The sequence below is a fragment of the Leuresthes tenuis genome, unplaced genomic scaffold (genome assembly GCF_036924035.1).
Source record: "Leuresthes tenuis unplaced genomic scaffold, fLeuTen1.0.hap1 SCAF_20, whole genome shotgun sequence".
In the NCBI taxonomy this organism is placed as follows: Eukaryota; Metazoa; Chordata; class Actinopteri; order Atheriniformes; family Atherinopsidae; genus Leuresthes; species Leuresthes tenuis.
The window spans coordinates 22386821-22530999 of record NW_027325374.1 but is presented as its reverse complement, the minus strand read 5'-3'; the positions used below and the strand labels follow the sequence as shown (position 1 = coordinate 22530999).

General features: G+C 40.5%; 1 protein-coding gene across 2 annotated transcripts; it reads right to left on the bottom strand.

Annotated features, from left to right (window-relative positions):
* Positions 1–52348: 52348 nt before the first annotated feature.
* On the bottom strand, positions 52349–138295 carry tmem94 (transmembrane protein 94). 2 transcript variants are annotated; one of them, XM_072373581.1, is made up of 32 exons: positions 138183–138295; positions 135551–135925; positions 119378–119497; positions 113576–113697; positions 109236–109372; positions 105685–105890; positions 99199–99350; positions 97853–97955; positions 97668–97754; positions 97314–97430; positions 91980–92036; positions 79844–79948; positions 76617–76790; positions 76257–76472; positions 75391–75697; positions 73998–74171; positions 73029–73131; positions 72675–72883; positions 72406–72587; positions 68490–68622; positions 65249–65364; positions 64226–64325; positions 63893–64001; positions 63569–63758; positions 63402–63479; positions 63224–63309; positions 63040–63121; positions 55468–55631; positions 55193–55287; positions 54989–55082; positions 54627–54797; positions 52349–54029 (listed from the first exon to the last, which is right to left on the bottom strand). In XM_072373581.1, exons 2-32 carry the CDS (start codon positions 135572–135574, stop codon positions 53957–53959), a joined length of 4086 nt encoding a protein of 1361 aa, XP_072229682.1. In that variant the 5' UTR covers positions 135575–135925; positions 138183–138295; the 3' UTR covers positions 52349–53956. The 2 variants fall into 2 exon arrangements, with proteins under 2 accessions (XP_072229682.1, XP_072229683.1); XM_072373582.1 differs by lacking the exon at positions 91980–92036 and having other exon boundaries at positions 138183–138294.
* Positions 138296–144179: the final 5884 nt, after the last annotated feature.

Genomic DNA, 144179 nt, shown 5'->3' with positions numbered 1-144179 from the left:
AAGAACCACACTTATATTTGAGCAATATTCTCCTTATGAGGAGTTATGCACGATTTAGGATTTTGCTGTAAAATGAATTCCTTCACTTAAACCAAGTTAAAACTGCTTTGTCCTTCTTATTTATCCATGTCTAAGCTGGTTTCAAACATAAACTTCTTTATATTACCTTATATGAGAAAGAACCACACTTGTTCTTCTGGAATCCGAAATTCGCTTTCTTTTAAGGAGATTGTCAAGATTTCAGATATTGCCATAAAATGAATTGCTTCACTCAAACCAAGTTAAAACTGCTTTTTCCTTCATATTTGTCAATGTTTAAGCTGGTTTCAAACATAAACTTCTTTTTATAATCTTGTATGAGAAAGAACCACACTTATGTTTGAGCAATACACTCCTTATGAGGAGTTAAGCACGATTTAGGATTTTGCTGTAAAATGAATTCCTTCACTTAGAGGATAGTCAAGATTTCAGATATTGCCATAAAATGAATTGCTTCACTCAAACCACGTTAAAACTGGTTTGTCCTTCATATTTGTCAATGTTTAAGCTGGTTTCAAACATAAACTTCTTTTTAAAACCTTGTATGAGAAAGAACCACAATTATGGTTGAGCAATACGCCCCTTATGAGGAGTTATGCACAATTTCGGATTTTGCTGTAAAATGAATTGCTTCACTCAAACCAAGTTAAAACTGCTTTGTCCTTCATATTAATCCATGTCTAAGCTGGATTCAAGCAAAAACTTATTTTTATAACCTTATTTGAGAAAGAACCATACTTATGTTTGAGCAATACACTCCTTATGAGGAGTTATGCACGATTTAGGATTTTGCTGTAAAGTGAATTCCTTCACTTAAACCAAGTTAAAACTGCTGTGTCCTTCTTATTTATCCATATCTAAGCTGTTTTCAAGCAAAAACTTCTTTTTATAACCTTATTTGAGAAAGAACCACACTTATGTTTGAACAATACACTCCTTATGAGGAGTTATGCACGATTTAGGATTTTGCTGTAAAATGAATTCCTTCACTTAAACCAAGTTAAAATTGATTTGTCCTTCTTATTTATCCATGTCTAAGCTGTTTTCAAGTATAAACTTCTTTATATTACCTTATATGAGAAAGAACCACACTTGTTCTTCTGGAATCCAAAATTCGCTTTCTTTTAAGGAGATAGTCAAGATTTCAGATATTGCCATAAAATGAATTGCTTCACTCAAACCAAGTTAAACCTGCTTTTTCCTTCATATTTGTCAATGTTTAAGCTGGTTTCAAACATAAACTTATTTTTATAACCTTGTATGAGGAAGAACCACACTTATGTTTGAGCAATACACTCCTTATGAGGAGTTATGCACGATTTAGGATTTTGCTGTAAAATGAATTCCTTCACTTAAACCAAGTTAAAACTGCTGTGTCCTTCTTATTTATCCATATCTAAGCTGTTTTCAAGTATAAACTTCTTTATATTACCTTATATGAGAAAGAACCACACTTATGTTTGAGCAATACACTCCTTATGAGGAGTTAAGCACGATTTAGGATTTTGCTGTAAAATGAATTCCTTCACTTAAAGGATAGTCAAGATTTCAGATATTGCCATAAAATTAATTGCTTCACTCAAACCACGTTAAAACTGGTTTGTCCTTCATATTTGTCAATGTTTAAGCTGGTTTCAAACATAAACTTCTTTTTAAAACCTTGTATGAGAAAGAACCACAATTATGGTTGAGCAATACGCCCCTTATGAGGAGTTATGCACGATTTAGGATTTTGCTGTAAAATGAATTCCTTCACTTAAACCAAGTTAAAACTGCTTTGTCCTTCTTATTTATCCATGTCTAAGCTGGTTTCAAACATAAACTTCTTTATATTACCTTATATGAGAAAGAACCACACTTGTTCTTCTGGAATCCGAAATTCGCTTTCTTTTAAGGAGATTGTCAAGATTTCAGATATTGCCATAAAATGAATTGCTTCACTCAAACCAAGTTAAAACTGCTTTTTCCTTCATATTTGTCAATGTTTAAGCTGGTTTCAAACATAAACTTCTTTTTATAATCTTGTATGAGAAAGAACCACACTTATGTTTGAGCAATACACTCCTTATGAGGAGTTAAGCACGATTTAGGATTTTGCTGTAAAATGAATTCCTTCACTTAGAGGATAGTCAAGATTTCAGATATTGCCATAAAATGAATTGCTTCACTCAAACCACGTTAAAACTGGTTTGTCCTTCATATTTGTCAATGTTTAAGCTGGTTTCAAACATAAACTTCTTTTTAAAACCTTGTATGAGAAAGAACCACAATTATGGTTGAGCAATACGCCCCTTATGAGGAGTTATGCACAATTTCGGATTTTGCTGTAAAATGAATTGCTTCACTCAAACCAAGTTAAAACTGCTTTGTCCTTCATATTAATCCATGTCTAAGCTGGATTCAAGCAAAAACGTATTTTTATAACCTTATTTGAGAAAGAACCATACTTATGTTTGAGCAATACACTCCTTATGAGGAGTTATGCACGATTTAGGATTTTGCTGTAAAATGAATTCCTTCACTTAAACCAAGTTAAAACTGCTGTGTCCTTCTTATTTATCCATATCTAAGCTGTTTTCAAGCAAAAACTTCTTTTTATAACCTTATTTGAGAAAGAACCACACTTATGTTTGAACAATACACTCCTTATGAGGAGTTATGCACGATTTAGGATTTTGCTGTAAAATGAATTCCTTCACTTAAACCAAGTTAAAATTGATTTGTCCTTCTTATTTATCCATGTCTAAGCTGTTTTCAAGTATAAACTTCTTTATATTACCTTATATGAGAAAGAACCACACTTGTTCTTCTGGAATCCGAAATTCGCTTTCTTTTAAGGAGATAGTCAAGATTTCAGATATTGCCATAAAATGAATTGCTTCACTCAAACCAAGTTAAACCTGCTTTTTCCTTCATATTTGTCAATGTTTAAGCTGGTTTCAAACATAAACTTCTTTTTATAACCTTGTATGAGAAAGAACCACACTTATATTTGAGCAATATTCTCCTTATGAGGAGTTATGCACGATTTAGGATTTTGCTGTAAAATGAATTCCTTCACTTAAACCAAGTTAAAACTGCTTTGTCCTTCTTATTTATCCATGTCTAAGCTGGATTCAAGCAAAAACTTATTTTTATTACCTTATATGAGAAAGAACCACACTTTTTCTTCTGGAATCCGAAATTCGCTTTCTTTTAAGGAGATAGTCAAGATTTCAGATATTGCCATAAAATGAATTGCTTCACTCAAACCAAGTTAAAGCCTGCTTTTTCCTTCATATTTGTCAATGTTTAAGCTGGTTTCAAACATAAACTTCTTTTTATAATCTTGTATGAGAAAGAACCACACTTATGTTTGAGCAATACACTCCTTATGAGGAGTTATGCACGATTTAGGATTTTGCTGTAAAATCAATTCCTTCACTTAAACCAAGTTAAAACTGCTGTGTCCTTCGTATTTATCCATATCTAAGCTGTTTTCAAGTATAAACTTCTTTATATTACCTTATATGAGAAAGAACCACACTTATGTTTGAGCAATACACTCCTTATGAGGAGTTAAGCACGATTTAGGATTTTGCTGTAAAATGAATTCCTTCACTTAAAGGATAGTCAAGATTTCAGATATTGCCATAAAATGAATTGCTTCACTCAAACCACGTTAAAACTGGTTTGTCCTTCATATTTGTCAATGTGTAAGCTGGTTTCAAACATAAACTTCTTTTTAAAACCTTGTATGAGAAAGAACCACAATTATGGTTGAGCAATACGCCCCTTATGAGGAGTTATGCACAATTTCGGATTTTGCTGTAAAATGAATTGCTTCACTCAAACCAAGTTAAAACTGCTTTGTCCTTCATATTAATCCATGTCTAAGCTGGATTCAAGCAAAAACTTATTTTTATAACCTTATTTGAGAAAGAACCACACTTATGTTTGAACAATACACTCCTTATGAGGAGTTATGCACGATTTAGGATTTTGCTGTAAAATGAATTCCTTCACTTAAACCAAGTTAAAATTGATTTGTCCTTCTTATTTATCCATGTCTAAGCTGTTTTCAAGTATAAACTTCTTTATATTACCTTATATGAGAAAGAACCACACTTGTTCTTCTGGAATCCAAAATTCGCTTTCTTTTAAGGAGATAGTCAAGATTTCAGATATTGCCATAAAATGAATTGCTTCACTCAAACCAAGTTAAACCTGCTTTTTCCTTCATATTTGTCAATGTTTAAGCTGGTTTCAAACATAAACTTCTTTTTATAACCTTGTATGAGGAAGAACCACACTTATGTTTGAGCAATACACTCCTTATGAGGAGTTATGCACGATTTAGGATTTTGCTGTAAAATGAATTCCTTCACTTAAACCAAGTTAAAACTGCTGTGTCCTTCTTATTTATCCATATCTAAGCTGGATTCAAGCAAAAACTTATTTTTATAACCTTATTTGAGAAAGAACCACACTTATGTTTGAGCAATACACTCCTTATGAGGAGTTATGCACGATTTAGGATTTTGCTGTAAAATGAATTCCTTCACTTAAACCAAGTTAAAATTGATTTGTCCTTCTTATTTATCCATGTCTAAGCTGTTTTCAAGTATAAACTTCTTTATATTACCTTATATGAGAAAGAACCACACTTGTTCTTCTGGAATCCGAAATTCGCTTTCTTTTAAGGAGATAGTCAAGATTTCAGATATTGCCATAAAATGAATTGCTTCACTCAAACCAAGTTAAAACTGCTTTTTCCTTCATATTTGTCAATGTTTAAGCTGGTTTCAAACATAAACTTCTTTTTTAAACCTTGTATGAGAAAGAACCACAATTATGGTTGAGCAATACGCCCCTTATGAGGAGTTATGCACAATTTCGGATTTTGCTGTAAAATGAATTGCTTCACTCAAACCAAGTTAAAACTGCTTTGTCCTTCATATTTGTCAATGTTTAAGCTGGTTTCAAACATAAACTTCTTTTTATAACCTTGTATGAGGAAGAACCACACTTATATTTGAGCAATATTCTCCTTATGAGGAGTTATGCACGATTTAGGATTTTGCTGTAAAATGAATTCCTTCACTTAAACCAAGTTAAAACTGCTTTGTCCTTCTTATTTATCCATGTCTAAGCTGGTTTCAAACATAAACTTCTTTATATTACCTTATATGAGAAAGAACCACACTTGTTCTTCTGGAATCCGAAATTCGCTTTCTTTTAAGGAGATAGTCAAGATTTCAGATATTGCCATAAAATTAATTGCTTCACTCAAACCAAGTTAAACCTGCTTTTTCCTTCATATTTGTCAATGTTTAAACTGGTTTCAAACATAAACTTATTTTTATAATCTTGTATGAGGAAGAACCACACTTATGTTTGAGCAATACACTCCTTATGAGGAGTTATGCACGATTTAGGATTTTGCTGTAAAATGAATTCCTTCACTTAAACCAAGTTAAAACTGCTGTGTCCTTCTTATTTATCCATATCTAAGCTGTTTTCAAGTATAAACTTCTTTATATTACCTTATATGAGAAAGAACCACACTTATGTTTGAGCAATACACTCCTTATGAGGAGTTAAGCACGATTTAGGATTTTGCTGTAAAATGAATTCCTTCACTTAAAGGATAGTCAAGATTTCAGATATTGCCATAAAATTAATTGCTTCACTCAAACCACGTTAAAACTGGTTTGTCCTTCATATTTGTCAATGTTTAAGCTGGTTTCAAACATAAACTTCTTTTTTAAACCTTGTATGAGAAAGAACCACAATTATGGTTGAGCAATACGCCCCTTATGAGGAGTTATGCACAATTTCGGATTTTGCTGTAAAATGAATTGCTTCACTCAAACCAAGTTAAAACTGCTTTGTCCTTCATATTTGTCAATGTTTAAGCTGGTTTCAAACATAAACTTCTTTTTATAACCTTGTATGAGGAAGAACCACACTTATGTTTGAGAAATACACTCCTTATGAGGAGTTATGCACGATTTAGGATTTTGCTGTAAAATGAATTCCTTCACTTAAACCAAGTTAAAACTGCTGTGTCCTTCTTATTTATCCATATCTAAGCTGTTTTCAAATATAAACTTCTTTATATTACCTTATATGAGAAAGAACCACACTTATGTTTGAGCAATACACTCCTTATGAGGAGTTAAGCACGATTTAGGATTTTGCTGTAAAATGAATTCCTTCACTTAAAGGATAGTCAAGATTTCAGATATTGCCATAAAATGAATTGCTTCACTCAAACCACGTTAAAACTGGTTTGTCCTTCATATTTGTCAATGTTTAAGCTGGTTTCAAACATAAACTTCTTTTTAAAACCTTGTATGAGAAAGAACCACAATTATGGTTGAGCAATACGTCCCTTATGAGGAGTTATGAACAACTTCGGATTTTGCTGTAAAATGAATTGCTTCACTCAAACCAAGTTAAAACTGCTTTGTCCTTCATATTAATCCATGTCTAAGCTGGATTCAAGCAAAAACTTATTTTTATAACCTTATTTGAGAAAGAACCACACTTATGTTTGAGCAATACACTCCTTATGAGGAGTTATGCACGATTTAGGATTTTGCTGTAAAATGAATTCCTTCACTTAAACCAAGTTAAAATTGATTTGTCCTTCTTATTTATCCATGTCTAAGCTGTTTTCAAGTATAAACTTCTTTATATTACCTTATATGAGAAAGAACCACACTTGTTCTTCTGGAATCCGAAATTCGCTTTCTTTTAAGGAGATAGTCAAGATTTCAGATATTGCCATAAAATGAATTGCTTCACTCAAACCAAGTTAAAGCCTGCTTTTTCCTTCATATTTATCAATGTTTAAGCTGGTTTCAAACATAAATTTCTTTTTATAACCTTGTATGAGGAAGAACCACACTTATATTTGAGCAATATTCTCCTTATGAGGAGTTATGCACGATTTAGGATTTTGCTGTAAAATCAATTCCTTCACTTAAACCAAGTTAAAACTGCTTTGTCCTTCTTATTTATCCATGTCTAAGCTGGTTTCAAACATAAACTTCTTTATATTACCTTATATGAGAAAGAACCACACTTGTTCTTCTGGAATCCGAAATTTTCTTTCTTTTAAGGAGATAGTCAAGATTTCAGATATTGCCATAAAATGAATTGCTTCACTCAAACCAAGTTAAAACTGCTTTTTCCTTCATATTTGTCAATGTTTAAGCTGGTTTCAAATATAAACTTCTTTTTATAATCTTGTATGAGAAAGAACCACACTTATGTTTGAGCAATACACTCCTTATGAGGAGTTATGCACGATTTAGGATTTTGCTGTAAAATGAATTCCTTCACTTAAACCAAGTTAAAACTGCTGTGTCCTTCTTATTTATCCATATCTAAGCTGTTTTCAAGTATAAACTTCTTTATATTACCTTATATGAGAAAGAACCACACTTATGTTTGAGCAATACACTCCTTATGAGGAGTTAAGCACGATTTAGGATTTTGCTGAAAAATGAATTCCTTCACTTAAAGGATAGTCAAGATTTCAGATATTGCCATAAAATTAATTGCTTCACTCAAACCACGTTAAAACTGGTTTGTCCTTCATATTTGTCAATGTTTAAGCTGGTTTCAAACATAAACTTCTTTTTTAAACCTTGTATAAGAAAGAACCACAATTATGGTTGAGCAATACGCCCCTTATGAGGAGTTATGCACAATTTCGGATTTTGCTGTAAAATGAATTGCTTCACTCAAACCAAGTTAAAACTGCTTTGTCCTTCATATTTGTCAATGTTTAAGCTGGTTTCAAACATAAACTTCTTTTTATAACCTTGTATGAGGAAGAACCACACTTATATTTGAGCAATATTCTCCTTATGAGGAGTTATGCACGATTTAGGATTTTCCTGTAAAATGAATTCCTTCACTTAAACCAAGTTAAAACTGCTTTGTCCTTCTTATTTATCCATGTCTAAGCTGGTTTCAAACATAAACTTCTTTATATTACCTTATATGAGAAAGAACCACACTTGTTCTTCTGGAATCCGGAATTCGCTTTCTTTTAAGGAGATAGTCAAGATTTCAGATATTGCCATAAAACTAATTGCTTCACTCAAACCAAGTTAAACCTGCTTTTTCCTTCATATTTGTCAATGTTTAAACTGGTTTCAAACATAAACTTCTTTTTATAACCTTGTATGAGGAAGAACCACACTTATGTTTGAGAAATACACTCCTTATGAGGAGTTATGCACGATTTAGGATTTTGCTGTAAAATGAATTCCTTCACTTAAACCAAGTTAAAACTGCTGTGTCCTTCTTATTTATCCATATCTAAGCTGTTTTCAAATATAAACTTCTTTATATTACCTTATATGAGAAAGAACCACACTTATGTTTGAGCAATACACTCCTTATGAGGAGTTAAGCACGATTTAGGATTTTGCTGTAAAATGAATTCCTTCACTTAAAGGATAGTCAAGATTTCAGATATTGCCATAAAATGAATTGCTTCACTCAAACCACGTTAAAACTGGTTTGTCCTTCATATTTGTCAATGTTTAAGCTGGTTTCAAACATAAACTTCTTTTTAAAACCTTGTATGAGAAAGAACCACAATTATGGTTGAGCAATACGCCCCTTATGAGGAGTTATGAACAACTTCGGATTTTGCTGTAAAATGAATTGCTTCACTCAAACCAAGTTAAAACTGCTTTGTCCTTCATATTAATCCATGTCTAAGCTGGATTCAAGCAAAAACTTATTTTTATAACCTTATTTGAGAAAGAACCACACTTATGTTTGAGCAATACACTCCTTATGAGGAGTTATGCACGATTTAGGATTTTGCTGTAAAATGAATTCCTTCACTTAAACCAAGTTAAAATTGATTTGTCCTTCTTATTTATCCATGTCTAAGCTGTTTTCAAGTATAAACTTCTTTATATTACCTTATATGAGAAAGAACCACACTTGTTCTTCTGGAATCCGAAATTCGCTTTCTTTTAAGGAGATAGTCAAGATTTCAGATATTGCCATAAAATGAATTGCTTCACTCAAACCAAGTTAAAACTGCTTTTTCCTTCATATTTATCAATGTTTAAGCTGGTTTCAAACATAAACTTCTTTTTATAACCTTGTATGAGGAAGAACCACACTTATATTTGAGCAATATTCTCCTTATGAGGAGTTATGCACGATTTAGGATTTTGCTGTAAAATGAATTCCTTCACTTAAACCAAGTTAAAACTGCTTTGTCCTTCTTATTTATCCATGTCTAAGCTGGTTTCAAACATAAACTTCTTTATATTACCTTATATGAGAAAGAACCACACTTGTTCTTCTGGAATCCGAAATTTTCTTTCTTTTAAGGAGATAGTCAAGATTTCAGATATTGCCATAAAATGAATTGCTTCACTCAAACCAAGTTAAAACTGCTTTTTCCTTCATATTTGTCAATGTTTAAGCTGGTTTCAAATATAAACTTCTTTTTATAATCTTGTATGAGAAAGAACCACACTTATGTTTGAGCAATACACTCCTTATGAGGAGTTATGCACGATTTAGGATTTTGCTGTAAAATGAATTCCTTCACTTAAACCAAGTTAAAACTGCTGTGTCCTTCTTATTTATCCATATCTAAGCTGTTTTCAAGTATAAACTTCTTTATATTACCTTATATGAGAAAGAACCACACTTATGTTTGAGCAATACACTCCTTATGAGGAGTTAAGCACGATTTAGGATTTTGCTGAAAAATGAATTCCTTCACTTAAAGGATAGTCAAGATTTCAGATATTGCCATAAAATTAATTGCTTCACTCAAACCACGTTAAAACTGGTTTGTCCTTCATATTTGTCAATGTTTAAGCTGGTTTCAAACATAAACTTCTTTTTTAAACCTTGTATAAGAAAGAACCACAATTATGGTTGAGCAATACGCCCCTTATGAGGAGTTATGCACAATTTCGGATTTTGCTGTAAAATGAATTGCTTCACTCAAACCAAGTTAAAACTGCTTTGTCCTTCATATTTGTCAATGTTTAAGCTGGTTTCAAACATAAACTTCTTTTTATAACCTTGTATGAGGAAGAACCACACTTATATTTGAGCAATATTCTCCTTATGAGGAGTTATGCACGATTTAGGATTTTCCTGTAAAATGAATTCCTTCACTTAAACCAAGTTAAAACTGCTTTGTCCTTCTTATTTATCCATGTCTAAGCTGGTTTCAAACATAAACTTCTTTATATTACCTTATATGAGAAAGAACCACACTTGTTCTTCTGGAATCCGGAATTCGCTTTCTTTTAAGGAGATAGTCAAGATTTCAGATATTGCCATAAAACTAATTGCTTCACTCAAACCAAGTTAAACCTGCTTTTTCCTTCATATTTGTCAATGTTTAAACTGGTTTCAAACATAAACTTCTTTTTATAATCTTGTATGAGGAAGAACCACACTTATGTTTGAGCAATATTCTCCTTATGAGGAGTTATGCACGATTTAGGATTTTGCTGTAAAATTAATTCCTTCACTTAAACCAAGTTAAAATTGATTTGTCCTTCTTATTTATCCATGTCTAAGCTGGTTTCAAACATAAACTTCTTTATATTACCTTATATGAGAAAGAACCACACTTATGTTTGAGCAATACACTCCTTATGAGGAGTTAAGCACGATTTAGGATTTTGCTGTAAAATGAATTCCTTCACTTAAAGGATAGTCAAGATTTCAGATATTGCCATAAAATGAATTGCTTCACTCAAACCACGTTAAAACTGGTTTGTCCTTCATATTTGTCAATGTTTAAGCTGGTTTCAAACATAAACTTCTTTTTAAAACCTTGTATGAGAAAGAACCACAATTATGGTTGAGCAATACGCCCCTTATGAGGAGTTATGAACAACTTCGGATTTTGCTGTAAAATGAATTGCTTCACTCAAACCAAGTTAAAACTGCTTTGTCCTTCATATTAATCCATGTCTAAGCTGGATTCAAGCAAAAACTTATTTTTATAACCTTATTTGAGAAAGAACCACACTTATGTTTGAACAATACACTCCTTATGAGGAGTTATGCACGATTTAGGATTTTGCTGTAAAATGAATTCCTTCACTTAAACCAAGTTAAAATTGATTTGTCCTTCTTATTTATCCATGTCTAAGCTGTTTTCAAGTATAAACTTCTTTATATTACCTTATATGAGAAAGAACCACACTTGTTCTTCTGGAATCCGAAATTCGCTTTCTTTTAAGGAGATAGTCAAGATTTCAGATATTGCCATAAAATGAATTGCTTCACTCAAACCAAGTTAAACCTGCTTTTTCCTTCATATTTGTCAATGTTTAAGCTGGTTTCAAACATAAACTTCTTTTTATAACCTTGTATGAGGAAGAACCACACTTATATTTGAGCAATATTCTCCTTATGAGGAGTTATGTACGATTTAGGATTTTGCTGTAAAATGAATTGCTTCACTTAAACCAAGTTAAAACTGCTTTGTCCTTCTTATTTATCCATGTCTAAGCTGGTTTCAAACATAAACTTCTTTATATTACCTTATATGAGAAAGAACCACACTTGTTCTTCTGGAATCCGAAATTCGCTTTCTTTTAACAAGATAGTCAAGATTTCAGATATTGCCTTAAAATGACTTGCTTCACTCAAACCAAGTTAAAACCGCATTATCCTTCAAATTTGTCAATGTTTAAGCTGGTTTCAAACATAAACTTCTTTTTATAACCTTGTATGAGAAAGAACCACACTTATATTTGAGCAATATTCTCCTTATGAGGAGTTATGCACGATTTAGGATTTTGCTGTAAAATGAATTCCTTCACTTAAACCAAGTTAAAACTGCTTTGTCCTTCTTATTTATCCATGTCTAAGCTGGATTCAAGCAAAAACTTATTTTTATTACCTTATATGAGAAAGAACCACACTTGTTCTTCTGGAATCCGAAATTCGCTTTCTTTTAAGGAGATAGTCAAGATTTCAGATATTGCCATAAAATGAATTGCTTCACTCAAACCAAGTTAAAGCCTGCTTTTTCCTTCATATTTGTCAATGTTTAAACTGGTTTCAAACATAAACTTCTTTTTATAATCTTGTATGAGGAAGAACCACACTTATGTTTGTGCAATATTCTCCTTATGAGGAGTTATGCACGATTTAGGATTTTGCTGTAAAATTAATTCCTTCACTTAAACCAAGTTAAAATTGATTTGTCCTTCTTATTTATCCATGTCTAAGCTGGTTTCAAACATAAACTTCTTTATATTACCTTATATGAGAAAGAACCACACTTATGTTTGAGCAATACACTCCTTATGAGGAGTTAAGCACGATTTAGGATTTTGCTGTAAAATGAATTCCTTCACTTAAAGGATAGTCAAGATTTCAGATATTGCCATAAAATGAATTGCTTCACTCAAACCACGTTAAAACTGGTTTGTCCTTCATATTTGTCAATGTTTAAGCTGGTTTCAAACATAAACTTCTTTTTAAAACCTTGTATGAGAAAGAACCACAATTATGGTTGAGCAATACGCCGCTTATGAGGAGTTATGAACAACTTCGGATTTTGCTGTAAAATGAATTGCTTCACTCAAACCAAGTTAAAACTGCTTTGTCCTTCATATTAATCCATGTCTAAGCTGTTTTCAAGTATAAACTTCTTTATATTACCTTATATGAGAAAGAACCACACTTGTTCTTCTGGAATCCGAAATTCGCTTTCTTTTAAGGAGATAGTCAAGATTTCAGATATTGCCATAAAATGAATTGCTTCACTCAAACCAAGTTAAACCTGCTTTTTCCTTCATATTTGTCAATGTTTAAGCTGGTTTCAAACATAAACTTCTTTTTATAACCTTGTATGAGAAAGAACCACACTTATATTTGAGCAATATTCTCCTTATGAGGAGTTATGCACGATTTAGGATTTTGCTGTAAAATGAATTCCTTCACTTAAACCAAGTTAAAACTGCTTTGTCCTTCTTATTTATCCATGTCTAAGCTGGATTCAAGCAAAAACTTATTTTTATTACCTTATATGAGAAAGAACCACACTTGTTCTTCTGGAATCCGAAATTCGCTTTCTTTTAAGGAGATAGTCAAGATTTCAGATATTGCCATAAAATGAATTGCTTCACTCAAACCAAGTTAAAGCCTGCTTTTTCCTTCATATTTGTCAATGTTTAAGCTGGTTTCAAACATAAACTTCTTTTTATAATCTTGTATGAGAAAGAACCACACTTATGTTTGAGCAATACACTCCTTATGAGGAGTTATGCACGATTTAGGATTTTGCTGTAAAATGAATTCCTTCACTTAAACCAAGTTAAAACTGCTGTGTCCTTCGTATTTATCCATATCTAAGCTGTTTTCAAGTATAAACTTCTTTATATTACCTTATATGAGAAAGAACCACACTTATGTTTGAGCAATACACTCCTTATGAGGAGTTAAGCACGATTTAGGATTTTGCTGTAAAATGAATTCCTTCACTTAAAGGATAGTCAAGATTTCAGATATTGCCATAAAATGAATTGCTTCACTCAAACCACGTTAAAACTGGTTTGTCCTTCATATTTGTCAATGTGTAAGCTGGTTTCAAACATAAACTTCTTTTTAAAACCTTGTATGAGAAAGAACCACAATTATGGTTGAGCAATACGCCCCTTATGAGGAGTTATGCACAATTTCGGATTTTGCTGTAAAATGAATTGCTTCACTCAAACCAAGTTAAAGCCTGCTTTTTCCTTCATATTTGTCAATGTTTAAGCTGGTTTCAAACATAAACTTCTTTTTATAATCTTGTATGAGAAAGAACCACACTTATGTTTGAGCAATACACTCCTTATGAGGAGTTATGCACGATTTAGGATTTTGCTGTAAAATGAATTCCTTCACTTAAACCAAGTTAAAACTGCTTTGTCCTTCATATTAATCCATGTCTAAGCTGGATTCAAGCAAAAACTTATTTTTATAACCTTATTTGAGAAAGAACCACACTTATGTTTGAACAATACACTCCTTATGAGGAGTTATGCACGATTTAGGATTTTGCTGTAAAATGAATTCCTTCACTTAAACCAAGTTAAAATTGATTTGTCCTTCTTATTTATCCATGTCTAAGCTGTTTTCAAGTATAAACTTCTTTATATTACCTTATATGAGAAAGAACCACACTTGTTCTTCTGGAATCCAAAATTCGCTTTCTTTTAAGGAGATAGTCAAGATTTCAGATATTGCCATAAAATGAATTGCTTCACTCAAACCAAGTTAAACCTGCTTTTTCCTTCATATTTGTCAATGTTTAAGCTGGTTTCAAACATAAACTTCTTTTTATAACCTTGTATGAGGAAGAACCACACTTATGTTTGAGCAATACACTCCTTATGAGGAGTTATGCACGATTTAGGATTTTGCTGTAAAATGAATTCCTTCACTTAAACCAAGTTAAAACTGCTGTGTCCTTCTTATTTATCCATATCTAAGCTGTTTTCAAGTATAAACTTCTTTATATTACCTTATATGAGAAAGAACCACACTTATGTTTGAGCAATACACTCCTTGTGAGGAGTTAAGCACGATTTAGGATTTTGCTGTAAAATGAATTCCTTCACTTAAAGGATAGTCAAGATTTCAGATATTGCCATAAAATGAATTGCTTCACTCAAACCACGTTAAAACTGGTTTGTCCTTCATATTTGTCAATGTTTAAGCTGGTTTCAAACATAAACTTCTTTTTAAAACCTTGTATGAGAAAGAACCACAATTATGGTTGAGCAATACGCCCCTTATGAGGAGTTATGCACAATTTCGGATTTTGCTGTAAAATGAATTGCTTCACTCAAACCAAGTTAAAACTGCTTTGTCCTTCATATTAATCCATGTCTAAGCTGGATTCAAGCAAAAACTTATTTTTATAACCTTATTTGAGAAAGAACCACACTTATGTTTGAGCAATACACTCCTTATGAGGAGTTATGCACGATTTAGGATTTTGCTGTAAAATGAATTCCTTCACTTAAACCAAGTTAAAATTGATTTGTCCTTCTTATTTATCCATGTCTAAGCTGTTTTCAAGTATAAACTTCTTTATATTACCTTATATGAGAAAGAACCACACTTGTTCTTCTGGAATCCGAAATTCGCTTTCTTTTAAGGAGATAGTCAAGATTTCAGATATTGCCATAAAATGAATTGCTTCACTCAAACCAAGTTAAACCTGCTTTTTCCTTCATATTTGTCAATGTTTAAGCTGGTTTCAAACATAAACTTCTTTTTATAACCTTGTATGAGGAAGAACCACACTTATATTTGAGCAATATTCTCCTTATGAGGAGTTATGTACGATTTAGGATTTTGCTGTAAAATGAATTGCTTCACTTAAACCAAGTTAAAACTGCTTTATCCTTCTTATTTATCCATGTCTAAGCTGGTTTCAAACATAAACTTCTTTATATTACCTTATATGAGAAAGAACCACACTTGTTCTTCTGGAATCCGAAATTCGCTTTCTTTTAACAAGATAGTCAAGATTTCAGATATTGCCTTAAAATGACTTGCTTCACTCAAACCAAGTTAAAACCGCATTATCCTTCAAATTTGTCAATGTTTAAGCTGGTTTCAAACATAAACTTCTTTTTAAAACCTTGTATGAGAAAGAACCACAATTATGGTTGAGCAATACGCCCCTATGAGGAGTTATGCACAATTTCGGATTTTGCTGTAAAATGAATTGCTTCACTCAAACCAAGTTAAAACTGCTTTGTCCTTCATATTAATCCATGTCTAAGCTGGATTCAAGCAAAAACTAATTTTTATAACCTTATTTGAGAAAGAACCACACTTATGTTTGAGCAATACACTCCTTATGAGGAGTTATGCACGATTTAGGATTTTGCTTTAAAATGAATTCCTTCACTTAAACCAAGTTAAAATTGATTTGTCCTTCTTATTTATCCATGTCTAAGCTGTTTTCAAGTATAAACTTCTTTATATTACCTCATATGAGAAAGAACCACACTTGTTCTTCTGGAATCCGAAATTCACTTTCTTTTAAGGAGATAGTCAAGATTTCAGATATTGCCATAAAATGAATTGCTTCACTCAAACCAAGTTAAAACCGCTTTGTCCTTCATATTTGTCAATGTTTAAGCTGGTTTCAAACATAAACTTCTTTTTATAAACTTGTATGAGAAAGAACCACACTTATGTTAGAGCAATACACTCCTTATGATGAGTTATGCACGATTTAGGATTTTTCTGTAAAATGAATTCCTTCACTTTTTTTTTTTTCCCCTTGTTCTGTTCAGCATTATGGCAGCAGAATTGTAGTCTGAATACCTTTTATGCCAAACAGATTTGCTTTGCCAAGGCAATTTTTACAAATGTAAAGCTCCCCTTGATGCCCATTTATCTATTTCTGTTTACAATATCCATCCATCCATCCATCATCTGCCGCTTATCCGGGGGTCGCGGGGGCAGCAGCTTGAGCAGAGAAACCCAGACGTCCCTGTCCCCGGCCACTTCCTCCAGCTCTTCCGGGGTCCTTCAGCTCCCCCCTGAGCTGTCACCTTATCGTGGTGGGGCAGTTTGCGTGCCCCAATGATTCTGGGAGCTATGTTGCCCGGGGCTTCAAGCCCCTGGTAGGGTCACCCAAGGCAAACAGATCCTAGATGAGGGACCAGACAAAGAACAGCTCAAAAGACTCCTTATGATGAAAAAGAAATTTGGACCTCATCATCCCTTGCCCAGATATGGGACACCGGGGCCTTCCCCCGGAGCCAGGCCCTGGGGTGGGGCCCTGGGGTGGGGCCCGGCGCCTGGTGGCCGGGCCTGTGCCCATGGGGCTCGGTCGGGCATAGCCCAGAATCATGACGTGGGTCCCCCTTCCGACGGGCTCACCACCCGTGGGAGGGGCCAAGGGGGTCGAGTGCCATGTGAGCTGGGTAGCAGCCGAAGGCGGAGGCCTTAGCGGTCTGATCCTCGGCTACTGAAGCTAGCTCTTGGGACGTGGAATGTCACCTCTCTGTTGGGGAAGGAGCCGGAGCTTGTGCGCAAGGCTGAGCGACGCATGCCTTGGGCTCTGGAACCAGTCCTCTTGAGAGGGGTTGAACTCTCTTCCACTCTGGAGTTGCCCGTGGTGAGAGGAGCAGAGAATACTTATCGCATACTTATTGCCCCCCGGCTGTGTGCCAGTACATTGGGGTTTACCCCAGTGAACGAGAGGGTAGCCTCCCTCTGCCTTCGGATGGGGGGATGGGTCCTGACTGTTTTTTGTGCCTATGCGCCAAACAGCAGTTCAGAGTACCCACCCTTTTTGGAGTCTCTGGGGGAGGCACTGGACACTCCCTCGTTCTGCTGGGGGACTTCAATGCTCACGTGGGCAATGACAGTGAGACCTGGAGGGGTGTGATTGGGAGGAACGGCCCCCCCGATCTGAATCAGAGTGGTGTTATGTTGTTGGACTTCTGTGCCAGTCATGGACTGTCCATAACGAACACCATGTTCAGGCATAAGGGTGTCCATATGTGCACTTGGCACCAGGACACCCTTGGCCGCAGTTCGATGATCGACTTTGTGGTTGTATCATCGGACTTGCGGCCGTATGTCCTGGACACTCGGGTGAAGAGAGGGGCGGAGCTGTCAATTGATCACCACCTGGTGGTGAGTTGGCTCCGCTGGTGGGAGAGGATGCCGATCAGACCTGGCAGGCCCAAACGTATTGTGAGGGTCTGCTGGGAGCGTTTGTCAGAATCCCCAGTCAGGAGGAGCTTTAACTCCCACCTCCGGCAGAGCTTCAACCATATCCCGGGGGAGGTGGGGGACATTGAGTCCGAATGGGCCATGTTCCGTGACTCCATTGCCAAAGCGGCTGATCGGAGTTGTGTCCGTAAGGGGGTCGGTGCCTGTCGTGGCGGCAACCCTCGAACCTGCTGGTGGACACCAGTGGTGAGGGAAGCCGTCAAGCTGAAGAAGGAGTCCTATCGGCACTTTTTGGCCAGTGGGACCCTGGAAGCAGCTGATAGGTACCGGCACGCCAGACGGGCTGCGGCTTCGGCGGTTGCTGAGGCAAAAACCCGGGCCTGGGAGGAGTTCGGTGAGACCATGGAGAACGATTTCCGGACGGCCTTGAAGAGATACATCCACACGTCCTCCCTCCCTTGACTCCGCTGGGGTGTAGCGCAGCGGGCACACCAGGGGGCCAGCAGCCCCCCAGCCACCACAGACCCCGAACCAGCAGAATAATTAATTCCTCCTGGCCCCTCCCGCCTGAGCAGCAACCAGGAAGCAGGGGTGTGAGAAGACCCCTCCTCTCACCCTTCTGGCTCTTCAATATTTTCTAATAGTGAGCGATTAAAATTGAGGGGCAGCCAACCTTGTAGAACTGGGAGCGTGGCCCTCTGGGCATCCTACATACCCAAAGAGCCCCGCCCACCAGATGCCACTCAGTGCAACCACCCCCCAAGACCTAATGTGTGTGTGTGTGTTTGATAAGTAGTGTTGTCTAAGGTATAATTAAAACAGGGGCGGGGAACTGCAGAATGCAGCCAAGTGGACCACCTACGTGGCCCCATCCACTACACCCCACAGAACACACACGCCCCCAAAACCCTTCATGTGTGAGTGTGTGCTGTGTACAGGAGCCAAAAGGGCGAGGGGTATGGGGATATACACCGGGAGAGAGAGGGCAGCCAGGGACTGGCTGCAATAGGCACCCCCGCTACCTGGGACCCAACACAGGGCAGGAGGGGCTGATGTCCACCAGGCTCAGGGCCTGCAGCGACCATATTCCGGGAGCTACTGTACCCCCAGAAGGTATCCAACCCGCCCCGCCCCAACCCACTCAACCCAACCCCACCCCACCCCAGAGGACCTCTACAAAAAAACAAACAAACAAAAACAAACAAACTACCCCGTCACACCAGATGCAGCAGCCCGGGCCTGAGACCCCCCCCCCAACAGGGGGAAAGCTCCCCCCCCCCCCCCCCCCCCCCCACCGCACGCCCCAACACCCTAAAAAAAACAACCACCTGCGGACACCCTGGAGGTCCCAGAGCAACAAGGCCGGCACCAGGACCTTTACCAACCCACCCATACTGTGGCATGTCCAGGGCAACCCAGCCCCCCGGGCGCAAGGCAGCGCCCACCCACCAGGGCCCAGGCCCAGCACCACCACCCACGCCAGAGTGGCCCGGCCACCCGGTACAGAGCCAGCAGCCACCCCCTAAGGGACCCCGCCCCACACCGCAAGACAGCCCCACTCGCAAGCCCCCAAAACTGCCCTCCAAGCCCGACACACAGTCCCCCCCAGCAATGACCAACCCGGTCCCCACGACCCGAGAGACCACCAGACGCCCGAAGCCACACAGCCCCCCCCCCCCAGCACACACCCAACCGCCCAGAGCGATGGGACAGCAACCCACCACCACCACTATGTGATAAAGCTAATCAGCGGGGACCAGAGAGAATGAAATTCAGCCAATTGATGTTTTGAGGAGGCAGACATTGTTTCCATGCCAATATAATCTAAAAGAAAATTTCTAAACTGTTTAATACACAGATTGTTCTTCGCTTTCCAGTTCATGAGAATAGTTTTCTTTGCGATACATAACACTGTGAGGACCATGTGTGCTGAGTTAATTTCCATGTTGATGTTATCTAAGTCACCCAGTATGCACAGTGTGGGGCATGCAGGAATGCTACACTTTAGCCATGTTGATAGGTCCGTACAGACTTCAAACCAGAACTTCTGGACAGGCGCACAAAACCACAAAGCGTGTGCATAATCATCAGGTGTGTTATCTGTGCAATGTGAGCAGATGTTTGAGTGTGTTAGACCCATCCTGAACATCCTTTGTCATGTATAGTGTGTTCTATGAAGAATTTTGTATTGTATGAGCTGTAAATTAGGATTCCGAGTCATTCTGAAGGTGTTCAAACATATTTGTGGCCAGAAGCTATGACTAGAACTGATGGATAAATCTGCCTCCCATTTTGAGGATGGTAGAGACATTGTGTCATCTATCTTAGACAATAATTTATATATTTTTGATAGTAGTTTTGGGGTGCAGATGCTTAGAAATTCTGCTACCCTAATCGGGAGTTGTAAGTCTGGTTGGTGGAGGATATATTTCTTTCTTATTATAGACTTAAGTTGTTGATATTCTAGGAATTTATTGCTGCCTATCTCATGTTGTGATATGAGCTCATCAAATGAGATAAAATTTCCATTTTGGATTATATGTTCCAGATGTTTGATTCCTTTGATCTTCCACAGAGTAAAGTTTAGCATTTTTTTGTTTTGCAGGATGTCAGGATTGTTCCAGATGGGTGTAAGCTTACACGGGACAAGTGAAGACTTTGTTATTTTAAGAAATTCCCACCAGGCTGTCAGGGAGGTGCTGATGTTAATGCTTTTAAAACATTTGTGATTTTTTACGTTGTGACTAATAAGTGGCAGGTCAGAGATTTCCAGATTATCACACAATGCTTGTTCTATATTTATCCATGGTTCATCTATTGGGCTAGGTTTAAACCATTTTGATATATACTGTAACCTATTGGCTAAGGAATAGTGCTGAAAATGAGGTAAATCTAATCCACCACTTTCCTTGGTTTTCTGTAGCGTTTTTAAACTAATACGTAGTGGTTTGTTTTTCCACAGAAATTTGGAGATGCATGAATCTAGTGACTTAAACCAAGTAGCAGATGGTTTTATGGGGATCATTGTGAACAAATAGTTAACTTTTGGTAGTATCATCATTTTAATGGTTGTAACTCTCCCCATAAGTGATATAGGTAAGGACTTCCAACGAGAGAGATCGTCCTCTACTGTCTTTAATAATTGCACATAATTTAGCTTTGTTAGCTCTGAGAGCCTGGAGGAAATGTTTATGCCTAAATATCTAATATTTCCTGACTGTAAAGTGATCGCAGGTATATTCTGGACCCTACAGTTAATGGGCAGAACTGTGGTCTTAGACCAATTGATAGAGTAGTCAGAAAGTGCTGAGAATTTATTTATGAGTGTGATCGTGTGAGTGAGAGACGTCTGTGAGTTCTGGAGGAAAAGTAATACATCATCAGCATAAAGACTTATTTTATGCTCAATATTTTGGGGTTGGATGCCTTTAATATTTATATCTTGTCTGATAGCAGCTGTGCGATGTGAGCTGGGTAGCAGCCGAAGGCAGAGGCCTTGGCGGTCTGATCCTCGGCTACTGAAGCTAGCTCTTGGGACGTGGAATGTCACCTCTCTGTTGGGGAAGGAGCCGGAGCTGGTGCGCGAGGCTGAGCGGTTCCGGCTAGATATAGTCGGACTCACCACGACGCATGGCTTGGGCTCTGGAACCAGTCCTCTTGAGAGGGGTTGGACTCTCTTCCACTCTGGAGTTGCCCGTGGTGAGAGGCGCAGAGCAGGTGTGGGCATACTTATTGCCCCCCGGCTGTGTGCCAGTACATTGGGGTTTACCCCAGTGAACGAGAGGGTAGCCTCCCTCCGCCTTCGGGTGGGGGGACGAGTCCTGACTGTTGTTTGTGCCTATGCGCCAAACAGCAGTTCAGAGTACCCACCCTTTTTGGAGTCTCTGGGGGAGGCACTGGAGAATGCTCCTACTGGAGACTCCCTCGTTCTGCTGGGGGACTTCAATGCTCACGTGGGCAATGACAGTGAGACCTGGAGGGGTGTGATTGGGAGGAACGGCCCCCCCGATCTGAACCAGAGTGGTGTTATGTTGTTGGACTTCTGTGCCGGTCATGGACTGTCCATAACGAACACCATGTTCAGGCATAAGGGTGTCCATATGTGCACTTGGCACCAGGACACCCTTGGCCGCAGTTCGATGATCGACTTTGTGGTTGTATCATCAGACTTGCGGCCGTATGTCCTGGACACTCAGGTGAAGAGAGGGGCGGAGCTGTCAACTGATCACCACCTGGTGGTGAGTTGGCTCCGCTGGTGGGGGAGGATGCCGATCAGACATTGTGAGGGTCTGCTGGGAGCGTTTGTCAGAATCCCCCGTCAGAAGGAGCTTTAACTCCCACCTCCGGCAGAGCTTCAACCATATCCCGGGGGAGGTGGGGGACATTGAGTCCGAATGGGCCATGTTCCGTGACTCCATTGCCAAGGCAGCTGATCGGAGTTGTGGCCGTAAGGTGGTCGGTGCCTGTCGTGGCGGCAACCCTCGAACCTGCTGGTGGACACCAGTGGTGAGGGAAGCCGTCAAGCTGAAGAAGGAGTCCTATCGGGCCTTTTTGGCCAGTGGGACCCTGGAAGCAGCTGATAGGTACCGACAGGCCAGACGGGCTGCGGCTTCGGTGGTTGCTGAGGCAAAAACTCGGGCCTGGGAGGAGTTCGGTGAGACCATGGAGAACGATTTCCGGACGGCCTCGAAGAGATTCTGGTCCACCATCCGGCGTCTCAGGGGGGGGAAGCGGCTCACAGTCAACACTGTTTACAGTGGGGACGGGGCTTTGCTGACCTCAACTAGGGATGTTGTGAGTCGGTGGGGGGAGTACTTCGAGGAACTCCTCAATCCTACCAACACGTGCTCGGAAGAGGCAGAGTCGGAGAGCTCGGAGACGGCGCCTCCCATTTCTGGGGCTGAGGTTGCCGAGGTGGTCAAAAAGCTCCTCGGTGGCAAGGCCCCGGGGGTGGATGAGGTCCGTCCTGAGTTTCTCAAGGCTCTGGATGTTGTAGGGCTGTCTTGGCTGACACGCCTCTGCAGCATCGCGTGGACATCGGGGACAGTGCCTCTGGACTGGCAGATTGGGGTGGTGGTCCCCCTCTTTAAAAAGGGGGACCGGAGGGTGTGTTCCAACTATAGGGGTATCACACTCCTCAGCCTCCCTGGTAAGGTCTATTCGGGGGTATTGGAGAGGAGGATCCGTCGGATAATCGAGCCTCGGATTCAGGAGATGCAGTGTGGCTTTCGTCCTGGCCGTGAAACAGTGGACCAGCTCTATACCCTCGGCAGGATCCTGGAGGGTGCATGGGAGTTCGCCCAACCAGCCTACATGTGTTTTGTGGACTTGGAGAAAGCGTTCGACCGTGTCCCTTGTGGAGTCCTGTGGGGGGTGCTCCGGGAATATAGAGTGCCGGACCCCTTGATAGGGGCCGTTCGGTCTCTGTATGACCGGTGCCAGAGTTTGGTCCGCATTGCCGGCAGTAAGTCAGATACGTTTCCGGTGAGAGTTGAACTCCGTCAGGGCTGCCCTTTGTCACCGATTCTGTTCCTAACTTTTATGGACAGAATTTCTAGGCGGAGCCAGGGCGTTGAGGGTGTCCGATTTGGCGACCTCAGAATCGGGTCTCTGCTTTTTGCAGATGATATTGTTCTGTTAGCGTCGTCAGGCCGTGACCTTCAGCTCTCACTGGAGCGATTCGCAGCCGAGTGTGAAGCGGCTGGGATGAGAATCAGCACCTCCAAATCCGAGACTATGGTTCTCAGCCGGAAAAGGGTGGAATGCTCTCTCCGGGTTGGGAATGAGATCCTTCCCCAAGTGGAGGAGTTCAAGTATCTCGGGGTCTTGTTCACGAGTGAGGGACGAATGGAGCGGGAGATTGACGGGCGGATCGGTGAGGCGTCTGCAGTGTTGCGGGCTCTGCACCGACCCGTCGTTGTGAAGAGGGAGCTGAGCCAGAAGGCGAAGCTCTCTACTTACTGGTCAATCTACGTTCCCATCCTCACCTATGGTCACGAGTTGTGGGTAGTGACCGAAAGAACAAGATCGCGAATACAAGCGGCCTAAATGGGTTTCCTCCGCAGGGTGTCTGGGCTCTCCCTTAGAGATAGGGTGAGAAGCTCAGTCATCCGGGAGGGGTTCGGAGTAGAACCGCTGCTCCTCCGCATTGAGAGGAGTCAGATGAGGTGGCTCGGGCATCTGGTTAGGATGCCCCCTGGGCGCCTCCCTGGGGAGGTGTTCCGGGTACGTCCCACTGGGAGGACACCCCGGGGGAGACCCAGGACACGTTGGAGAGACTATGTCTCTCGGCTGGCCTGGGAACGCCTCGGGGTCCCCCCGGAAGAGCTGGAGGAAGTGGCCGGGGACAGAGACGTCTGGGTTTCTCTGCTCAAGCTGCTGCCCCCGCGACCCGACCCCCGGATAAGCGGCAGATGATGGATGGATGGATGATAGCAGCTGCTAAAGGTTCCATGAAAATAGCAAAAAGTGAGGGAGAAAGTGGGCAACCCTGTCTTGTACCTCTCTGCAGACTGAATCTTGGAGAAGTTTGATCATTTGTCCTGACACTTGCATTTGGGGAGCTATATAATATCCTTATCCAGTTGATGAAGTGTGACCCAAACCCGAATTTGTTTAATGCTGCGAATAAAACGTTCCAGTTCACTCAATGAATTGCTTTTTCTGCATCTAGAGAGACTATTGTGGTTTCCAGGTTGTTGATGGTAGAATAGTCTATGAGATTAATTAGCCTGCGAGTGTTAGTGGATGAGTGTCTACCCTTTATGAAACCTGTCTGGTCAGGATGTATTATAAGTGGAGTTATTTTTTCTATTTTTTTGGCAAGGGCTTTACAAATTATTTTGAGGTCTGCATTTATTAGAGATATTGGGCGGTAGCTGGATGGAAGTATGGGGTCTTTTCCTGGTTTCTGTAGCAGGATAATGTTAGCAGAGTTCATGTGTGGGGATAATCTGCCATTCTGCTTAACTTGTAATACCATTTTGTGAAATGCAGGTGCCAAAACAGTCCAAAATTCTCTGTAGAACTCTGCTGGAAAACCATCTGGTGGCCACCCGGGGCTTTGTTACTAGGCATATGTTGAAGGGCTTCATGGAGTTCTCCTATTGAGAGAGGTGAATCCAGAGCCATTGCCTGTTCGGTTTGTAATTTTGGAAGGTTGATATTACTAAGAAACTGATCTATGTTACTGTCTGATGGATCATTTTGTGATGAATATAAGGTTTTATAGAAGTCCCTAAAAGCATTGTTGATTTCATGGGTGATATTTCCTTTTGAGTCTTTAGCAGAAGTGATTGTTGTTTTCTCTTTATTTCTCTTTAGTTGGTTAGCTAGGAACCTTCCAGATTTATTGCCATGCTCAATGTTCTCCAAGCGAAGTCTTTGTATCAGAAACTGTGTTTGTTTGTTAATAATTTTGTTTAATTCAAGTTTAGCTTTTCTTAGTTCATTCAGTGTGAGTTCCTCTTTGGAGGTACTGTAGACAACTTCTAATGATTTGATCCTGAGTTCTAAATCTGATATCCTTGAACTTTCCCTCTTTTTCTTAGTTGATGAAAAAGAGATTATTTTGCCTCTCATGACTGCTTTTCCGGCTTCCCAGAGAGTACAAGCTGACATTCCTGGCAGGTCATTATTTTCTAAATATACAGACCATTCCATTTTGAAATAATTAATAAAATCAGGGTCTTTTAGTAATGATGTATTAAATCTCCAATTCCTCGCTGGTGGTATAACTCTTTTATTCTTCAGTGTGATAGAAACTGGAGCGGGATCACTTATAGTGATGGGGTGGATTTTGGTGTCTGAAATATCCCTCATCAAGGAACTGCTAACTATGAATTCCTTCACTTAAACCAAATTAAAAACGGCTTTGTCCTTCTTATTTATCCATCTCTAAGCTGGTTTCAAGTATAAACTTCTTTATATTACCTTATATGAGAAAGAACCACACTTGTTCTTCTGGAATCCGAAATTCGCTTTCTTTTAACGAGATAGTCAAGATTTCAGATATTGCCATAAAATTAATTGCTTCACTCAAACCAAGTTAAACCTGCTTTGTCCTTCATATTTATCCATGTCTAAGCTGATTTCAAGCATTAACTTCTTTATATTACTCTGTATGAGAAAGAACCACAATTGTGCTTGGTCAATACGCTCCATTTGAGAAATTATACAAGATTTCGTATTTTGCTGTAAAATGAATTCCTTCACTCAAACTATGTTAAAACTGCTTTGTCCCTCATATTTATCCATATCTAAGCTGGTTTCAAGCATAAACTTCTTTATATTACTCTGTATGAGAAAGAACCATAATTGTGCTTGGTCAATACGCTCCATTTGAGAAATTGTACAAGATTTCGGATTTTGCTCTGAAATTAATTCCTTCACTCAAATCAAATTAAAACTCATTTGTCCTACATATTTATCCATGTCTAAAATGGTTTCAAGCATAAGCTTCTTTATATTGCCATGTTTGAGAAAGAACCACACTTGTCATTGAGAAATACGCTCCATTTGAGAAATTATGCACGTTTTCGGATTTTTCTCTAAAATGAATTCCTTCACTCAAACTATGTTAAAACTGCTTTGTCCTTCATATTTATCCATATCTAAGCTAGTTTCAAGCAGAAACTTCTTTATATTGCCCTGTTTGTGAAAGAACCACACTTGTGATAGAGCCATAAACTCCATTTGAGAAATTATGCACGATTTCAGATTTTTAACTAAAATGAATTCCTTCACCCAAACTACGTTAAAACTGCTTTGTCCTTCATATTTATCCATGTCTAAGCTGATTTCAAGCTTAAACTTCTATATATTACTCTTTTTGTGAAAGAGCCACACTTGTGATTGAGCAATACGCTCCATTTGAGGAGTTCTGCACGAAATTAATTTGAAATTTAATTTTCAAAATATGCCCCTGGAAATAGATACATAAAATAATTTTTTTGGGTGCTAATGACTTATCATCAGAGAAGACAGAAGCAAAGAGAGAGAGAGATCCCTTTCCTGAGAAAAGCAGCAACAGGCAGTGCCTCGATAAAATCTGGATATGGCTGGAAAATAATATGAATAATAATACGATAATATGAATGATACATTTATAAAATTGTGTATGTGAGTGTGTAGCAGACTGTACCAAAGTCCCTTGCATATTCTCATACATAGAAAACTACAAATAGCCTCCTTTGTGTCTAGTTCCTGGTTTAACCAGGATGCATGCTGTCAGGAAAATTCAATTGCCTATACTAGAATGTTCACTTGTTTTAGCTCATTTTCCATTGTATGGCACACATACAAACACTATATATCGATATATAGATCTATATATCGATATATAAATCTGGAGGGGCATTTCAGGCAAAGAGGGAAAACAGGCAATAGTCGTACCTGCTTACCTCTTTGGTTCTTGATACTGCAAGACAATAAAGAGACATTTATTATTGAATCATGTTAAAATTGTGATAAGTTTTAAAAATACCATTTTCTAATTAGCAAGCATTACAAGCAATTTGAATTGAAGATGCTGTGGACAATTGTATTCTTCATTTAGAGTCCAATAATTTAAGAGGGGGTGCAACCACATGGCTCTAATGGTCCAAAACCTGAGAGTGAGGGAAAGCATGACGATCATTGAAGAGACTCATCAGACAGGTACTCAACAATGTGAATTGCCAAGTGTGACAATGACATTATACAAAAGCAAATGTCAGTAGAAGTGAAAAATAGAAGCTGTAGCATTCTTACTTTCTGTTATTGATGTAGAATTACTCCCAAAAAATCTAGTGGCCACTAATGGCATGAAGAATCATTGAGGTTCAGTGAAATGGTGTGATCACATCACATCTGTATAATCCATCATCAAAATGCAGCATACAAATCATACAAGACACTATTGCACAATCTTATCTTTGACGGCTTGCTTATTATTATTTCATTAAGCGTATGATTTATAGCTAAAGTTAATTTGTGGTTAGTTTAATGCCTGTATTTTACAGCATTCAGATTAGTTTACATGCTAATGAGAGTGGTGGGGGACTGCTGCCTTTTTTTTCCAGGTGATAGTAGCAGCCCCTCAATCAGGTGTTGTCCTCCAGGTGTCCCAATGTCAGTCTTGAAAAAGTCATTCCATCCAGAAATTTAGTTTTTTAGAGTGTTTTGAAGCAAAGACAACACGCAAATTAGAAGAGAGCTGCTGAAACCCTGGTGAAACTGGGGGCCAGCTTATAATCGCTAAGAAACATTCAATAAGAAACATCAATATCTTGTCTTGGATTTAGAGAAATCCACTATTACACTTCACTGATATTCGATTACGGTTTTCTCGAGATGTTATGGCCAAAATTAATTTTCAAATAAAATTCAATAATTTGCTCAAACTTTTTAAAAACTGCTGTCTTTCTTTTTTTTAACTGCCTTATTTTGCACACTCTAAGGCTCGCCTGATTATAATGGATGGATGGGGAGAGAGTGTCTGAGGTGGAGTCTGCGTTTGGTTCTTTCACCTCCTGACTGGGCTGTTCAGGCTCTGGTGGGCCTAGGTGCAGGACAGGGTCTGGTTGAGCAGGTGTAGTTTGACGGTGGTGGGGGAAGGCGTCCAGGCCCGCATCATTCACACAGAGAGCGCTCAAATCCGGGTACACAGAAGAGGAAACAGAAGGAGAAAAAGGTTTAGGTTTAGTGCATGGAGGAGGTTTTTCAGATACAAAAGCACTGTCAGTCCATCCTCCTATAGTCCCAGTATCGTAATTTCTCCACGCCATTTCTTTTGCACACTGCTTTCTTTGTCACCTTTCACGTGCCTCTTGCCAAAATTTTAAATATGCTATATGTTTTATGACAGTTTCCAGGTCTTTCTTACAGACTGCCTTTTTAAAAAAATTCTTCTTCCTTCTTTTGTAGCTTCGTCTCAATCTCAACATTTTCTTCCTGGGGAGGGGGTAGGAATTTGGAACCACTTACTCCCATTTTTTTTTCTTAAAAATGGGCAAATATATTCCTTTTATTCTCCAAACGTCTTCACAGAATCCAGTGAATCAGCTTCACTGGCCGCTTTTACCTGGTTCCAAATGTCAACTCATTGTCCTGTTCTACTCTGTATTCCTCAGAGTAGAAAAATATCTTTACCATCATATCATATCTGCTCAAGAGAGAGCAAGACTTCAACACAGAGCACCTGTTTAGCTCTCATGAGTGTAGATCTTACTTACAGTTTCAGTGCATGTCGTATTATACCCGAAGGCAGGAGAAGAAGAAAAATGTCTACGTATAAGACTATGCAAGCTAACTTCTTCTTATCTCTTGATGAGCTGGACAGCCTTGTGGAGTGCACAAAACAAAATGAACAATGAAATACAAAAATGTTTGATTGGAAACATCTTATCTCTCTAATGTTTGAGAAAGCAGATTAAGTCTTAAGTGATGCCTGGGAAAAGGAGACCAAGTTTCACAAGTGACAAAAGAAATATTGCAGTTGTAACACCTCATCCATCTAATGCCTGGGAAAAAATATCAAGTCTTACAAGTTGATTTAAGCATGATGAGACATAAGTACACTGAAAAAAGTGACTTTTTGGTGCGATAAACTCTATTAGAGTAACTGTCATCCTTTTTACCTTGTATTTTTAAGATTCAGTAAGAACTAGAGTTTCTTAAGTTAAATTAAACACTCTATTAACGTAACACATGAATTATAGGGGAAAAGTAAGTTTTACTTCGGTTTCCTTATATTATTTAAATGTTTAATAGATGTATGTCCATAAACCTAAACATTTTACATAAACTACACTCTGAACGTGTAGGATTTCGAAACACATGCGCACAAGAAGTGACATTGCTACGGACGTTACAGCAGCATGACGCTCAGCAAGGTCTGGCACGTACGACCGCCGGCAGGTAAGTTTTTACCACTCTGTTTTAAATTCGTGATAATTTATAAATTTGCATGTAGTGTGACGCAAGATATTTAACTGTTCAAAAGTCAATTTAAAGTCTGCATAACGCCCCATTGGTCCGTGGTGGTCTGTAGTGGGAGCCCAGCTAACAGAGGAACGTTAGGCGAACGTTAGGACGTCTTGACATCGACATGGCAACGGTCGCAGCCCTCCTTGAGCTGACGTTCCTGCAACGTTCGGGCACCTTTTGCGGAAGGTCGCACAACAACCTTGCAGCAACTTTTAAGGAACGTTTGCTGAACGTTCTCTGAACTTCCCCAAAAGTTATATAGTCTATTGAAACCTTTAGGGGACGTTTAGGTAACATTCACGAAACGTTGCCTGAAGGTTACTGTTTGTTGGAAGGGCTGCAGTTTTCCCGATTAAAAATAAATAGTAGTAAAATAATAGTTAGGATATTAAAAAAGCACCAATGTAACAGTAAAACTTTTCATCACAGCGTAATGTTAAAATTGTGGCTGAATATTTTACACCACTGTTTTAATACCACAAATTGTGTCTCTTTATTTTCAGGATGCCCTTTGGAGGAGACAGTGGACAGTTGTAGTTGAAATCTAGGGAGAGGAGGTCAAGAAAAATTCATCAGGGAGAAAGAGTAGGCCTCTTGTGATATGAGATGGTTGTGCAAAAGATGCAATTTTAGGTCATTAAAACGTTTAGAGCTCATAAAACATTATAGGTTGAAGCATCCACACATTGGCCAAGGCCGCTCACTACTTCCTCAAAAACCTTCCTACAACTGAGGAAAGTGTTTGGATGAACACTGAAACGTCTTGTGTTTTTTAAGTTTGTTTTTAAAGTACAGCGTTTTTTAAATAAATTTTTTGAAAGCCTGTCATAAATGTTTTTCATTTTTTGTCAGATAAGGTAGCTGTTAATTACAGAGTCCACAGTAAAGATTGTATTCATTATCATGGAATGGTTAGACACCTTAAGCTGTTTTGTAGTAATTTGTAATTGATTTTGTGGATTTTATCCCATTTAATGTTTTAATTGCATTCTTAAGAGTGCACTAGTCTAGAGGATTCATTTAAATGTTGAAATTGCACTGTTCTGTGCGTAGTGTTTTTTAACATCAGAAGGGTGATAATTATGTCTGACTGTTAAACTTTAAAATGAAAAATAAACAGTTTAATTGCATTGTAATTTAGTTGTGTGATATGTGATGACGAGTGTATATTAAATGCAGTGTATTGGTTACATTTATTTGGTAACATTTATCAAAAGAAAACTGGTACTGATTACCTAATTTTAGGTAGTAGTTAATGTAATGCAACCAAGTAAATTAAAATGTCAAGCGCAAAAAAATAATATCTACTTAATTATTTCATAACGGCAAATACTACAGATATGTAAAATATACTTAAAATTTTAACTCAGAGCTATGCCTGCCTCAGCTTTGGGTTTATGTGGATATTCTCTTTGATGTGGCCTGAAAGAGGACTTGGGAGTTGCCATATCTGATTGAAACCTGCTAAGACATGGGTAAATATGAAGGCCAGAGCCATTTTAACTTGCTTTGAGTGAAAGAGTTAATTTGATAGCAAAATCCGAAATCGTGTATAATTCGTCGAAAGAAACTTATTGCTGAATCACAAGTGTGATTCTTTCTCATAGAAGGAAATATATGGAAGTTTATTCTTGAAACTAGCTTAGACATGGCTAAATATGAAGGACTAAGCAGTTTTAACTTGGTTTGTGTGAAGGAATTGATTTGATAGCAAAATCCGAAATCGTGCAGAACTCGTGAAAAGGAGCTTATTCTCGGATTCCTGAAGCTTTAGTGTTGTTCTTTATTACACTGCAAAGTACAATGTTGTTTTTTGATTAAATCTAAATCCTCGAGGAAGTTAGCAAGCACAGAAGTCACAGAGGCCAACGAATTTGGGCAATGAACTAGGACCATGGGAGAGTATTGCATGCGATGCAATAATTAAATATGTCATGCCAGATGTCGCCTCTGAAGTAAAGAACATTCACTTGGGATGGTGTGTTGAGATCTGTAACACAACCAAAAGGGACAAGACTGAAAAGGAGCTGCATCTAGTAGCCATTACCATGTATCGCGCAGTTGGTGCTATGACAGGTCACCCCGAAAACAGAGGACAAGGTCGGAGACGTGGACGCAGGAGGTGAGGTCGACATGGGCCACGGCTGATCCATGACCCGAATGTTTGTCTCTACTGTGGCCACACCAGACACTGGAAAAAGGACTTTCCACAGCTGAGAAGTGATGATATTAGGCAAAAGGCTGACTGAGGGTGGGAGGCGGGTTCCGGACATCATGCCCTAGCGGAGCATCCACTAATGGGTGATAACACAACACACACACACATGCCAGTGCACAGCATGGAATCTTCCTCGACAGACTTCCTCGAACGCAGTGGAAAGACAACTACGGAAGACTGCAGTAAAATATGTACTGCTTAATGATGTTAGGAGAGTGAAAAATAAAAGGGGACTGCAGTCCTAATAGTCTCTATAAGTGAATGTATTGGGACCCCCAACCTGGGTGGTTAGAGTTAAGCAACAGACTTGAAACCAAAGTTGAAATGGTGGTTTTAGTAGTAATTAATGGCAGCTCTGATGCAGAGCTGAGACCTTTTGAAGAAATGCTACCATTAAACATCTCAACATCATCTCTGCCACGACCCCCACATCCAGTTGGGGAACAACAGCAGGTACTACACAGGTTATCACTTTAGTGAGGGCCAAGGCCTCAAGAGAGGGGCAAACATAGAATCCTCTATCATTAATAAGTCTCTGGGAACTGTGACAACAACAACCATTAACTCAAACAGTACTGATACTTTTGTGAGTATCATGATACGATCTACCCAACCATCAAGCTTGGAGGAGAAGGATGTGGTGTCATCGGGTATCTTTTACAGCATTGGTGAAGAAACAGTCATAGAATCACCTGATCTTGAGCAGCAAAAAGACAAAGCAGCTGGTGGTATTTTTTATGTTCATGAAGAAAATAAGTGATAAAGACACAGGAGTGGCGAGCAGAGGATGATATCATTGACATGTATCCACTTTGAATATATTGTTTTAGTTATAATCATGATCCAAATATATGTATAGGTTTGTAGTTGCAACTCAAACTATAGAAAATGGTTCCTGCAAAACAGCAGTGAGAATGCTGATGAAGTTGAAAGGGGATAGCTGAACCATGCTAAAAAAAAGAAATAAAAATAATAAAAAGTTCAATTCTAGGAGAAAACCCATTGCTGAAGTCCTTGTAGAAAGAATTTAAAGGTAAAAAGAAATTAGTGAAACGATTTGAAGTTGATTGAAAAAAGGCAAAATTGTTTAAATGGCTGACAAAGTGGCAGAAGTGTCAGCAGAGAAAAACAGAAGGGTTAAAAACAACAAAAAGATTTCAAGCAAAATAGAAATTAGTGGAAAGTCTTGAAATTTTGCTAAAATTATAAAAAAAAAAAGGCGAAATAGAATGAATATGCCATCTTAATTGGAACCTTAAATTGAATTGTAAAAGGAGGACAGCTGAAGATATTTCAACACAGAGATGAACAGTTCTCATGAAAAAGGTCAAAGGTTAACAGCATTCTCACAATAATCATGCAGTAAGAGTGGACTGACATTTTTTGTTAACCATGCTTTCTCCTGTTTATGTTGCTACAGGGAGGTGAGATGATTGTATTTTTATTTGCATTCTTTTGGTCAGGAAAGTTGTCTATATACAATAGACCAGGTTCGTTTGTTATTTTGCCCGTGGTCTACTTCGATGTTACTACGTCCTATATAGTTTCTAAGAGGAATGTTTACGTCACCATCAGACAGTTATCAACCTATATTTTGGTGCAGTTGTTCAGGCGTAATGGAGAAAAGTTTTAGCGTATCCAGGTTTTATTTAGGCTTCCTTTATACTACACAAGCTATTTCCATATATATTTTGATCCTTATTTCTGAAAGTATTTAGTCTTTTTAACATTGCTTACGTTCTATTGTTTAATTTGATTGTTCTCTGAATGCATGATGGTTTGTTCTTACAATTAATTTAGCTTAATTTGAGTTACCTCTATTTTAATACATTTCCTGAATTTTTAATCCGCTGGTTTGCTGAATGACCTATTACTGCAGTGGTGTTGCCGGACCCAACTCTGTACAGGAGGGGAAATAGCGAGTATAGAGTTTGCTGTTAGCTGGACATGACGGGTGGACATAAACAGATACACATGACATATACACACTGATATAGAAATAAAAAGGGGATTATTAAACAGCAGATACATGCACAGTTATTTGGACTATGGTAGATAAGTTTGGACACATTAGGTTACAATTACACAGTAAGGGAAGCTGTCAAGTTACAACATATTCTAACATCATTTAATTTTCTTGCAAGATACTGGTTGGTGTTTTCCTTTTGTTCAGGATGACATCTGGGAGACCAAGCAAGAGGGCCTAACTGTCCGGGGACCCAAACTCAGAATGGACTCAGAGACTTGAGCATGGACAATGAATGGACTGTGGGCCCCTGGACAGGACAATACAAAAATGGAAAACTGACCAAAGGATACCAAAGACGGAAATCAAGTGCATGGCTACTCCACTGCAAATGCATTGATATTTTTATATTTCTAAACAACTGTCAGCATACTCTTTCATTTTGTTTTAATTTAGTTATAATCTCTGATATTGTTATCTTTGATGTCATAATCTTTGTTGTTGTTATGAACCATTTTAATATGTTTATATTCTGTCATGGATTGTAAACATCTATGTTACCTGTAATCTTGATGCTATAATACTGTGGTATATCCTACTCTCTGTAGTGCAGTAGGGACCACACTTTGTGGGCATATATTCGATAATAGGATGGAACCGGACCGAATTGGCCATAAAGTTCCAAAAATTAGACGGTAATGGTGACTATTTGTATAAAACAGGGTTTCATGCTTAGATTCGCTTAGGTCTTCCCTAAGACCATTCACTCTTTTTCCCCACCTTTTACATAGGGGGATTTTTTTATGGAGTAGACGAAGGCCGACCTATAGGTTCCCTACAGGACCACACAGAATTCATAGGTGAGAGAGTGTGATAACTACCAGCTGTGTCAGGAAGTCTCGGGCTAAATCAGGACATTTTGAGATTAACATACTTCCCAGTTAGTTTGTCCAAGAAGAGGCTTAATAGATATACACAGACCATATCCGGGCTTTGTGCTTGGTGATGGGAACATACAACATCTTCAAGGTCACTAAGAACAGACAGATTGTACTTAACAAAGAGTGCACCCACAGTAACGCAGAGATTTTAGGGAATCCAGACTTGACACATCTCTCCAGACTTGACGCATCATTCTGTAATTCTGATACGGACCTGGCTGACAATAAAGGTTTGGCTGTTTGAAGACAACCATCCCCAATACACCACATAACATTCATGGTTGACTCTAGGGTTACATCATCAGTAGTGAAGTCAGGGGAATTTGACCCTGCTCAAAAGATAAGTGGAAACCACTTCTTCTCTATGTCTGCATCAGGTCAGGTTGTGAAAGAGAAAATGACAACACCCATTGCGTGTCACTCCTGATGGGCTCTCCTTCAAGCACTAATTTTTGTTATAAAAGCTGTGTCCCATTAACCTGATGGGCGTTAAGGTTATATCGCAGCCTGACAAAGTTTTTACAGCAGTGCAGTTTGAGTCATCTGCACTTACATATGCTTATGAGTGGAAACTTCCCACCTCTCCTTCTCAAAACTGCTCATGGAGAAAGCAAAAACTTTAGTTTCACCCCTTTCTGATTTCATGCAACCTGCTGATTTGCATTGCACATTACACATTTCTTTGGGGCCTGACAATGACTATGAGAAGAAGTGGTTTTGCACTCCTTTTGAAAAAATACGTACAGCCACTCTATTTTGGAATTCACAAACCGCGGCACTGACTGTCTCTCACTCCAGCGCAATAAGAATTTTTTTTGTCATTAAAGTTTTTATTGATTTTCAGAACATAATTTGACAAAAAAACACAAACAGAAACAAGACAGACAGAAAGAGGCTGGTGCACCCCCCAGCTACCCCCCATTCCCCCAGGCGAATCTATACATTGCATGCATGTAAAGTATAAAATACATCAGATAAGGTGATCTAGTAATCCAGGAAATCCACAAAAAACACAAAACAAACAGAAAACTACATCCTTTGAGATCACATAGAGGCCTTAATTATTTTCAATGAGTCCCAGAAGCTGTCCAAATCAATGTATCTGCTCCCTTTCATGTTGCTGAGCATGACCTCGTACCAGACCATGCACTCAGAACGTCCAAGATTTTAGTCCAAAAAGGTGAAATTAGAGAACATTCCATGTTTAACCATTCTTGCCTATTCTCACATTTTTCACAATGTTTGACTAATTTAGCCATCTCAAATGACGGGCAATAAAGCTTTGAATCTGGAAGTCCTAGACCACCTTTTTCTGTCGGAGCATAAAGTTTTTCTAGTTTCATTCTTGTTCTTTTACCACCCCTCTTTTAATTTTCTTTTCCCATTTTTCAAAATTTGTTTTAATTTGTGACAGCACTGGGTTAAAGTTTAGTAAAGGTAGTTTTTCCATATCCCTACAAAGTCTATTCCCTAGATATTTCATGCCTTCAGGTATCCACTTGAATTAAATTTTTTTTACCAGATGTGAGTGACTAGAAGAAGATAATGGCATGGCCTCAGACTTGGTCCAATTTATTGAGTACCCTGATACTTCTGAATAGGACTATATAACGTCCAGTAAGTGTGGCAAGGATGTAGGCGGATGAGTAATAAGTGCTAAAATATCGTCTGCATACAGAAGCAGTTTGTATTCTTGTTGCCCCCCCATAATGTCCCTTTCATGTCCTTATTTATTCTAATGCTCACTGCCAAAGTTTCAATGAAGATAATGAATAACAAGGAGCTGAGGGAACAACCCTAACGGGTCCCACGCGATAAACTATAAATAGATGAAATGATGCCATTAGTCATGACTGCAGCCTTGGGGTTTTTATACAGTATTTCAACCCATTTAGTAAAAAGTGGTCCAAATCCAAAATTTGAAAGAGCTGAGAAGAGAAAGCCCAATTCAACTTTATCAAATGCCTTCTCTGCATCTAAGGAGATGGCAGCTACTGGCTCATCCTTTGACTGGCTCAGCCACATCAAGTGTAACAGTGTCCTAATGCTGTCAGAGGAAGAGCGATTTTTCATAAAGCCTGTCTGATTTTGATGTATAATACTGGGGAGGACTCGTTGTAAGTGCACAGCCAGCACCTTAGTTAGTATTTTACAGTCCACGTTTAGTAAGCTAACTGGCCTATAATTTGATGGGTCTGTGCTATCCCTATCTTTTTTTGGAATTAAGGATATCTCCCCCTTGAGCTGTCACCTTATCGTGGTGGGGGAGTTTGTGTGCCCCAATGAGTCTGGGAGCTATGTTGCCCGGGGCTTTAAGCCCCTGGTAGGGTCACCCAAGGCAAACAGATCCTAGATGAGGGACCAGACAAAGAACAGCTCAAAAGACTCCTTATGATGAACAAAAAATTTGGACCTCGTGATCCCTTGCCCGGATATGGGACACCGGGGCCTCCCCCCGGAGCCAGGCCCGGGGGTGGGGCCCGGCAGCGGGCGCCTGGTGGCCGGGTCTGTGCCCATGGGGCTCGGTCGGGCATAGCCCGAAATGATGACGTGGGTCCCCCTTCCGACGGGCTCACCACCCGTGGGAGGGGCCAAGGGGGTCGGGTGCGATGTGAGCTGGGTAGCGGCCGAAGGCAGAGGCCTTGGCGGTCTGATCCTCGGCTACTGAAGCTAGCTCTTGGGACGTGGAATGTCACCTCTCTGTTGGGGAAGGAGCCGGAGCTGGTGCGCGAGGCTGAGCGGTTCCGGCTAGATATAGTCGGACTCACCTCGACGCACGGCTTGGGCTCTGGAACCAGTCCTCTTGAGAGGGGTTGGACTCTCTTCCACTCTGGAGTTGCCCGTGGTGAGAGGCGCAGAGCAGGTGTGGGCATACTTATTGCCCCCCGGCTGTGTGCCAGTACATTGGGGTTTACCCCAGTGAACGAGAGGGTAGCCTCCCTCCGCCTTCGGGTGGGGGGACGAGTCCTGACTGTTGTTTGTGCCTATGCGCCAAACAGCAGTTCAGAGTACCCACCCTTTTTGGAGTCTCTGGGGGAGGCACTGGAGAATGCTCCTACCGGAGACTCCCTCGTTCTGCTGGGGGACTTCAATGCTCACGTGGGCAATGACAGTGAGACCTGGAGGGGTGTGATTGGGAGGAACGGCCCCCCCGATCTGAACCAGAGTGGTGTTATGTTGTTGGACTTCTGTGCTGGTCATGGACTGTCCATAACGAACACCATGTTCAGACATAAGGGTGTCCATATGTGCACTTGGCACCAGGACACCCTTGGCCGCAGTTCGATGATCGACTTTGTGGTTGTATCATCGGACTTGCGGCCGTATGTCCTGGACACTCAGGTGAAGAGAGGGGCGGAGCTGTCAACTGATCACCACCTGGTGGTGAGTTGGCTCCGCTGGTGGGGGAGGATGCCGATCAGACCTGGCAGGCCCAAACGTATTGTGAGGGTCTGCTGGGAGCGTTTGTCAGAATCCCCCGTCAGAAGGAGCTTTAACTCCCACCTCCGGCAGAGCTTCAACCATATCCCGGGGGAGGTGGGGGACATTGAGTCCGAATGGGCCATGTTCCGTGACTCCATTGCCGAGGCAGCTGATCGGAGTTGTGGCCGTAAGGTGGTCGGTGCCTGTCGTGGCGGCAACCCTCGAACCTTGCCCGGGGCTTTAAGCCCCTGGTAGGGTCACCCAAGGCAAACAGATCCTAGATGAGGGACCAGACAAAGAACAGCTCAAAAGACTCCTTATGATGAACAAAAAATTTGGACCTCGTGATCCCTTGCCCGGATATGGGACACCGGGGCCTCCCCCCGGAGCCAGGCCCGGGGGTGGGGCCCGGCAGCGGGCGCCTGGTGGCCGGGTCTGTGCCCATGGGGCTCGGTCGGGCATAGCCCGAAATGATGACGTGGGTCCCCCTTCCGACGGGCTCACCACCCGTGGGAGGGGCCAAGGGGGTCGGGTGCGATGTGAGCTGGGTAGCGGCCGAAGGCAGAGGCCTTGGCGGTCTGATCCTCGGCTACTGAAGCTAGCTCTTGGGACGTGGAATGTCACCTCTCTGTTGGGGAAGGAGCCGGAGCTGGTGCGCGAGGCTGAGCGGTTCCGGCTAGATATAGTCGGACTCACCTCGACGCACGGCTTGGGCTCTGGAACCAGTCCTCTTGAGAGGGGTTGGACTCTCTTCCACTCTGGAGTTGCCCGTGGTGAGAGGCGCAGAGCAGGTGTGGGCATACTTATTGCCCCCCGGCTGTGTGCCAGTACATTGGGGTTTACCCCAGTGAACGAGAGGGTAGCCTCCCTCCGCCTTCGGGTGGGGGGACGAGTCCTGACTGTTGTTTGTGCCTATGCGCCAAACAGCAGTTCAGAGTACCCACCCTTTTTGGAGTCTCTGGGGGAGGCACTGGAGAATGCTCCTACCGGAGACTCCCTCGTTCTGCTGGGGGACTTCAATGCTCACGTGGGCAATGACAGTGAGACCTGGAGGGGTGTGATTGGGAGGAACGGCCCCCCCGATCTGAACCAGAGTGGTGTTATGTTGTTGGACTTCTGTGCTGGTCATGGACTGTCCATAACGAACACCATGTTCAGACATAAGGGTGTCCATATGTGCACTTGGCACCAGGACACCCTTGGCCGCAGTTCGATGATCGACTTTGTGGTTGTATCATCGGACTTGCGGCCGTATGTCCTGGACACTCGGGTGAAGAGAGGGGCGGAGCTGTCAACTGATCACCACCTGGTGGTGAGTTGGCTCCGCTGGTGGGGGAGGATGCCGATCAGACCTGGCAGGCCCAAACGTATTGTGAGGGTCCGCTGGGAGCGTTTGTCAGAATCCCCCGTCAGAAGGAGCTTTAACTCCCACCTCCGGCAGAGCTTCAACCATATCCCGGGGGAGGTGGGGGACATTGAGTCCGAATGGGCCATGTTCCGTGACTCCATTGCCGAGGCAGCTGATCGGAGTTGTGGCCGTAAGGTGGTCGGTGCCTGTCGTGGCGGCAACCCTCGAACCTGCTGGTGGACACCAGTGGTGAGGGAAGCCGTCAAGCTGAAGAAGGAGTCCTATCGGGCCTTTTTGGCCAGTGGGACCCTGGAAGCAGCTGATAGGTACCGACAGGCCAGACGGGCTGCGGCTTCGGCGGTTGCTGAGGCAAAAACTCGGGCCTGGGAGGAGTTCGGTGAGACCATGGAGAACGATTTCCGGACGGCCTCGAAGAGATTCTGGTCCACCATCCGGCGTCTCAGGGGGGGGAAGCGGCTCACAATCAACACTGTTTACAGTGGGGACGGGGCTTTGCTGACCTCAACTAGGGATGTTGTGAGTCGGTGGGGGGAGTACTTCGAGGAACTCCTCAATCCTACCAACACGTGCTCGGAAGAGGCAGAGTCGGAGAGCTCGGAGACGGGGCCTCCCATTTCTGGGGCTGAGGTTGCCGAGGTGGTCAAAAAGCTCCTCGGTGGCAAGGCCCCGGGGGTGGATGAGGTCCGTCCTGAGTTTCTCAAGGCTCTGGATGTTGTAGGGCTGTCTTGGCTGACACGCCTCTGCAGCATCGCGTGGACATCGGGGACAGTGCCTCTGGACTGGCAGATTGGGGTGGTGGTCCCCCTCTTTAAAAAGGGGGACCGGAGGGTGTGTTCCAACTATAGGGGTATCACACTCCTCAGCCTCCCTGGTAAGGTCTATTCGGGGGTATTGGAGAGGAGGATCCGTCGGATAATCGAGCCTCGGATTCAGGAGATGCAGTGTGGCTTTCGTCCTGGCCGTGGAACAGTGGACCAGCTCTATACCCTCGGCAGGATCCTGGAGGGTGCATGGGAGTTCGCCCAACCAGTCTACATGTGTTTTGTGGACTTGGAGAAAGCGTTCGACCGTGTCCCTCGTGGAGTCTTGTGGGGGGTGCTCTGGGAATATGGAGTGCCGGACCCCTTGATAGGGTCCGTTCGGTCTCTGTATGACCGGTGCCAGAGTTTGGTCCGCATTGCCGGCAGTAAGTCGGATACGTTTCCGGTGAGAGTTGGACTCCGTCAGGGCTGCCCTTTGTCACCGATTCTGTTCCTAACTTTTATGGACAGAATTTCTAGGCGCAGCCAGGGCGTTGAGGGTGTCCGATTTGGCGACCTCAGAATCAGGTCTCTGCTTTTTGCAGATGATGTGGTTCTGTTAGCGTCGTCAGGCCGTGACCTTCAGCTCTCACTGGAGCGATTCGCAGCCGAGTGTGAAGCGGCTGGGATGAGAATCAGCACCTCCAAATCCGAGACTATGGTTCTCAGCCGGAAAAGGGTGGAATGCTCTCTCCGGGTCGGGAATGAGATCCTTCCCCAAGTGGAGGAGTTCAAGTATCTCGGGGTCTTGTTCACGAGTGAGGGACGAATGGAGCGGGAGATTGACGGGCGGATCGGTGCGGCGTCTGCAGTGTTGCGGGCTCTGCACCGACCCGTCGTTGTGAAGAGGGAGCTGAGCCAGAAGGCGAAGCTCTCTACTTACTGGTCAATCTACGTTCCCATCCTCACCTATGGTCACGAGTTGTGGGTAGTGACCGAAAGAACAAGATCGCGAATACAAGCGGCCGAAATGGGTTTCCTCTGCAGGGTGTCTGGGCTCTCCCTTAGAGATAGGGTGAGAAGCTCAGTCATCCGGGAGGGGCTCGGAGTAGAACCGCTGCTCCTCCGCATTGAGAGGAGTCAGATGAGGTGGCTCGGGCATCTGGTTAGGATGCCCCCTGGGCGCCTCCCTGGGGAGGTGTTCCGGGCACGTCCCACTGGGAGGAGACCCCGGGGAAGACCCAGGACACGCTGGAGAGACTATGTCTCTCGGCTGGCCTGGGAACGCCTCAGGGTCCCCCCGGAAGAGCTGGAGGAAGTGGCCGGGGACAGAGACGTCTGGGTTTCTCTGCTCAAGCTGCTGCCCCCGCGACCCGACCCCCGGATAAGCGGCAGATGATGGATGGATATCAGTGCTTCATTAAGAGTAGGGGGGAGCTGTCCTCCCTCAAAAGTCTCCTGATACACTTTTTGCAATACTGGGGCAATCATGTCAAAATACTCCTTATAGTATTCTGACGGAATAATACGATTTTCAATGTTTGTGTTACTTGCCCTTTGTGTTTCCTTGGTCAAAACTACACATTGGCACTGGCAAGGTGTGGGAGAGATTGTTGCCACTTGTCAAAAAGAAACGTATTGGACCGTTTCACCTGCTGATCCAAATTTGATGTTTCCTAAACAACTACCATTATGGAACAGGTTTGTACACCCCGACCTGATATTTCTGATACTCCACTTCCAAACTCTGACATGGTTCTTTTTGTAGATGGATCAGCTTTGCATGATCCAGGTACTAACTGCGCCGGGTTTGCAGCATGCTCTTCACATGACACTTTGTCGTCTGGCTCCCTCCCAAAACATTTCTCTGCTCAAACCGCTGAGCTCATTGCACTTACTGAAGCTTGTAAGCTGGCAGCTAGTAAGTCTGTCACCATTTACACAGATTCCAGATATACCTTTGGTTTTATTCATGACTTTGGTGCACTGTGGAAATGCAGAAATCTTCTTAAATCAGATGGCAAACCCATTCTGAAGTCCTCACAGGTTTCTCATATTCTTGATGCGATCCTTTTTCCTACAGCAATTTTGGTCTGTAAGTGTGCGGCTCACACTAACTCACTAGATCCTGTTGCTTGTGGCAACGCCAGAGCTTATGCTGCAGCGAAGCAGGCAGGTAACTCTGTTTTCCCTTACTTCTCTTTGCAAGTGGAAGACACCCTCACAGATATCCATGCCTTGCAAACTTTTGCCTCAGCAGATGAAAAACGCTTTTGGTCCTATGCTGGTGCAGCTGGGACCTGATGGTATACCCTGTCTCCCTAAACACTTTTTCCCTCATTTTGCAAAATTGACACACGGGTTGGACCATGTGTCAAAAGGGGGATGCTGAATGCCCTCACTGCTCATTGGTTCACAAAAGGGTTCAGCTCATATGCACAAAAATACTGTCAGTCATGTATGGTTTGTGCCACACACAATGCAGGAAAAGCAATACACACCTCACAAGCTGTACACCCTCTACCAGAAAGACCTTTTGAACATTTAATGATGGATTTTGTTGAACTCACAGCAGCTAAAGTGAATAAAAATGCCCTAGTATTACTGGACATGTAAATGGGTTGAAGTTTTTCCTACAAAACATGAAAAGAAGTTATGCAGTAACTAAAGCACTGCTGACAGAAATCATTCCGAGATGGGCATTCCAGAGAAGAAGTCCATTTACTAATGGCACACATTTTGTAAAACATTGACCAAGGTTGTTCCTGGGAATAAGCTTGCGCACACATTGTGCTTATTATCCACAGAGTGGAGGTGCTGTGCTAAGAGAAAATGGTACATTAAAGTCCAAGTTAGCCAAATGTTGTGAAGAAATGGGTCTGCCATGGACAAAAGCATAACCCATTGTGCTCACCTATATGAGGATGAAAACCAGAGCTCAAGTGAATCTCAGCCCATTTGAAATTTCCCTAACCTGGGAGTGAGACCTGTAACCAGACCCCTCTCCTCCACAACTGTTTGTGATGATGCTATGATGTCTTACTGTCGAAACCTCTCCACTTCTCTCTCAAGTTTCACTGACAGTGAAAGCAGCACTTCCAGCCTCAGCAGACACACCCCTGCACCCACTCCAACCAGGTGATTGGGTAGTTGTGAAGGAACTTCGCAGGAAACACGGGAAGTCCAAACACTGGCAAGGCCCGTTCCAGGTGCTACATAGCTGTTAAAGTCGCAGAAAAAGCAACCTGGATTCACACCAGTCACTGTAAAAAGGTGCCAGAACCAATAGATCTGACACCCTGACATACATCAGCCTAACCAACATGCCTTGATGGACAAAGAAAAGAGTCAGCAGTAAAAGCTGAACTCCATCGGTATGTTAAGTGCTAGTAACCTCTGACATCGAAGATTGAAACATCCTTACCGAGACCTGCGATGAAGAAACTGTTGGCAGAAACAGTTGATGTTTTGATTGCTTATCATTGGACCCTTTATCACTACGATGCCTTCGTTTTAAACTCATGTTTTGTACAAACCCAGGCTGATGTCGTACAGATGAAGTTATTATTTTTCTTGTTTCTTTTGGGTTGATTAATGGTATTATAAGAATCAAAAGGAAGAAATGCAATGGAAAATTCATTTTTATATGCATTGTATTTGATGTTACTGTGTATAACCTGTAGATGACCTCGCTATCACCATGTCCTGTTTTCTTAAATCCCTCTTCCCCATTGTGTGCTCGTTATTATGATAAAGCTGCACTTTCGGGGGGATAGGTATAAAGCTGTTATTTACAAATGTACCTGGGTAACCTCAACTATGGTTGGGGGAGTGACTTTGCCTCAGTGTTCAGAACAATTCTGTATTTTGTACTGTGTTCTCTCTTGCAAGATATTAGTATAAAGCCTCTTATCTCCTAAGTTATCTAACTGACACTGTGCCTTACTAAAATTTCCACAACACCTGTGAAAAAGGTTCAGTGCAAAATCTGCAGGCAGTTAACAGAGCTGTTGTGCCACGTGCCTCCCCAGTACCAGATCCACCCACTGAAATGCTTTGTCATCCAAGAACAAGTATTTCTCTGTTGTTGATATTAGTAATGCTTTCTTTTCTGTACCTGTGCACCCAGATAGTCGATTCTGGTTTGCCTTTACCTACAGAATGAAGAGGTACACTTATACCAGGATAATGTGAATAACCAACAATATTCTCCCAAGCAATGTCAGCTAAAATAGCCAAGTTCAATCCTCCAAATGACAGCCAAATATTGTTATATGTGGATGACATTCTTTTGGCTTTACCGACAGAGCAGGACTGTAGGCAGACACCTTAGCACTCTTGCGTTTCTTAGCTGAACAAAGTCACAAGGTCAACAAAAACAAGCTACAACTGTGGAAAACCACTGATAAGTACCTAGGCTACAATTTCTCACAGGAAGGCAGACACTTACATGAAGACAGAAAGACAGCAATCTTACAAACGCTTAAACCAAAAACTAAAAGACAGACGATGTCTTTTCTGGTATGATCAATTTTTGCAGGAGTTGGATCTCTAACTACGTCCTCCTTACAGCCCACTTATCTTCATTGATCTATGGCACCCCTTTGGCTGCTACAGATCCCTTAGTGTGGACGCTAGAAGCTGACGAGGCATTTGTAAGAATGTAAGAAACAGTTATTGGTCAGTTCAGTTGTTCGAGGGTTACCAGATTTTTCAAAACCCTATGTTCAAACAGTAGATTGTAAAAAGGGATATATGACATCAGTGTTAACTCAAGCAAATAGGGGAGTCCAGACCAATAGCCTACTACTCCGCCAGATTTGCAGTGGCCAGAGCACTGTCACCTGTGTTCAAGCAGTAGTAGCAGCATCTATGGTAGTGCAGGTATCAGCAACTAGTGTTATTTCACCCATTAACACTTAAAGTACCTCATGCAGTGGCCGGGATTTTGTTACAGAACAAAATATCTTATCTGTCTCCCTCTAGACATCTCTCCTGCATGACTGCTCTCCTTTCACAGCCACTCCTTGCTGTAGAAAGATGTACCACACTTAATCCATCCACACTGATGCCTTCTGCACAAGATGGAGAGCCTCATGATTGCATGTCAGAAATAACTATCAGTGTTTTACCCAGGCCAGACCTGACTGATACACCTTACAAAAATGCAAAAATAACTATGTTTGTAGATGGGTCAAGTGGACAAAACCCTGATGGCACAAATGCTACAGGATTTGCTTTTGTCACAGAAACTGAAGTTCTCTTAAAAAGACCACAACCAAAAAAATACTCTTCTCAAGCAGTTGAATTGGCAGCTTTAACTGAAGCTTATAAATTAGGAAACGGAAAGGTTGTTAACATTTACACTGATAGTCAGTATGCTTTCTCAACTGTACATGTGTTTTCACAGCAATGGAAAAACAGATGTATGACAACATCCAAAGGGTAAATTTATAAACCATAAAGACTTGATTTTAGCATTATTAGATGCTTATTTATTAATTAAGAAAACAACGACTAAAACCAGAACATAGGGTGTGGCTAAAATAAGACAGGAAAAATGGACAGATGCTTTCATGGGCAAAGGTTGTTGTAATTTCTCTTCCTTGGTGTAGAAATCCCCCATCTGATATTTACACACTGACCATCCCCACAAAATAATGTTGGAGTTATTTAAAGTCTTAAGTTTGTATTAAATTCCACACTTGAGTTCGCTACACTTCCAACAAGGAGACATATCAGAAAGCTAACCTAGAGTTGTGTGAGTTCAAAATAATGCAATTGCTATTTACGTCTAATCACTAGCCACACAAGGTTATGAGACATTAGATAATATAGTCCAATTCAAACCAATTGGAATTCAATTCATTGTAATCATAATCCAATGAAATCTAATTCATTCATTTCAAAATAATCCAGTTCATTCATATAGAGCCAATTCAAAAAACAATATCTTAGCTAAGGAAACCAACAGATTGCACCGAAACTTGTCTTCAGTCTAATCTCCCCCCCTGACCGTGCCTGTGGCGACTATGGAAAGGAACGACTCCCGTTTAACAGGAAGAAACCTCTGGCAGAACCAGACTCAGGAAGGGTGGCCATCCGCCTCGACCAGCTGGGGTTTGAAAAGACAGAAAAGTGAGGGGGGGAACACCATAACACCATTCAAAGGATATCTGTTGGAACAGGGAAACACAAGTTGATAACCATAATGTTATATGTACATAATATCGTCTGAGAAATTAAACAGGGGGAAAAAAGAGAGCAAAGTGAGGAAAGGTGTGACAGTTGAGGTCCCCCAGCAGTCTAAGCCTATAGCAGCTTAACTATGGGATGTTTCAGGATTACCTGAGCCATCCCTAACTATAAGCTCTATCAAAAAGGAAAGTTTTAAGCCTAATCTTAAAGTGGAAAGGGTGTCTGCTTCCTGGACATTTACTGGCCGCTTATTCTACAAGAGAGGGGCCTGATAACTGAAGGCTCTGCCTCCCATTCTACTTTTAGAAACTCTGGGAACAGCAAGTAAACCTGCAGTTTGGGAGCGAAGTGCTCTGTTAGGAAAATACCTTACAATGAGATCTTTAAGATATGATTGAGCTCGGTCATTAAGAGCTTTATATGTGAGGAGAAGAATCTTAAATTCTATTCTGAATTTAACAGGGAGCCAATGAAGAGAAGCTAAAACTGGAGAAACATGATCTTTCCTGTTAGTTCTCATCAGAACTCTGGCTGCAGCATTTTGGAGGCTTTTCAGAGAATATGTGGGACAGCCCAATAATGGTAAATGGACTTGTACTTGTACTTGTATAGTGCTTTTCTAGTCTAACTGACCACTCAAAGCGCTTCACTGCATGCCGCATTCACCCCACTCACACACATTCATACAGCATGTCTTAACTACTTAACTACGTGCTTTTTCTAATCATTCATACACATTCATACCCCAGTGATACACTGGGAGGCAACGTGGGGTTCAGTGTCTTGCCCAAGGACTCTTCGACATGTAGCCTGGGGAAGGTCGAACCACCGACCTTCTGATTGGTGGGTGACTGCTCTTCCTCCTGAGCTACAGCCGCCCTAAAGAATTACAGTAGTCCAGTCTTGAAATAACAAATGCATGAACTAGTTTCTCTGCATCACCCTGAGACAGGATGTTCCTGATTTTAGCAATATTACGAAGGTGAAAGAAGGTAGTCCTAGAAACCAGTTTTATATGTGCGTCAAATGATAAATTCTGGTCAAAAATAACTCCAAAGTTCCTCACTGTAGAGCTCGAAGCCAAGGAAATGCCATCTAGACTAACTATATAACTAGACAATTTCTCCAAGCGCTCAGGTCCAAAGAGAACAACTTCAGTTTTGTCTGAATCTATAAGCAGACAGTTCTGAGTCATCCAGGTCTTTATGTCTTTAAAGGGGAACAAAGGGATTTCTACACAGGCACTCTACTGGGATGACAGTCGGCTAACTTCACACGGAGTTTGCTACTGCTAGTTTTGTGCAACATGGCAGGATAGTGAATGAGCTGCGCTGCAGCCAAATGTGTGGATGAAGTGGCCCCAGTAGAGGTGTGTGCAGAATTCCCTCCGCTAGCTCTCCTATAGCTGCAAGCAGCCACGTAACAGCAGCTATATGCTAACAGAGCAATAGTACGCGTTCGTTCATTCATTCGTCTTGAAGTATTGGTGAAATAAAGACCTTATTTCAGCCTTATTTAGAGGCTGCATCGTCCCTGCCCTGTTCACTCCGTTATATGAATATATGACGATCGCGAGTTTTCTAAATAGCTTCCGAAGGACGCCGACTCTCGCCAAACTGTTCTCGGTGAGTAGATAAACGTATTTCATGCCAGAAGTAAGGTCTAGATTTACACAAAAAAAACGAATTCCCATTTAAGACGACAGATCACAAGCGTTTTTTTTTTTATCATTTGAATCCTTCATTAACCTGTCTAACCTGTCCTTTAAGGTTTCTATATTTGATCCTGGTTTCCTGTAAACACATGTAATGATATTATTTCTCATAGAATAGAAGACATTTTTTTTTTTTTTTTTTTAAAAAGTGGGGGAAATTCAAAAATACATATTATTATACATTCCAATACAATTTCTATGGTAACACACTCCATTAAATCATTGATTACTAACGTCATGTATTCTACTGGACTACATTTTAAGTCAGAATCAACATAAAAACCCTCCTCTTCTGTCAGCTCTGTTGGGGACATATCAGTCATAACCATCCATATGTAAATCCATTTCCTATATTTATCCATGTTTCAGATCAAGCCATCACATTACATTTTACTTCAAAGGTTTCTAAATATTCATTGATTTTAGTGAAGTTTTCAAGTAAGCTTCTACAACTAATATGTAATAGTAAAAAGGTTTTAGCAAGATTAATTCTATCATTAAGTTGTTCATCAGTATAGTGTCTACAAGAATCATTTATATGATTAAATACATGACTCACTGGATCCACATAATTTTCAAAATCAAATTGGGTGTCTGCTGGCAATATGCTGCCGAAATGGCATGTGGGAAGTTGCATGCTCAACATCATCCACTGCCAAGGGCGTACGCAATGACATTGCCATCTAGTCCACTTTGCCAGTCAGTGCTCCAGGGGGTAGCCGGTTTCCCTTTCCAGGCTAGGTGACTTTTGTTGTCTGGTGTCTTCCATTGAGGTCTTTGAAGTTGCTTGTGCGTTTTAAATTTTTTTTCAGGGAATTGAGTTTTTTGGATCAAGTGTTTCCGAATATTTCCCTGAACAAGATATAGATTTTTCTGCACACGAGCCCTCGTAACAGATACTATTACTTCAACAAAGACCCAGTGGCTGACTGTGGACCAGATCTACAATGCACAGCTTTCAAGCTTTTGAGAAGAACTTTACAGGCACCTGTGTCCAGAATAAGGTGGCCTGATATCGACGTCTTAGCCAAATTCACCCTATGCAGTTGCACCCTATGTGGGTATTAGGGACTCTGAGTCGATTGGTATGTGTTAGGCGCAGTTGGAGGACAACTGTTTCTTCTCCAAAGGTAACAAATATTGCATCAGCAATTACGCTTCTCAAGTGGGACTGACGAACACACATGAACACATCAGTTTCCTTGGTTATGTTTGAAATGTTTAGGGGGTCGCATCTCGGAATGAGAGCGATCCGGCCTACTTACCAAAATAAGTGGCACAGTCATTACTCTGGCCTCTATCCCCTCTGCGACAAGGGACAGCACCAAATTTCTGTTGTTTTTGAAAGAACAGGGTGAGAGAGAGGAACAGAGAGAGAGAGAGGCACAAGAAAGAGAGGAGAGTAGCGACAGAGAGGGTGGAGAAAAATCTCTCTTTTTGAAAAACTATAATAAGTTAGTTATAAAATAAGTTACAAAAAAAACATTCATATCTTGACTTGAGCTGTAAATCAGAAGTCACACAAACAGTACCTCAAGTGTACGTTGTGGAGGCAGTGGGAGGGTAAGGGTGGGTCAGTGTTGGGGAGGAGGGTGGGAGAGAGGGTATGTTTTGTACACCTTCTGATAAGTGTCTTGCATGAAGTGTCATGCTTGCGGTTATTGAACATGTGTCAATTATGAGAATGGTGTCAATAAAAAGTTGATCACAAAAAAAGTCATACAAACATGCAATTGATGATTAATTTAGTTAATTGTATAAAAACACATTGGAAAAACAATCAAATGAGAGGCCTGTACAAAGATGAATGCAAAAAAATCCAATATGCAAATAAGTTAGAATACAATCATATTTACAACAGCCCGGCTGCAAGCCTGGCTCGGATGCGGGTTGCTTGACAGCTTGTGGTGGTATGCATCTTGAGGCAAGTCCTCTACTCCATCATATTCACTTGGTCCTGCCTCCTCTATCTCCTCTTCCTCCAGGATGTCATCTGCTTTCACACAGATATTGTGGAGGATGCAGCAGGCTCTTACAACTTTAGATTGATCTCAAGTGCCCTCAGAAAGATGGAGTGAGTTTTAAAAATGCCAAAGATATGTGTTTTGTTTAATGCTTGTTGAATCTTTCTTCTACACAGTCAAGTACCAATGTGGAGTGATTATAGGTAAAATGACCTGTAGATAATTACTAGCTACAGGCTGCCAATATGAGGTAAGTATGCAGACAGGATGTTTAAGGCTAGCATATCCCCCAACTCATGAAGCAGGCTTCCTAAAGAAGCCTAATGGTGGATAAAGGGCTTGCTTTTACATAGATGAGCATCTTGGGACAAGTGCATCATGCACAAAACCTGCATCACAGACACCCTGCAGTATGATTGAGGGGAACAGCTTCCTGTTGATAGCTCTGCAGGATAAATAATCCATCAATGGCACCGGCAGCACAGAGGAAGCTCTTCTTGCCAGTGTTGTGGAGAAATGAGTAGTCAGACTCGTCGTGGTCAGCCTTTTATGGGGAATTTATTGAACAGACCGTCACAGATACATGTACATTTCAACATGCACAGAAGTTCCCAATGACCTCAGTTTGTGACATCCTCTTATACTTATTATATATATCATTCGGTATGTACGTGGCCCAAACCCAATCTCTATTCTGTCTGAGGACGCTACTGCATCTTCGTCATTATCTAGACAGGGTTCATTTTGAACTTAAACAACATGTTATCTGAGCAGTGTCAAGAAATAATATGTGGATCGAGCAGTGTCAAGGCTCTGCTCTCCCACACCAGCAAGGCATGCAAAGCCAGTACCCACCTGCTTCATGTCTGAATGGTCATAATTTCTCCCACAACATTATGGGAAATCCTGCTGACAGTGGCAGTTGGCATTGCAAATATGTCTGTAGTTTCCCTGTAGGAGGCTCCACAAGCAAGCCAGTAAATCTCTATTTGAGGGCTCCATCCGTGTGGCTTTTGCCATGTCAGCATTTGGACCAATGGGACAATGCTGATTCTGGCCTTAGGTCAGCTTCTAAAAAGAACATGTCCAGGACTGGCACATTATTATTTTTATGAGAATATCTCCTTATAGGACCTTGTTCCCATTTAAATAAAAAGAAAAATATTTTTAACTTTGTAATGTTTTCATTCCCGTAATATGTTTTCATATTTTAAATAATTGCTAAACTGTAATAAAAAATATATTGTCACTGACAAACACTTTCTTTTAGATGGTCTGAAATACCATAAGTATTATTTTTACAATAGTTTTATTAAAAAGCTCTTGTGCTTTACTACCTAAAAGTTCACTGTATTAGGGATAGATTTGAGTTCAAGTCTGTTTACGGCTAGACTGAAAAACTTGATGGGTTTGAGTAATGTGCAAGGGTTCTTTTGCTTAATTGTAAAGGTCATGTAAGATACAATGATATAGACTTGAATATAATAATTTATGGCCACATGGTATCAACACAGAGGTATGTATTCAGGTACCTTGAAACAAAAACCTGTCATCACGTCTTATAGTCCTTCCTAGCTAGACTCAAAAATTAACAGTAGTCAGTATTTATAGGAAGGCAGGGAAAGGTTGTATTGGACACTATGACAGTATTACATTTATTAATGATAATTAATTCAGTATGATGGCAAATCATACTTAAGCACTGCTATCTACTATGCCATTACTAAATTAAACATTAAACAAATCAGCACTGAGAGAAGTGCACCAAGAACAACAGATGAGCCATCAGGAAATGCCTCTCCCTCGTCCTCCTTTGTATCTTGGCTCTTCTTGCCTGGATCCCTCCCCCTCAGTTGTGCTGCTTCCTCCTTGGCTTCATAGAAAGCATACCAAAAACAATGGCTACTACAAACCAGTTCCTTTTAAATGTTTATTTCTTGTTTTTGATATACAGTCACACTAACATGCCCACTGCTATCTTCTGCATCATTTTCCCACCAATGGTTGCTTTAAAAGCACTCATATTGCCACAGGGAATAAAGATATTAATAATATGAATTATTCATTTTAAAGTTTCTAAAATGAAAACACCACCAGACAATGCATTGCTGACTATTTTATTGACAAAATCATTGTGGGGATAAAGCTGAAGTAACATGATAGCCAAGTTTAGCTTTTACAAGTACTTCATCAAGTACGCTGCTGTCTCAAATGCAGAAAAAACGTATAACGTCCTCAAGTGTACATACTTCCAACCTGAACTTGGCAAGTATGGACAACCAAGTACAAAAGTCTGTACTTGGAGTGCAAGGTATTGAGAAACGGCCCTGGACTCACTAGTTAGCCACATTCACAAAAGGCCACAATGATTTTTACCATGATAAACAAACGACAAAGGATATTAATATCCTTGATGAAAAAAGATGATTATGAGACATTTAAAGTGTTTCTGTTTGAAGGCCAAGATTTTCTGAAGGCTGTGATGTTCTGATTAATAGAAAAGAATATCAACATTTAGTAGTCCATAGAGGGCCTGAATTCCTTTGACATTCTGTAGTGTGAATTCAAATCCAGAGTGACAACAAGAAAGCTTTGCCATCACGAACCTAAAGGTTGAGCAGATTGTCAAAGAATGGTGGTCCCAGCAGGGAAATGAAAAAAAAACCCTGAAAAAATTTAAATATTTTATTGCAATTTTTACATAAAAAAAAACAAAAACTTTACTACTGACACTTCTAACCTGATGTCATACCATTTATTTCTTTAAAAAAACAACAACAACCTAATTGTTTAAAGAAAATAAAAAAAAAAACACATTTTGGCACGTGAAGGTATGCAGCCTTGTTGAGCTAAAATAATAAAAGGAGATGATAGATGTTTAAGTTAGCTGAACCAAAAAGCTAAATTAACAGAAACTCACAAGTCTTTTTTCTCTCACTCTTCAGCCAGTATTAGGCTGTACTTGTGTAAAGACAAAAATATATATAAGAAAATTAGGATCTCATCAAAGAAGAAGTTTCTCAATAATTTTGAAACATTTCATAAGCGTAATACCTCAATAATTAACAACAATTTAATTTAAACGGCTCTTCCATGTGATTATTTTATATTTAATGTACATATTTGGGCTTCAAAGTCTGTCTTTTCTTTTCAAACCAATGGGTTACCATTTAATGAAAAGCACTGACATGTTAAAATCAATAATAGCTAGACTAGACACAGTATTCTGCGTTTCATTAAAATAAAACTGCATTAAAATTAACTTTAGCTTAAAAACATTCAAAAGAAAAGTAGTCTAAGTGAATTGTGAGAGACTTGGAGCATTCCCAGAGAACCATACACAGGTGTTTCAGACAGACAGAGCAGAGGTGACAGTGAGTGAAATAAACCTGTTAAAAAAATATTCCTCAAGCCATGAAAAACTAAAATCAGACAATAATTCCTGAATTTAACTTTTTCTTTCAGTGGAAATGAAGGCTTTGGATTTTTTTCTTTTCCTGGTCTTCAGATAACTGATCAACCGTCGACCAAGAGCAAGGAACTTTAAAATGCATGTAAAGGTCCCCACTGTATCTGCTCCACCTTTGTTGCAGTTGGGCTAAAGTGATAGTAGCTGGGTACCACAGTGTGTGCACCTTGCTCTCTCCTTTTTTCTGGAGGAAGCCAACTGGCTCCATGTATTGCCACAATATCATCTTCTAATGGTGAGCATTAGAATGGAGAGTTCATCCCCAGCTTTGTTTCAAACTGCAGCTTCTGTCTCTTTTGGTAGCGTACTCGGACCCTAAAGTGATCAGAAGAGAGAAGTCAGAACACATGACGAAGACAATTTTGCAATCTGCTGTTTTTCCAGCTTTACAATACATCCTCTCTCTGAGGAAAATGTAAATAAATGATTCTAGCTTCTTTTTAAACAATAAAAAACTTTTGATGTGCTTGGCCCTTAGCCTTCCTGCAAATTGCACATCACTCTGCTCATATGTACTCCCTATACTATTTTTTTTTTTTACCAGCCATGTTACAGGCACTTTTTGAAAAAAAATAAAAGCATTTATGCCACGTATTTGTGTGTTACCGATAGGTATTTAAGTTAAAACCATCGGTGTTAAAGGTACTGTTTTGGAAAAAAAGCATCTGCAGTATATATTTGTTTATGTTACCATACGCATTTAATTAAAAGTTTAAAAATCCTCAAGTGTAACATCTTTCTGTGTAAATATCACATATGACAATGTGGACAGCCGCGGTTTATAATCCGATGCGGCCTATACAAGTACAAAAAGGATTTTCTTTTTAAAATTAGAGGGTGCGGCTTATATTCAGGTGCGCTCTATAGTCCGGAATTTACGTACGTTTATGTTCGGCCTTCTTTGATTCATACCTTATCTCATGTAGCTTCACCACTTCGTTGACCACCACCACCAGCAACGGGGACAGAGAGGCGAGCAGCCAGACTTCCAGTGGGATGCTGCCTAGATTAAAGGTCAAGAGGCTGTCCTGGTCACACCACAACTGATAATCCACTGTGGCTTGAACAATCTGTCCGAGCAGTCTGGTAATAAAGAAAGTGAAGGTTAACATAGCTGGGAAATAACAGCTATAAAAAAAAAAAAAAAAAACAGTAATTAAAGTGATCTTTATAACAGAAATTGAAATAGCAGAGCTAAATGCAGATGAAAAGTAAATCTGTGGATTACACAAATAACATTACATTACATGTATTTAAAGAATAAAACAACTTACACAACAGGTACAGTGAGACACCACCAGCTATTGCTAAAGGGACTCTTCTTCCACAGAGGCTGTGAGCGGTGGACATAGCTGATGGAGATCACCACTGTAAACATTGAAACAATAACAACAATGTAAGAGAACACTTTAATTTAAGAATGAAAAAAACAGATTTTGACCTGTTTATCCTGACTAACTACATGAATGTGTTCATACCAGTGTGTAATACAAGGAACCCAGCCATAACTTTCTGGGTTAGCAACAGGCCATTGGACAGCTCGCCGAACCAGTTAAGAGCCTCATTTGATGAGCTAGAGTCACAAAAGAGACACTAGTATAAACAGCTTATTGAAATCTGTCTTTTCTCTCAGCAGCACACATAATTTAATTAAAATTTTCCCTCAAAAGCATCCAATATTGTGCAGTTACACATGAGCCAACTTGAGGCAAAGAAAACCGCTGGAGTATTGCACATAGTGTTCCTCATGTACCTGGCTGTGTATATAGAGCCGCAGTTGAACATGATGTTGTCAGAGAAGGTCAAATTACTTCCCATGGGGCAGACTGCCTGGAGGGTGAAGCCAAAGGCCAAAAGGTAGGCACACACAGTCAGGCCAAACTTCAAAAGGAAACAGCCAAGGAAGTAGTTCCGAGTCTGTCCAGATGACATAAGATAGTGGCAGGAAAAAAGAAAAAGATTAATAAAACAGTTGATTTTTATTCCAATATGTATTTATACATACAAATATATATACACATATTTACATACATAAACTATATTGTCAAAAGTATTCACTCACTCTTCCAAATAATGAAATTCAGGTTTTCCAATAATTTCCATGGCCACAAGTGTATATATTCAAGCACCTAGGCATGCAGACTGCTTCTACAAACATTTGTGAAAGAATGGGTCGCTCTCAGGAGCTCAGTGAATTACAGCGTGGTACCGTGATAGGATGCCACCTGTGCAACAAGTCCAGTCATGAAATTTCCTCGCAACTAAATATTCCACAGTTACTGTCAGTTGTATTGTAGCAAAGTGGAAGTGATTGGGAACGACAGCAACTCAGCCACAAAGTCGTAGGCAGACCGGGGTCAGCGGATGCTGAGGCTCATAGTGCGCAGAGGTCACCAACTTTCTGCAGAGTCAATCGCTACAGACCTATCGGTGTAATGCACTGGACTCTAGAGCAGCAGATTTACGTTCTCTGGAATGACGAATCACGCTTCTCCATCTAGCAATCTGATGAACAAGTCTGGGTTTGGCGGTTACCAGGAGAACGGTACTTGTCTTACTGCATTGTGCCAAGTGTAAAGTTTGGTGGAGGGGGGGATTATGGAATAGGGATGTTTTTCGGGAGCTGGGCTTGGCCCATTAGTTCCAGTGAAAGGAACTCTAAATGCTTGAGAGAATTCCCTACTCCCAACTTTGTGGAAACAGTTTGGGAATGGCCTCTTCTTGTTCCAACATGACTGTACACCAGTGCACAAAGTAAAGTCCATAAAGACATAGATGAGCAAGTTTGGTGTGGAAGAACTTAACTGGCCTGCACAGAGTACTGACCTCAACCCGATAGAACACCTTTAGATAAATTAAAGAGGAGACTGAGAGCCAGGCCTTCTCGCCCAACATCAGTGTCTGACCTCAAAAATATGCTTCTGGAAGAATGGTAAAAAATTCCCATAAACACACTTGAGGGAAGCTTGCCCAGAAGAGTTGAAGCTGTTATAGCTGCAAAGGTTGGGACCAACGTCATCTTAATTTATGGATTAAGAATGGGATGTCACTTAAACCCCTTAACATTCTGACGTCCCACCGGCGGGACGTTGCATATTTCAGGACATATCTGGGGTTTTCCACAGCCCCACTTTCTATGTACCTAAACGTGTTATATACCATTGGAAAGCATAGTTCTTGAGATTCAAAAGATGTATGCCAATCCAGGATACAATAATAAGTATTATTAATTGTTATTTTCTCAATATCATTATACTTATAGATGGATAGATAGAGATACTTTTTTGTTTCCAAAGGAAATTGTGGACGTAGCATCATCAATCAGCAGCATTCTCATCAATAAAGCAAACATACAAAAAGAGCAAAAAGTATTAATTATCATATACACAGCTCAGCCTTTCTTATATTTGAAAATACATTTCTTTGTTTTGTCTTTGTTTTACAGAATATAAAGATAATTCCGAGAAGGACTGGGTCCCATGTGCTACTTCCTCTAAAAGCAGAGTGGAACAAAACAAAACATTAGAGGAGCCCAAATTAAACTAAAGAAAAGCAAGAGGCCGAGGTCGAGGGAGAAGAGGGGGTAGGGGCAGAGTCAGGACCAGCAGTGATCAAACCCGGAATTTCAGGAATGACTGAAGAGTGCTGGAATTATACTGGGGTTCAAGACATTACTTCTCCACAACCCATCTTCAAACCCCAACGTCCACTGGACCCCTGCTTATTTCCACATCATCATTTTTTTCACAAACTCCATAACAGCAGTGCAGAGAATGCTCCTAATGATCAGAGGAATTCAGCTGGTCAACACTAACCTATTGGGCACTGAGTATAAACCTTTTTGGAGAAAATTTTACATAAGTACAATGCTTTTCCATGACCTGCTTCAGCAAAATATCTGGGCATGTGGAACCAACCAGATTGGCTGTCCAAAATCAAAAATAAATAGCCTCGACTCCAATTCACCACAAGGGAGCATCAGGTGTCAGAGGAATGACTCCATCCTTCTTCTCCAGTGGAAAGACACAAGAGATGTTTTTCTGTGTTCCACTCTGCACACAGCCCACAGAGAGGGTCAAAGGTGGCGATGGGCAGTAGACCCTGAAGCACATCACCATTCCACCAGAGTACAACTGGTATGTACTATGTACACAAGTATTTTCTGTGTTTTGAAATGTAATAATTTGTGTGCTGGACAAATTTTAATACATTTTTTCTTTTTTGTTTTTGCAACTGTCCTTTTAGGTAGATAATAATAACAAATTTGATTTGGTAAATGGTAAATGGACTTGTATTTGTATAGCGCTTTTCTAGTCTAGCTGACCACTCAAAGCGCTTCACTACATGCCGCATTCACCCCACTCACACACATTCATACAGCACGTCTTAGGATATAACTACGTGCTTTCTAAGCATTCACACACATTCATACCCCCAATGATACACTGGGGGAGCAACGTGGGGTTCAGTGTCTTGCCCAAGGACGCTTCGACATGTATCCTGGGGAAGCCAGAGTCGAACCACCGACCTTCCGATTGGTGGGCGACTGCTCTTCCTCCTGAGCTACAGCCGCCCCAATTTATAATTTATAATGCACTCTTCATCAGGGACCTCAGAGTTCTACAAGGTAAAAGCAACAAGTTAAAAGCATAAAAAAGAAAAAATAATAAAATACACAAATCAGTCATGTCAGCATTCAAAGGCCGTTTTGAATAGAAAGATGCAGCCCTCAGCTGGATAGGGAAACTGTTCCATAGGGGAGGGGCTGCTGGGCAGAAGGCTCCCATGGTGGAGAGTTTGGTGCTGGGAGCTCAGAGGAGGAGGATGCCTGCAGATCTGAGGGTGCGGGTGGGGGATTGTGGAGTGATGAGTTCTTGTAGGTAAGGAGGTAAGGAGCATCAGAATTTTGTAGTTGATCCGGAATGGGACAGGGAGCCAGTGCAGTGAGTAGAGGATGGGGGTTATGTTCTCATATTTTCGGACTCTCATCAGGAACCTGTCAGCGCTGTTTTGAATATATTGCAGCTTCTGGATGTACTTGCCAGGAATCCCGGTGAAGAGTCCGTTGCAGTAGTCCAGTCTCGAGGACATAAAGGCATGGACAAGCTTCTAAGCATCTGGCAAGGTTAAAGTGGGGTGGAGCCTGGAAATGTTGCGAAGGTGGTGGAATGAGGTCTTGCACAGGTGCTTGATATGGTCATTAAAAGTCAGATGGGGATCGAACTGAACTCCCAGATTTGTGACTGAGGAGGAGAGAGGGATGATTTGACCATCAAAGAAAAGTTGAGATATGGGTGAAGATTGAACCTGATGTGGGGTGCCAATAACAAGGACCTTGCTATTTAGCTGGAGGAAGTTGCTGATCACCCAAGTCTTGATCTCTTCGAGACAGGTGGTAAGGGATGACAGGACTGCAGAGGGGTTTGAAGCAGTCTTGATGTAGAGTTGTGTGTCATCAGCATAACAATGGAAAGAAATCCCATGTCTGCTGATGACACGTCCAATGGGGAACATGTTAATGATGAAAAGGATGGGCCCAAGGACACCACAGGTGACAGGCAGCGATCTGGACTTGCATTCTGAGTTGCATTGCTGTCTGAGAGGTAGGACTGGAACCACTACCACAGTGGTTCCAGCCTGGTCTGACAGTCCAATCATGTTATGGAGGCGCTTCAGGAGAATGGTGTGGTCCACAGTGTCAAATGCGGCTGTCAAATCAAGGAGAAAAAGAAGTGATGGTGATCCTGCATCAGCTGCCATCAGTAGGTAATTCGTTACCTGAACCAAAGCTGTTTCGGTGCTATGGGCTGAGCAAAAGCCTGACTGAAATTTTTTAAACAAGTTGTTTAGTTTGAGATGTTCCTGAAGCTGAGAGGCGACTGCTTTCTGCTAGATAGAAAGGCAAGGTTTGAGATAGGCTTGTAGTTTGTGGGAACCTCTGGATCCAGGGTGAGCTTCCTGAGGAGGGGGCGGATGACAGCAACCTTGAGGGCAGGTGGGACATGACCAGTTTGAAATGAGAGGTTCATAACATGGGTGATGATTGGGCTGAGAATTGGGATGTAAGATTTGAGCAGGGTGGTTGGGATGGGGTCCAAGGTAGAGGTAATAGGTTTCAGTCCTCTTAGTATTTCCTCAATGTGGCTGTGCTGAACCTCAGTGACGCATGGGAGAGATGATAAACTTCCCATGTAGGGGTGGCAGGCAAGGGGAGAAGGAGGGAATGAGCTGGGCATCAGAGAGCGGATGTTGACGACTTTGGATCTGAACAAGTCAATGAAGTTGTTGCAGCGCTCATCTGTAGCTTCAGTAGAAAGTGATGGATGGGGCTTCAGAAGATGATTTATTGTAGAGGAGTCAATCTATCAGATGCCCTGATAAGATGCGACAAGGTCTTGCACAAAACACAGAACATGCCAGAAGCAGAGGTCAGGTTCCTTTGCACCAGAAGGCATTCAGGGATACCTTAGCTTTAGAGTTGGCAGAGGTGTGGTCTACCACCACAGCTGACTCTGGACCATTTCTTGCCAGTCATTATAAACCTGTGCACAGATCAGGATACAGCACAGCTGGGTGCTTGAGGTGTAGACAGTGCCAGACCCAGACTCCTGTAAAGTGTGCTACATGTGGTGTGCCCCTGTGCTTTGTGTCAGGTCAATTTACTTTGGGTATGCTTTTTTTAGGCATTTCAGGCAAAAATTTAAAGAATTTTAAGAGGTTAAGTTCATATGCATGTAAAGGCAGATGAGCGAATACTTTTGGCAATATAGTTTATGTATATAATATATTATATAGTGTATATATATATATTAGGGCTGGGCACAAGAACGCGTTATTTTTGCGTTAACTAGTGAATTCATTATCGCCGACAATTATTTGTCTCCCATAAACTCAGTTTTTATTATTTTCTATTTTTATTTATTTTATTTATAAACGTCTTTTGCTCAATCCCAGTATGTTACTTACTGCTGCCATGCTCACAGGAAACAGTCAGAAAAGAAAAGAATGGCGGAAGAAGCGGGCTAAACAAACATGGAGAAGGTTAGAAGGTAAGAAGGCTTTTACATGGCCATTTTCATTTCAAAGTTCTTCCAGACAGTGCATAAGCACTGCAACGTTGAGTTGTTTAATCACCAGAGTACTTTGATCATATGACTGTACAGTTCCAATAAAATACTTTTGAATTCATGATTGTATTTTGCGTATAACAATGTGATTAATCATGATTAATCACAGGAAATCATGTGATTAACGTGATTTAAAGATTAAATATATTTAATTAAATATATTTATTTAAATATTAAAGAATTTAATATTTGCTCAGCCCAGGTCCCAAAAAACAACCCCATATTTATTAATATTTGCTAATCCAGCTCCTGCTTGATAATCCCCCCTTCACCAAACTTTGCACTTGGCACAATGCAGTTAGACAATTACCATTTACGTGGCCTACCACTTCATGGCTGAGTTGCTGTCATTCCCCAATCGCTTTCACTTTGTTATAATACCACTAACAGTTGACTATGGAATATTAAGTAGTGAGGAAATTTCACGACTGGACTTGTTGCACAGGTGGCATCACTATACATCACTATCACAATAACGCGCTGGAATTCACTGAGCTCCTCAGAGCAACGCATTCTTTCACAAATGGTTTGTAGAAGCAGTCTACATATGTGTATATATCTATATATATATATATATAGATATATACACTACCGTTCAAAAATTTGGGGTCACTTAGAAATGTCATTTTTTTTCAATTAAGGTAAAATTAAATTAATCAGAAAATACACTCAATACATAGTTAATGTGGTAAATGACTTTTCTAGGTGGAAACATCTGGCTTTTATGTGTTTATGTGTGCTCATGCATTTGGCAGACACTTTTGTCCAAAGCGACTTACAGATAGGGTAAGGGGGTCTTGCCTAAGGACCGCTACTGCAGGTAGTACCTTTCATGCAGGGGATTTGAACCCAGGTCACCCACACTGGCAATCATACCACTACACTATACTTGTCTACATTTCTACAGATTACCTCAACAAATTAACAGCTAGAATGCCAAAGGTCTGCAATGCTGTAGTTGCTGCAAATGGAGCAAAAAAAAAAAAAAGAGGGAAGTTTAAAGAACAAAATTAATATTTCAAATAAAAATTATTAAAAAAATATATTATTATAAATTATTTCTAATCTTGTCAATGTCTTGACTATATTTTCTATTAATGTTGCAACTCGTTTGATAAATAAAAGTGTGAGTTTTCATGGAAAACACAAAATTGTCTGGGTGACCCCAAACTTTTGAACAGTAGTGTATATATGAATATACATTTAGATATAGATGACCAAGCTTTCTCATCAAGTTGATAACAAACCTATAACTCAATCATTTGGCAAAATCCAGTAAACCAAAAATCTTTGTTATCATGTAATCATATACTCCTTATTAAACAATCTAATGAAGCTCTCTTAGACACAGTCAATCATGTTATAATTCAATTTGTGCCCCACTTAGGAAATGATGAAAAAATTTGAAACATTGTTCAAACAAATTGCTTTCCATACCAATTGGCGATGATCAAATTTAATGTTTCAGACACAGATAACTATAGAAAGGAAAGAATAAATAGGCCCAGAAACCAGAAAATTAATGTAAATGAATGCATAGAACAAAAGCACTGGCTGTGAGTGAATTGGTGAAAGTGCCATGTTGTGTTTAAAGCACTTTGAGTGGTCAGCTGGACTGGAAAAGCGCGATACAAGTACAGTCCATTTACTATGTCACATTTGGTCATATGCTCATTAAAACAAGTACATAATGTGAATTTCCCACATATTCACTTAAGAGTGCACAAAAATTTAAGATAACATAATAGCACACCTTGATTTAAGGCTACCTTCATTGAACACAGTAATTACTTATTTCTACTCAAACAACGTCCTTATACAGATCTCAAGCCAATACAGCATCTACTGGAAGGGGTCTGAAGCGTGGTTTAGATATGGAGCAATACTGTTGAATTATGAAGACAAAATGAAAAATTATTATAGTATGCTGTTGAGTCTATGCAATGAAGAATTAAAGTAGTTTTGAAAGCAAAAGTGGTCCCACTCAGGTACCAGCAGTGTTCAATTGATAAAACAGCCTCGAGAGTATCTAAATATTCATTAAAACAATACATCATATGTATCTAGTTCAAGATTATTCAGTTTCTACATTAAAATATACAGGATAATAAAAAAAAATGTACATTTTCCAGAGCTGTAGCAATAATGCTGTTTTAGCTAACAGATCAGCAAAAGCTCTGACTGATAGATGATCCCACCTTCTTTGGGATTGAATCTAGATTCTTCCCTGTGGCAACTGTCATGACAGAACTGTCTGGTGGCTTCCCCAGAAGTGAGACACTGCCAAAACAACACAGAAATCTCAATAACATGATAAAATGTTAACAAATTAACTATTATTAATCAGATTATTGATGCCTAGAGTACACAATCTGTGCAAACCTTAGTAGAGGACAGCTGAAGCAGGACACCCAGAGGATGTCAGTAGTATTCATGGGTGGAGGAAGCTGGGCAAGGCAGGTTAAGAACTGCACACAAGCAACACCAGGAGCCCTTTATTCATCTTCTAAAGACCAGAAATGTCTTTATGATGCAAAGAAAAAGGGAAAATATCACTCACCTGGATGATAACCAGACTGAGCTGACACTGAAGCAAGAAGAGGAAGCACTTGCGGATGCCAGAGGTTGTGTGGCGTGCCTAACAAACATTCAGCCAAAGGTTGATTAATATACAAATGTAAGGTCTGTCTTTGACTCAATAATTGTGTGGGCTTGTGTGTGTCTGACCTGCTCTATGAGCTTGATCATGCTGACGCTATCTCCTTGATGGAAGGAGACGGAGCAGCCCAGACTGTTGAGCTGTCCAGACAGTCTCAGAGGAGACAGTCCTTCAATTTCTCCTTTAAATCCTCCTCCAGTGGCATAGCCAAAAGTCTCCCATGAACACTGAGATGGATACAGTGGGTCCAGCGCGATGCTGCTCAGTCAAAAGGATGAAAATTTACATGCAAGCAAATTGGGATTTTAATGCCATCACAGAATAAGAATTACTGCTACTGTTTTAGAACACTTAGCATAAATCGTTTCCACATGTGTTCACCATGTGTATACCTGAGGTCACTCTGCAGAAACAGGCAGTTATTACGGAAATTGGCAGAGCTTCCCAGACAACAGGTCACCTCTCTGTTCTCCTGCATGATCTTCATCATCTCACACATGGCTGCAAAGTGGGGGGAAAAAATAAAAAAATAACACTGGGGACACGAATGTCACTCCAGTATATAGCCACCAGAGACAATACTTCTAATCATTAACTTATCCTTTGATATGGATGAGGCTACGGACCAGTATACAAACATGCTAAGATTTACAATGCTTTCCCCTCAAGGGGCAGGTGCAGACAGGAACTCTTAAAATGCATTTAAACACACAACTTTCACTCACTGTCAGGGGTGCAGTCAGTGAAGAGTGGAACCAGAAGAGGCACATTATCAATGTTCTTTAAATGAGGACGAACCTGGTGGATACCACGAGGTAACTTGGCCTGAGAAAGAGCAAGCACATGCTATAAACAGGAACTGGAAAAATAATCAGGAAACACATATGCCAGCTTTATTCCAGGACTGGTGATTGAGCTAGTTCTAAGTTAAGAATTGGTTTGATTTGACTTCCACATCCAGACAGTCACCACAGAGTGTCATTACGTCACTTTAAAGGGATCTTTTCAATGCACGGCAGCTATTGATAGTATTGGGAATTATTATTGTTAAACTATGAGGACCACAGAGCAGTCCTCATTGACAGTTTATCAACATAAATCATAGTTTTGATCTCTTTTTTTCTTATAAACACTGTTTTAAGCAACATCCTGTGTTTTTTAATGCTCTCTGGAATGCTAACCAGGGTTTTCAAACTGAGTTATGAACAGCATTGCAAGTGGAATTCATTCACACTGTTTTCAGCTGGATCTACAAAAATTTGTCGCAAAAATGATAAGAAGTGAAAGTTATTGTAAATCTTGCTGCAAAAGCGTGATTAAAAACTCAGCTGAAAATGTCAACAACTCCGTTTTTAAAACTGTTCTCTTTTGAAAAGACAAACACAGCATTGGCCCATGAATTGCAAAGTGGTCAGAAGAGGTCCGAACATTTAAGTTGAATGGGGTGGTCTCCACAACCCTGGCAACTCTCCATAACACTCTTTGCGTGTTGAAATGGAAAGAAGTCCTTTCAAGTAAGGTTGTGGCTCTGAACCAGCTTTAGTGAGACAAAAACCCATAATGACTGTACTTCATGATAAAAAGAAAAGAAAAAAAAAGAAATATGAGCAAATCAAGCAAACACTTAAAAGGTCAAATGGAAACAAAGGAACACTTAAAAAATAAAACAGCAGTTTGTGTGTATTTAAGGACTAACCACAAAACATAATGAAGCAGTAGCTTCACTGGTCCTAAATAGGGGCCCTTACTCTGTTGCAGTCCTCCAGAAAGCTGGGTACATCACTGTCTGTAGGTTGGAAACTGGCTAGGTCAGAGTGGGCTTCCTCGTCAGGCAGAAGGGGACCCTCAGCTTCATCACGAGACTCTTAATCACACAGCACATGATAAACGATATTAAACATTTTGCAGCAGGCTTTTACTCATTAACAGTTTCTTGATTGAGCATCTGAATGAAAAATGTCAAATATGACTCAAAATATACACTAAAATATACACTAAAACAAGCCTCCTTTAACTTCAAACAAAATTACAGTTAACCATCCATGGATGATTGCATGTAGCACAGGTATGACATGTGGGATAGAGGATTTCAGTGAGCTCACTTCTTTCTAACTCCTCGGCTTTTGCTCCCAAAGGGAAGCAGCGCAAAGGATTTTGCCCACACATCGATATTTCAGATGATCTTTTGTTTCCCTTTGGGAGCAAATGCCTCTACCTTCTGAGAACAACTGAGATTGGAAGACCGATCATGTGTCTTCAAGTCTTTTCAACTTTCCATTGCGGAGATGCTGTTTTGTGCGGGGGTCCGGCGCACTCGGTTCCGGATCCGTTGTGAAGGCAGTGCAAGTCTTTTTGCTATCTGCTAACCCAGGGTTGAGACCAGGATGCAGAGTTATAGTCTGGCACACTTCTCTGCGGCTTCCCACCTGCTGCTACCCCCCCAATCATTAAACACAAAAGGAGCAAATCCTCTTGTGCAAAAAAAATTAAAAATTAAATCAAAAACTTTAACTAAACAAAAACATCAAACTATTAAATGTGGTTGGCTGAATATTAGATCTTAGAATATTACAGTAATTACAGTTATTACAGTTTGGCAAGGACAAGGCTGTGCCCACCTGGGCTTTCACGAGTAATGGCGAGGAAAAGGCTGCGCCCCCCCGGCCCACCCCCGGCGATGCCCACAGCCCCCTCCTCGAGGAAAGTCTGGAAGCCGTTCCCCAATTGGGGTGGGCGGGCAGGACTCTGACCGCCGGAGCAGGCTTGGTTGTGGAAACAGGCTTGGCCGTGGCAGGAACCACGGTCTTGGTCGCGGCAACAGGCTTGGCCGTGGCAGGAACGCGATCATGTTAGCATTAATGAATCAACTCCTTGTGACTATTTAAATGTTCACATTCCTCAAACCACAGGCAGTAGAGGAGAAGTGGCAGCCTCTTCATATCATGGTTACTAATCAGTCCTAGACCCAAGATTAGTTTTAGCTCTTTTTTTCTCAGTTTATCCCACCCAAAATGGAAATCACAAAAACCTCTTCTACTTGTTGTTGTGTATTGTCCACCTGACCCTTATTCTGAGTTTCTGTCTGAATTCTCAGTTTTTATCACAGTTAGTGATTGTAGTGGGTGACTTTAATATGCATGTAGATGTTGAAAATGACAGCCTAAATATTAACTTTAATTCTATATTAGATTCTATTGGATTTTCTGAAAGTGTTCACAGACCTACTCACTGCCTTAATTATACCCATGATCTTGTGCTGATTTATAGCATTGAGATTGAACAGTTCACAGTGTTCCCTCATAACCCTGTCTTGTCTGACCATTTTTTGATAACTTTTGAATTTACATTACTTGACTATACGACTTCTGAGAAGAATTCTACATATAGAAGGTGTCTATCAGAGAATGCTGTAACCAGATTAAAAGAGTTAATTTCATCATCCTTTTCTTTACTGCCATGTGCAGATATGACAGAGGACAGCTACCTAAATTTTACTCCAGTAGAACTTGACTCTCTTGTTGACAGCACTATAGTTTAAATGCGTACAACACTGGACAATGTTGCGTCACTTTAAAGGGATCTTTCAATGCACGGCAGCTATTGATAGTATTGGGAATTATTATTGTTAAACTATGAGGACCACAGAGCAGTCCTCATTGACAGTTTATCAACATAAATCATAGTTTTGATCTCTTTTTTTCTTATAAACACTGTTTTAAGCAACATCCTGTGTTTTTTAATGCTCTCTGGAATGCTAACCAGGGTTAGGCCCCTCTGAAAAGGAAGGTAATCAGTCAGAGGTTGGCTCCTTGGTATAATTCACAGCTGCGTGCTTTAAAGCAGAGAAAGCTGGAGAGACAGCGGCATTCCTCTAATTTAGAAGAGTTTAAATTAGTCTGGAAAGATAGTTTAATAACATATAAGAAAACCCTTCGTAAAGCTAGAACTGCTTATTATTCATCATTGATAGAAGAGAATAAGAATAATCCCAGGTTTCTTTTCAGCACTGTTGCCAGGCTGACAAAGAGTCCGAGCTCTATTGAGCCATGTATTCCTTTAACTCTCAGCAGTGATGACTTCATGAAATTCTTTATCAATAAAATTTTCTATCGGAAAGAAGATGAAGCACTGTGAGGTGTGACAGGGAAGTTATGGGTCAAGGCAGGTTATGAGGTCTGTGTTACTGAAAGCAGTGAAGGAGTATGCCAAGCATCATGCCGAGCTGTACCTTTTAATAAATATGTTCAGATCAAGTAGAACCTTTTGATAATCCTCTTCACTTCCTCTGTCGAGGTAGTGAAAAAAATATTTTTTTTTTTCTTTTCCAACATTTCTTTACTCTTTGTAGATTTTTTTTCCCAGCCATTTCTGTAAACTATCTTCCTGCCTCCTACTCTAGTACCACACAGAATTTCATGTAGTCTTTACACACTCATGAATTTGCCACCATTTCCATGTGGCTTACAGAGTGTATGCCAGTCTGTGGCCTCAAAGCACTTGTTTAGAGTTTCTTCAGCTTTGTGTGACCGTATCCTATCTGGTCAAAGATTTACACTGTATGACGTCTCTTCAACCTATCTGGGATTTAGTGTTCTTATACCTGGTATTAGTTGGCATTTAAAAAGCTAAATCAGCTGCTTATAAACTTAAAAACAACTATTTTGTCAATTGGCATGGCTACTCATAACAGACAATTAAAAAAGAGGACTAATCATTCCAGCAGCACAGCTTGATGATCGTGATTGTTAAGCTACCTTTAATGAATGTAAACTTTAGTATAAAATTCAGTATAGCCTGGCTCTTTAAAATCTAGCTATATTTGTTCGCCACTCACTTTACCTATGCCAAACTACAAATGAGGTACTATGCTCATAACTCTACCACAGAAATCTCAGCATAGAAATTCAGACTAGTTTGTAGCCTTGTAGTCTTAAAGCTCATTCTTATCATTAACAAAGAGATAGAGTATTTGAGTTGACAAACAGGTACCTTGGTTGATGTCTTCGTGCAGGGATCCATGACTTGGGCTGGATGGTGATCCATCACAGGGACTGTCTCCGTTTGGAGTCAGAGAAATGTGACAGTTCCACCCCGTCTCTAAACCCATCTTCTCTGCAAAGACCTGCATGAACAAACAACTACCCACATCAGTTTGTACTATCACAAACCTTTCCCACATAAACATGTCAAGTAGAGGATAGCAGCATACTATATGTTGTATATAGTTGTACAATATATTTGTCAGGTCTTCAGGGACTCAGGACACAGACGCAGGGTCTTTTCGGATGCAAGGAGATGTTTATTATTTAGACGCACAGAGTATAGCAAGGCAGGGCGAGGATCTCCAAGCAGAGCAAAGTAATGGGCTATGAAAACCTAAGCACTCTCCTCGGTAACTATGGCGAAGGATGAGCGCAGCTATGAAAGTTACAAGACAAAAACTCTCCACGCCAGGAGGAAAACAGAAAAGCTATGAACAATTTGACAAAACAAAGACACACTCTCCTAATGAGGCAGCTTTAAACAGGTTTTAAACATGCACTCGAAAAACAAAGGCACTATGAAACATTAACTTAACGGCGAAGAGCGGTGGTGAATCCGGCCAGGTTCCCACTGGCGACGGCATGAGCTCGCCCGAGCTTCCATGGGTGTGGGCGAGGACAACGATGAGCCCACCTGGGCTTCCGTGGACAACGGCAAGGACAAGGCTGTGCCAACCTGGGCTTCCGCGAGTGACGGCGAGGACAAGGCGAGGACCACGGTCTTGGTCGCGGCAACAGGCCTAGCCGTGGTTGCGGCAACAGGCTTGGCCGTGGCAGCAGGCGGCTGGGGCAGGAACTCGTCAGCGGCAGGGTGCTGCGGCAGGATGACCTCGGAGGAGAGCGGCTGGAAGGCTGGCTCAGGCGTGGAGAGCGGCTGGAAGGCCGGCTCAGGCGTGGAGAGCGGCTGGAAGGCCGGCTCAGGCGCGGAGGCCGGCTGGAAGGCCGGCTCAGGCGTGGAGGCCGGCTGGAAGGCTGGCTCAGGCGTGGAGACGAGCTGTGGGGATGGCAACAACGGAGCAGAGACTGGGGAGCAAAAGGACAGCCGAGTTCAGGCCAAAAACGTCCATCACAGCCGCACAATGGACGTCTCTCGCGGCCTCCCAGGCTTCCTGGAGTGCGGGGATCTCCGGAAGTAGCCCCTTCTGGAACTCCCCCAGGACATCTCCGGACACCCTCCACCGGGTAAAAACTGTCGGCCTCCCTCGGCCACGCACTTCTGTAGGGCTGCGAGCCGGCTCTGGAGCGCGTGATTTCTCGCTGGGTTCATTCTGGCAGATCCTCACTGTGGAGACTAGGCTAGACCAGACTAGACCCTGCTGCGTCCTCACTGGCCAGTATGTACGGTCAGGTCTTCTCGGGACTCAGGACACTTGTGCAGGGTCAGTTTGGATTCAAAAGGTGTTCATTTTCAAACAAACATAGCACAGCAAGGCAAGATAGGATCTCCAAGCAGAGCAAAGTAATGGGCTATGAAAACCTAAGCACTCTCCTCAGTAACTATGGCAGAGGATGAGCGCAGTTATGAAAGTTACAAAACATAAAAACTCTCCACACCAGGAGGAAAACAGAACAGCTATGAACAATTTAACAAAACAAAGACACGCTCTCCTAATGAGGCGGATTTAAACAAAGGACGCACTCGAAAAACAAAGGTACTATGAAACATTAACTATAAACTTAAAGCTCTCCTTTAAAGGAGGCAACTATGAAAGGTTGCAACGAAAAATCTCTCCTTGCAAACGGAGGAACAAACAAGGCTATGAAACTTACCGTATTGAATAAATAAACTAAGACTATGAACAAGAATAAATTACAAAACAAGATAGCACTGCAGGAGGTTCGCTCACTGCAGGCTCGTGGAATCTATGACCGTGAAAACTATAGCTCAAGGCAAAAGGCTGGTACTTAAGCTCATGGGGAGAGACAACATACTGGCACAAGACAAGGGAAACACAGACTATTTGAGCACATGAGGGACCAAGGGGAACAGGTGGAAACACTTGGGAATCAGGAAAGACAATTAGACGCTTGACACGGGAGGAAGGGCAAGACCTGAAACAAGAGGGGAGTCAGTGATTTTTCAAAATAAAACAGGAAATGACGAGACAAGACATGAAACAGAAAATAAATCGTGACAATATTAATGTTGGCACTGTCAATATAAACCTTTTTAGACAAGATATGTAAACTGTCATCATAGGTGTGCTGACAAAACCACATTATGTCATTCAGATATTGCTCACTTTTGCACTTTTGACGCTCCTCACTCTTAATTTAAATATGGCAGCACAATATTTATTAGTCACATAAGAAGCAACAAAAAACATAACTTTTCTAAAGTCCAAAGCTTATGTAATAGTTAGTGTTGTACTATTGAGGGTTTAATTGCACTAAAGTGTTTTTTAAATTTTTCAGAAAAATATTTTATAATAATTTAATTTCACAGTCTTACACCATATGATATGGTCAATGTTGTTTGTGAGATGAGAAGTCATATCTACATAAAACTTGTTTTTCCATCAAAATGTGTAAAATAAAACATGACATGGAAGCACTTGAAAATCTTGCTATATAATTTAACAGAAAATAGAAGCTGCAGTGGCAACTTAGATTACTTTTAAGCTGTTTGTTCTCAGGTGCCGCAGGTGTTGAAGGGAAAATCAAAAATCATGCAACGGGGAATTTTGAACACTGCTGCATTCAGTTATGCGATCCAATCTCTGAACAGCTTTCAGAAACCATTATACAATGCTGCTGTTCACTCTGTTCACGTGATATCAGCAGTTCAAACTCGTGCTGAGTTGAGGTAAATTTACGGGAAAGGTAAATTTACTTACGACTCTCTGTTTCCCTCTACTTCGCAGCTAGGCTACAGCACCTGACTGGAGCTGTATTTTGTCCTGTTAAGCCCTCACCAGTGCTACACCACAGAGAGCAAAAGATGCAGACAGTTGATTGTTGCAGTGGCTGTCTGGATAGCTGACGTCTGATAGCTGATAGTCTGTGTTGTGGGCTAAACAGTAGGTGCCTCGAATGCTAAGTAAGTGTGAACATTCAATCAACAGTTAAAGGGACACAAATACCTTGTTGGAAAGATTTTTACAACTGATTTAGTTGCTAGCGTTGAAAGGGCGTTAATAGTTACTATATTAGCGAAAGGACTAAGAAGTGGCGCTTAATACATCCTAACTTGTCCTAGTTAAGAGTGGGACAATTTTACAAAGGACAGCAATGCAGTTCTGTTTGAAATCATACTACGAAAGATATGTAGCTTTATGACATTGATACATAAGATGTAGTTTATTTGAAGAATAATAGTATCTATCTACCTAAGCTATATGTATGGAGAGAGTTCAGTTCTTGTAATTATCTAAGTTCTAATCTTCTTTCTTGTACATTGTAAATTAATATGTAACATGATTGTAAATTTAGTCATATGGCTAGTTGGGAACACTCACTTTAGTATTAATTTGTATAAATATTATCAGCTGCATTTGAAAGTTAATGCTTCATGATGGGGTGTTAACACAGTAACAATGTTATTTCCTTTATATGGTCTGTGCAGATCACACATATTTGCATTCTTCTCTGCACAATTTTATACATAATGGCAAAATAAAGAGCAGAAGACCACTTTGTGGGTGTTCTCACCGGCACCACCTGAACGACACACTTACTACCCAGAATACAATACAACAGTCCTAATCTTGTTCTCAACAACACTCATGTTATGCCTAGCTTTAATCCCCAGTCGGACTGCAAAATGTTAGCACAGAGAAAGTAATTAAGATGCCCAAATATTGTCTAGAGTGCAATATCTTAACTGTTTTAGCCAAGAAAAAAACCACACTGTTTTTGCTCACCTTGCTGCGGAGCTCATCTTCCATGGAAAAATAAACAAAGCGAATACAAGCAGTGACCAGGGCATCAATGAGACGGACTGTATCTAGCCTCGCTTGAAACTGAGAGGACACCATGCCCATAAAGATCTGCCCACTCAGGGCCTGAATACAGTCCTCCCGCTCCACACCCTCACCTATTCCCTCTGTAGATGTGATGGGACAAGAATAAACAAAATCAGAAGTGCTGTTTTATTATTTCAACTTTCCATAATTCTATCACTAGTGCCTACCGTCGGAGCTCCAGCTGTTTCTGTAGGAGTTGTGCTTGATGGGGGTCGTGGAAGGAAGCTCAACCCCAGTGAAAAGGCAGGGACCAGGGGCCAGTTCCACACACTTCCCATTTAGATGGCTGGACAGTGACACTTGCATGGGTTTGTAGGCAAAGGCAGAGCAGTAACCTGACAGACAGGCCCGCTGGTAGAAGTCTAGAACCTTCTTTCTGTGCAACAGGAAAAACAAAAAGGCTAAATTAAGTGATTAAAACGCAAAGACATACAGAGGGGGCGACATTAAAGTGCAGACTTCTAGTATCATGCTAAACATTAAAAGTAAAGCAAAAGCAATTAACATGACAGATACTAGACCTGTCAGAGCCTGAAAGTGGATAGATATCAGTTCCATCCCAGAAGTCAGTGCAAGCCTCCAGGATAAGATCAGCTGAACCGTGTGACAGCATCTGGACATTATCTACAAGTATATAGAATAGAAGCAAGCATTGAAACACAAACTAAAACTTTTTTTCAGCTTACTTACGCATATTAAGAAAGGTATTACTCAATGTGAACAAAAGAAAAAAGGATGCCATTTGAAAAAAAAAGTAGAAAAAAATACTACAAAAACATGTGAAGCCAACTGATACAGAAATAGAAAGGGTATGGAAACAAATTTCTTGGTGTGGAAATCTGTTGGAGCACTTTTAAAATGTGTACATACAGACAACATGCAACATACTCCAGAGCTTTTCCTTCTACAGCTGCATTCTCAGCAAATGTATAGAGTAAACACCCGCCTTACCAAAGACACACACAACAATCAAACTATAACAAGGGGCAAACAAAAACGGAACATATATACACACACACTACACTATTGAACGAAGAGATACGCTATCCCTGCTGTGATATAGGCTTTAAATCCTCTCAGATAGATCATTAGAAAGAGTGGCTATTGACATAGATTTTGAAGCAGAGAAATCATCAGTAATCTCCTCCACATGGACAACAACAGGCTGTATATAACACGCCTATGAAAAAGGATAATCTTTTTTCATTTATGTTGAAACTGTAAACTGCTTTGGATTACTTTTTTAATATATGACAATGTCTAAAGAACTGGATGTGGCTGCTTAGCTATGAAAGGTACACATATGTCCAAAACGTCTCTCAGTGTAGAAGAACATTGGTGTGCTAAATTCCCACAACAGGCTGAGTTGGACCATGTAACTGTTAGACTGAGGCAATCAACATCTCTACTCAAGGAAAGTCAGTGGAGATTGTAGAGGAGTAAAAATACCTTGACACAATATTTGAAAAAGAGAAAGCTGATGAACTCACTGGAGGACGAATCTCTTACAAACAGTGAGATGAGATGGGAGATGGGAGGCTGGCGTTTGGTGAAGTGGTGAAGGCGGCGAGAGGTGAACTCATTGGTCTTCTCCCCAGACGGCAGCTGATAGAGAGCCAAATGGTTCTCCTGTTTAAACAGCTCCCTTGCACCAGGAGTAAACCCTTGAACATACAGACACACACACATAAGTATACACATTTACACACACATATGCTCTACTCTGCCAAGCTTGTAGTGGCTGTGTAAAATAAAGTGCCAATGGATAAATGTTGCTGAAAATATTACTTTTCTACATGTTTAAACTTACTGAACAGCCAGTGTTATACCTGTGAAGATTTGCACCACAGTCTTTTATAATCTCAAGGAAAAAATGTATGTTTATTTCACCTGAGGCTAGCAGTGGGTTGTCAGCAGAGACGCTACACCAACTCAACTCTAAAAGTCCTTTGAAGGTTTCAGTCTTCGTTCTAAAAGGTTAATCTCAGGCTAACAAACATGCAGAATTGTATAAAACAATTATCTGCAATAGCTCTAGACTCATTGCCTCTTTCTCGTATTTTCTTGGGATTTTCAAATTAATGTTTTTTCTGTATAAACAAAGATTTTTAAAACATTTAGGAAAGAAAGAGGAAGCTTCTTAAACCCTAATGAAGACACAGCAGAAATTTCAGGAGGGCAATATTTTTTTGTTACCAAGACATGGCTGCAGGAAAAACAAACAACTTACAACTCAGCTTTACGACTACATGGGGAGACAGACACTGCAGAGAGAGAGAGATATTCATCTGTTGGCTGTGAGTTCCTGTTCATGTTGTTTACTCTGAGAGTTCACCTGTGTTACCTGAGAAGGCTTTGCGTGTATTTATTAGCCAAGTTGTTACCAAGCTACAAAAGAGACACCTGTTATGACAATCTGAAGATTTCTTCAAAACCTATCTCTGTTACATGACAGCTTTCTAATCGTTTTGTGACTTTGTTTTAAATGTATTTTGTTATCTACCTATACCAATAGAATATATATGATATATCTCTCTATAATAATTCATATGGCAGTACTTTCCCTTCTAAATTTAAGTTAAATTGTTAAATTTAAAGGAACTAAATTGTAAAACCATGAAAATGGAACATTTGGATAGCGCTATTATTTATTCATTTGAAGTTACAATAATTAGAGGTGGAACTTTCATCAGGGCTAAGACTTCATTCATATTTCATGCAAACAGTATGAGAGTCAAATCAGCTTTTCTCTTCTGAAGGAAGCTTTGGGGTGAAAGTTAATGTCTGTTCACGTAACTCTGACTACTGCCCTTAAATGACTGAATAGTTTAAATTTAGTGGAATTCAGGTCATGGTGTAACACAGTATAATAATATAATTCACCTATCAGCCTGGAGAGCTCACAGAGTCCCCAGGGGACATTGATGGGCAGCACCGTGCTGTTGCTTGCCTGCAGAGCCAGGTTGGACAAGTGATCAGAGAAGAGGCATAGCTTCTGGGTGATGCTGGCATTACAGAGGTTAAGCATGATGTTGAGGCCCAGTGGCTTGAGAGAAGGCAGGTGGCACTGCCACGAGAGGTCATCGAACTGGATGCTGGCTGGATTCTGCTGGTCCTGCGACAGGCTCAGCATCTCTAAGTGGTAGTCACACACAAAGTCCTCAGCTTCTGGGCAACTCAGAGCAAAATCCTAGTGACAAAAGATTAACATTACAACACAGTCACATTACTATGAAGTCAGACTTCATGAGTATTTTATTTCTATTTTTAAGAATTGCATTTTTATTCAATGTCAGATCGTGTCAGATTGTTCTAAATGAATGCAAGTTTGTACAATATACGATATATAGATGTATGATATAAACAATGTAAATAGAAGAACTGCTTATCAAGAGAAAAGCCTTATCAACCAGCAGCATCTATTTATATATAACAGAGCTGCACTGGATTTTTCTTGTTTGTCAAAATCAAACAAATGTTTTTTTTAATCTAACCTTAAATCTTTGTGCATGTATTATGGGCGGGGGGGGGGGGGGTTACGTTTCAACTTAAAACATGACACACTGATCACTGCATTTTGCACTATTGTTATGGTAAAATCAGATTAGTAAGTCTGACTTAGAGTCACAATAACACTGTTAGAATTCAATCCTAATATTATTTTTAGAGGCTCAGGGATCTTGGACAATCCCTTTCGACTAAAACAGCCCAACATACTGATAATTATATCAAGTGTTTTAGTTTCTAACCTGTGCCTGGTCATCTTCTCCTCCTACAGTGTCATGGCTGAAGCTAACGTTTGATCCAGAATGGTGTTTGGCGCGTGCAGGTTGGCATGGCCGCTGAAACCGGAGCGTTTCAGAAGAGCGGGCAGTGTCATGGGACGTCTCACTGGGCTCTGGTGGCTCCCACAGCTGGGTGCTTGAGTTTTCCGGCAAAGAGAGCAGAGCCTCTGCTTCATGGGCCTGTGCAACAGACACAAGTGAACACTAAACTGAGCATTGTCAGGGGGTAAACAACCATACAAATTTTCTACTGAAAAAAATAGAAATTGTGCCAAGTAAACACTTGCTAAGATATTGCAAACTAAAATTACATTACATACATACCTCAACCCTGTCATCATCAATTTCCATCCGGCAGAAGGAGTTGATGGACAGGTCATCTTGGACATCATCTTGGCTGTTGTGAGGAGGTTCAACTCGTCCACTGAAGAACATTACAGTTTCTGGACTGGGGTTAGGCCATGACAGAATACCCTGCTTGTCCACACAGCACAGCACCTACGCACAAGAAGAATATTAGAGCCTACATACATGTATGTACTCAGATGTGTGCTTACATCGAGGTAGTCACATAGCCAAAACCCATCTGTCTATGCAAGGTAGAGGACGGTAGAGTTGAACACACCGCTCTTCAACAGCACTGTTGTCGCTCAGCTGATCCTGCGAAGCTGGTTAGTGTGTGTATGCTTACACTGATACTATGATACTTACCAAATGAGAACAGAGGCGAATTAATGTGGACAATTTTATTTGCAAAAGTAAAGCGCAACCTCTGTCTGAAAAGGGCTTATATTTCAAGGTCTATGTGGTTGGACCAACATAAGTAAGATTTACTTTGAAAGTTTAGCAAATGGTCTTTGATTTGACCACTCAACAAAAGAACATTGTTATTGGTTTCCAAGGAAACGTATGTGCAGCAGACAGCAGTATCAACTTGTCGTTCTGAAAGTCGATACTTGCTAACAGAAGTAGACATATTTTTATTCATTTAGGTACTAAATTCGTTCACTAGGTGTTACTGTGATGTATTTTGGGTTCTAAGCTATGTGGTTGGGTACTTACCTGCAAGTGACAGAGCGTGAGCACACACACATTCTTCTCGCCACGTCCCTTCCTACTGTACTGCCATGTGGTGCATTGTGTATTTTGAAAATCTGTAAGTTTGTGAATCTTGTGAATTTGTCTGCTGTTCATACTAACCTGCCTTCGGACATCTATGTAGCTGCTGAATATTTTGAATTTCCCTTGTGATTAATTCATTCATTCATTCATTAGGTAGGTAGGTAGGTAGGTAGGTAAGTAAGTAAGTATCTATCTATCTATCTGTGGAACATCATGGTTTATGGGACTTTAGGATGAGCAATAAATGGTACAAACGAGACAAGCAAACTTGAACTTCATTTACTTTGACACAAGTAACAAGCAGTTAACAACAGTCTGTATATAAGGTGTCCATCTAGCATCACCTCAGGGGCTCTAAGTTTAGGTTTGGCTCCTACATGTCAACCACAGGTGCTGTAATGAATCACTGTGTCTGAATCAGAGCTGATGGATCATAAAACCTGGGGAATTAAGGAGAGCAAGAAAATTTCATCTGCTGTTTGGAAGGCTATCCACCAGCACATATGATGGATAGCTATAATCTACATCTGTGTAGACAATATATCTACTCCTCAGAACCTGTTAGAAGAATTATTCACTCGAGTAAAGATATCCAACTATTTATGTGTAGCGTTGCTAAATTCAATAATGGCCATTCATGTTCATGCGCACGCACAACTATCCAATGCACTGATATTGATAGAGATGGATAACTAGGGTTGATAATATGATAATTCTGTGTCAACGAATGCTGGAAGTGAATACTCCAATGCAAACTCTGATGTTGATCAAAGCCAAACTAGAGATATCTTCACAGTGATGCAAAAGCTGAACAGAACAACATCTGCACGTATTAAACAGCAATGCTGTGTTTAATGGAGACCCTCATTTCTTTAATAAGAGCATTAAAACAAGGTTAAATGGATCGCCAGAACACTGATGTTAAATGGGAAACAGAAAAACAGAGAAAAGAAAGAAAGAAATGGTTTAATTCAAAGCAGCTGATTTGAACAATGGGCTGGAATGAAATGAGCACACATTTGACTTCAAGATCGAAGTAATGAAGACACCTAAAGATGCCAAAGTAGCAAAAAAGTTAAATTTTAGTTAAAAAAAATGTTGCTGAATGAAGGATTGAAAGAATTTGAATGTTAAAAGACAACAGTGGAATGATTTCAAGCTATTGGAAGAACTGAAAATCTGATTAAAGAGTCTTAGCGGTAAAAGGTGAAGGCTTAAAAACAACAGAAGGAAAAGAAGAAAAGAAAGGACATGCAAAACCAAAAGTGAAAATTTAACAGAAAGAAGGGAAACAATGCAGAAATATGTGAAAATGTAGCAGAAAGGCCTGAAAGGTATTTTTGAAAAGAGCTATAGCTAGATGAAGGCAGAAAACTGGAGAAAAGAGACAATGGGCTGGAATGAAATAGGTTGAAGTAATGAAGACACCTGAAGATGCCAAAGTAGCAAAAGAAAAGATGAATTTTACTAGAAAAGCATTTGCTTGATTCTTAATTAGCACAATATTCTACAAAGAAGGTCAAAGCTCAATTGAGTAATAGTTAAAATGGCTGCAGTGTAATATGTAGCAGAGTAGTGAAAGAGAGATGTCCTCACAGTAATAGGAATATGAGTAAGCAACTGCGGCTTAACGACCCACTTCCAGTAGAACGAGCAGAAATGGCTGAAGGGATACTATGACCCCTCCTGTGAGAAGATCGTCAGCACTAGAAGGGTTAGAGGAATGCGGCAATGTAGTTCTTACTTCAATGGAGTGAAAGATTTTTAAATTGCAGCGAGTTGAACACACTTGAAGCTGTCTTCTGTGTCATACCAAACTTTCCATGGGAGTTAGTGAAAGAATTTGAAAGGTTTCTCTTGCTTCAAGGCTTATAGCTGAAATTCTATAAATGTGAGCTCTTTAGTAGCTACAATGGCTGAAAGAGGACAACTTTTCCAACATTTTAAGGTATAATTTGTTTCTGTAAGTTAAACTGTATGAAAGTTAGAGGAATATGTTTCAATATCAGAAAAGCTGAAAATGATCAGTGTCACTGCTGGCTGCTCATTCATAAAAATCAAAAAGGAGCAAAAATGTTCATGTTTTTAAAACTATCATATTTTGAAATTGTCTTCATATTTGAAAAAGCTGAACGATTTGGATTTGAATGTCTTGTGATCCGTTGAAAGTGTGAATGGTGTCTCTAGCTAAAAGTATGCAGAAGTAGTTGGGTTGGAAAGAGGAAGAGGTTTTTGAAGAGTTGAAAGCACTTTCCATTCATTTGATGGACGCTACAGCATTCTCACACAAATAATAAAGGGAAACAGAAAAACAATATTCAGAATACTTAACGGCATTCTCACAATAATTTTACCATAACAAATGGCAAATATTTGTCAGAAAACCTTTAGCTGTTATTCAAAAAAAGATTGGGATACATAGTACTCACAGTGACAGATCCCAGTGTATGGAGAAGGCTGGATGTATAGCTGAGTGTGTGAGATTCTCCCTTCAGGATTACCGTAAGGTGTCGCCAAACACAACGCCACATCTCCTGTTACAGTGAGCACATACACACACAAAAATACACATACAAGCAGACAGAAACACACACACACAAAAACTAATGCATATTGAATATATAAATACAGGAGTCATTAACAACACTGAAGTAATGCAATATGGACATTGTGTGAGGAAATAAATTAAGCAAAAATCTATCAAAAACTTCTACCCAGCTATAAACCACAGAGGATACATTCCTAATCAACTTAAAGATCAGACTACATACAAAAAGGACAAAGATTCTACATTACTAGACAAAGAAATGAAGTCTAGCGCAAGTTGCAACAAACGCATCCATGCAGATATTACAATTAATTTTAGATGGAATCCATGATGGTTCTTCAGCGGAAAAATGAGCAATTATCACAATTTGTTCAGGATCATTTAAAAAAATAAGCATTATGATCAAAATCTTGTTTCCATTCCATTAGGCAGCATTCAGCATGCAAAACAAATAAGCATCTGTAATCATATTTCCAAGAGGATGCTCTGTGTTTCTAATATATCCAAAATTATTAGAGGAATTTCTTGCACACGCTGGCCTTATCGGCAACAAGTCTGTGTGGCTCTCAATTTTGTTCGTTGTTTAGTTTAGTTTTTATTGAAACTTTTTTAGTGATCTGCTTTTTATTTACATTTCATTTTATTTATTTATTTATTTTTGACAATGTGCACTGCTACCAGTACTAGAGCAGTGTACACAAAAGAAGAATTGTTGGCACTTTCAAGGATTGGACGCGGAATTAAACATCCAATTCCAACAGAGCTAAAAAAGCTGTACCGTGGATGCAGAGCTGGAGCAAAACAAAAGGCAAAGAGGGACAACAAGAGGTGGAGGTAGAAATCTTTTCTTTTATGATAAACGTTAACTCGCTACCAAACAAGTGTGATGAGCTAGAGACACTTGTGCGGAACCAACAGCTGTATAAGGAGAGCATTTTGATCCGTCTGTCCTGGCTGAACGACAACACGCCAGACTCATGTGTGGACATATCCGGCTTCACAGCCGTACGAGCAGATCGTGACCGGAGTACGAGCAGTAAACAGAAAGGTGGGGGTATAATCCTGTTCTTTAATCAAAGATGGGTTAACCCCCGCAATGTGACCGTTAAGGAGAGTATATGTTGTCCAGACATTGAACTGCTGTCAGTTGGTTTCCGTGCGTTCTATGCGCCCAGAGAGTTCCCATATACAGTCGTCATCATTGTTTACATTCCACCGAGGGCAGCACCGACAACGGTGTGCGATATCATCCATGACGCCGTTGCTAGAATACAGACCCAGCATCCTGAGGCATTCATTGCAATCACAGGGGATTTCAACCACGTCTCTTTATCCTCTTGCCTGACTGGCTTTGTACAGTATGTGGACTGTCCAACACGTGGAGAAAAGACATTAGATCTGGTTTATGCTAATGTGAAGGAGGCTTACAGGGCAGTGTCTCTTCCACCACTTGGTAGATCTGATCACAGCATGGTCTATCTACAACCCACAAACAGACCTTGTTTACAAAGACTTCCTGTTACTACCAGATCTCTCAGGAAGTGGTCACCAGAGGCATGTGATGCATTTGATGTCACAGACTGGGTTGTACTGCGGGAGGAAGAGGAAATGGACATTGACATGGACAGGAGGGTCAGCACCATCACTGACTACATTAACTTCTATAGGAACACTGTGATTCCAGTGAGGACTGTAAGGTGCTATCCTAATAATAAACCATAAATCCCCAGTGACATCAAAGACCTCCTGAACCAGAAAAAGATGGCGTTCAAGAATGGGGATGGAGAAAGGTGGAGGAATGTACAGCGGGAGCTTAAAAAGACACTACGTCGAGCTAAGGTGGAGTGCAAGAAAAAGGTAGAGAGACAGCTGGAGAACAATAACACCAAGGAGGTATGGAGGCATATGAGAACCATCACTGGATACAGACTGATAAACTCTGTCTGTGGAAGGTGATGATGACAGAACCAACACTTTTAACCGACATTTCAACAGGTTTGATAGTGTGGCTTTTCCCACCAATGCTGCTGCTCCCTCCACCCCCACCACTACAGCTGTTTCCTCTGTACTGCTTCCACTGCCCAGTGGTACTTCCACTTCAATGGCAACTAGCATCACCAAGCCTCCTCCTCCGCCTGTTTGCACCTCCACCTCTGCAGCACCTCCACCTCTGCAGCAACCAACAGGCTTCTTCTGTCCTGCTGTACCTCCACCTCTTCCACCAGCTTCCATCACCAGGTCTCCTGATTCAAGCTACACCTCCACCTCTGCAGCAGTTTCCACCGTGCCAGGCCTCCTGAACCCAGCCACACCTCCACCTCTGCCGTAGCTTCCAGCACCAGGCATCCTGAGCACAGCCCTCTAAAATTGATAGCAACATCACTCCTGTCGTCATCCCTCCGCTACAACCTGTTTGTCTAACTATAGAGGATGTTGGAGCTGAGCTCAAGAGACTTCAGTCAGGGAGGGCTGCAGATGGAGTCTGTCCAAGGCTTCTGAGGGACTGTGCAGGTCATCTAGCAGTCCCTCTTCATAGGCTCTTCAATATGAGCCTTCAGATGGAAAAAGTCCCGGTGCTGTGGAAAACTTCTTGTCTCGTATCGGTGCCCAAAATCAGGGCAACCGGTGGAGCTGAATGACTACAGACCGGTGGCTTTGACATCTCATATCATGAAGACCTTGGAGTGACTCCTTGTTCGTCTCATGAGATTGCCGGTTGCTGAGGATCTTGACCTTCTCCAGTTTGCCTACCAGAAACACATAGGAGTGGAAGACGCGATTCTGTATATGCTGCATCGGGCATATGCTTATCTGGATGTGCCTGGTTCATATGTGAAAATCATGTTCTTTGACGTATCCAGTGCCTTCAACACCATACAGCCTCCCATACTGAAAAACAAGATTCTAGGTATGGGTGTGGCCCCCTCCCTGACATTGTGGATTATAGACTATTTGACTGTCAGACCACAGTATGTCAGGATGGGGAGATGTGTTTCTGGAACACTAGAATGCAGTACTGGAGCTCCACAGGGTACTGTTTTGGCTCCATTTCTTTTGACCCTGTACACATCAGACTTCAGGTACAACTCAGAGTCCTGCCACATACAGAAGTATTCTGATGAAACGGCTGTTGTGGCATGTGTGTGCGGTGGACAAGGAGTACACGAACCTTATGGAGTCCTTCTATGGCTGGACCAAAAATGACTTTTTTCTCCTGAACACTACCAAAACCAAAGAGCTGGTGGTGGACTTCAGGAGATCTAAAACTCCATACCAGTTAGTCTGCATTGATGGAGGGGAGATAGAGACTGTTCAGACCTGCAAATACCTGGGGGTGGTACTGGATAATAAACTGGAGTGGTCTGCCAAAATAGAAGCAGTGTACAGGAGGGGCCAGAGCCGTCTCTTCCTCCTGAGACGGCTCAGGTCCTTCAATGTCTGTAGTGATATGATATGCATGTATTATCACACTATCATTGAGAGTGCACTGTTCTATGCTGTTGTCTGCTGGGGGAGTTGCACTACAGATAAAAACTGTAGGCGCCTGGACAAACTGGTAAAAAAGGGCAGTTCTGTTGTAGGTAGAAGACTAGACCCTCTCAGTGCTGTGGTGGAGCAACGGATGAGGATTGTGATGGTAAAATTTCTGTCTCAGGACTGACAGACTCTCCAATCCACATTAACCATTTGTATCACCCAGACACGCTAATTGTTTTAAACTATTTACCTCTTAATTAACACTCAGACAAGATAATTGTTTTAACCTCCTGTTTCTTAATTATCATCAAGACTGCATCCTGCCCCCCCCGGAGATGTGATTACACATCTAAAGAACAAAGCCCCCCCTCTTCAGGTATAAATACTCTGTATTTCTTTTGTTTGTATCTTTTCATACCATTGCTGCTGAATGGTGTGGACTGATCTTTTTCCTTGCAACGAAGAATAAAAACTTAGCCGGTCGGCAGAAAAAGTAAGTGTCTCTATTTCATTGCTCATCAGAGGTATTAGGAAGGAAGCGATTGAAAACTTCCATAACAGTTTGGCGTTGTCGGGCAGGACCCCGTGAGCAGCCGTTCAGGACGAGGCACGGAAAGCGACAGGCCATCCTGGAGAAATAGATCATTTCCAGCCTCCGAACCTCGATTAATTTATGAGACGGGAGGGCTAACCGGTAACACGTCCTGAGTCGCTGCCACCGGGGTTCCAAGAACAGAGTTCAGCGAAGCTCGTCTGGTGAGTTTTGAAATATTGACTTAATACATTGTCTTTCAAATTTGGGTTTTAATTAGGCACATTTGAGTTTTTTCATGGTCTCCACAGTTGGCCAGCTTTTTGCCACTTGTAGCGTTGAGACGAAGTGGCCATGCTTTTTGTTACTTGTAGCAGTTTAAATAAGACGAAGTAATGTTACGGTGCTTGGATAAACAAGTAACGGGGCTTCTTTTTATTTTCTCTTTATTTCTATTCTTTCTCTTTTAAAACGAACACGTAATAATTCCGTTTGTTGCTTGTATCCTTTGGACAAAGAAAAAGAAGAAAAGAAAACACAAAAGGAAGGGGTTTTTTGCTGTTTGTGGCCAAAATACGAAACAGTTAGCATTTGTGACTTGGCATTTGAAAAAAGCACCCAGCACAGAGACGTCTGGACTGGATTTGTCGTACGGCCTCCCCATCCCCATTCGGCATGGGGAGTAGATTTTCCGTTGAGGTGGTTACGCCTCCGGAGGGGCCCATCGTAGAAATCATGAAAAAGAAATTTGGGGATAAAAGTTTAAATTATTTAAATGTATGGACGAATGAGCTTGGATAATATATAGCAAAACTAGAAGAAAAACTTAAGAAAAGAGAACAAGAAATGAGAAGAAAAAACAAAATTTCAACTAAGAAATTAGAAATCATGGAAGGGCAAAAAGAATGTCTAGACATGTGGAAAGCTGAAGCAGAAAGACGAAATAAGAAAGTGATGCAAAAACAACTCCCTTTTTCACGCGAAACAATTGAAACTAATGAGAAGGAACCTTTAACCACACAAAGGGCACCAGACCCGCAGATTTCTTCTTTGTATCCACAGTTGGCGGCTTTGAAGCTGGATCCAGACCTGGATGGCGGCCCACCTCTTCATTCTTCAGCTCCACCACCATATGCCAGTGGAAGAAATGGCGAAAACTCCATCATGCCACAACTACATGCAGCTCATCCTGAAGTGTCTGTTCCACAACAAGACTCAGCAAACAGTCCCTCTTCTCCAATCGCACATAGACTACGCCATCCCAATAAAGATACAACGGTCAACATGCCCATGGTTGAAGTATCCGGACCGCAAGGAGCAACTTTAGTTTTTCGTCCCTGGACCTCGGATGACATCACAGCGGCTGCTCAGCATTTACCCAACCCCACCATGCATCACCTGATTCTGATGCTGTCGTGTTTGGCACAGCTGATGGAGGCTTACACCTACGAACCTGCCAGGACTGTCACTTTGACTGAAGGACAAAGAGCAACATTCACCTGCCTCGTTTACCCTGAAATTTGGCGATCGGGACGGGTTCAGGCATATTATGCCAAGTATGACAAATACCTATGCAGAGACCCCTGTGGCCCACACGATTGGCATTTGATCCTTGCCGCCACGGACAAAGCCCTTGCTCCGAACAGAGATCCCCGCTTCACAATAACAAAAGTCCCAAATTCAAACGGAGCTCAAATTACCATCTCTGATGTCAGGCCCACTGATGCAGGCACGTATTGGTGTGGAATTGAATATCCAAGCTCGGATATGTACAGACAACTCACAGTCCTAGTCAGTGGACCACCAGACCCAACTGAAGCAACACCTAACATGCTGTCAGGTGTTAAGACTGTCTCTGTAACATCTGCAATGGAAGACAACCACTCCAGCTTCAACGTTGCAGATCCCAAAGACAACATGGTTCAGCAAGCCCTCAGACAATGTAATGACAACAGTGCGTGCGCTCTAGCTCTTTTACACAAAAAGGAGCTGAATATTCCTGGTGACTGTTGGGTGTGCCATGCCTTAACAGCTAGGTGGCAAGCGAAACCTCTAACAGCAAGTGTTGTATTACAAGGCCATATGAAAGAATCTTGGGGCAGAGAAGATCACGGTAAATGCACCGTTCCCCTGGGAATGATGATGTTGTTAATTGCTGGTCAACAAATCAGAAATAATGCCCCGGTGTTTCCACATCCCAATATTACCTGTGCGGACTCCCGTTCAACCCCGACTAACTTGGCATTTGAGGTCCCTCTACAGCATGCAGAGACTTGTGTTTGTTCAACATCATCATCAGGGCCTCATCTAGGCCAATCAAGTTGTCAAACTAGAATATTTGTGAATACTACAACTCCAACTACTTGTTCTCACAGATGGACTAATAACACCATGACAAGATTTACCTGTCCCTTTAGACAACTGTCATCCCAACCAGGAATAAAGTGGTCTTGTGGTAGAAAGGCCTATCATGATTTGCCACCTCTATTTCAGTGGTCTGGCTGTTGTCATCCATCAATTGTTGCAACTGATACAAAAGTCTTCCATAAGAAGGCTCCTGTCACCAGCATTCAATCCACCACACGTTTTCAAGCTCGCAGAGAAATTACTGGTGTTACTTTCAAATATGATGGTTATGTACTAGCTGATCCCTGGACTACCCCCAACGCTAATGTGGGGTGGTCTCTATTTCTAGGAGGCGGGACGGCTGCGGCCCTAAACAAAATCAATGGACTCGCTTGGTCGGTACTTTCCTTAGCAAATCAAACTGAAGCCGCTCTCACTTTGATGAACACAGAAATGTTTGCTATTAGAACAGCAGTTATCCAACACAGACTGGCTCTTGATATAATTCTAGCTGAGAAAGGAGGTGTTTGCAAAATACTTAACATCTCTTGTTGTTTTTATGTCCCCGACGAGTACGAAAATATTACCAACATCATTGAACATATGCAAGATGCCATTCAAACTCCTCCTGCAGTAAATGACTCATGGTTTTCTTGGCTGGAATCTTTGGGCCAAGGATGGCCAGCATGGTTTTTAACAATGATAATCCCTTATGTAGTTATTTTCTTTTTGCTCTGCACCCTCATTCCATGCATATTGAAATGCCTGTCTAATGTGCTCATGAAAGGAATGACTCCTTCCTCCACATATGTTCATGCCGATGCCAATTATGCTGATCAAAATTCAACCTCTCTTCATATTCCTGACCCTGATCATTACCCCAGCTCAGACTCTGACTCTGATGATGACATTCTGTAAATTTTATTTTATTTTGGTTGTTTTGTTTGTTTTGTTTTGATCTCCTCTAAACAACTGCCATGATGATACATTTTGAAATGTATCGGATACTAAGTTGTGACTATTTCTTTTCTTTTCTTTTATTTGTTTATTTTTTTTTACTCCCATTTCATTTAGCTTTCTTCATTTATTTTATTTTTCTTCAGTTTGTTTTCTGATAATGATTAATTAATAATCAAAAGGGAGAATTGTGATGGTAAATTTCTGTCTCAGGACTGACAGACTCTCCAATCCACATTAACCATTTGTATCACCCAGACACGCTAATTGTTTTAAACTATTTACCTCTTAATTAACACTCAGACAAGATAATTGTTTTAACCTCCTGTTTCTTAATTATCATCAAGACTGCATCCTGCCCCCCCCCCCCCCCCCCCCCCCCCCCCCGGAGATGTGATTACACATCTAAAGAACAAAGCCCCCCCTCTTCAGGTATAAATACTCTGTATTTCTTTTGTTTGTATCTTTTCATACCATTGCTGCTGAATGGTGTGGACTGATCTTTTTCCTTGCAACGAAGAATAAAAACTTAGCCGGCCGGCAGAAAAAGTAAGTGTCTCTATTTCATTGCTCATCAGAGGTATTAGGAAGGAAGCGATTGAAAACTTCCATAACAGTTGGAAACTGTATTATGTTTTGGATAATAATAAACATCCTCTCCACAGCATCCTGGCAGGTCAGAGGAGCAGCTGCAGTGAGAGGCTCATCTCACTGTGCTGCACGACTGAGAGGTTCAGGAGGTCCTTTGTCCCCACAGCTATAAGGCTTTTTAATAGTGACTTGAATTTCCCCCACTGTGGGATGAATAAAGTATTTTTCTATCTCTATCACAATCTAATTTAGCCAGCAAGAAAAATAAAGGTGGTGAATATGCTTATTATTTTCCTAATACTCCTAATAATAATTTCCAACAAACATCAAGATGTTTGTAATGTAGATACTATATAAACTACATTGCCAAAAGTATTCATTCACCCTCCAAATAATTAAATTCAGGTGTTCCAATGACTTCTGTGACCACAGGTCTATAAATTCAAGCACCAAGGCATGCAGACTGCTTCTACAAACATTTCTAAATGAATATGTCACTTTCAGGAGCTCAGTGAATTCCAGCATGGTACCATGATAGGATGCCACATGTGCAACAAGTCCTGTCATGAAATTTCCTCGCAACTAAATATTCCACAGTCAACTGTCAGTGGCATTACAACAAAGTGGAAGCAATTGGGAACAACAGCAACTCAGCCACGTAAAATGTCAGTCTGAGGCGCATCGTGTGCAGAGGTATATATATATATTATATACGGTATATATATATATATATATATACTCACTCACCAGTCACTTTATTATGTACACCTGTTCAATTGCTTGTTAACACAAATACCTAATCAGCCAATCGCATGACTGCAACTCAATGCATTTCGGCATGTAAAGGTGGTCAAAACAGCTTTCTGAATTTCAAACTGAGCATCATAATGGGGAAGAGAGGGGATTTAAGTGATTTTGAACGTACCATAGAGTTGTTGATGTCAGACGGGCTGGTCTGAGTATTTCAGAAACTACTAATGTAGTGGGATTTTCATGCACAACCATCTCCAAGGTTTACAGAGAATGGTCCGAAAAAGAGAAAAAATCCATGAGCAGCAGTTGTGCAGGACTGGGTAGTGTAGTGATATGATTGCCACCTTCCATGTGGGAGACCTGAGTTCAAATCCCCTGCATGAAAGGTATTACTTCCAGTAGGGGTCCTTAGGCAAGACCCCCTTACCCTACATGCCTACCTGTAATTCGCTTTTTTTTTCCATAAACATGGACGAAAATACCTTGTTGACGTGAGAGGTCAGAGGAGAATGAGCAGACTGGTCCGAGATGATAGGAAGGCAATAGTAACTCAAATAACCACTCCACGAAGAAATGTAGAATACCATCTCTGAACACACAAGATGGTCTACAGCAGCAGAGAACAGGAAGAACAGGAAACTGCTAAGAACAGGAAAATGAGACTACAATTCACACAGGCTCACTAGAATTGGACAATAGAATATTGGAAAAACGTTGTCTGGTCTCACGAGTCTCGATTTCAGCTGCAATATTCAGATGGTAGGGTCAGAATTTGGCATGAAAGCATGGATCTATTCTGCCTTGTATCAATGGTTCAGGCTGGTGGTGTTATGGTGTGGTGGATATTTTCTTGGCACACTTTGGGTCCCTTAGTACCAATTGCGCATCGTTTAAATGCTGCAGCCTACCTGAGTATTGTTGCTGATCATGTCCATCCCTTTATGACCACAGTGTACCCATCTTCTGATGGCTACTTCCAGCAGGATAATGCACCATGTCACTAAGCTCATAATAATGCTCAGTCCAACAGAGCACCTTTTGGATGTGGTGGAACGGGAGATTTACATCATAGATGTGCAGTCGACAAATCTGCAGCAACTGCATGATGCTATCATGTCAATATGAACCAAAATCTCTGAGGAATGTTCCCAACACCTTGATATATTCTGGGTCGACCAAAATTCTGAAAGGTCGATTTTTTGCCGCGTTAATTTCATGCAATTTATGGTTAATTTCATCAGAAGGAAAGTACCAAGGAGAGTTTGTCCCATGGGACCCACCCAACTCAAATCCCAATGCAGCCCAATGCACCCAACTCAACTCAAGTCCCATGGGACCCAACTCAAATCTCGTGGGAGCGGGCGGCTAAAAAAAAAAACACTGTGGGATCGGGATGTAGCCTAGTGACAGGGTGTCAATAAATTATGCGGAAAAGAAGGTCTTTACAGCACAAAGACAAAGCAAGGCAAGTCTGACATTTGGATAAGTTTCTCAATTGTCCAAGAATCTCTTTATTAATAGCAAATAAAATAACGTGTTTTCTCCTGCAGGATGGGAGAAGACACAAAATCAATGCATTTCTATTATTATGCGTGCATAAATTCTCAATGTTTTACGAGTGCGGGCGGGAGTGGACATACACATTGCGAGAGCGGGATGAAGAAAACAGTCCCACGCAGGGCTCTAGTACCAAGTGCTAATGAGGGTGTTTTCAAAGCACCCCTGTTCCACAGGTAACAGCCTGTCTTCAGAGAACACCCCAATTGTTTTCACTATTTTGGATTAGCCCAACCCACTAGAGACAGGTAGATTGAAAAACGTCAACATTGTTCGACATCCAGTGGTTTCCTGAATATTTATGTTTATTTTGAGCGTTTCATTTACAGTGAATCCTCCTCTACCATCCATGTCAAAGACATCGACAGTGTGGCAGAATTTTTCCAAAATAGATGGCAGGAAGAAAGTCGAATGCAAAATTTGCAAACAACAGTTTGCATATCACAGCTCGAATACAAACATGGCGTATCATCTTAAAATGGTAATATTTCAAAATTATAGGCTCCTAATATCATATTTCAATATTTTAGTCTAATAATCGTTTATTTGTTTTATAACTGCAGGCGCACCCATCCGCAACAACGGCAGCATTGCCCAGATACACCCAGATCACGCTGGATGTTAAGCCTCCTCTATCATCCAAACGCAAACATGATATCACAGAAGGAATTGTCAGTTTAATTTATTATAAGATAATTTTCCCTGAATTGCCTTCTTGTGCTGTTATCAGTATATTTTTGGTAATCATGGGCCATTATATTGCGCAGATGCACGTGATGCAAAACGCTGTCAGAGCCGTCAGACTCAAGTTTGCCCCTTCCCGATTAGTAGATATTTAGTCGAAATTTCCGTGTTTCAGTCGACCAAGAATTTGTTTGGTTGATTATATATATATATATATATATATATATATATATATATATATATATATATATATATATATATTTCTGTGTGTGTCGGTTGTTCAAACCATAAACTGACATGCTAAATATTATTCTCTGTAGTGAAAACTATTTACATGATATGTACACAGTAGATATAGAGAGGACACAAGGAGAGGAAACATTACAGAATTATCAGCGCAAAGTCGGCTTTGCAGTCATGCAGTACAACCAGACAAGCAGGGGTGAAAGGCCAGGCACAAACTGAAGTAAAATTCCCTCTAAGGATGTTACACTTGCTATGGATTTATCTGGAGCAATGTACATACTGTATGTGATGCTTTTCAAGAGACAGAGCAGTAACAATTGACTGATGACTGCTGATTTGCTCCATTGTCCCTTGAATACTACAGTTTAGTGACAATAGCAGTCAATAATTCAGTTTAATAACTGTGAAAGATGGTGGATGCAGAAATTATATTCATCGGATGGGAAAATTATCTTTAAGGGGCAGGACTGACAGTTAACATTTTCAAGATGACTGAGGACCGAGGGTAAACTTACATTCAGAGGTGCTTGGTCAAGATGTTTTGACTGATAATCCACAGTTGAACAGTGACCAAAACCAAAGATTCAAAGGAGAGAAAATAACATTGCGCAAGATGAATGTAAAAAACATAGTCAAATCAAACAAAAAAGGGGGAGTGGACACATGGAAAATCAGACGAAATTGGTGGAGATTTCCTTGAAGAAATTAAATCATTGAAGCAGAGGTTGAGGGGTTGTGAGAGCTGTGAACAGGGGTTCCCACAGGGGTGCTGCAAATGGGCGAAGACAGTGAGTGAATGAAAACAGACAAACTCAGATGGTGCTGGGAGTCAAGCTAGTGTGTGAGAAAACAGCGAGACAGTGAGAGGTTATACCTGGGATGAAACCACTTCCGTGTAGCTGCTTAGAGTGTCCTCAGAGAACTTAGCAAGCTGGGGCAAGAGAAGAGTCTGGTTAAAACACTGAGGGAGGCCTCCAAAGGTTCTTGTCTCTCTTTCAGTGTGTTTTCACATGTATGTTAGGTTTAAACTCATATGAGTCATTCAAGTAAAGATACTTTATGTCAGTTTTTTAAACTTCTAAAACCTGCACACAGTCAATATCCATCTATAAAGTAATACTGTTTGTTGATTTGTATATGTACTCAAGTCAAAAGCAACTTAACTCAGGTCTCAAGACAAAAAAACATTGCTCTAACTAGTGTACACACAGTGATTTTCAGATCTAATTTGAAGGTGTTTACATCGATACAAGCCAAACGGAGCCAGAATTGTGAGCATCTTAATACATAGCAAATGCGAGGGACCAAATTGTCAAATTGACAGGTGGTTTGGTTGGGGTGGAGACATGGTCTTAAAGTGCTGCCTCCTGCTTTTCTTTTGGTTTTACTTGAGCACAATAAGGAAAGTGGGGGTGGGTCACACAATGAAGAAAATGGGGATAGGTTTGTATGTCTTTATATGCAGTCTATGGACTGAGGTCCTTTGCAAGTCCATTTTTTTATCCATTATTATCACCAATATTGAAAATATATCTAACTTAGAAGAACATTTATGTAATTTCAGCTATTTCAGATCATTTGTACAGCATAGTAAAGTACTTACCCCTTTGCATTATTTTGCAGAATTACAACTTCTAATTTTTCTAAATAGATGTTTTTTTTTTCTATTGTTTTATGTGCATCAATCAATCAAGATTTCCAAAGCTCTGTCATTTAATTTGAATTTCCCCCACTAGGGGATGAATAAAGTATTTTTCTATTCTAATCTATTCTATTTAAAAGAAGAAAGGTTCTCTCAGTTAGAATTTTTGTGTGAAATTTCATGTTTGCATGTTCATCTTGTGGTCATGTAACCCACAACAGGTTATTCGGCATCCTCCCACAATTTATAAACATGTATTAGATTAAATTGTAATTCTGACTGAAAGTATGAGTGTGATATTTGGTTGTTTACATGTGTTGACCCTGGGATGGACTAGATTAAAATTGAACAGGTTCATGTTCATAGTTTTCAAACTAAAGTTTTGAATTAAGATCCCAGTTCCAAAATAAACTAGTTTGTGTTCATTTTTTACTTTTTTATGAGCTCCTCTTAAGCCTCCTCCCTAAATGGTGCATATTGCCAAGAAGTGCAATGAATTGCTATGGAGTACTGGAACATGAGCACCACGGCCATCTGAAAAGATGCATTCACATCTCACCATTGAGCTATCTTATAAACAATTTAATTTTGTTAATTTTGTTTTCATTCATTAAAAAGAAATAAAACGTATTTAGTGCTTAGCTACATCATTTGAGTGAATTTAAGAGGGTGCATTTGATATCCATTAGTAATTTTTGCAGATTGAAATACAATTTTTAACAATTTCTCTCACAGAAGTCATATTCAAAATACCATTCTTATCCTGAAACTTTTAAATAAAACATAAACAGATCCAAATACTTTTAAAATGTGGAGCTCAAATCAGTTTGGATGTATCATACATCAATAATAACAATAACAATGATAATATTTAAATGCAATAAGTCAGCACCATGCTCCTATGCTACATGGTCAAATAAAAAATTACAATGCATTTAAAAATAAAGTTGACAATTCAGTCTGCATCCAGCCTTCCTCATTCCTCTTGCCCCACCATCTGCAATTTATATTTTCTATTTTTTTCCAAATAAGTTAAAGAATATTAGCCTGCAGTTACAAACTATTATCAGCATCCCACTAATAAAGAAACTCCAGCAATGTATTAAATAATACAACTTTATAATACAATGGTAACAGTATAATTTCACACGTTTAAAGAAAACTAAGAAAAGGGAGCCAGTGCTTATTAAGCATGTTTAAAAACAACAATGCTTGACCAAAGTGCTGTACATTAAGAGAATAAATAAAATAATAAATAAGTGAAACAGACACGAAACACTGGTAGAAATCACAAAAAACAACAACTCATGCTTTGTCAGTTTCTATCTTGCGGTCTGCTGTGCGAATAATGTGGGAACCCAAATATGCATTTATCCTAATATAGTTACACTAGTGGTATATATAGTAGTGCCGGTCCCAAGCCTGGATAAATGGTGAGGGTTGCGCCAGGAAGGACATCCGGTGTAAAATATGTGCCAAATAACTGATGTGCCAAATAAAAGATTGAAGAAGAAGAAGTATATATGATGCAGAAATCATTGCAAGGTCTGGTGGCTTCTGCCAGAGCCTTGTTTGGTTCAAAATTCACAGAGAACATGAATGCAGGTCAGCAATGCAGCATCCTGCTGCATGCAGCACTTCAGAAATGGTGTTCTTGAGGTGATGAGTAGGTGCCACACGTGGGATTTTCCTTTATGGGCAAAAAGGCCAGTTTAAGTCTAATCTGAACCTTCTTCCATATTCTTGCTAAGTGTCCAAAGCCTTTTGGTGAACTCCAAATATATTCGTTTTTTTTTTCTTGAAGCAATAGCAACTTTCCCACAAAGACCCAGTGTGTGAAATGTAATTCTTAAACTGATTTAACAGACACTCAAATCCCTGCTGAGGAGTCTTTCAGCTCCTCTTTGTTCTCCTCTGCTCAGAGAGTTTTGGTGGTCTATCCTTTCCTGTTGTGCTTTATCATTCATTCAATTTTCTAATAGTCTCTAATACTCTATTAATGGTACTACCAGGTGATTAACTGGGTGACTAACCCTAATGTCCACTTCTCATTCACCCCGCCCCCGTAACTGCAAATATACCGCATGTATTCAAATATTTTGTGGCCTAACTGTACTTATACAACAGTCTTTTTAGGTTTTTTTATACATACTTTACCCTATTTTGGGCCACGCTTCTGCCACTGCTGTTTTTTCAAAATCTTTTTTTCAAAAAATCTATTCTTCGTGGACAGAGTCGTACAGCAACAGTGTTAACCAAAATATGACCCTAAACAAGAAGGAGCTCCAGAAAAAATTTCATCATCAAGGCTTCAATAGTGTTGCTAAACGTTTACTTTTTAGATGCTTGTAAGCTGGATGACGATCATCCTGCTGGCTGTCATACAACCAAGTGACTCGAGTTTACATTAGATGATGTGTTTCAGTATGTTACCTGTTATCAAAACCTGGCTTTCTGGTGTGCATCTACTAAACACAAACATAATGTAACTATTCCCCCAGTCACACAAATAAGACTCAAGCTCTTTCTCTACATGAAGATTTAGTTAATTTAGTGATTGTGTGAGGGAAATTGTTACAATATCAAAAATGGACATACCCTTAAAATAAATAATACCCTTAAAAAAAACTTATAGCAAGTGGTTAACTTTCAATCCTCTCTCTTTTTAATGCTGCAAAACACAGCAGGCTACAGTAGAGAAATACATTTGACCAACAACAAACACATTCAGGAAAACATGTAATCAGGTTTTACATATCCAGCACACATTTTTAGTAGAATGATTGACATCAGCTATGGGTCTGTACAATAAGCATTCTTTTAATTAAGGACTCGAAGAAGGTGTAGAACTCAGATGACTTCATCAGGCTTCTATATCATCGTTGGGGCTTTTTTGCACACTCTTCTTACGACAACATTGCTTTAGTTCATTGAATTTGTAAGCTTTCAATTATGCTCAGGTTCCACAACAGCATTGCAATTGGATTGAGGTCTGGATTAGACTATGCTATTGCAATACTTCAATTATTTTCTTTTTAAGCCATCCTGTTGTGGATTTGTTGGAGTACTTGGGGACATCATCTGACTGCAAGACTCAGTTAAAGCTTAGCTTTAACTGTTAGACACAGGGCTTCAGATTTGACTCTCGAACACTTTGGTATACAGAATAATTCTTAATTGAATCAGTGAATGAAAATGCCTGGGTCCTGTGGCTTCAAATATTGCCTAAATCATCACCCCTCCACTACCGTGCTTGAAAGATAGTATGAGGTGATATGTTCTGTTTTCACCTAATATGAACGTGTGCAAAATGACCATACCTCTCCAGTTCGGTCTTATATGTGCAAAGAACATGGTCCAAAAGTCTTATGATTTGTTTAGATGTTAATTTTGGAAACCTATGATGTATCTCCATGTTTCTCTCCTGTTATCCTTTTATACAAGCCATACTTGTTCTAGCTCTTGAATTTTTTTTTTGGACTTTCTCTAAGAACTGGTCTGACATTGGGGAGACTGCAAGGCTGTTCACTCCTGAAAAGATCTGCAACAGTCTTGAGTGTATGTGAATAATTCGTCTCACTGTACAAGATGGACTAAATTGTTTGGAATCGGCCCCATCACCCTTCCCAGATTTGATGGGCTGCCACAATTGCTTCTCTATCGTCACTGCGGATATATGTCCTTCCTGGCATTATCTTATCACATAACTGAATATGCTAGACCAGGAAACTGTCAAAAATGTTCATGCAGTGGTCACACTTGCTCAAGATCAATTACTTAACAGCATTTGATTAGCAGTGACTGGCTGAAAGTTCCTCCTCCTAATTCCAATGGAAGCATTAAGTGTGTACTATATAAGTAGTTTTCAAACAGTGCTTCTGAATTTTAGCTTTGCTTTTGTTACATGAAAAATGAAATTGCATAATATGTCAGTATTTCTAGTTTCATCTCAGCTTGCACTGACCTAATTTTAAGACCTTGTAAAGACAAGGTGATTTCTTATTTTCTTATTTCTTACTTGTAATTGTCAGTGGGTATATCCTTCATTTTATACAACTATATTAAAAAGTATATAGTATATATATATAGTGGTGTGGTGGTTAGCACCGTCACCTCACAGCAAGAGGGTTCCAGGTTCGATCCCTGCCTGGGGCCTCTCTGTGTGGAGTTTGCATGTTCTCCCCGTGCATGCGTGGGTTCTCTCCGGGTACTCCGGCTTCCTCCCACCATCCAAAAACATGCATGTCAGGTTAATTGGTGACTCCAAATTGTCCGTAGGAGTGAGTGTGAGCGTGCATGGTTGTTTGTCTCGTTTGTCTCTATGTGGCCCTGTGATGGACTGGCGACCTGTCCAGGGTGTACCCTGCCTTTCGCCTGATGACTGCTGGGATAGGCTCCAGCCCACCCGCTACCCGCTTAACGGATTGACAGTATAGAAAATGGATGGATATTAAAAAGTACACAAAAACATCTGGGTTGGTAACCAAATTAATTTCTTCTGCCAGTACATGTCACATTTGTGGGTGTGTCTGAGGGCTTGTGTGTGTCTGTGTGCATCCTGCTCACCAAGCTAGCTGGTGATGCACGGCTGAACTCAGCAAGGACCTTGGCTTCTCCAAAGGCATTCACCAGCACCCACATCACAGGAAAGAGCAGCGGCAAGATGGGCAGAACACCCATCAGCTACAAATACAATTTCAGACTTACATAGCTGAACAGTCATCTCCTCTTGTATTATGACATCTTATTACCCACAGATAATAAATAGTTTCATTTATGGATGAAGAATAACAATTTTAGCATTTCTCCAGGGATCTTTCAAATACAGGCTGGTTGACTAATCCAGACAAGGAAAATAAATAGCAAAGTAGTGCATCTCTAGTCTTTCCATCTATGTGTAATTATTTGGAATTATTTTACCTGAAGCTGAAAGAAATTGTAGCGGACAGGAGTGAGGTTGGGGGCATCACAAAAAAAGCGGACAGTGTTCACCAACAGGAATGCAACCTGAAGTGGGAACAAGCAAACATGTTTGTAAATCATGAGTTATTTGAAATACAATGGAGAAAAGAAAAGGAGAAAAATAGACAAACCATGTCACTCACCATCACAACAGGACAGATTAGCTTCGTGATAATCGACTGCGCAGTAAACCTCTCATTATCTAGCACCGTGATTGGCCGGGACAATGCCAAGTCCAAACTGCTCCTGTTGGTAAAAAAAAATGACCAAAGAGTGGAAGGAAAGCAAGACTCACATAAACCCAGATCACTTTTTTTCGCACCAAACGTAACATTTTAATAATATCTAATATAATATGAAAATTATAGGTCATCAACGCAAATTTTCTCTATTTGGCCTCATAAAAGACTGCCCACCAAGAGACTTCCTGTTGTTAACCCTTGAACGAGCCTGGGTGGGTCGAGTACAGAGTAACTGATTGCACCTGAGAGGTGGGAGGAGCAAAAGGCATAAAGGGGTTGTTTCCCCAGCTGACTCTCTCTCTCTCTGGGCTGCCGTCAAGATGGCCTCTGTATTGGTTTAGGTTTGGTTTTGGTTCTACATTTGTTTCAACATTCATCCACACTCTCTCTCACGCACATTTAACAACTGATGCTCTCCACACTTACCCACTCCATCTTTTTAGTTTATTTCTGTGGTTAATGGAAATAAATTACATTGTGTTGGCTCTATTGAGGTGTGTGATTTCCCTGATTGTCACCACCCCGAACCAGGCTGTAATAAAATCTATATGATATTTATGTTCTGTATAATATACTATATATATAAATGTGTACACCTTTGAGTTAATTTGCTTTGAACTGAAAGAGCTGATTGCCTGTTACATTTTCAGTTCACCATTTTTCCCCCGTTCATTGTTATAATGACCTGAAATAACCAAATAAAACATATTTTCTTTTTCAGTTTCTCACTAATCAGTGCCTCAATTTTATAAACTGAAAAATTGTGCTTCTTATTTATTACTGCTTTCATTATCATGTATATTTACTTTGGTGCAAATTAAGTCTTGTTTCTGCATCTAGTCATGACTAAAAATGGAAGTAGAAATCAGGTTTGTGCACATGCTTCTAGTTTCTTGATGACTGGGATCTATACAAGAGAACCATGCAAAAACATGCATATTTCTGCCTTTGTGCATACACAGTTTTACTGAGGGAATTACACTTTTATGGATATGGCTCGCAGTCTCTAAAATAATATTCATAGGAATTATTAGACATGTACATTCAGGGAGACTTTTATTTATGAAACGATGTGTACCAGTGCAAACTCAGGCAATTATATAATTTGTTAATAAGGTGGGAGCAGTGCCACACATAAAAACCTTGTTAATTGCAGACAGGCTGGTTTGGGAACTTCAACGCATTCCATAGTTGTAAAGTTATATAGTAAAGAGAACAAACTGACCCAACATATGAAAGCACTCTACCTGACTGGGTCCAGCACTGGAGTACGGACCACTCTGAAAAGCCTGTGTTGCTGGGGACTCTGGGGTCCTCGCTTCTCAGTGGCCCGAGGGGAAGGAGGTGGAGAGAATGGAGGGAATAAATCTCCTGGTTGCAATACTATGTGCTCATCATCCTGAGTAAGAGAAAAAATAGCAAAGTTTAAAGGGCTCAGTCTATAGCTGATTATAAAATACATACATACATATTACACCCTCAACACCTCTGACTTCCCCCACAACACCCCCCACTGCCACATCCAGAAGTTCTCTGACGATACAGCCATTGTTGGATGTGTTTCTGAGGGGAACGACCTGGAATACAGGATGGTCATCAGGGACTTTGTCAGCTGGAGTGAGCTAAACCTGCGTCAGCTAAACACCAGCAAGGCGAAGGAGGTGATCGTAAACTTCAGGAGTGTAATGGAAAATGAATTCTTATATGCATTGTATTGAGTGTTATTGTGTAAAACCTGCAAATGACCTCACTGCAGGATACCACCCTGTCCTGTTTTCTTAAAGGGGAACTCCGGTATTTTTAAACCTAGACTTTATTTCTGGCATGAAATACGTTTATCTACTCACCGAGAACAGTTTGGCGAAAGTCGGCGTCCTTTGGAAGATATTTAGATAACTCGCGATCCATATTACGGAGTGAACGGGGCTAAGATGATGTAGCCTCTAAATAAGGCATTATCTGTCTTTATTTCACCAATACTTTAAGATAAATAAATGAACGCACTTGTACTATTGTACTCTGTTAGAACATAGCTACTGTTATGTGGCTACTTGCAGATATAGGAGAGCTAAAGGAGGGAATTCTATACACACTTCTACTGGGACGACTTCATCGACACGCATGACCTCGCCAAGCCACAAAATGTAGGAGGGCCATCAGGTAAAAGTCAGCATCTATGCTGCTGAGTAGATCAATATAGACTGCATGCGTTGTCATACATTCAAAGAGAATGCCCCATCTCTTTTCGCTCCTGCGGCCGCTTTTAACCTCATAAGGGCCAAAACAGTCCACACCAGTGGAGTAAAAGGGACGCTTGTGGAGGCGCAATCTGGCCAGATGACGCTGCTGACATCGGATAGCTTCTCTGCCACGGATGACCCAATATCTCTGGCGAACCTCAGCGAATATTCGCTCTGGGCCAGGGTGAAATAACTTCTCATCAAAGTCTCTGATGATCAACTTGGTGATCCACATTAGGTGCCACAACAGGCGTGCCACATCAGAGGCAAAACTATCCCGCTGGGACTGCTGGAGAAGAAATATTTCTGCCTCTTTGAAGTCGCTGGCAGAGGCCCTTCCCTCTGCCGCCCCATGAATCGAGCGTGCAGTTGCCTCCAGAAGTTTGCCATAGATGGTGAACTGACTGGCTTCAGGGGTATCTGGGGCCTGCGCCGTAGGGGTGAGGTTACAGACTAGGGTTTTCCAAAGCTCATCTCCTTCTGCAGGTGAAGTGACTGGCTTCTCTGACCACTGCTCAGGATTACCTTGTATGAATGATGGGCCCTGATACCATTGTCTTGCCTAGCTTGGCAAGAGTTTTCCCACGAGTAATGCCATCGGCGGGATTGCTTGAGGTGTCCACGTAGCGCCATGCATCACGGTCCGTCAGATCTTGGATCTCCGCTACCCTTGTGCCGACGAACACTTTGAACCTGCACGAATCTGATTGGAGCCAAGTGAGGACCGTGGTGGAGTCGGACCAGAAGATGGTTTGGTGGATAAGCAGAGAGAGCTCTGTTCAGGGCACCTTAGCTAACTGTGCCCCAGTAAGTACAGCTCATCAGTCAAGACGAGGTATAGATTGCTGCTTCCTAAGTGATGAACCATGGCCTGCTGCATATTGCCACTAATCTTCATCCTCTGTGTAGCAACTTTGTGGGTGTGGTAATGTGTGTGGTGGTTGACGAATGCCTCATCTGGTCCAGGTCATGGTCACTCCGGGATGTTGCGAAGGATGTCTGTGGCTCAGTGCACACATTAGTTCCTCTTTGTCTGAGTAATTCAACATGTTAATTCGCAGTGAGTCTGAAATCCGGCTCGAAGCACCATGTAAAATATGGTTAGCCTTCAGAAGCACTCCCCCGTCAGCACGGTTGGCTGATGTAGTACTCACCCATGGTAACTCTGTTTGCATAAGATTCAAACACGCTCCGGGATGTCCAGTAAAAGACAGATACAGTTGAAGCTCACTTTTAGAATTTTTATGTAGAGGCTTAGTCACCATTTACAAAATCCACACACATTCATCAAATGAAGTTTTCAAAGTGCATTAATGTGGTTCTGAGATTAAATAATAAACATTGCTGAATAATAGATAATTACTTCTGAATATGCACAATAAATACAACTTCACCCATATCCATATTTAAATTAGAGCAATGTAAAAATAAGAAATCTTGATCTCCATAATATTAAACAGAAATAAAAAAGTATAAGCCTACAACTCACACACCATATTAAGAACACGAGTGACAAGCTCCAAAAAACGTTATACATGAACTAACAAAGCTTCACTCAATAAGACCGACATACAATACCAGTGTGCTCTTTGAAATGCCAAATGTCACTGTAAAACGTTGAACTGTTCTGAATTCTGCTACTTTGCTTCCCACACTGGGCAGCTGTTCTGGAACAAGTTTGAACACCCAGACCTGATATTTCTGATACTCCTCTTCTAAACTTCCAAATTTCACGTGATCCGGACACAGGTACTAACTGTGTTTGGTTTGCAGTATGCTCTTCACATGACACTTTGTTGTCTGGCTCCCTCCCTAAACATTTTTCTGCTAAAACTGCTGAGCTCATTGCACTTACTGAAGCATGTAAGCTGGCAGCTGGTAAGTCTGTCACCATTTACACAGATTCCAGGTATGCTTTTGGTATTGTTCATGACTTTGGTGCACCATGGAAACACAGACATTTCCCTAAATCAGATGGCAAACCCATTTTGATCTCCACACAGCTTTCTGATCTTCTTGATGCGATCCTTTTGCCTACAGCAATTTCGGTATTTAAGTGAAGATCCTGTTGCTTGTGGCAGTGCCAGAGCTGATGTTCCAGCTAAGCAAGCCGCTAACTCTTTTCCTGTTTTCACTTCCCTCTCTTTGGGAAGACACCCTCACAGATTTCCATGCTTTGCAAACTTTTGCCTCTGCAGACGAAAAACGCATTTGGTCCTCCACTGGTGCAACTCATACAGATGGTGTTTGGCTGGGACCTGATGGTAAACCCTGTCTCCTTCAACATTTTTACCCTCATTTTGCAAAATTAACGCACAGGTTGGACCATGTTTCAAAAGGGGGGATGCTGAATGCACTCACTGTTCATTGGTTCGCAAAAGGATTCAGCTCATATGCACAAAAACACTATCAGTCATGTATGGTTTGTGCCACACACAATGCAGGAAAAGCAATACACACCTCACAAGCTGTACACCCTCTACCAGAAAGACCTTTTGAACATTTAATGATGGACTTTGTTGAACTCACACCAGCTGAAGGAAAGAAATATAAAATAGTAGCAGTGGACATGTTTAGTGGGTTGTTTTTCCTGCAAAACATGCAAACAGTTGTGCATTAACTAAAGCACAGCTGACAGAAATCATTCCAAGGTGGGGCATTCCAGATAAGATCAGCAGTCATAATGGCACACACTTTGTAAACATAGCATTGACCAAGGTTGGTAAGTTCCTGGGAATAAGCTTGCGCACGCATTGTGCTTATCATCCACAGAGTGGAGGTGCTGTGGAGAGAGAAACATGGTACATTAAAGTCCAACACCCCTGCACCAAATGCAACCAGGTGACTGGATAGTGGTGAAGGAATTTCGCAGGAAGGAAAACATCTAATTTCACACCAGTGATCATCCAGGGATCGATTATTCATTGAGGTGGTGGAGAGCTACAAATTCATGGGTGTTCAACTGTAGAACAAACTGGAGTGGACAGACAACACCAATGCTCTCTTCCAGAAGGGCCAGAGTCACATCAACCTGCTGAGGAGACTGAGGTCCTTCGGAGTGCGAAGGGCTCTCCTCGGGACTTTCTATGACTCTGTAGTGGCCTCAGCCATCTTCTACACTGTAGTCTGCTGGAGAGGGGGCAGCACGGACAGGGACAGGATCAGGTTCAACAGACTGATTAGAAGAGCGAGCTCTGTCCTGGACTGTCCTCTGGACTCCATAGAGGAAGTGGGTGAGAGGAGGATGTTAGCTAAGCTGACATCCATCATGGGCAACACCTCCTACATGACACTGTGGGGTCCATGAGAGCACCTCCTTCAGCTGCAGACTGTTACACCCACGGTGTAAGAAGGAGAGGTTCTGCAGGTCCTTCATCCCGGCTGCTGTCAGTGCTCTACAACACCTGCATCACCTGATAATGTTATAGTTTCCTGTTCATGCCTCTACTCACTACTACTCACCATGGCTGTATTTTTTATCTTTATTTATTCTGTATTTATATTTCTAATGTTTCTAATATTCTAATACTTATATTTCCACTTACAAGGTAACTGTAAGATTATTCATATCATCATGGATACACTTTACCTTCCCATAGTATTTATATCATGGTCACTTTACATTGCAATATTTTTATTTCAGTTATGCCTTGCAGTATTATTTATGTCACGGTCACTTACTTTTGCAATAATATTATTTATATCATGGTCGATTTACATTACAATACTTTTTATATCATGCCACTTTTTTATCCTCAGTACTTGTTTTTGCACAATGTCTGTTTGCAGATTGATTGTTTTCTTGTTAATTGTGTAGGTAGCTGCTGTAATTTTTTTTAAATGTAAATTTAATTGTGGGATGAATAAAGTATATCTAATCTAATATAATTTTAGGGCTGTCAAACTTACCACATTAACAAAGTTAACAAGTTAAAATAAATTCCTCTTCACGCCACAAATTTTTTTCCACAAGATTAACATGGGCATGCTCTCCGTTGCAAACTACTAAGCGAGGTCTGCCTTTGGTGAGAGGGAGTGGGGATCTCTGCATCAGTCGTGTGTTTTGCTTGCAAGTGATATTTAAGACTCAACATACTCCGATGATAACTCAATTCACATTGACATTAACGACAGATAACTTTGGCCATTGAAAATTCACTTTTCTTTATCCAATTTAGCTTGCCATCCACAAGATTAGGTCAAATCCCTTCCTGATTTGTCAAGCTACGGAGCGGACCAAATGTCATTTATAGAACATGCCCACGTTAATCGGAAAAAAATTACTGGCATTCAGAGGAATTTTCGTTAACTTGTTAATGACGCATTAATTTTGACAGCCCTCATATAAACACATACATACATATATATCAAAAATAATAAAGGCAATAAAATATAATATATAAGCACTTTTAAAATATTTTTTTGAAAAGAGAGAGCCTTGGAGTTTTTTGACATTCAGGTTTATGTTACTCCATCTAAAAAGTATCTCAAATAAATATCAGGATAAACCCACAAAGTGCTCCAATACAAAACAATTTTTTGAATATGTAATAAATAAAATAAAAAAAGCTATAATTTATAACAAGTCTCAAATAGTCTAAAATTTAATCTTAAAAAAATCTCTTTAGTTTTTCAATACAACACTTTACATTTGTCACATCCATGAATCTGCAATCTCCAGATAAATTTTCTAAGTGAAAAGAATGAGATGGGACATGGTTGCGATACAAAAATTCTGTCTAAACTGCATCATTTTGGAGACTGCCGTCTGTGTTGTGGATTGAAAGTGTTGCACAATTCAGATAAATGCTTGTGTTATCATCACTGATATGGAGGTGACAAACAAAACTCTACAAAATGAAGCTTTGAACACGAGCACAGTCATAGCAACACTTTTTAGGATTGATAAAAACTAAAAATGTTTTAATGCACAACTTGTTTGGAGTAAAACAAATTAACGAGTTGTACCAGACAAATTAGCAATAGATTATGAATGTTAGACAAACCAAGAAAAGCATCTTTTCAGACAATCAGTGTTGCTCTCTGATATTATCAATATTTGTAATTGAGTGTGTGTATGTCTGTGCACTACTGTGCCCATGTTGGCCTATATGCCTTTTTACACCAATGCCAAAAAATACATTTTCAAAGGCATTTTCACTCCTGTTCTTAACTCCCTTCATTGGCTTCCTGTCCTTTATAGAATTGATTTTAAACTTTTAATGTTTGTTTTTAAAGCTCTTAACGACCTCACCCCATCATATTCATCAGAGCTTTTAACTGTCTCTAATCCTGGTAGAGCTCTGAGGTCAACAAATCAACTTTTGTTGGAAGTGCCCAGGTCAAAATACAAGCACTGGGGTGACCGAGCCTTTTCCGTTGCTGCACCCAGGCTCTGGAATAAGCTCCCCCCCGAGATGCGTCTTATTTCTGACCTGGGCCTCTTTAAATCTAGGCTTAAAACATACTTATTTCAGATGGCTTCAGACTCACCTTGATTCCTCTAAGGGATGCAAATGCCTCTTGTCCAGGTCTCAAAGCAATTATATCTCCTTCCACCAGCAGACTGACAGGCAGGTTAACCAGCTGAGAGTCACGGTAGGTCCAGTGAAGGGACCACGATGGTGACGAGGGTGTATACAGGTCAGGGTAAAGAGATGAGGGCCACCGTACTTCCCCCACACACCCTGACAAGTAATCTTGGATGAAGAGGAAGGAAAGGTAATGAATGGAACAGGGGAGGATGACTAACATAAATTCTGTTAAATGTCACAAAAACAAACATTTAGTTACTCATCCCCTATTTATTCAGCAATAATGTACATGAAGAGTTTATACACAGACATTTTGACACCTGGTGTTTGCTTTGAGTGAGCATCAATTTTCTGAATAATAATAATGACCACATGTTTATGCAAGAAGATTGAAGAGGTACAACTATTTACTACAGTTAAAGTAAAGCATGTGTACTCATCGTAATATGGTGCTGGAGAGTTAGAGGGTTACAAGGTACAAATGTTATCGGGGTGAAATTAAGCACATCCTCACAGTCCAATATGGTGCCATAAAAATGTGACAGTACTGGGAGTACTTTGTGGTGCTATTTATCTATTTTTTAGGTGTAAGAGAGGATAAAAAAGTTACTCGGGATTCTTTGAAGAAAGAGAAGATCTTGGACATGGTCTCTGATATGCAACAAAAAAAAAATCTTTCAAAAAACATTTATATGTATATTTATTTTTCATCATGACTGACATTCCTAAATGTAATGGCTATTGCTATCAGAACGTTGGTTTTATGGTTTATACATATGTACAGACACCTAACTTAAAAGCATCTGTCATTGTTTTCAACATTATCTCAAAAAGGTGGTTGACTGGTCAATGTACATATATATATACACACACACACATATATATACACTGCTCAAAAAAATAAAGGGAACACCTAAACAACACAATGGAACTCCAAATCAATCACATTTCTGTGAAATCAACCTGTCCAGTGTGCTGGAAATTGTAGTAATGCACAGAGTCAGTTATTTTCTTCTGAGGAGATAAGAGGCTTTTATAATAACATCTTGCAAGAGGAACAACACAGTACAAAATACAGAGTTGCTCTGACCACCAAGGCAAAGACACTCAGTTATATAGCCAACTTGTCACGTCATCAGTCCTTGGGTATTGTTGATTATTCTTCTATCTTTTCTTCCCAACCACAGTTGATGTTTCCCAGACACAATCGTAAATATCAGCTTCTCCTTGTCCCATTTAGAGTGCAACTATATCATTATAACAAGCACACCATTGGAGTGAAGAATTTAAGACAACAGGACAGGGTGGTATCTTGCAGCGAGGTAATTTGCAGGTTATACACAGTAACACTCAATACAATGCAAATAAGAATTGATTTTCCATGACACCAGTTAGGAAGAAACACTGATTGTGAATCAATTTCACCTGCTGTTGTGCAAGTGGAACAGACAACAGGTGGAAATGAGAGGCAATTAGCAAGACAACCCCTATAAAGGAGTGGTACTGCAGGTGGTGACCACAGATCATTTCTCTGTCCTCATCCTTTCTGGTTGATGTTTTGGTCACTTTTGTATTTTGTCAGTGCTCTCACTCCTAGAGGTAGCATGAGGCGGTGTCTACAACCCACAGAAGTTGCTCAGGTAGTGCAGCTCATCCAGGATGGCACATCAATGTGAGCTGTGGCAAAAAAGTTTACTGTGTCTCTCAGCACAGTGTCCAGAGCATGGAGGAGATACCACGAGACAAGCCAGTACACCAGGAGACGTGGAGGGGGCCATAGGAGGGCAACAACCCAGCAGAAGGACTGCAACCTCCTCCTTTGTGCAAGGAGGAACAAGAGCAGCACTGCCAGAGTCCTGCAAAATGACCTCCAGCAGACTTCTTGAGGGTGATATGAGGGCCCGACGTCCACAAGTGGGGCTTGTGCTTACAGTCCAACACCGTGCAGGGCGATTGGTATTTGCCAGAGAACAGAAACTGTGCTCTTCATGGATGAGAGCAGGTTCACACTGAGCAGATGTGATAGACAGGACAGAGTCTGGGGACACCGTGGAGAATGTTCTGCTGCCTGCAACATTCTCCAGCATGACCGGTTTGGAAGTAGGGCGACCACCTCCAAAACAGACAAAATGTGGGACAAGAAGCATGGTAATGTGGGTCACGCGCAATAACTTTAAACTTAAGATATATATAGTCTATCTAATTTACCAAGAAACATTTTTAAAACCCACCGACCAAATAATTATGACACTATTTGAACAATAGGAATGAGTGTGTTGTACGGCATGATAGATGCTCGTCACTTCTGCTGCCAAAACTTTGTCAGCCTGTGGGTCATTTGGTTTTGTGAAAAACAACTGTACTGCTGCTTTGCATGTTTCTTGTTGATGTACTTTTTTTTCTGTGGGACTCACATGCACCATGTCGCTTCACATCGTATTCTCCACCATGCGCCACAGAAACACTGCTTTTGCATAAACTGCAAAAAGCTCTATCTACTTTGCCATCGACACGTCTTAACCAAGTGTAGGTTGCGGTCCATTCGCTATTAACAGTGCAAAAGTTTTTTTTTTCGTGGCTGCACTGGCCATGGTTGCTTAACCAAACAGCGCGCTCTACTATTTGAGATTGCTGATAATGTTGAGGAGGCGCTTGTGTGCCACTCAATAGTTTGACTGACGTGCAGCTCAGCCTATCGACTACCGCCGTATTGCTCTCCTCTGAACTATTGGACAAAAATTGACATTAGGTCTATAGACGTATTCATGATTTTTATTTTATTTTTATTTTTTTAAGCAGGGTCGAATGAAAAAGCGGGACAGATGCTCAATTTGCTTGAGGCGGGACAAAGGGTATAATTGCTGTACAATACAACGTAAAGCAGAACAGGTGGTCACCCTATTCGGAAGGCCGCACAGCCCTCCATGTGTTAGCCAGAGGTACCCTGACTGCCATTAAGTAGGTCCTCATATTTTGAGGATGAGATTCTCAGACCCATTTTGAGACCATATGCTGGTGCAGTGGGCTCTGGGTTCCTTTTGATGCATGACAATGCTAGACCTCATGTGGCTGAAGTGTGTCAGCACCTTCATCTGGGAAATCATGTCTTGTCCCATCCACCAATGCCACGTTGCACCACAGACTGTCCAGGAGTTGACTGATGCTTGTTCCCAACATATTCCACTACGTAATGAATAACAATTTTCAACTGGAATATTTCATTCATTGAGATCTAGAAAGTGTTATTTTAGTGTTGCCTTTATTTTTTTGAGCAGTGTATAGATGTATACACACATATATATATATATACACACATACACATATATGAATACAGTTATATTTCTATATGTGTACAAATATATATATATATATGCACATATATATATATATACGCACATATATATATATATATATATTAAAAAAACTAACTAACTCATAAAAACTTGTGCAAAGTGCAAATTTCATAATTCTGCTGTATGACCAGGGCTTAGATTTGCAATCCTGACTCACCACTGAGGTGTTTGATGATGCGTTTGAGGCGTTTGACCAATTCATTCCTCTTCAGCATCTCCTGGCGCCTGACCAACAACAGGTTCAACAAGAAAAGGAGGAGTAGAGCTGCAGCATTCACTAGCTCTAAACCTGAACTGTAGAAGTAAAAGACATAAAAGAGCTCTATGTGAAAAATTAATTGTAAAGCATTCAACCATGAAATGATCAGAGATATTACTGAAAAAAAATGAACAAAAAAAAAGTAAATTAACAAGAGCTCTTCGAAAAACTATCCCTCATTTGACTCAAGCAAAATATATGACAACTGTATTACATATCTTTAATCCCTGAATTTTGCGACAAACAGCAGAAACAATAATATAGTTTGCAATTAGTTGTTATTTCTGCACAACTCCTTCATGTTAATTGTTTTTGCATCAATAAATGACTAACTGTATTCATTATGTCGAAGGAATAAAGAGGGTATCTGTTTGTTTACAAGAGGCCCTACATCTTAATATTCGATAGAAAAACACGGAATCAGATTGAGAATTAATCCCATACACTGTAGACCAGGGGTGTCAAACTCAAGTACACAGTGGGCCAAAATTAAAGACTTGGACGAATTGGCTGGCCAACCTTGATATTTATTGAAAAAATATCTACAAGTTTTTCCTTCTCTTCAGGTATGACAATTGAGCCTTTTCATACTAGGTTTTGCTTAAACATTGATCTGGAAAAAGAAAAGCTTAATACTATAAACACGCATGAAATTAAATGTTAAATAAAAGACATCTGTGGCATTCATGTCTTAAATAATTCTCTAATTTTTATTTTATCTTATGCCTCTTTCTCTGTTCGTAGTCTTCTGAGTAAAATTTGAATGGTAACCTTTTTTTACAGGCTAACAAGAATAGCAACTAGAAAAAGCTGTTCTTGCGAAAAAGCAGTGAGAATGCTGATAAACTGAATGGGGAGAGCTGACCATACTAAAAAAGTCGAAAATAGGGAAAACTTAGCCGAAGTCAAGTGAGTAATAGTTAAAACGGCTGCAGTGTAATATGTAGCAGAGCAGTGGAAGAGAGATGTCCTCGCAGTTATAGGAATGTGTGTACGCAGCTGCGGCTTAACAAGCTCACTCCCAACAGAAAGAGCAGAAAATCAGTACTGTTAAACAGCTAAGAAATAAACCACTCATTACAATGAATGCATTCCAAAGTATTTGTGCAAAGATAAGAGAACCCTAACCAAGGCAAACCAAAGGGGAAGAAATCACATTGGGCCTAACATAGCGTGGCCAAAAGAAGCCAATTCTCCAAGAGACAATATGACAGCTTGCTGGGATTTGACAAAAAGGCACCTGAAACCAGTACATTATTACAAAAGAACTGAAAAGAGTCATCCAATCAGTTTTGCTCCTTTCATGAAGAACAGGAGGAACTTTAAAAGCACATATGTGCCAATCTTGAAAGATCACTGACAAAAGTTTAAGGACACCAAGTAGTAGGTGAAGGGTCAAAATACTTAAGTAAATTTATTATTTTAGATTTTAAAGGGGAACTCTGGTATTTTTAAACCTAGGCCTTATTTCTGGCATGAAATACGTTTATCTACTCACCGAAAACAGTTTGGTGAAAGTCAGCGTCCTTCGGAAGATATTTAGATTAATCGAGCTGCATATATCCATATAACGAGAGAAAACTGGGGCATTGATAATACAGCCTGTAAATAAGGCATTATCTGTCTTCATTTCACCAATACTTTTAAGACAAATGAATTAATGAACACGTACTAATGCACTGTCAGCTCAAAGCTGCTGTGTTGTTGTTATTGGCGGAACAAACAACAGGACTCAAATAACCAATGTCTAAATCAGGTTTCTGAATTGCTGCAAAATATTGATGAGCATCTCTCTGCTTCCCATCCAGTCACATTACCAGCCAACCCACCAGTTCCACCCTCAGCCATGGCCTTGTTTTTACCTCCTCACCGCCCTTATGACTGCACCATAGATCTATTACCTGGAGCACCCCTATCGTTTAGTAGACTGTACAACTTGCACTTCCCTACTCCAATCTCTTTCTGTACTTCTCTATGCCTGTAATCTATTTCTACACTGTCACCTCTGACAGAGCCTGACTAGTGGTTTTCTTTCGATTTAGCTTTTTGTTAGCTACATTGTTGTATGGTCATTTGTAATTGTAACCGCATTATCGGGAATTAAATCAAATCACTGTAAGATATAAATATCCTCTGCCACTCATCACATGAACTCATCCAAGGAGCTACCGTCTTCACTAAACTCATTTTCTGCAACGCCTACCACCTAGTCCGAATTTCGTTTGGGAGATGAGTAGAAGATGGCCTTTAACACACCCTTAGGCCACTTCGAGTACCTGGTCATGACCTTTGGCATGTGCTCCAGGAGCATGCTCCTGCAATATTCCAAGTCATCATAAATTACATTCTGACAGATTATTTGAACCTATTTGTGTTTGTAAACGTGGAACTTTTAACAACAAACTTGAGGGAACAGTTGAATTAATATTTACTTACAAGACTTTTGGCCGCAGTCTATTGACAAAATGGGAGGAACCCAAAGGACTAGAGACAAAAAAAAAGTTACTTACTTTCTTCAGATAATGAGTGCACGCAAGATGGAGATCGGGGGAAATCTGATGTTACTGATCTGAACACAGTGCTTTAAGTTATGACTGCTATCATTGTGAAAGAAAATTATGAAACTGTCCAGAAATTGTCTACTGAGCTTTAGGCTGCTTGCCAGTGACAAAGCAAAGCTGATGGGAGGATTTTTAGTGGCTGAGAACACCGGCAATGAACCAAGAATCACTGACATGTAAAAGCAGGTCAGTGCCTGAACAAGTATTTGGATATACCTGACAATTATTTCAGAAAGCTGATAATTCTAATTGAAAAAGGTACAAAGACTGGTCAACAAGCAGTTTGTTTTGTTTTTTTAAATTGTGGCTAAAGTTGGCAATCAGGACTGGGCATATCAAGCTAAAGGGAGAGCACCACTCGTTAGCACGGCAACCGAGCCCTAACAAGCGTCCCCGGCCACTACCGCTTCAGCTTCAAATATTCAGAATTAAACAGCAGGTAATCTGCTCTACAATGGATTGGGACCCTTAATGGAAAGTTTGAGGGTCTGCCCTTCAGAAGGGTGTGGCTGAAGGGTGTGACTGTGACAGACCCTCAAACTGAGGACTCGCTACTGCTCGCCACAAAACACAAAGTCAGTTATGACTTCTGCATATTTTGTCCCATCTTCACCAAACTTCATAGGCTTGCCCGTGACGCTGCCCTGACTGCGTAAATATGTGCATACTGACACTCACCTATAGCGCCACCTGCTGGTGGTCGGAAACTTCACTTTGTTTCCACACCTCACATATGATCGAACTCCTCCTACAGATATAATGCTAACGGCTTCAAACTTGGCCAGATTACGTCTCAGTCAAGGGGGTTTAAAAGTTAGGAGAATCTCAGGCAGCGAAGTGTGATGTGTGATGGCGTTTGTGGGATGAAATCATCGCAAGGTCATGAAACTTGGCACACACATCCAAGCTGACTACCTCGTAAGTATGTAAATCATTTTGTGTATAGTCACAGCTAAATGGCTCAGTGGCGCCCCTAAGGATTTTCAAAATCCCAGATGATGATGTCTTCATATACATTGGATTCACACAGCCTGCTCTACACTTCACGGACAGCTGCGCACGTGCTCAGGCCCGATCATCGCTGCTTGCAGCTTTGATTCATGCTAAATTTGGTGCAGATTACATTTTTTTATGTGCAAGCTATATGTACTTCCTTTTCCAAAGAGAAAATACTGACTTGTAAAGCTGTTCAGGAGATCACTGTCATCCAACAAGTTAAGTTTGTTACAATTTGGACTACACCACGAAATAACCACTTCCTGTTTATAAGCAAAATATTTACTTTTACATCTACCCAGGAGCTGTCTGTCACCCAACAAATGAAGGCTGGTGCAGATTGGACTCTGTATGTGTGAAGATTATCCACTTCATGTCTCAGGGGGGTGTGTCAGAAGGTGCTGGATTATTTCTATTTGGGCTGTGAAATGTACTGTACTGTATGATTTAGTTTTTTGAAAGCAACGGCAATGACAGAGCATTGGCTTGTACATCTATTCAAGAGCTCACTGTCATCCAGCAAGTGAGGTTTGGTAACAATCTAAGAATGTTAGAAACAAAGAAAGAAATAAAACAGAAAACCTGAATTTACAGCAGAACGATCGAAAACATTTCTATGCTTGTGTCTCTCATTGACTGACAGCTCAGGACAGGATGACTGCAAAAAAACAGATTCCCTACCTGCCCATAGGCTGGCTGCCATGACAACCAAGGAGTCCCAGCACCACCAGTAGAGTAAGGGCAGCTTCTGGCCAATGTAGACAGGATTGACGGTTGCCATGGTAAAGGAAGTTATTCACCCACTGTTCCCATTTAAAAAACAACAAGGAGAAAGGAGAACGATATGCAACATGTCTTACAAAGATGTCAACCATTTGTAACTGATAAATGCTGTGGCTATTAATGGATCAGATCAAGTCCATGCAGAGCAAAGCTTTGTGCATTTGTGAGTGCTTTGAATTTTTACCCTCTAAGCACCAGGCATCCTAACATGGAATAATGACGATCTCTTTTTGCTCACTTGGGAATAAAAGTAAGGGTAAAAAAATTATTATTAAATAAGAATATGGTCAGTCATCTGACTACCTGCAGGTGTTTTGCATGAACAATAGGCCGAAAGGTGAACACAGAAAAGAGCTTCAGAAACAAGATTCCGTTCCACTCAATTAGATCTACAAGATATTCCTTCCATAATAATATGCATATTCCCAATTGTCGGAGAGTAAGTTGTTTGGCGCTTGTAACCCCGCAAGAGGCGTGTCGTGAAGCTGTTTCTGTCGCACTAGCTTCATGACTGCGCCTTGATTTTTTCACCGCAAAATTAGAACGTAGGGTTATTGGCAGTTGCACGGCGTAACGTAAAGACCAACTGGACCAATACGGCCGCAGTTTTTCGTCAACACAGATGAAAGATGGCGTCCTCCACGACGAGCAGCGGCAAAGGAGGTGCTGAAAATTTAAAAAAAAAAATGGGTAAAAAACAGTGCTATATGCATGTAGCGTCAGTGAAGGGCGAAAATTTAAATGTTTTCTCAGAGACACGGTGGAATACCTACAAAAATTGCCTTGAAAGTTGGCTTTCTTTGGATGGTGTCTATAGGGATGTTAATAACACTTACCAAAACTGTCTGGATATCAACTTTGAAAACATCCCTGTGGATGCCGCTTATCACCCGACGTGCTTTAGCAGATATACGGACAAAAATGCAATCTCAAAGGCAGGCAGAAGGCTTGCCCAGGAGGCTGAGAGGAGAGATGTGACGAATGCATCCCAGAGTGAAGTTCTCTCGTCGACGAACCCCAGTCCAACCAAAAAAATTTGCTCCAGGTCCAGTCTGCCTGTTCAAAGTTCTGGCTCTGTGCTTCCTGCGATCTGCATAATTTGCAAGAAAGCTGACAAGTACCTCACCAAAGAGGGCAAACAGCAGAAGGTCAATCGAACAAAAGCTAAAACTCTAACAGCTGGTCGAAGGCATTACTCAGCTGTGTGTTTGCAAGTGGTGGGGGTGGGGGATGGTAATGAGATTAAAACAGAGTTGTGGTGTTTTGTTATATCACATCCTATACTTTCATAAACTGAACATACCTGCTGTAAGGCCATGTGTTATAATGTTTTTGTGCAAAGACTTTAGATAAGTATTATCATGAAAGTTTATCAAAATTCGGCTCACTTCAGACAGACAAATTACTCTTCATCTATCAACACAGTGTGATTGCTCAACATAAAACATAGCCATATCAAGTTGAATAGAACATAGAAGAACTATGCATCACATCACTGAAGCCCCTTTGTTATTTCAAGGCAAGTTGCACGACGCTGCCAAATTGAAAGAGGATCATAGCATCCTACTGCATATTAAGGATTGTGTTGCTCTCGAGGTGCAGTACCACCATTGCTGTTACCAGAAGTACACCTGCTTTTTGACTCAACCTGCAAGACGAGAGTCACGAGACACAGAACGGCAAATTAATTTTTATTCTATTTTGAATAGGGCACACAATGAATGAAGCATTCTATACTTTCCTCCTCCGTTATATGAATTAACATTACACAACAGTGCATATAAACCATAACCATATTGTCTTGTCTTATTTGTGTTTTCAGAAATGAGCCAACATATGTCTCAAGTTATCAGTTGATTTGCGAGAAGGTCATCATCAAAGACTTATGATCAACCAAGAGGTGCTTCGAATGATCAATCTGAGGAAGGCCTTCATAGAGACGGTGAAGTCGAATGAGGGCCTTGATGCCAAATTACAGGTAACTGCAATGTCGATGTATCAAGTTATAGCATTTGTGTTGTGCAAAGCCAGTGAGTATGATAAGCTTTTACTTAGTATGTATCAATTTACTTATTTATTTTGATTTTGCTTTAATATATTTGATTTTTCATTACTAACAATACTTTTTATCTTGCCTCTTTTTAATCTTTACTGTTTTACTACTTTTTATGCATTTCATCATTCTTGTGTACTTTCCAGTGTTCCTGGAGCTCAGCCACACGTTAATCTGAATGGATGTGTGCGTGTATGTACTTGTGGTGCTGAAGATGTGATGTTGGAGACGGGGGTGGGGTGTATGGTGTGATGGGGGGGTTGATGGGCTATTCTTTTTAAAATCTGTAAAACACTTTGTGCTACTGTTATGGAAGTTTTCAATCGCTTCCTTCCTAATACCTCTACTTACTTTTTCTGCCGGCCGGCTAAGTTTTTTTATTCTTCGTTGCAAGGAAAAAGATCAGTCCACACCATTCAGCGGCAATGGTATGAAAAGATACAAACAAAAGAAATACAGAGCATTTATACCTTTAGATGTGTAACAACATCTCCAGAGGGGGGCAGGATGCAGTCTTGATGATAATTAAGAAACAGGAGGTTAAAACAATTATCTTGTCTGAGTGTTAATTAAGAGGTAAATAGTTTAAAACAATTAGCGTGTCTGGGTGATACAAATGGTTAATGTGGATTGGAGAGTCTGTCAGTCCTGAGACATAAAATTTACCATCACACTACATTTTATTGTATGAAAAGAGCTTGATAAAAAAAAGTTTGATTTGATTTTGATAATGCTCACGAGACAATTTGTAGTCTTTTTGTATCCATAGAAAGCCTTCAGCTTGTCAAAGCAGCTGATGTGTGTTGTTTTAGATGTCCTGTGTTGTGTTATGTGTCCTGTGAGGCTCTAGTAATGTGTTGCTTAATTACTTTCAGTGTGTATTTATGGAAGTGATTATAGCCTGTAGCAAGGCAGTTCAGTAATGTCTAACTTCTTTTTTTATTGTGTGTTTTAGGCAGGATTTACTGAAGCGGCGTCTGCGTCAGGACTTCCCCCAGCTTGTTTTCTACCCTCCCACTAAAAGGAACATCAGTGAGATGGTGTTTGCTGAAACAATGTCCACTGACAAGCTTGTAGACATGCTGCCATGCCCATCAGGTGCCGAAACCACCCAGTCCAGTGAGCTGAGTCAGACGGAAAGCGAGCCTGACAAGATACCTACAACAGCTGAGAGTGTCAACACACCAGGCGACGTAAGGACATTGTATGCAGCAGCATTGTTTTTGAAAAAAAATTATTGACTGTCCTGGCATTGTCCTGTCCTGTCTTGTCTATGGCCCACCACTTCAGAAGATTTAGATATCAATGAAGCACAGAATGCTGTTCTGCTCGAACTATATAATCTTATGAGCTGGGTTGTAGGGGCCACTGAGGAGCCAACATTGGATCTATGTGACTGTTGCTGAGGACTTACTTTTAAAAGTGTTGTCCATTAGTCAGGACATTGTGTATCTTGCTTCCAACAGCCGCAAGCTGCCATACTGAGATCCTCACTCAAGCCAAAAATGTGTGCTCCATCACTAGGTGGACATGGGTGGCACTGTGATGACAAAGCTTTAAATGTCACATGGATGACACAAAACCCTGCCCCAGACAGTGTTTTACATGCCACCCACTGTTCCAAATGCAAGAATGTGAGAGAGCTGGAGAGAGATGATGATGATGACTGTCCAGACACAGACAGTGAGGATTAGGCTTCCATCATGGAACTATGTGTGTGTTTGTACATTTGTAAATATACTTTTGGTTTAAATACTCTTTCTTTTTCTTTTTTAGTATATCGTACTATTTTTTGCAAATTTTATATATTTTTTTTACTGTTGTATATTTAACTTTTTTTTTTTTTTTAAACTGAGCGGTACACTTTGCTGTCGCAACACTGAAAAATTCCCCATTGTGGGATGAATAAAGGGAATCTTATTCTTATTAATCTCATCTTTTAATATCTTGTATTTGAAGAACAATATTTTGTTTGTGGGCTGCTGCAGTATGTCAACTTTTTTGAATAAAGATTATTTTATAAATTTATAATATTATTTATAATTGTGTTTTCATTTGTTTCAATTGCTTACTGGAAAGGGGAAAAAATAAGTCATCTTCATTATTGTTAACAAGCAAAGTCTGTACACAATCACAATTTCATTGGGCATAAATTCATGTTAAAGGAGGGTGGGGGTTACATTTCTGCATACATCTAAAGGCAGTACAAATTTTAAAAGAGCCAATTAAATACACCCAAATGACATTAGCACTGGCATTGATAAGGAAGCCCATTTCATATTAAGTTAATTCTATGTAAATTAGACTGCAGATAACAAAGATAACTCAATTGGAATAACTGGGTTATTATTATAGTTATGAACCCGAGATGCAGCGATCACATTTTTAGTTGTCTGCACCATAATACTGAAATCTGTAAAAACTTGAACCGGTTGACACTTATATGGCCATCTGATAGTGTCAGAAGAGATTTTGTTTTATTTAAATTTTGCATTTTTATCTACATCATATGTAATGAAATATTTATAATATACAAAAAAAATATATTATATATGGAAAAATTATAATTAGTTGGTTCCTCCAAACACTCAAACAGCTAGAAGAAATCTAAAATGCAAGCCAAACTAAGACTAGGGTCTCAACGTTTTTCATCACTAAACCCCATTTTTCTTGACTTTATCATCATTACAATGTATGTAGCCCTGATTAAGCTCGAGACGGGTCAATTTTGAGAACTTCTAGGGTGGCCTTCCTCATTACCGTAAGGTTGAACGAGGTCAGGAAAGCTTTCAGCTGACAGTCTGTTTACTAAAAGAAAGCACCGGATTGGTCTAAAATGACCACGTGACTGCGCGGCAAGGCTCACGGGCCATATTTAACTGCGCAGTAACCAAAATATCACTGTGATTTCCGAAAAAATAGTACCAGATAATCAGCGTGATTACAGGACTCTTGCAGGATTTAAAGCGCCGAACAAAACGGATTTAAAGAAGTAAGAGTAGGTACTTTATCATTGAAAGATCCTGTAGATCGCATTTAGTGGAACGGGATGAAACGAAAACAGTGTTCACCTTACAGCCTACAAGCACATATCCATAGTCAGAAAACTTGGATTGACTCTCCAAGCTGCTGACCTTTGTCTTAGTATCACATAACGAGATATCCATTATAAGGGTAAGTTAAGGCAGATAACCCAAAAATTAACCTGGAAATTTTGAGCCAGTTTTGTAGCTCAGTCCTCTGTTCATGGGGTGTCCTTTCAACCAGTTGGTATTTTCTTACGGTTAATATTGGGGGAGATGAAAAAACTTTGCAGACAGCAAAGCTAATCACAGCCATGAATTTACTATACATGTATTAGTTCCACAGCTGCCGTCACTATCATCAGTGGAGACATGTACAATTTTGAATTAACACGTTCCACCATTTACTGCAGTATTGTTCTTCCTTAGTCGACAGCAGAACAGTGAGTGCAGGACCACCACAAGATTTTAACCAGGTACATGTTTTTTTAAGATGGCCTCTGTCATCTGGACAGTATGGACACCATAGACATATTAAAGTGAAATAGAAAACTAGAAGTTATCATTTCACTTTGTGGAAAAAAGAACTCTGATACACAAGATTCTATTCAAAAGTGTACCTACCAATGCAGAGGCTTGTCTGCAAGCAGCTCTCTGGTGCTGGTCCAGCAGGGTGCTGAGCTGATCCCGGAGCTTCACCAGTGCTTGGCTGGTTGAAAGGCCCAGAGTCACTCCATCATCCTCCTGTGAAAACATGTAACTATCTTGTCATTGTCTATTCCATATTTAGAAGAAAAAAAACCACTAAAAAGAGGAACACTAACAGAAAAGATAACCCCATATACAGGTACAAAGAATGCCTAGTGCCAAATGAGAGGACAGGCTGTTCATTTGCATGATGTATGAAGACAGTATCCATTACATAGTAATACTGATTTAAAACAGGACAATTAACACTGCATTTCATTTTTAGGTCTGCTGTCTTATCACTTTATGTTGGTGGTGAGTCAAGCAGTGGTTTCTGGACCTTGAAGCTCAATGTTGTTCCGGTGTCAACAATTATGACGATCTTGATTAATTTATTAATTCAAATAATTATAAATGATGACGATATATATCGACAATTTAATAATATTAAATTTACTGATGCTGTATATCTATTTATTAATATACTATTTCTAGTGACTGGGGTGTGAGAGCCAGGGATGCTCTGGAGGGTCCCAAAGGATAGACAATAAAATGGAAAATACTTCAGTAATTCAGCTCATTCCTGCCTGAATCTGAGGTTGACTCTCAATGCATGTCACTACTCATAGCAACCAAAAAAGTGAAAATAATTGCAGACACTTAAATTGAAGAATCCAGTGCTGGTGAGTTTGGGAAGACTATCATTATCATCATCAGCAGCAGCAGTAGTATATACTATATTGCCAAAAGTATTTGCTCATCTGCCTTTACATGCACATGAATTTAAGTGATATCCCCATCTTAATCCATAAATTAAGATGACGTTGGCCCACCCTTTGCAGCTATAACAGCTTCAACTTCTGGGCAAGCTTTCCACAAGGTTTAGGAGTGTGTTGGGGGAGTTGGGAATTTTTGACCAATGAGAATTTTTGACCATTTGTGAGGTCAGGCCCTGACTTTGGACGAGAAGGCCTTGCTCGCAGTATCCGCTCTATTTCATCTCAAAAGTTTTCTAACGGGTTGAGGTCAGGTCTGTGCAGGCCAGTGAAGTTCTTACACACCAAACTCACCCATCCATGTCTTTATGGACCTTGCTTTGTGCACTGATGCACAGTCATGTTGGAACAGGAAAAGGCCATCCCAAACTGTTTCCACAAAGTTGGGAGCATGAAATTGTCCAAAATTTCTTGGTATGCTGCAGCATTCAGTTCCTTTCACCAGAACCAAGGGGCCAAGCCCAAAACAAGCCCACATAATAATCCCACCAAACTTTACACTTGGCACAATGCAGTCAGCACCATTCTTCCGGCAATGGTCTAACCCACAATCATCCATCAGATTGCCAGATGACAAAGTGTGATTCGTCACTCCAGAGAACGTGTCTCCACTGCTCTAGAGTCCAGTGGCGACGTGCTTTACCATTTGCATTGCACTTGGTGATGCATGGCTTGGATGCAGCTGCTCAGCCACGAAAATCTATTCGATGAAGCTCTCCAAACACTGTTCTTGAGCTAATCTGAAGGCCACAGGAAGTTTGGAGAAAGTTGGCAACCTCTGCGCACTATGCGCCTCAGCATCAGCTGACCCTGCTCTGTCATTTCACGGAGCCTACCACTTTGTGGCTGAGTTTCTGTCATTCGCAATCCCTTCCACTTTGTAATAATACCACTGATAGTTGACGATGGAATATTTAGTTGTGAGGAAATTTCACGACTGAACTTGTTGCACAGGTGGCATCCTATCACTGTACCACACTGGAATTCAATGAGCTCCTGAGAGAGACCCATTCTTTCACAAATGTTTGTAGAAGCAGTCTGCATGCCGAGATGCTTGAATGTATACACCTATGGCCATGAAAGGGATTGGAACACCTGAACTTAATCATTTGGAAGAGTGAGTGAATACTTTTGGCAATATAATGCGTATAGAACATTCCAGTATGAACAAAAAAGCTTCTTGGAGGTATAGCCTATACTTGACAGGAAGTTTGTCATTTTGTTCAAACACGACATTTTGGGAAGTTTTGATATGTCACACACATTACATTTAAAAAAAATTCTTTCCATAGATTTCATCATAGAAGCCTGAAAATTGGTTCATATGGTCGCAAGATATTTGTGATTAAGTTATCAAAAGGCAGAGTTTTAGTTCATGGGTGTGGCAGCCCCTCAAACTAGAGGTTTTGCCTTGAAAAATTAAGCTGACATAATTTTCATCCAATCTGCACGAAACGTCACACATAAAATCAAAGACAGTTTCTGAACAGATGTACATGTCAATATTTTGTCTCCCTCATAGCGCCACCCACTGGCAACAGGAAGTAATATCTTTTGCTTTTGGACTCTGACATTATTCACCAAACCTACTTGAAAATGGAGTCAGAAGACAGAAAACAAGTTGATGAAGCTTCCCTAAGAAAACTAAATTTTTGCTGGAAGATGTGTCCATGGTGCTGTGGCAAATTTTGATATCACGCCCTAACAACAAAAGCAAATTGCTCATATCTCATTTGAACAGCAACAAATCTACATGGTGTAATCTCTTTTGTAGCCCAAACGGAACTGTATGTCTATATCCTGACCACGCCATTGCTCTGCCCACTGACAACAGGAAGTAATACTTTTTAGCTAATGACTTACAACTTCTCAATGATTAATCTCTTAACTTAAAGGGGGTCAGTAAAAGAAGCCTTTCATGATGGTACTTTATTGAAATTGAGAATTTCAATTTGTGGCCATGTTTTTACAGGATTTACACTTCAAAGTCCATTCTGCACCAGCCTTCACTTGTTGGATGACAGACAATTCCTGAGAAGATGTACAAGTTAACATTCTGCTTATAAACAGGAAGTGGTTATCCCTGCCCACCTAAAACAAGTGTTTTTTCCTGACACATGCCAAGTCCAATCTGTAGCACACTTCACTTGTTGGATAACATTCAGCCCCTGAACAGATGTACAAGTCATTATTCTGTCATAGCCATTGCTCCTCCCGCTTATAAAAGGACATCACTTTGTATAAGGTGGAGCATATAGCTGGCAAATAAACATGTAATCTGCACCAAATTTCACTTGGATGATTACCTGGTACGGCTGGTATAAATGGGCTCAAAGGAATAAGCTCTGTTCAACTCAGTGTAGAGTAGAAACAGCACCAAATACTTTAGAAAAACTTAGAATCCTTCTAAAAGAGATAATTTTTTTATTTATCATTGTTTTGCCAAGTGAGTGACAGGGATTGTGACACGCCGCTTCATTTTGTTTAAAGGCCACAGATTTTGGCTAATGACAGGGAATGTATAGTGAGCCACTACTTCAAATAACATTCAAATAACACAAACATTCAAATAACACGAAGGGACAAACACCAAAATGATAGCGTTAATGGATTTTGTATGGTATAGGACAGACAATGTCTTGGTTGTGTTCTCTCTTGAGCAGTGTCATGTCATGTTTTGAGTTTTGTTTTTGTCATGTCTGGTTTTCAGGCTTATTTTTACTCAATAGTTTTTTGCTATGTTTTCCTTTGCCACATTAGGTTCACTCAAGTCACCTGTCTTTGTTTCACAGCTGCACCCCATCTCCAATCACCTCATCACAGTATTTACTTTCCAGGTTTCCCTCAGTTCATCGCAAAATCCACACCTCACTTAATGCTACGATTTTCATGTTTTTCAGGTTTGGTCAGGTCAGATAAGGTTTTTGCCTCTTCGTCTTGTTGTTTTGCTCCACAGTTTAGATTTGTTGATAACCGGCTTAACCACGCTTTTTGTAAATAAATCAAGTTTTTCTTTGAAATTCTGCATCTGGGTCCTCTCTCCACCACGTCTCAACCCCCATCCACCAGTTCCGACAGCAGGATTTTGCCAGCATGGACCCAGATCAACAGGCTCTCCAGAGTTTATTCGCATCCTTTGTCGACTGCTTGGCACAGGAAGCCGACACTTGGGAGAGACTGGGAGCTTCTGGCGACGTCCTAGACTTTTTCTGACACAGGCTTGTCCGAGGAATGCTGGAATTCGCGGAGATTTGGGAGGGGGCATGAAAAGTCCACCATGCAGCGATGGTGGATATTTTTGGTTCAGAGTCTGCAGCGGTATCAGCCATGTTTTCCTGTACCTTCATCTCTCCTTTTGCCTCTCCAGTGTCGCCGTCTCCACAGTCGCCGCAGCCTCCACAATCGCCACAGCCGTCGTCTCCTGGGCCAGCCTTCAGAGCCCCTCCCTCCCTGGCTTTCCACGTCTTCGCCAGAGGGGGCCCAGACGGGCTCGCCTCTCTGCAAGTCTTCACCAGAGGGGGCCCGGGCGGGCTCGCCTCTCTCCACCTCGGCTCTGAAGAGGGTCGTACCAGTGACACAGCCTCCTCCTCATTGGTTGTCTGGTCGGTCGCCATACAGTCTCCCATGTCGCCGGAAGTCTGGCCGGCCGCCGGACCGGCTCCCTTGTCACTGGTCGTGTGCCAGACCGACTCTATTCCCGGGTCCCACGTCGCCAGATGTCTGGCCCCTCAGAGCTCCTCCCTCCCACCCAGGCCACATTTTTAACTATTACATAAACTATAAACCCACTCCAAAACATATATTTCAAATTTTGGTTAGTAGTTCCTTAATTCTTTCAATATGCCACAGTCTACATATTAATCATTATTCATTTAAGATGCTTCCTGTTAAATGACAGTCCTTCACCATGAAACAGAAATTCGATACTTTGTGAGAAGTGCACTGTCCTACACAAATCAAATTTTGTTTATGCATTTAGCAGACACTTTTATCCAAAGCAACTTACAAATGAAGATATAACAAGCTATATAAAAAGCTAACAATAAACTACATAGAAGGAACCCACTAGTCCGACTCTGTCAGAGGTGACAGAGTAGAGATAGGGTGCAGGCATAGAGGGAAATACCTTAGTCTCAGCATCGTTATACAAAATAAGGATTTCACAGCTCCATGGACTTGACTACTATCAATCCTAAAGCTTGTGCTGAACTGGGAAAAATGGCATTCAAGTACGCTACTCCTTTTGCTTGAAATAAGATGGCAAATTAGCTAAACACGAGAGAGCTGGTCTCAATAAATTAAACCAAGTTGTGAAAATGACTTTGAGGAAACACATTTGCTTATACGTGTTCTGACTGATTCAAATGACTCCTGTTAATCCCTGAAATTTAGGATCAGTTATTAAAATTTATAATTTCATGATTATTCTTCTCAAAAACTGTTTTATTTAGAACTGTTCACTGGACTGCTGTCTGATTTAGTTCACTAACCTGACTAATCTCAGATGTTTAAATAAAACAATATTGGCTGACAAAAGAAAGTTTTGTCAACAGTGCAAAATTAACAAGGTAACAAACTGTCTTGCACAAAACATTTTATTCTACTGTGTAATTACACAGAGCACAGTAAGTGGGGCGGCTGTAGCTCAGGAGGAAGAGCAGTCGCCCACCAATCGGAAGGTCTGTGGTTCGACTCGGGCTTCCCCGGGCTACATGTCGAAGCATCCTTGGGCAAGACACTGAACCCCACGTTGCCTCCTGATGTATCCATCAGGGTATGAATGTTTTTGCTGTATGTTGACAGCAAAAACATTACTTCTCTACTCTGCGAGTACTGTTAGTGCCAATGAAAATATTCTACGACAACAAAGTCATACAAAATTTTATTTTAAGAAAACAGTATACAGACAATTTGCTGTTTAAGTATCAGTGAATTACAGTCATGAGGTTTCCTTCAGCTGCATGATGTTTTGCATTAGTATCACTAATGAAGTAATATGTCAGAGCAAATTTAACTACCTTTACTTCTCCTTACATTGTTGGATAGGATAGTCAGCAGCCATGTCTCCAATTCCTCAAGATTAAATTGTTTGGACATTGTGGGAATGTGGTGTCTTCCTTTGACTCAGCAATGAGGTATTCATCGTCTGCAACGTTTCAGCGGTTTCCTCTGAGAGTGACCACCACTTGGCAAAATCGTGTGGACAGGCAAGCTCCCTAAAAGGAACGATACCAGACATACAATTAATTATTAAAGATGCACACTTCTACTGAATGAAAATGATGACAATATAAGAAAAACCCTAAACAAGGAATTTCAGATAATCAAGAAGTGAGACTTGGGAGAGCAAATAAAGATGAAGAACTGGAAACCGGAGGGTTTTCAACCTTTTTTATATTCCTGAAAAGTGATCCGACGGAAATTAATTGGTGATTTTGATAAATAAAATTACAACAATTATGTGCAAATATGCTTCAAATATAGGGCCCCAAGGGTGGATGAGGTCCGTCTGGAGTTCCTCAAGGCTCTGGATGTTGTAGGGCTGTCTTGGCTGACACGCCTCTGCAGCATCGCGTGGACATCTGGGACAGTGCCTCTGGACTGGCAGATCAGGGTGGTGGTACCCCTCTTTAAAAAGATGGGGTCAGCACCTCCCAATCTGAAACCATGGTCATCAACCGGAAATGGGTGGAATGCATTTGGGAACAAGATCCTTCTCCAAGTGGAGGAGTTCAAGTATCTCGAGGTCTTGTTCACGAGTGAGGGACGAATGGAACGGGAGATTGACAGGCGGATCGGTGCAGCATCCGTAGTTATGCAGGCTCTACACCGGCCCATAGTGGTGAAGAAGGAGCTGAGCCAGAAGGCAATGGTCTCGATTTACCAGTCAATCTACGTTCCTACTCTCACCTATGGTCACGAGCTGTCAGTAGTGACCAAAAAAACCGAGATCGCGAATACAAGTGGCCGAAATGGGCTTACTTCACAGGGTGTCTGGGCTCTCACTTAGAGATAGGGTGAGAAGCTCGGTCACCCGGGAGGGGCTCGGAGTACAGCCGCTGCTCCTTCGCATCGAGAGGAGTCAGATGAGGTGGCTCGGGCATCTGGTTAGGATGCCTCCTGGACGCCTCCCTATTGAGGTGTTCCAGGCACGTCCAACTGGGAGGAGACCCCGGGAAGACCCAGGACACGTTGGAGAGTCTATGTCTCTCGGCTGGCCTGAGAATGCCTCCCCTCAAGAGCTGGAGGAAGTGACCGGGGACACGGATGTCTGGGTTGCTCTGCTCGAGCTGTTACCCCAGTGACCTGGTCCCAGGAAAAGCGGCAGATGATGGATGGATAGATATACTTCAAATTACTATATACCATGATTTTATCCTTACACTTTCAATGCTGAAAGTGTGATGAGGGAATTTGTTACAGTCTAAAAAAAATACATATGACTAAGTTTTGGTTTGTTTAGAAATAAACCCTTTCTAAATAAAATTTTTTAAAAAAGAACTGTCTTACCCTGGCTCACTGTCTAACATCTGGCTGTAACAATTTCTCAAGAGTAAGGGCAGAAGTCAGCAGAAACAACTTTAGAGAAATAAATAACAGAAACCTGTGTGTAGTAAGTCTTTACTGCACATGACTGAAGCTGTTCCAGCCTTATCTGTGTATTGACCAGAAGACAAAGGAGTAAAGCTTAAAATGCAGTTGCCATTAACATGCCTTGCATATCTTCTGAGCACGTGCACAACCAGCCCATCAAACAAACATAATTTATGAAATCCTCCGGTAGCGCGCGTACTACACAGGCAAGTATGTGAGCCGTTACACTGAGAACGGAGACATTTGCTCACGTGATGTGAAACAGCAACTGTAATATCAGCCTAAGGGTTCTGTGATGTAAAATGGACTTGGCAGCAATTCAGAGCCAAACATAAATACACCAAATGCAATTTACACTCCTGTAATTGCTCAATTCACAAAGAGAACATCATCAGAAAAAAGGATGAGGAAAATTTTGATATTTTAAACAGTCCACTAAGTATGAAATTAGAAACCCACCGCAGTTACCATAGGTCTGGTCATCGAGAAAGCGATGCTTAAATATTAATGTGAATGAGGGAATGTAGCATGTTGTATTACAGTGGTCAATTAGACAAATATTGAATTAAAGCCATTATCTTATTTGTCTCCACATGAAAGCATAGAATTCAAAGATGCAAATTTATAAAATTCTAATTTCATGAAGGTTATGGAGTTTGGGGTTAAAATGTTTTGATTCAGTTCCATGATTATTTCTGAAAATACAATAAAATAAATACCTTGCTGCTTTTTGGATCCTATATAGACATCTTGCTAGGTCATCACAGGCAGTCTCCTATACTTCCAAGTCAGCTTTTCAAAAAGAAAAATATGGATTAGTCTTTCATGCACCAAACTTTCTTCTTACAATGAAACATCCAAGATTATGCTATTGAGCTAATCAAAAGTTTCTGATATACTGTCTTCACAATACATAAAACCGATTCGAAGGAACAATTATGTAAAATACACCTGTTGAGATTGCTCACTACGATTAATTGGTAGCATACTACCAGAAATACCAGGTGTACAAACAGTCCTGAATAAGTGTTGCTAAACCAGTAATTTAGAAAAAAAAAAACAAAAAAAAAAAAAACAACAACTTAGTATGCAATCAAGGCCTACTAAAACTGGCTGTGGTGCCTACTAAAGTGTTGCCTATGTATGCCAGCTGCTGTAGACTGTAAGCTGATAGTCAATTTTACAAATAATATTAACTAAAGTGGCTACATGAAATAACATACCGACTACTACTTCTGACTACCTCAATAAAAGAAGGGTAAGCTAATTCACTACAATGTGAAAAATTGCCATAATTTCATCAACTTACCAGTGAGCGTGCTTTGGAAATACTGGAAATGGTACTGCCTGCGTTTGGGACTATTAGTAGTGACCTGCCCCACGTGACATCCGCATTCTTTGATTTCTTCAGACTCAGAGAGTCGTAACTCTTTTTAAGTGGCACTGTGCAAGCCTGGAGGACCTTAACAATTCGCTTCTGCGTGATTAGAGTGAATTGATTACTAACATGTCACAACACTTACATGGGAACACTAACGTAGGAAAAAACGAAGCTCATGTTTGAGCTTGACACCAGGTCAGTAGCAAGCATGTTGCCATTTATATGCACATTATGATAATCCAAAGGTGTCCAGTTGAGAAATGCCTCTCCTGCAGATTTGTATTTAACTAGGAAGGTTTGGACAGAAAGCAGTGACAATGATCAAGGTCAGGAAGCGTTCCAGTGAATAGGAAACAAAATTAAATCAAAGTTGCAAGCAGCGATGATCAAGCCCGAGCACGTGCGTACGTCCTGGCCAAGTTTGAAGCTGTTGACATTAAATCTGTAGAGGAGTTTGATCATATGCGAGGTATGGAAAAAGGCAAAACGGCAGCAATTTGCATGTTCAACTCAAAATGGCCGACTTCCTGTGGACCTGGCATCATGACGCCAAGAGGCTTTTTTGTGCGCTTGGGCATGATGAAGACGTGTACCGAATTTCGTTTGGCTACGGGAAACTAAGCCCCACTTCACAACTATTTATTAACAGAAAAACAAAATTGATGAGTTTTGGGGCACGGGAAAGCACTGAAAAATGCAATCAAAGTGCAAAGAATAATAATAATAATAATAATAATAATAATACCTTGAACTGCAATAGGACTTCGCTGCCTTGCAGCTTGGGCCCGAATAATAACGCCTTGAATTACAATAGGGCTTAGCTGCCTTGTGCATACATTGTCCCATCTTCTCCAAACTTCAAAGGCTTGCCCTGGACTCTGCCCTGACTGCGTACATATGCGCATACTGACACTCAGCTATAGCGCCACCTGCTGGTGGTTGGAAACGTCACTCTGTTTCCACACCCCGCATATGATCGAGCTCCTCCTACAGATTTCATGGTTACGGTTTCACACTTGGTCTGATTACTTTTCAGCCATGGGGGATTAAAAGTTGTGATTAAATTTTCCAAAGTCTAAATGGTGTGTCCGTGGCCAGGCGCCTAAGATCGTGTGATGGCGTTTGTGGGTTGAAAGCCATATCATCATTGCAAGGTCATTAAGAACAGTAGCACTTGTGCTTTCTGTTAACCATGTTTCTGTCAGAAAAAGAAAATCTAAATTGTGTGACTTTATGAAGTCATTAACTAACAGTGGCTTATTGGACAGAGATCTAATAAGTAAAGATAACTTTGTGGAGTTTACACTGGTCTCTGTTGTATTCTGAGTTGTACGTGGTACCGTTAACAGATGAGATAGATTCACCCAGCAAGTTGATTGTTTTCGATTCCTCCTAAAACTTTTAATTCAAGCTCTCTTTTTCTGCCTCTTTTTGCTTTTATCTCTTGGTTTATAATATTTTATTCCTCGTTCCATATCTTCACAGGCAACCACATCAAAAGTGCCATGGTGAGGGCAGTATCTATTTTTTTTTTTCACGTTAAAATATTTTCTGGGTGCTTAGCACTGATTATTGTTGGAGTTAAATTTATTGCTTCATCTGGTTACTTCCTCCTTTTTTAATCGATTAGCCCTCGAAATGAGCTATTTAGTTTAGTCACACTTGATTGTTCTGAACTGAGAAGATTGAACCAAGGTAGCGTTAAAAAAAAAAAAAAAAGACAAAAAAGGAAACCCTTGGATCCCTATGCTAAAGCTCACACTAATGCTAGCTTGATACTAGGCTAAGATAACTTAGATGCTGCCAACTATGCCTAATTTAGCATGTTGCTATTGTAGGGTTGTCACCCGTCCCGTAAATGTCGCGTTAAATGTTGGTTCAATATAGGATTTGTTCCGCATTTTGAAAAATATCACATGAAAAGGCCGACAAAATTGTTGTGGCGGGATTGTTAAATGTATGGGCGGGATTTGTGAAGGACTTCCGGTCCTCTGTTCCTGGCTTCCTGTGGGTGGTGCTGTCACCAACAGCACATGTCCACACTGACGACCCCGTACGTATGTAAAGAATATCGTGTGTGGCTGGAGCTAAAGTGGCGCCCCTATGAATTTTCAAAAACTGCTCATAATGTCTTCTTATACATGGGTTTCTTACAACCTGCTCCACACTTGAAGAACAGCTGTGCGATGCGCATCCGCCGGCGTCCAACGCCTTCTCCAACGTGCACATGTGCTCGGGCCCGATCAACACTGCTTGCAGCTTTAATTAGGGCCCGAGCTGCAAGGCAGCGAAGCCCTATTGTTCTTCAAGGCGTTATTCTTATCATTATTATTCTTTGCACTTTGATAAAAAATTTTCGGTGCTTTCCCGTGCCCCAAAATTCAATTTTGTCATGCGCTTCAGGCCTGGTGCACCATTTTGTTTTACTGTAGTTGTGTCATAATTGCTCTGTAGCTCCCCCTAGAAAATGAATAAATATCTGTGACGTGGGACTTACTATTGCGCAGGTGGACGAAATTCGGTACACGCCTTTGTCATGCCCAGGCGCACAAAAAAAGCCTCTTGACGTCATGTTGCCAGGTCCACAGGAATTCGGCCATTTTGATTGGAACATGCAAATTGCCTCTGTTATGCATGTATCCACACCTCGCATACGATTAAACTCCTTCTACAGATTTAATGGTAACGGCTTCAAACTTGGTCTGGCTAATCATCAGCTATGGCGGATTAAAAGTTAGGAGAATCTTTTCCGCAGTCTGAAGGTTGTGGCCATGGCAGACCCTCAAACTGATTGATGCCTCACGAATGCTCAAAAACAGCTGAAAAGATCATTAAGCGCATGAAGATGTTCAGGAAAAAGCCAGAGGTCTCCAGCAAAGAAAAGCAACATCAATATCTATTCAAGTTTTATCTCTTTCTTTGTTGCTTTTATTCTAAATTTTTGTGGCTGTGGGTGGCAACAATGGGAATGTTCATTAGCTAGGAGTTTCTTCCATTGTTGTAATTACTGTGCTTTCATAATTTATCTATGCTCTGTTAGTAAGCAGTTATTTTGCTACTGCCAGTGCTGTTGCTGTTTCTTCTTCAACTTCTATTTATTACAGCTCACGTGTCATCTAGTAAGTGATATTACAAGAAAGTCCAATCTCTCCCTGGTAGTTTCATTGGTTGTATAGGATGTACCAGCAACAAAGAGACATTTTTCTGGTTAGTCAAAGGTATTAGTTAATCAAAATGATTACATGACTGTAGCTGAAAGTATTAGGTTTTTAAGTTTGTATTTATTTTTACAAAAAGCAAACGGATTCAGATTAAATGGTAAATGGACTTGTACTTGTATAGCGCTTTTCTAGTCTAGCTGACCACTCAAAGCGCTTCACTACATGCCGCATTCACCCCACTCACACACATTCATACAGCACGTCTTAGGATATAACTACGTGCTTTGTAAGCATTCACACACATTCATATACACTGGGTATGATACACTGGGGGAGCAACGTGGGGTTCAGTGTCTTGCCCAAGGACGCTTCGACATGTATCCTGGGGAAGCCAGAGTCGAACCACCGACCTTCCGATTGGTGGGCGACTGCTCTTCCTCCTGTTGGTCAAGGGGTGCATAGACCAGAATGTATTTGTGATTGCAAAGTTTTTCTTGCAGGCCTGTGGTTTTCTGCAGGTGCCAACAGGGGACCTAGGGCTACTCCCACACCTCTCAATACCGGCACTAAAGCTAAAGGGAGTAACTCTCTTCGTGATTCGAGGACCACAGGTTCATCTGTGTGAAAGTTTGAAGTTGACAGTTGTCGTTTCCTCTAAACAGCTCGTTAACAAACTTGCTTGTTGACTCAAGCTGAAATGAACATCCACACAACATGATGCATCATTGTATGCTATGTTAATCAACACAATTATGTAATCAAGGGTGCTGACATGCTCTTGCAATCTTCGTCACATATGATGAATGTGTGATGAGGTGACTCCCGTCTGCCACATTGACAAATTACCCTTTGTGACAAGGAATATCCCAGTCAGGAAGTGGTCCAGACCAACAAACTTTTTATATACATCGTATCGGTAACTGGATACACCTTAACTCACAATCACTGTCATGTTATATCAACCATCTCTCCACTGACGCTCAGCTCAAAACTCCAGACCTGCAATTCCCAATGTCTAAACTGAACCTCAAGTTTCCGTTGCACAGGAAATGCACTAGAACTATCCAACTATCCATGTAACCCCACATCCCAAAGCAACACATAAGTTGCTGTCTGAATAGTAACAAGCACAAAAGAACAAGCAACAGCACCTTATGCACTCAGTACATAGCACCTAAAGTGTGCACAGTTCTAGAAAAATGTGGACATGTCCCAGATTTAAACAGCAGTGGTCGCATACATAGTAGGCATGCATGTTAAACTGTCTGGTTTAACATCATAACATAACATAACATAAATTAACCTTATCCTACAAGCATTAAAACATGCTTCCCCTGCTGGAACAGAAGACTTATCAGAAGAGAACCTTTTAAAAGTCATGAAAACACTGTCATTATAACATGAAGTTAACACTTCGATAGCAACAAACTCCAGGTCAATTTTTCTCAGTCAAAAGTCCTTGCATGTCCAGCTAGGCCAAGTACTAGTAAAAGCAAACTGCAACAGTTTAGCTAAGGTTATCACAATGTGATCAAACATGCACTGCACAGCAACATCAAGCCAATGACCTTGTACCAAACAAAACTAGTTCCCTCCAGATCACAAACTGTGAAGGCAGTAACAAGAGATGCAAGCCACCACACCTTCCCATAGTCAGTCCTGAATCGCTTGGCCTGAAGCTTAGGTTTTAAAGTTTCCTTATTTTTTCAGACCATTTTTTCAACACTTCATAGAAATTAAAACAAAATAGTATCATAACAGTTTAATGATAATTGGAAAAGTTGGGGGGGGGGGGGGGGGGGGGGGCAAACAGGCATCTGCATGCACCTGACCTGAGAAGCTTCTTCCTGTTGCCAGTATGGTACCAAAGAAGAATCCAGCCTTGGAAGATTTTGAAGAAATCAGGAAATCATTGGGTTGTCTTTCTGGGGAAACCTCTGCCATCTGACTCCAGTCGATTTTGGACTTCTTAACGATGAAAAGGATAAACGGATCGCTGTTCTGGAAAACCAAGTGGCAGACTTGGAACAATATACCAGGATGAACTATGTAATCATCACCGGATTGCGAGTCCAGCCCCGTTCTCACGCTGGCGTGGTGGCAGGGTCCTGTCCAGCTGGTGAGCCATCACCTGGCATGACTGACTCCATGGAGGAAGGGGTGGCCTCTTTGCTCTTGTCCAAGAGGATAAAGCTGGACTGTGACAACGTGGAAGTGTGCCACCCGCTCCAGAGAAGAGGTAACAATGATAAACCAGCCATTATTATGCGATTTAGTAACCGGAAACAAATCTGCTCTGCTAAAACGGGGCAGGTTCCTAAAAGGGTCAGACATCTTCATTAACAAGCACCTGACCAAGAAGAACGCTGACATTGCGAGGAAGGTCCGGTTCCTGAGGAAGCAGAAGAAGATCCAGTCTACGTGGACCACAAACTGTATGGTCTTCATGAAGTTAAACGGAACACCAGAGGAGGCGAAGGTTCTGGTTGTTCAGGACATCACGGAGCTGGACAAATACGATTGAACTCTTTGAGGATAATTTGGATCACAGATGATATCACGCACGACTCACTGTCACCATGTCACAAGTTGCAGGTACTGTTTCCTCATCATTTATGAACACAACGCTAACTCCTACGACTGTTAGTGCCGATAACCCGGAACTGAAAACATTCAACTATACGGACGACAAATGTCAGGACATGGAAGATTATGTGGACCCAGATCATAACTTCTTCAATGACATTGTTGATAACTGCTGCCTCTATACAACAGGACAGTTAAAGTAGACAAACTCTCAATCATACATTTCAACAGCAGAAGTTTATATGCAAACTATATAGAGATTTCACAAAGCATAGATCATTGGAGGTAGAGAATAAATCGAATAAATATAAAAAAATATAAGAAAAAATTAACTGCTATTTTAAGAATAGCTAAACAGAATTATTACAGTAAATTATTAGATAGAAATAAGAAAACTATCAAAGGGATTTGGAATGCATTAAATAATATTATCAAGAAAAAATATTTTTACAAATAATGACGACAATTTTGAGGACAGTAAAGATGTGGTTCATAATTTCAAAAAATATTTTGTAAGTGTGGGACCTAAACTGGCAAAAAAAAATAAATCCCTGATCGTACAACAGCTGGAGCTCTGAATAAAACATTAATCAGCAGAAATTCTCAATGTTTCTCACTGCAGTGGGAAAAAGAAATTTAGGATATTGTCAGTAAATGTAAAAATAAAAAGGTCAACTGACTGATGGCATTGACATGACAAAAATTAAGAAGGTAATTGAGGAATTTACTCAGCCTCTGACTGACATCTGTAATCTGTCATTTCAAGTGGGTAAATTTCCATAAAAGATGAAAATTGCAAAAGTCATTCCACTTTACAAATCTGGGGACAGACATTTCACAAATTATAGGCCCGTTTCTCTAATTCCACAGTTTTGGCAAAATGATTTGTGGGTAGATTGGATACATTCATTAATAAATAGAAATTACTTTCTGAAAGTCAGTATGGATTTAGATCACAAAGATCCAAAACAATGGCAGTCCTTGAATTAATAGAAGAAGACACCAGCTCCTTTAACAAAAAGAATCTGCAGTTGGTGTATCTATTGATCTCAAAAAAAGCATTTGACACAATATATCTAAGCTAATCTTCTTCAAAGGGAAGATTCTCATATATTCCCTACGAGAATGGAATGTTGAAATGTATTATTGTAGTAAAGGTACCATGCAATCAATGCAAAATTCTAGCCTTCAGCCCTGTCTTGAGACCTCAGGATAAAAAAAAATTGAAGTTACTTGTGGCACGACCAGTTCAAAGTTGCCTGCTCTTTCTTGTCTTGCTTTTTTTTTTTTTGCTTTTTATGCAGTGATTTCAGTGTATACTGATTTTAATTGGTTATTCCCCATTTTAATTTAGATTTTTTTTGGCCATCAAAAATATTGACAATTGACAATAAGCCAGAGCCACCATTCTGGGTTGATAAGCAAAGGCTTCAGTAGTAGTTAAGGAATAAATAGAGTTTTCTTTACAAAGCTGTTTCTCCCTTGAGAGAATGACCAAAAAAAACTAAACAAACAAACTATGGAGCAGATTAATATCGAAGGTTTTATCTTTTCAATAACATGCTACCCCATCTTCTCATATGCAAATGCTGAACTCAGCAACCAAACTAACCTGCTTCTTATCCTGTGTGTCCATGGCAACAACTCCACATGCTCTGCTCCTCAACAGGCCAGTGCAAACTAGCACAGACCTGTCAGTGCCACCCTGCAACTTCCAAATGTTACGTGGATACTCCCAACATAAAACTCTCAGCCGGATCCCACTGAACCCACCACCTGTCAAGGCTACACATTAAGTGGCTCAGATACAGACAGCAGAAGCTGGAGAAGGCAGCACGATAACACCTCTTGCCCTGCTATCTCAGCCAGTGGACACACTGACACCTGCAGACACCAACGAAGATGAAGGGCACTCTGGGATATGGTGCTCTTGTTTGGAGAATTTATTGCTGCACAGAGATCCTCTTCAGGGCAACCATGTAGACGTCTGTGGACAAATGACAAATTACATGAAAAAAAAATAATGGTATCGCGATAACTTAACATTTAAATGAACCCTGTTTATAATTAGCATCAATGCTTTTATTTTGTATGATGTCAGCAAGAAAACTCAATGTAAACATAAGAGCTGTATGGAAAAGTACCGTATTTTCCTATAAGACTATAAGTCCCCCCCCCAAATAGTTTAGCTGGTCCTGCGATTTATAGTAAGGTGTGACTTATATATCAAATTATAAATAATTGAACATGTTTTTAAACGTTAATTCATAATGACTGACATGAAACAAGGAGCAAACATTGCCATCTACAGTTGCAAGAGAACACTCTTGTGAACACAGGCTTGTGACAATTATCTGCTGCTCCTGTACCACTGAAAAAATTAAGTGAAACATTAACTTAAAGACTACTGAGAAAGAAAATCCTATTCAGCAGATTACAAACTGTAGGTGGTAAAATATGTAGCCGAAAATGGTAATTGAGCAGCAGAAAGAAAGTTTGGAGTGAGTGAGAAACTTTTGAGGGACTGGTGAAAAGCAGAGGTTAATCTTACTGCAATGAAGAAAACAAAGAAAGCTAATCACGGGCTGAAAGCAAGATGACCAGAGTTGGAGGAACGAATCCACAGGTGGGTGTTTGAACAACGTACTTTCCAGAAGAGGCTTGTTAACGGTGCAGTTACGTCTCCAAGCTACTTGCCAAGGAGATGAATACAAATTACTTTTCAGACGGGGCTTCTTGGTGTTACCGCTTTGTGCGACGCAAACGCCTCTCTATCAGAGTATGGACAACCGTGTGTCAGAAACAGCCAGCAGACTTCCAAGCCAAAGTCAACAGTTTCCGTGAGTTCATTGAAAAATCAGGTAACTGGACACAACGTGTCACCGGATCTTAGCATCAAGATGGACGAGATCCCCCTCACGTTTGAGATCCCCATGGGCCGAAGTGCTATTGTGTAGCTGAATAATTTGCCTTTCAAGATTTAATGTCTGTTCTTGGATTTTGTGAAATAAATGGGACTTATAGTCCGGTGCGACTTAATTTTTTTTCCTCTTCATGACATATTTTTTGACTGATGCGACCTAGACACCTAGCTGACACACTGACTGCATAGTAAGACTGTCAGATCAATCCTCTTTAAATAAATACATTTTCATTACAGAAAAAGCATTGGTTCTGTTCATGATCATTTCTATTTAGATAATTTCATTAGATTTCTATTTAAGTATGAAACTGAATTAACTGTGGGGAGCTCACGAAAAAAAAAAAAAAAATTATACTTTTCCCATTGATGCATATCTCAATGGGTTCCAAAAAAGGCGATGTTACAACTTGACTCTTTGGGCCATAACATACAGAGAATGACAAATTTGCTTAATATGATGAGGGTTTTATTGAATATTTAAAAATGTAAAAATCCACGGGAAGCACGACAAAAACTGAGCTGCACCTCTCAAATGTTGCTTTTTAAAGTTATGAAAGAATCCTTGAAGGCCAGGTTTCCAAGATTCCATATCATAGTATCTCAATAGAATTGTACAGATATGAATGATCCCTTGAAGAACATAATCCTTTATTCTCTGAAATTTCAAGGATGATTCACTGTATACCTTGCTGTTCCCAAATCACCCACAATCCTATGAGCGTATGATAAGAGAATGTAGGGAAAAGATGCACCAAGGTTGGCAAAAAATGCAAAGAAAGTTGTTTGTTTTCACATTATTCGTTGCGGCAGTCAAGTTATTAACAGTCGGTTTCATCAAATGACAGCGAAGTATAAAGTGCCAGTATGAATGGCTGTTAAGTAGTCAACTGACTGAAAATATCAACATTAACACTGCACAGTCAACTATTAAGAATATAATCAACGTGGATCTGCTATAGTCATAAAATAGATTTGAAAGCTGTTTAGGACTTAGCGCTACTTACAATCTTTATAGATTTGAAATAGTGCAACATGTCAATGCACATAACACAGTCAAAATTAAAAGATTGTGGGAACTTCAAGTTAACGTGCTTCTGACATATTAAAAAAGAAACATCGCAATCCATGTTTGTTGTATCGTGTATGTTCGCATTACAAGCACTAGCTAAAAAAAAAATTAAAAAAAAATTCAAGACAAGTTGGCTAGCATAACAGCTGAAAGCCACCTTCCCATTATGTTAAATGCATACGCTAACAACAGCGAGGCTTCGAACAATCTCGTTTTATAGTGATGTAATTGGCGATGTCTGTAAGGACTCACCTTTCGGTTGTCTAGTTCAATGTTGACATCTTCTCAAGAGTATATAATAAAATATTTAAGTATAGACAGCTTGTATGAGTTCGTAGTAGAGCAGCCATATTGGAGAGCGCGGTTTCTTTTTTTTCCTGTTGATGATAGGGCAGTAGCAAACTATGCTGTGCATAACCGCCACCCTTTGGCCTGGAGTATTTATTGCAAGAGCCTACAAACATCAAGTCCAAATATATGTGTGTAATATATACACACACACACTTTGTGGGGAAAAAAAAGGGGGGGGGGGGTGTCATTTTGAGAAACGTTTTATTCTGAAAAATTACCAGTGTGAAAACTGTTGATTCTTGTGTAGATAAACCTTACACTAGGCTACATAATGTAGGCCTATTTTGAACGTGAACTTAACCACTGCGTTTGCAGAAATATTTTCTCAAAATGTTGTTTTTAAATTTGTCAAATAAAACTAAAATTTTAAATTATTTCCCGATATCAGTTCAACAGAAAACATGAAGTACCACAAAGTGCTGTCAAGATGTTTGTTTGTTTTTTTATTGGTTAAATCAGATAGTCATGTCAGACTATGAAAACAGTATCTATTTTTTGTTGTGGTCCTGTAAAATATGACGATATGCTGCTTTGGATTCTTTTCATTTTTTCTCCATTTGATTTAAGCTTTTGTTTTGGCGCGGATGACGCAGACAAGAAGTTGGACTTCAAAATAAAACTGCTTTCTGCGAGCGTGATGCCACCAACTCGCTCCCGGTAGATCAAAATCAAATCGCACCCTGTGTACACATATGTATGTAACCCAGGTCCCATGTAGTTAAAATAGAACTGGAGTGGTTAATACAATGAGACTGTGCCTGGGCTTGTTGTAGGGAAATACAACTGTTCTATTTGAACTACATCGGACCTGGGTTACATAAATGGAGGCACCTGGGATTTATTAAACATAAACTGGAATTTAAAAATACAGAGTCAAATAAATTAGACATTGTAAAAGTAACTAGACCCCACAACTTTAGAGCATTAGTATAAAAGTAACGAGCAAACAGTAACTAAAAGTAGTAAAGTCATTGCAGAAATGGCAGGCCAAACAAGCAGTCCATCACAACGTGAGCTAATTAACTGGTGCAAAGGAGAAGCATTAGATTTAAACCATGCCCTCCTGTTACATGGAGTGCCTGAAGATATTTCAAGAGGAGACGTTGAAGAAACAGCAGGGACCATCAAAGCCTTGGGAAAAGTCAGAGTTAGAGGCAAAATGTTCCACCCTCAACAACAATCAGTGATGGTGTTATGAGAGTGTCGTGAAGAGATTGATCCCATCTGAGATAATAAGTGGAGGAAGTGGTTGGAAAACTGTCTTTTACACAGAGCCTCAGCTTGATAACTTTGAAGAGAAGCTCCTTACCTTTTTGCAGAGTGAGGGGAGAACCTTAGAGATCATTCAAGGTCTATGTTCCCCCACCAATGAGGGTAACAGCAACCCTGAAGACATCATCCGTGCAGTCTGTGATGTTATGAGCAGAACAAACAACCTGACAGTCACCCATACGGACGTCTGCGGACATTCTGCGGGGTCAGTCCCACCCCGGCTGGAGAAGAGACCCTAGACAACTGGCTGGAGCTAATACTAAAAAAAGAGAGCGTTTGATAATGTGGCTCAGTTTGAATAATATGTTCTCGCGTTGGTGAGAGCGAGAGAGACTGTTTCCATCTGATGGCCCTGCGGTTTTGTCCAGTCCAGTCCTTCTGTGCTGCGTTTTCTTCCTTTGGGACCACTGCCATTTTTTTCCAGGCCCATCGCACCCAAGCAACGAGCAGGCCCACCCAGACTGGTTAACCCATGGTCAGAAAGTCCTGATCATTCTGTCAGAAACCGGCAGGACACAGGCACAGGATCAATTTCAAATTAAGATAATTTATTATATAAACTTCCTTAACAAGTCTCCGGACAGAGATATAAACACTATGAAAATTACTAAGGCTCTGATCACTACAACTATAGAAGCGTCAGATGCCAGTATAAAACCTAATCAAAAGAAACAGTCTCTCCACTATAGGAGGAAAACGAAAGGTCTACGAAAAAATTAATATTTAAAATTTGACCACTCTTAGCAAGAGGTGAAACAAAGAAAACTCTCCTAATGGAGGAACTATAGAATATATCAAAAACAAAAATCAAGCATCCACTCCTATCACAGAGGAGCTATGAAACATTACAACAAAAATCTCTCAAAAGGAGGAAACCAAAAACGACTATGAAAATGAGTCAAAGCTAAACTGTGAAACTACACAAACATTAACCAAAAGAAAAACTCTGAAGGAGAAACGTTCGACTTCAGCGAATAAACAAGGAATCAAAATATCGAATACCACAATGGTCAGGAATCTGGAACACAAGGAATTTCGGAAGCTAGGATGAGGACTGTTAGGTACAACACACTGGCAATGAGACAAAGGATCTGGACCTGGTTCTGACCAGGAGATGCTCGCAAGATTTCGGTGCGGAAGGATAGTTTGGTGGAGTGCGGTAAATTCAAAAACAACACGAGAGGAAAAAAGTGAAATAAGGAGTGTTTAACATCATCACTAGAGTGTAGAAGGTAGGTAGAAAAGTAACTTACGGAGAGTAGAGTGGGGGATATCGGCCGACGGCCTGTACAGGTCCGGTAGCGATATCCAAGCGCTACTTTTGGTAAGCGGGTGTAAAATGGAGGGGGATAAAGAGAGCTGTAACAATACGGAGATGAGTGAAGAGGAGTTTGAGATTGATAAAGAGGGTGGTGAGTGGGAGCAAGTAGGGAGAGGAGGAAGGGGTAAAGGGGAAAGTGGGAGAAAGAGAAAGAAAGAAGATAAAGATGGCGTAGAAGACACGGAGAGTGAGGGACAGGAAGATGAGGAAAGGAATAGGAAGTAAGGGAAACCTTAATGTTGTAGTGAGATTTGAAGGTGAAGGGGGAGTTAAAAAAATGGATCCATTAAAAATTACAAAAATAATCAGAACACAAGTAGGAGAAGTCAAATACGCTAAAGTGTTAGGAGAACACAGATACACAAGTGGAAAAAGCTCGGAAAATGGTGAGTGTAGGAAAAATGAAAGTTACAAAAACGGTGAGAGTTGGAGAGCAGAGAAGTTTTGGATGTAAGGGAGTGATAACAGGGGTTCCCCTTGGAATCAGTATGAAAGTTGTAATAGAAAACATGAGAGTAAGAAATACAACAGTTAAAGATGTTAAAAGAATGACAAGAGGACCAGAGAAAAAAGAATCAGAAACAGTGGTTATAGAGTTCGATGCAAAAACTATCCCAAAAGAAATTTATTTTGGATTTGTAAAGTATAGTGTTAGAGAATTTGTCCCAAAACCAATGAGGTGCTTTAACTGTCAAGAGTACGGACATATTGCTAGCAGGTGCACAGGGAAAAGAAGGTGTGCAAGGTGTGGAGGGGACCATGAATATGGGAAATGTGGGACAGGTGTGAAACCAAAATGCTGTAACTGTGGAGGAGAACATAGTGTAGCATACTGGGGATGTGAGGTTATGAAGAAAGAGATAACAGTGCAGTGGATGAAAGTGAATGAGAAAATATCGTATGCTGAAGCTGCCAGGAGAGCAGGAAAGGAGAATGATAAGCAGAAGCATAGAGAGAAACAAGTGGTGACGGATATTGGGCAAGAAATTGAAAAGAAAATGGTGGAGGAGAAAAAAAGATTGGTGACATTTGTAGTAGGGGTCATAAATGCGACTGCAGATGTTAAATCTAAAACCGAAAGAATCATACAGATCATAGTCAAAGCAGCAGTACATCATCTGGGTATGAGAGGGATACGATGGGAAGAAGTGAGAGACGAGTTAAGTGTTCAGGCCAGTCAAGATTCTTCATGTATTGGATAGTATTAATAATAATGATAATCCTTCAATGGAATGCAAGAAGTCTAATTGCTAATGGTCAGGAATTTAAACAATTCATATATAGTCAGCAGGAAAAACCAGACATATTGTGCATACAGGAATCATGGTTAAAATCAAATTTAGATTTTATTATCACAGGATACATGGCAGTCAGAAGGGACAGGGAAGAAGGGGTAGGAGGTGGGTGTGTCACGTTTGTTAAAGAGGGCATTCCTTACAGGGTTATCGATATTGGAGTTGAGATGGAGAATATTATAATAGAAATATGGATAGGGAAGAGAAAGTTGGCTATAATAAATTTTTATAACCCATGCAGGAAGTTGGATATAAAGAAACTGGAAGAAATGGGGGGCAAGAGCAATGGAAATACAGTGTGGTGTGGAGATTTTAATGCTCATAATACATTGTGGGGGAGTGAGAAAAATGACAGTAATGGAGAAATAGTAGAAGAAATGTTAGATGGACAGAATCTGGTTTGTGTGAATGATGGAAGAGGGACAAGGATAGATGTAAATACTGGGAAGGAGTCGGCTATAGACCTAATGATAGTGACCAATGTATTAGCACCACTGTGTGACTGGAATGTGTATCAAAAAGGGACCATAGGAAGTGATCACTACCCTATATATAATAAAATAAATATAGAGACAGTACAGGACACGGAGAGAGTAGGGGGAAGATGGATCTTAGAAAAAGCAAATTGGATAGAGTTTACAAAGGAAAGTGAAAAAAATCTGGATCGGTGAGTGATAACATGGAGGTGGAAATGATGGCGAGGGACATAAAGCAGGGGATTATATCAGCAGCAAACAGATATATACCTAAAAGTTCAGGGAGAAAGAAAAACAAGTTAGTACCATGGTGGGATGAAAAATGTAAACAAGCAATAAAAAGTAGAAATAAAGCGTTTAAATTAGTTAAAAGATACCATAACTTTCAACATTTGATTCAATATAAGCAAGCGCAAGCAATGGTAAGGAAAACAATAAGACAAGCAAAGAGGTCGTATTGGAGGAAATTCTGTGGATCTATTGGGAACAAAACTAAGATAGGAGAAGTATGGGGAATGTTGAGGAAAATGGGTGGGGATAGGAAGGATTGGACTTATCCAGTCCTGAGTTCTGGAGAGGAAGTGGCTATAACTAATAAAGAAAAGGCGGAATTAATGGTTAAAACTTTTGTTGCGGTGCACAGTTCAAATAATTTAACTGAGGAGGGAAGAAATGGAAGGAAGAAAAAGAGAGACGAAAACAGGGAGGTGTTAATAAGAAAAGAAAGTAGAGAAAACGAATTAGATGTACCATTTACAATTAGAGAAATGAAACGAGCAATAGAGAATACAAGAAGGAGTGCGTCAGGCAAAGATGGGATATGTTACACTATGATCAAACATTTAAGTGAGGGGGGATTAACAAAGATATTAACATTATTCAATAAAGTCTGGAAAGAGGGGAAAGTACCACGAAGTTGGAAGGAGGCAATAATAGTACCAATTAGGAAGCCGGGGAAAGATCATAGTAAGACAATAAATTACAGGCCCAGAGCACTAACATCCCATATAGGTAAGATAATGGAAAGAATGATAAATGAAAGAATGATGTATTATATAGAAATAAGGGGATTGGTAACTAGACATCAGAGTGGGTTTAGAAGAGGTCGGAGAACTATGGATCCAGCAGTATGCATTGAAGACGATATAAGAAAAGCACAAGTAAATAGAGAAACAGTGGCAGCAGTGTTTTTTGATGTGGAAAAGGCATATGACATGTTGTGGAGAGAGGGATTGCTAATTAAAATGCATCGAATGGGAATTGAGGGAAACATGTTTAACTGGACTATGGATTTTTTAAGTGAAAGAGTTATACAAGTTAAAATAGGGTCGGAGGTGTCAGAGAGCTATGTGGTAGAGAATGGTACACCGCAGGGGAGTGTGATAAGTTCAACGTTGTTTACAATAATGATAAACGATATATTCGACAGTATACCAGCAGGAATGGGAAGATCTTTGTTTGCAGATGATGGGGCATTGTGGAAGAGGGGAGGCAACATAGATCACATAGTTAAGAAACTACAGGAAGGGATAGA

Coding starts and splice junctions, on each gene's coding strand:
- tmem94 (XM_072373581.1), bottom strand. CDS start 135,574: ATGGACACACAGGATAAGAAGCAG. Junction 105,891..109,235: donor CATCATCAAACACCTCAGTG/GTGAGTCAGGAT, acceptor TCTTCATCCAAG/ATTACTTGTCAGGGTGTGTG. Junction 74,172..75,390: donor TGAGCTCTCCAGGCTGATAG/GTGAATTATATT, acceptor TGTATGTTCAAG/GGTTTACTCCTGGTGCAAGG.